At 38.2% G+C, this 114587-nt stretch overlaps 2 protein-coding genes across 2 annotated transcripts; one reads left to right on the top strand and one right to left on the bottom strand.

Annotated features, from left to right (window-relative positions):
• Positions 1-8307: 8307 nt before the first annotated feature.
• WDR64 (WD repeat domain 64) lies at positions 8308-70721 on the bottom strand (the record flags this gene model as incomplete). The annotated part of the gene is made up of 28 exons (XM_082276742.1): positions 8308-8396; positions 9174-9207; positions 9376-9450; positions 10029-10116; positions 13728-13913; positions 14673-14782; positions 15189-15250; positions 16910-17015; positions 18377-18510; positions 19795-19837; positions 21245-21335; positions 23008-23085; positions 24374-24504; positions 25473-25649; positions 27364-27533; positions 28798-28921; positions 29910-30058; positions 32047-32173; positions 45187-45326; positions 51300-51379; positions 54067-54201; positions 54725-54939; positions 56558-56665; positions 60760-60789; positions 63307-63410; positions 63933-64032; positions 69753-69883; positions 70571-70721. 28 exons carry the CDS (start codon positions 70719-70721, stop codon positions 8308-8310), a joined length of 3168 nt encoding a protein of 1055 aa, XP_082132868.1.
• Positions 70722-78218: 7497 nt separating this feature from the next.
• On the top strand, positions 78219-93511 carry OPN3 (opsin 3; the record flags this gene model as incomplete). The annotated part of the gene is made up of 4 exons (XM_082302770.1): positions 78219-78570; positions 89153-89472; positions 90409-90660; positions 93242-93511. 4 exons carry the CDS (start codon positions 78219-78221, stop codon positions 93509-93511), a joined length of 1194 nt encoding a protein of 397 aa, XP_082158896.1.
• Positions 93512-114587: the final 21076 nt, after the last annotated feature.

The raw sequence follows: 114587 nt of genomic DNA, 5'->3' as shown, positions 1-114587 counted from the left end.
TATGGGTGTGTATGCTTGCATAAATAAAAACAAAAATTGCAGTAAGAAGTAAACGCAGGCCTATATCTACCAGATAAGAGCTTCTTTTTCTTTGTGCCATTTTGAAGTCGATACAGTTCCTTGATACTTTGACTCGGTTATATGGATGACTCAGTCAACAGTGTAGAAAAGCAGACAGCAAAGCTTCAAATCAGTGCGTTCTGAAAAGAGCGCATCTGAATTACAACTTCTCAGCTAAGAAACGCATAGAAATAACTTGGCCACAGTGACAGCGTAAGATGTTTTAATGCTGAAAATATTGATTGAATTCTACTTTGCCAATTCTTTTTCCACTCCGTGATTCTGACTATATATGACACATTCAACAAGTTTTAAATGCAATCGCAGTTAGAATTGTATTTGGATTAGGTTCACTTCTCTTAAGAATATGTTCTTCTATCACTTCTGACATTTCTTTTTCTATCAAACTGCTGTGCTCATGGGAAGAACAGTAATCAGAGTAGACAATGTAATGTACCAATATAATTCAAAATCTCATGTGCAATTCAATTAAATATACTTTTGACTACTTTCTGTAAATTATGTTAAAAACAGTCCTAACGTGAACCTCAGAGTCAGAAGCATTGGAGCCAATAAACTTGCATTGAAGAAAGCCAGAGTTACACAACTCTTGCTCAGCTCAGATTTTCCTTTTCAATTCCTTCACCTGAAAGGATGGATAGTTTGGAATTGAAGAGTTAGCACAACATGCCTTAACAATCAGTTTATTATGAATATCTTCAGCCATGTATGAACCAGTATGACCCATCCTCATGACATCTCATAACTTCTATAAAATAACAGAATACAATGATACAATGAGTCAAAGGCTTTGTTGGTTTCAGTAGAGCTATATCGACTTAAAACTGGCTAAAGATACTGATCTTTTAAGTTCAACGGTGTCTCTTGGAAGAAAGTAGTCAGATGGTAACATTTTGGTGCATTATTCCTTTGAAGAATACCATAGTATTGCAGTTTTATTTCCCATAGGTACCAGATGAAACAGGGAAGCAGCACCACATTATGCTTAGTTACAAGGCTTGTAGTAATACATAGAATTCTTTCACAAGTAGTTCCTCCATCTGGAGAGCTGGTAAGACTAGAAATTACTATGCCAAATCTCTGCTGTGTGTTTTTTCTTTCCTTAGGCAGCTTTGTAATAGTGACTTGCAGAATACATTTTAAAGAGATCTCAAAGTAAAAAGTAGAGCAGAAACATTTTGTTTTCTTTTCAATTGTTTTCTATCATAAAATAAAAAAAAGAAGAGCCATTCTGAGTATAGCCCTGTTGACCCCTAGTAGAAACATGAGATAAGTGCCCAAGATAAGTACACTGAAGTACCTCTAGAACTGCTTCTTTCTCAACACAGCTCTTCTAAAGAGCGGAAATGGGATCACTGTCTGATGTAAACATCTAACCTTTACACAGACAAGTAAAGCAAAATTAATTTTGTTCCCACTGTGCACTACAATGGACAAGGACATCTTACAGATTTTTGCTCCACTTTCTTCCGTACAGTGTCTAGTACAGCTGGAAGTGTCTTCATGAGGTAGATTAAAATACTCAGAACGAAAATGGGCACTTTGCTGAAACTCACAACCAGACCATCAGCTATGGTGATATTAGTAGATTGGGTGGCTGGGTTATACTAATTTTTCCAAAATTTCAGTGAATTTCTTATAACTGCTACTATATTGTAGTATATATAGTATATTTACTATTGCTGCTACTATTCATTGCTTAAGAATTTAATCACTTTTATTTAAAAAAGTTGGCTTGGCAGTTAGTTTGACTATTTAATCAATTTCTTAGAAAAGAAATTTGATTTCTCTCTGATAGGTGGCAGTATTACATTCACTGCACCCTTTATCTGTCTTTTATTGAAATTTCTATTTATGGACTATACATTTTCACAGCTTTTTTTAGCTTAGCTAAGAAGCCAGGCTTTAATACCACAAGCAAATTCACGAACACAGTCATACACACTTGAGAGCAGTTTAGAGGATGACATCCTTAAACTATATTTAGTAGCAGAGGAAATATTTTTAAAAGCTCATTTATCACGAAAATAGTGTTAGTAAAGTTATTAAAAACCTAGATTATCTAGTTAACATTGTTTAGATCTGCTGATTATATTAGTTTATTAGCTATTCTGAGCTTAAGTGTGGCTGCGCTACTTGTGGCAAGTTTTTTTTTTATCTCTGGAAACATAATGTCAGTATAGAGAACAAAAGCCTGCTAAGCCCTGGTATCCCAGTGCAAACTTTTTTTCCCTTCTTGTTATCTGTTGTAAAATCATACATCCATGCTGCTGAAGCCTCTGTTCCTTGTAGCTGCATGGCTCAGCCGGGCCCCTGGAGGCTTCCTGGGACACAGCCTCAGCTGCAGGAGAGCGCCAAGGGGCAGTTCAGTTTCACTTTCGAAGGTGCAAAGGCAGGAAAATCTCCCACTTTCTTTGTAGGTAAGTCTTCAAACTAGTCCTGCAGTGATTACTACCACTTTAAATTATTCAGGATATATTTTTTTTTGACCTCACAATAACACAGGTGCCTCCAGAATCCCCAGGTCTGTCCAGAACCTGAGTTGTGCCAAGGTGACTTCCTTCATTTTGGGAATTTGTACAGAGTTCTCTCTCCATATGTCATTATGACATGATCTAGTAGCATGAACAGCTTGGTTCAATCATTAACAAGAAACTGCAAAAAGACAAGCAAACTGCTGCTGAGGACCACAAACAGTTTGGCATGCTGTGGGAAAGGAACAGCTGTGTCATTGTACTTAATTAGAGCCTGAGAAGAGGAAACTGGAGTCCTTCTGAGGCAGGGGAGCAGCCTCTGGGAGTTGTTACTGTTGATTTATTTAAGTTGGTGCTGGACCCCCTGCAGCTCAGGTAAGCTATTGCTAGACTTACACACTCTGCACGTGTAGTCTGTTTTTCTGAAAAGAAGGATTTTGAATAATATTTGAGAGCATTCCTTTCCTCGGTGTTTCTGGTAATGCACAGTGAACTAGCATGTCTGTGTCTCAGGGAAGTCTTGGGAAGCATGGACCATACAAAGCCTTGGATAAAATATTGTTTTAAGTCAGCAGCTCAACTAAAAGGAGCTTTTAAATCAAAGCTTAAAATGAAACCAAAAAAATCTTTTGTCATGAATAGGAAAACTGTAGATGGGATTCTTGGCAATCTGATTCCAGCTCACAGACTTTTATGGGACTTTTAGCCCAGAAAGAAGAGCGGAAGGTAAATGTTTATTTTTCAGGTACAGGCTCCTCGGAGTGCAGTGCAGTAGGCAGCAGAGGTTATCTCTAAAAATCCAGCAGCATGCCCTTATAGCAGGAAAAGAATATTTTGCTGCATTATTTTGGTGAAGTTGCCCTCTCCCTTTCTTAGAGTAGGCAGCTGATGGGGGCGACTTCCACAGTGCCCCCTGCCCTCTCAGTATTACTGGCTGCTCTCATGGTCTCAGGCCAGAAGCTGGGGATAAACTCTTGCTGATCTTCTTACTTACTCTCTCCTTTGTCTGTTATCCTCTGCATTTCTGCATGTGCTGTAATGATAGGGGCAGGACCAGACAACAGGGTGTCCTGATTCTTCTGCAAATGCATGTGTCTATATACTCCTCATCTGGCCTTTACTGAGGAGGTTCTTTTACTCCTGGAAGTGAAAAGTATCCTTTTTTATTCTGCTTTTCACTGACATTACTGGTTCGTTTTACAGCCACCCAACACAGTTACACTCAAGGTGCTGATCTTTCCAGAGATATCTTCGAATCAGAAAGACCTGTCAGCATCTTGAATTCCAGGTTTCCAAAAAATGGCATATTAGTGAGGGCTTAAAAATATCTTAGGTCACTTGAAGAGAACGGAGACTTGCAAACAAAACAGAACAGAGTTACTACTTAATGTACTCACTAGTACCTATCTATAAAGGTCTTACAGTAACTCAGTCTGGAGCATAGTTAGAGACAGAGCTTGATAGAACTCAGTTTTTATCAGTCTCATTATTTTACACAAGCCTGGTCACAGAAGTGCTGGTGTGGACTGACATAGCCTCTAGTTTATGTAATCACATTGATAATGCAAAGATATTTCACACAGGTCAATGACATACAGATGTTTTATCAACTTTTGTTAGATTTATTTTACATTTCAGGGATGAAAAAAGAGAGGCTTTGATGCAAAAAAATGATTTCAGATATTTTGCTGGGATGATTCCCTGGAATCAGATAGTGATCAAATACTGTTCGTACTTTCTGGGGAAATGGGGGAGGCCCAGTAACTTACCATTTCCCTTGCATTCATTACATCTAGCCATACTAAGTGTCCTGTTAATTTCTCTTTCTCTTTGTGCTACATGGAATACAACTAAAATAGATTAATCATTAACTAATTATGCCAACAGCAGCTGAACAGTCTCTCACGTGTTCCCAGCTGTAAGTAATCTGTAGACTGTCTTTTGCTTTTTTTGTAGGTACTGATATATTCCATATTGCTGAGTCTTCCAGCAGCAGATGAAAAATATGTATTTGTTCCTCTTTTCCATTTTACCTTTGCTTCTGAAAGTCATTAGCACCAAAGATGTTGTATTTGGTCATAATAATTTCACAGAATATCAAGTGGGCAACATGAACCTCCTTCTCTCTGTCCCACATGGTGGGTCAATGGAACCTAAAGACATCCCTGATCGAGAGGCTGCTTGTTGGGATGTGAAGACATCCTCTTGTATTTTCTCTCATGACTGTCCTCCTGGAAGTATTCAAAATCCTAAGAAATGCAAAGTGTCTACCAACCAAGACAGGTATACCATAGAGGTGGCTCAGACTCTTGCTGAAGAAATCAACAACATTACTGATGGCTTCTTCCCACATATTGTCATAAACCACCTACAGAGGTTCAAGATGGATGCTAACAGGGAAAAGGAAGAAGCCTCCTTTGGAATTCCCCAAGCAGAACAGGCCTGGGAGGACTATATGGGATTTTTGACCACTGCAAAATCACAGATGTCAAGGGGCCTAATTCTGGATATCCATGGACAAGCACATCCTGAAAGGTGGATAGAACTAGGTTACACACTTTCAAAAACTTCCCTTAACTCAGGTGCCTTTTCTGCATTGAATTCCTCAATTAGCCATCTGGCCAGTCAGCTGGTCAATGTGTCTTCTGAGAGTCTGGTCGCAGGCAACAGAAGTTTGGGTAAATATATTGAAGAACAAAGTAAGAGTTACGTTTGTGTGCCTTCGCCATCCAATCCTAGCCCAAATAATGGAAGCTATTATAGTGGTGGATACATAACAAAGACTTTTGGTTCCCGTAGTTCTGGCACCATTGATGCCATCCAGCTTGAACTGCCTCAGTGGGTGAGGGCAGCTAAAGAGCGTCGCAGATTTTGTAAAGCACTGGCAAGGGCTGTAATGAACTTCTGGCAAACTAACTACTGCAGCCAGTACAAGCATGAACTTCTGCCATGCTCAAAGAGCCTGTCTTGTTAAGATACCTTTCCTTAATAGAGTAATGATCTGGAACAACAGAACAACTCATTCACCTGGAACATTTAAGACTGCAGTATAATTGCAGATGCTGGTAGAAAGAAACCATCCTGCTAAGAAATACATCAGCATCCACAGTTAATACCAAAAAGTCCCTTAACACACAGCTTTGTACTAGATCCAGCACCGAAAAGACTGCTGTAAGATGAGTGGGTGCAAATATCACTTGCCTGTGCTTAATTTCTCATCCTCTGTTTTGAAGCGCATGATACACAACTCATCTTCTAATAAATTCTGTGCAATGCCTTAGTGGATTATCTATTCATAGAAATTAAATGTCTCTGCTTTTCTTTTGACACTTATGAAAGACAGTTGGATAATATAATTGTGTAAAACGTTTGGGGCCAGGATCAGTTTCCATTTGGTGCTCATAAAGCCCTAGGATTTGGAAGTAAACAATAACGCTGAGCAATGACAGGCAGTCTGATCTACTCCTGGTTTTTTCCTGAATTAGGAAAAAAAGATCCATTAGCACTTACAGCACTGTAATTTTGTCACACTTTAAACAGCATAACAGTAAGGTAGTGACTGGGTGGAAGGCTGATAAAGACAGCACACACATATCATGCATTTTTGACAGTTTTCCTTACAGCATGATTCCCTCCTGAGAGCTTGTCCATCGATTTCATTCACCATAGGATTAAACACTTGATTGTTACTGGGAATAGTACTACATTATGGGTAGTTTCTGCACAGTGGATGATACAGTGGCATGAATAGCCATGACTACAAGTCAACTCTTGGAAAACACAGACAACCAATAAAGAAAACTGAAGGGAGAAGGAAGCAAGAGTGAAAAGGGTACAATTTGAAAATTAAGAACCTATGAAATCCTAGCAGTGCTAAAAGTTTGGTAAAAAGAAAATATTGAGTAAATAGTTCTGAGGAAGTAAATAGTCAGTTAATAAACTGAAAAGAAGTGGGATATCTGCATCTTGCAACCACAGTGAAATAATTCAGGCCTGGCTATTAGTAGGGACAATACCAAAGAGAAAATATTACATTACATGTGATAAAACATAACACATAAAAGCATCAAAATAAATGGGTAAGGATCTCTCTGAACCTGAACTGTGCATTTTTAGTAATCTTTGAAGACTCGGCAATTTTCGGGTAACTGAAAGAGGGTTTATGTAGCTTTCAAAGGGATATAGGACTCAGAATTGCAGGAATATTACCTTTCATATGCTAACTGCTAAATCATGGGTAAGATGAAGTGAACATAAATAGTAAATGGCAGATCACACTTTATCTAGTACTACTTGGTTTGTCAGACAAGTCTGATTTTAGTTTTAATCACAAGGTTGATTAATGTGGTGGGCTGACCCTGGCAGGCACCAAGTGTCTGCCCAGTTTCTTGCTTGCTTCCTTACTTCTCCCAGTGTGATGGGGAAGAGATTAGGAAGAGCAAAAGTGAGAAAATTCTTGGGCCACAATGAAGACAGTATAATAGGTGAAGCAAAGCTGCATGTGCAAGCAGAGCAAAATAAGGAATTCAAGCACTGCTTACCACCAGCAGGCAGATATTTGTTTAGCCACTTCCTGGGAAACAGGGCCTCAGCACACATAATGAATGGGTACTTGGGAAGACAAACACTACAACCATGAATATCTTGGGTCCCTCCCCCGTTCCATGAGGCTGTTATATGGTATGGAAAATTTCTGGTGAATTCAGGTCAGCTGTTCCGGCTGTGTCCCTTCCCAGCCTACTCACTGGGTGTGGGAAAAAAGCACCTTGTTGTTGTGCTGGCATTGCTCAGCAACAGCCAAAACACTGGTGTGTTATCAACACTGTTTTATTCACAAATCCAGGACACAGCACCATACAGTCTGCTATCAAGAAAATTACATTAATGCCTGCCAGGTCTGGTACAGCTGACCATAAGAATTTTAAATATACTCCCACAAGATATTTTGCAGTTACCCCTAAATTCATCATAACCCTGTAAGAAGTTGAAGGCAGGTAAATCGTTGCAAGTCATTGTATATTCAGTTCATGAGAAGAATGTCTTTTCAAGAAGGCTAGCAGAGCAAACACCAATTCAATACCAGTGCTACAGAAAACCTGCTATTTTCCCCAAAATAGCAGGTAATATCCCATGTTATATGCATTATCCTAACTACTCACTAAGGTGAGACACTTGGCACTATGTGTACGTTTAGCCAAAGGATGAAGACGTATTCTGTGCTCTGTGTCATGTTGTGACATTGTCCTGGAATGCTGAAATGTGAGAAAAGATTTGCATAATCATGATGGATAATTAACTGAATATGAGCTCAGCAGGCACTTTTCTGGCTTAGGGGATGAACACACTCTTTGAAAGCATAAGCAAGGAACTAACATATTAGTTATTAGTTAACAGGGCATATTAACTGTTGAGTATATGATTAATCTGGCAGGAAAAAAAGCAGTGCAATATTCAATATACAAAAGTTTGAACAGGACAAATTGAAGCAGAGAGGAAACTGGTGGTTTTGACATAGAGAGTAACTGTCAGCAAATGTACATTAAGTCAAATGGGCTTTTCCATATCTAGTTATAATCATACACTGCCTTTATTAGAATTTATTCTCTGCATGATGGATTGGAATAGAAGTAAAGATTTGTTTTCTATATGTTCTGCTTAATAATGAAATGGATTTAAATATTGTTTTAAAAAAACAGAGAAAAAATAATAAAAGAAATCTGCTAATCGACTTTAATGAAGATGGAAACCACATTTACTGGTCTTGACTCAAGTCTTCAATGGAATCTGTATCCATTTCCCATCCCTTGGGACTGGACTTCTCAACTTTCATCCTTTGAAGACCTTTAAAAAATTTCAAGAACTAATTAACATTAATAAATAATAAAATTAACTAATTAACTGATGTGAGTAGACCAGACTGATAGCATTTTGTAACGGCACAGACAAAAAATCTGATTTTGTGCACATAGCTTACGAAAAATTTCATTTTGGTGCAAATCCATTGCAGTCTCATTGGCTTCAGAGTAGTTGCTCCTAATTTCCCAAGGCACAAGACCCCCTGTATTTTATTTTCTTTTTCAGGAAGAAAACAAAACACAGATTTTCAAAGTACATTAATGGTCAGAAAAATAGCATATGTGCCAACTATTTGAACACTGTGCTCCTGAGTTTTTTTCTGAGACAATGTAATGCTGCATGTACAAGCATTAGGTCATATACATTGAAATGCAGAGTTGGAATGTTGAGTGTCCTATTGAACCCGCCTAACCAGCCATCTAGGATTTTGGAGTCTTATCCAAGTTAGTTCTCTAGGTACCCTCTATAGAAAGAGGTCAGCACCTTTGCTAGGGGTGATTCTTTTCATCCTATCATATGTGGGATAGACAAGCCTGTGGAATATTCTGATCTTTCTCCATAGAATAAAAACCTAGGAATATTTTCTAGACAGCTTGCAGTAGATCAGCTCATTAATACCCATAAAATAGTACTACTTAACAGTACTCAAAGCTTTGAGCAGATGGGATTCAATAGGTTTGGGACTGGTTAAAAGAACAGAGTCTGAGCAAAAAATTAATGACATGAGGTTGAACAGGAGAAGTAAATGTCTGCAATACTCACTTTTTGGCATCCTCACTTCAACTGGATTCTCAAGCTTCCACCAAAGTTGGAGTTGGAGTTGGATAGGTAGTGCAAATCATGTTAGAAAATTAAATTGAGAAGCAGACAATTAACAGTGGAATGTCAGAGTAATAATGTACAAGTGCTAATGGCTTCTGATGTATGAACACCACCACAAAAAGTAGAAAACACTTGTGCTTACCTCATATATAGGAAGAAACGCAAATACTGAACCAGCCTCTTTGCATACAAACTCAAAAGTTTCCAAAGGTTGGATCTGACCAAGGGAAGCCAAAGTCAGTGCATTACTAGCTGAAGACCAAAGGTGATGAAGACATTCTTACTACAACTGCAAGAGAGGTTTTTTATTCCCACGACTTTTAAGGGTTAAGCCAGGTTAAGATGGAGGAGCTCTACTGATATGCAGTTAGAGTTGTAGAAAGTGTATGTAATGAAATCTAACTCTCCTGGTTTCTGATTTCATGGGAACCCTGAAAGAACTATTGGATGTAACCAGGGATTCACTGTCATTCTAGTATTTTCACACATCCTTCAAGCAAACTTAAGATATTTAGGTTTTCTGTTAAAGCAGAGGAAAATTCTAGAGGTTTCTTTACACTTTTAAACCAGTGAATCAGTTTGTGCTACCTTCTAAACTGAAATTTGAAAATGTGAAAAATGAGAATGAAAACCACAGACATTTCTTAGATCCCTCTGTTTATGCATTTTTGTTCTAGCTTATCCACTGAATGAGAAAGATACGTAGGGTTGTTTATAGATAATTTTAAAGTGAGAAATAAAACTGTATTTCCTATACTTTGCACAGAACATAAATTTGTCATATATATTAGCTACCTTTTCAGGAGCCAAAGCTTTGAAAAACTTGAAGCCCCGATGTCCAGCCTTTTCTGAAACTGAAGGTGATCTGGTCAGTGACTTCCACCTGTGCATACGAGACAGAAGAAGTCTGAAATTCCTATCAAAATGACAGTTATGAATGCAATATTCTTATCTGGCTCTAAAATGAAACTATTTTGAGCTATAAATGATTTCATATATCTTCAAAATATATTTTTCTTAGGACCTTCATAGGTCTTAATAAAAAGGTCATGGAGTGCTTCACTAACACTTTGTCAATCCAGGTACTGGCTGTCACCTGTAGAAGTCAGGAAATCTTAACATAAACACCATTTACAACAGTCATGTGCTAACTCACTGTCTGATAATGGCTTTTCAGCACTTCTTTAAGTTCTCACTAGAACACCTAAATGTGACTTTCGTAACAAAGGTGTCCTCTGCTCATATGTCTGGTGTCCAAATTTAGTCATGAGAAGAAATTATCCAGAGTGTCTGTTAGTGCAGATTAACCGTTGCCTTTGTGATCAGAAAAATAAGCCAGGTCACACAAGCTAAGGAACAGAGAGAAACTGAGACTATTCCTCTATATAGGTCTATCTGCTGGCATTTTTCAATAGATCTCCTGAGATGCTTGTTTAAACTGCAAGCACCTATGCTGCTTAGATGGGTTTGTGCCTTTTCAGGTATGTGCACATTTGGGCAGTATTTTCCCACAGCTTTCTCCTGGAAAAGCTGGCTACTCACTGTGGTGCTGTATTTATCCATTGCTGCTCTTATTAAACGCATGCCTTCCACATTGTTCCCCCCCTGCCCCTGCCCCTAGCCCTGGCCACTCCCTCCAGTTCTCCCTATTGGTTCCAGTACCCCAACTCCACCCATGTATCGCCCCTGTGCCCTGAGAAAGCCCCCTGCTGCCCGACTACAAGGTCTTTCTGCCTCTGGGAATCAGCTTTTCACCATGCAATAAAAGCTCCTCTGAGGTCCATATGGAGGGACCCTTCTTGCCTCCTTTACTGTCACTGTGTTGCAGGGCTGACAGCTGGCCTGAACAGGAGTGTCCGGAAGGATTACGGGAGAGCGGAACTGCTGCTCTGTCCTAAGCAGCCCCGCTGCTCTTTCCGGGAAGGCTGTGGCTTGCTAAACCAAACAAGGCAATGCAACAACTCATGGCTTGGCTGGGTGCTGGGTAAAAAATGACTGGATGGCCAGGCTCAGAGAGTGGTGATGAATGGAGTTAAATCCAGCTGGCAACTAGCCACAAATGGTGTTCTCAAGGGCTTAGTGTTGGGGCCAGTTCTGTTTAATATCTTTACTGATGATCTGCATGAGGAGATTGAGTGCACCCTCAGTAAATTTGCATATCACAGCAAGTTGGATGGGAACGTTGACCTGCTGGACAGTGGGAAATCTCTGCAGAGGGATCTGGACAGGCTGGACCAATGGGTTGAGACCAATGATATGAGGTCCAGCAAGATGAAGTGCCAGGTCCTGCCCTTGGGTCACAACAACTCCCTGGTAGCGCTACAGGCTGGGGACAGCACGGCTGGAAAGCTCTCTTGTGGAAAAGGACCTGGTGGTGCTGGTTGACAGTGGCTGAACATGAGCCAGCCTGTGCCCAGGTGGCCAAGAAGGCCAATAGTACATAGTCACTAACTCCGTTGGTTAGAGCATGGTGCTCACAATGCTAAAGTTGTGGGCTTGATCCCCATACAGGTCATTCACTTGAGAATTGGACTCAATGATCCTTGTGGGTCTCTTCCAACTCAGAATATTCTGTGATATTCAATCTGTGATATACAAATAGTGTGGCCAGCAGAACTAGGGGTGATTGTCCCCCTACACTTGGCACTGGTAAGGCCACACCTCAAGTGCTGTGTCCAGTTCTTTGATCTGCTGAAACGTTGGTCATGCATGGGAACAGGCTGCCCAGGGAGGTGGTGGAGTCACTGTTACTAAAGTATTCAAAAGGCGTCTGGATGTAGCACTTGGGGCATATGGCTTAGCAGTGAATATGGTGGTCCTTGGTTAATGGTTGGACTCGATGATCTCAGAAATATTTTCCAACCTTAAGGATTCTATGATTCCATGAATATATATCTGTTAATAACACTTACAATATGAGTTGTTGAGATCCTAAAATGTTATCTTAGTGCTGAATACTGTATGAGTTATCCAATAACCAAATTTTACTAGCATCACAAAGATAAGTGACTTGTCCCAAGACAATTGTCTGCATCCTGAGAACAAAGCCTAGCATCCATAAGTAACACAGCCTTTTGGACGATGGTTGGCTAGCTCTCCTTTACACTCTTTGGTACAGTTAATCCAGAGGAACCAAGTCACTCTTAAGGTGACAGCACACAGAGTATGTAGAATAGTAAGACTGAAACTTTCTATTGCATAGCATGTGGCTGCTTTTTTTCCCCAGTTCTCTACACAATTAAGCATTTCTAATTTTCTTGCTCTTTGTCTGTTTAGTTAATGTGTTTAAATGTATCATAGCCATTCTCCTTTACTGAAATATTTGAAGAATCCTCAAAAAGTAGTAACAGTTTGAAATAGGCATGTAATTTACGGAAAGTTTCTTTCATGTTAGCTGAATTAATGATATTTGGTTCCAGAGGTTTCAAACTAGCTGCTGACTATTCCAAAGAACTGCAGGGGTTAGTCCTTCAAACACAGCCAAGCACTTCTCTGTATTGATGAGTTACTCTTCTGACTGCAGTGACACTACTCATATTAGTAAGAACTCCATGGAATAATAATTACTAGCAGGATACCAAATTAAATGGGGTAACAGTAAAGCACCTTAGAGATTTTCCATTGTCCCAAAGTGCTTTGGTTGAAAGGCAGCCTAAGAAGGGACATGGTATATGAAAACTTACCACTAAAGAATGCATGACTTTTTAAGCCCTGAAGTAATTTTTTTTACAGATCTGGATTCCTTTGTTACTTAAGACACTGTGTGCATCTCCTCTGAAGATGCCTTGTTCAATATTTATGTTCACTTGTTCAATCCACTAATTAATGAACCAGAGAGTTCCAGGACTAGAAATATGACTTAAACTAAAGGGCCAAGGCTCTCTGACTTGACTTGTAACTAACCAACCCATACCCCTTGAGAACTCTACCTAGAAGAGTTCAACACTGCTATTGAACACACATTTATGCCAGCTTCAGAATGCCATGATCTGCGAATCCGTTACCCATGTATGTGAACGTATCCATAAAGTACCAGCAAATTTAAGATGACCATTTCTTAAACTGAAAGATTAAATTTGGTTTATTCTTCTAGAAGGATTTGTGTTTTGGTTGAAACGATTCACATTAAGCTTTTTCAATTAATTTTTGGAGATCCCAGAAACATAGCAACTTTTGGAATTTGAAAGATAACACGCTGCTAACCTGAACAGCATATATAATATACCACCTCTAATGAGGCTCAAATCTGAGACAAGTATCTAGTCATCACTATTACTGAGTTCAAACCTTGAACATCACCTAATCTTGACTGTTGCCAAGTCATAAAAATGAAAAGATTTATCCATTCTGGGTCAAAAAAATCTTTAAAAAAGATTTTTCTGAATAACACATAGTACTGATTTTTTTCTGATCTTCAGATGAAAGGTGTTTTTAAAGCATATTTTCAAACTTGTTCCCCCAGTCATACATGTGTGTAAATGTATGAGATCTTACTTGTCTCTGTCCAGCATGAGAGGATATTTAACCTTCTTCTTTTCCATATGTTTGCTCTCTGCTTTAATTATGGCAGGAAAGTTATTAACATCAGAAGGCAAAATCAACCGACTGGTATCTGATAATTCAAACTTCCTGGCTTGTCCAAAGTAACCAAAATAGTATCCAGTCATGGCATGCCAAAGCCTACAGACATAGTAGAAGCAGTGCCAAAAGACAAAAAAGAAAAATGGATATTTTTAGAAGTGGAACAGCAGTGAGACAATATCTGTATATTATCAAATTCTGCAGCACTGTTCTAGAGTTCAGTGTGCTAGTCAAAAAAAAATCAATGAGATTGTTTTTATAATTTAAATAATTTGAGAATAAAAGATTCAGAAGGTTGTTGTAGAAAACAGAAAACACACAGTTCATGTTTGTATTTATGAAACTGAGGAGTAAATGTACCAAAGTCCTGAATTGTTCCTGCAGTAAAGTGCTGCCACCAGAGCAGGATCTACATGAAATTTCTTCGTTGATACTTCCAGAAAACCAAAAGAAACCCCTTCAAATGTACTTGTTAGCCAAGAAGGAATTATAGTTGTCTATGAAGTATCTCCAAGCTTCCATGGTCTAATTGCATACACATTGATTAGGTGCCATGCTTAAAATCCATGTCAATTTAACAAGCATTGAAAGCTAAAATAGGATTAGAACAGGAGGTAATTTTTAAAATGATGTAGCCATGCATTCCAAAGTAAAGCAATGGCTGAAAGAAAAGGACAGTCTGCAAAGGATCTGACTTCCTGAGAAGTGTTATATTAAAACCAGTTCTTTTGGGTGCAGAACAGAAATTGCACCCAGTGTTTTATTTTATTTAAGTTCTAGCCTATATACAAGTGCAGCAAGAAAAGGAACTTTCAAGACAGCTCAACGGATTTGCCATAGCAGTTAGTCATTTTATACCTGACTGAACCATCAGTGGATGCTGTCACTACCACATTTTTCTCCTCTTCAATAAGTAAGTCAACCACTTCAGTAGCATGTGCCCTCCAGCAGAGCTCCTCCCTTATTTCCTGAGGGAAAAAAGGCAACATAACCACATTTGAGGCAGTTCTGTATCCCACCATGGTTGCTATCTTAGTGGATTTATCTGCATGTCTTTCTGAAAATTCGAAGAGGTGAAAAAATAATCCCTCCATGAAACAGCCTGCAAATGGCATATGGTAGAAACACCACTCAGGGGACATGGATATGTTAATTCTTAACATAACTTCTTTGAACACAATGAAATAATGCTGACACCATTTTACTTATGTTTTTCATTTTTTTTTTCACAGCATCAAGTTATTATTTCAAGCACAAAACATGATCTTTATATGCAGAAAACATTTTTATCCCTGTAGAGCTCTGAATTATTTTTTTTTCTGTTTTTCTGGGTTTACTGTTCAAGTTAAGAAGATCTGAGAGATATTTCCTTACATTTTTTTTATTTTGTGAATCTTCTAAGAATGAGGCAATGTTCCAGCGAATAATATGTCCCTCTGTTTAAGAAAGGAGAAAGCAAAACATCAGTAAGTTTCACTAGCGCTACACCTTCACTTGTTGCTGCCATTTATTCTCAGTAGACACTGGGCAGAATGAAGCAGAGAACACAGGTCAGTTAGTTTACAGTGAATATAACTATCTTATTGTCAAGCACAGAGTAGAAATAATGGACTGTTCATTAATACGCAAAGAAACACATATGCTAGTTGTGAGCAGTGTGTCATTAACTGGATAGCTTTGAAATGGAAGTAAGGTCAAGTTTTTCTTTAAATTATATGAATGAAAAATAAGAGTCATCTTGTCAAGACAATGTCTATTGCACAGCTGAGGTACGAGAGCTTCCTGGGGATTACACTGGTTTTCAATCCTGGTAAAATGGACAAATTTTAATTAATTGCATACATAATGAATGCTTAATGTTTTACAACCTTTTAGTATGCTCATGTGGAAATAGAATCAAAGAACCACTTTCCTTATGACCCACAACTGCTCTGTTTCCTGCCTAGGCTCCCTCTTTCCGGATGAAGTTGCCTCTTATTTCTCATTTCTACTACAAGACAGAGGAATATTTTGTGTAATTCCAACTTTCATACAAGTCACATCTGATTTCTAGGACTGTACATTTGCAAGCAAGGGAGGAGGTGGGAAGAGAAGCTGACCTTTTACTAGCAAGGAAAAATCTGTAGTGGGAAAAGGTAATTGGTCGCAGCACTGCAGATAAAAGAGAAGAGTGTGGAAAGCATGAAAAGCAAATACACAGTGACACAAACACAAAAAGGCAAAGGGAGAGTATCAAATAAATAGGCAGTAGGGTGGGTACTTTTCCACAATTAAAATCCTGTTCACTGCATTCTGCCTTTTTGAACTCGTTTACTCATTTGAATCAGAGAGGAGTGGAAACTCCTCCTCATTTTCAGTATAAAAGTCAAACTATTGCTGAATTTTTAAACAAATGGGGAAAAAAGTCCCTTGCTCCATCCAATTTCTGACAACATAAGAGTAGGAAGCTGGCAGAAAACAGTTATGATATGTATTTTAAAAGAAAAGTGACACATAATGCCAGACACAGAGATGGAAAATTGCCAGGGTGATTCTAAAGGTTTGAAGAAGAATCAGACAGCAGAAAAACTTCTGAACATTCTGCCAAAGGAAAGCCAGATTTCATGTAAAATTAGAAGTCTAGCAATGAGCTGCTAGCAAAAACAAGTACTTTTCCTATATAGCAGTGTACTGCTGGCGCTATTACTGTGCACTCCATATCAGTGTTCGAATCACAACTCTTGGTACAGCCCAAGCTACAATTTTTTATGTAGTATTATTACCATGGAACTGAAATTTTTGCTTGTTCTTAGCAGGAATCTTTGCCCTTGGGATTATTATAATAATTTAGATGGAAAGTATATGCAGGGCATGTGAATGAAGAAAATTTTAATGTCTTTATGAAAAAAATTCTACTGATAACACTGTAACACTAAGCTTTAATATACCATCCTTTTATAAAACAGAACACCTTTTATAATTATTTAATTATAGCTTTAATGGAAAAAATCCGGCAGCACTTGGATCTTTGTTTCCACATTCCTGGCACATTTACAGCATGATATTTTCTTGTCCTACTGACTGTTCTGAACAGGATGACTAACATGTTTACTTACCTTTACTGCCTGCCAAGAGAATTTTAGTGAAGATGTCTGTACACAGCGCTGTCAGAGGACCTGAGGGATGTTCCGAAAATGGCAAAAGTTCTTTCATTAAGTTTCCCTAAAACAAACAAACAAAACCCTCACATTTGTCTTATAATACCTACATTAAAAATATTAATTCATCAGAATTTGAGTGCCATTGATTTTATCTATTCAACATTACTGAGCTCATATCCATTCAGAAGGCTGCTAAGAAAGTAAATTCCTAAATCTACCAAATGATGAAGATAGCTGTGGTGCATTCTCCTGGACTGCTGTCTCTTGTACATCAAAAGAACAAGCTATTTAATTCTTCAGGCAAGTCAGACTAGTTGTACATACCCCTACTTCACCACTTACCCCTCATTTGCCATGGAATAACATCAGTATGCCCCTCATTTGCTATTGAAATGTTTTTTGCTGCAAATGGGCCCATGATGTCTCCTTCACCAATCTGTTCTATTTTTCAAGTAGACTTTCTCCATTATTGCCTCTTCAGGATTGGGAAGACGTGAGGGAGAACATCTCTCTGATAAGGAGATTCTTATTTTGTCATCCATGTAATGATGACGACAATCATTTCAGTGATGACACCACTGGCATATGAACTTAGAGATTCCTATGGGAATCTAAGCACACTAATATATCAACTATGAAGAAAACAAAACCCAACAAAACTCACACCTACTATACTTGGATACATTTACCATCATTTTCAATTTTTGCATAAAGCATCTGCAAGGTTACCTCATATTTCTGAAAAATTCTTCCCATGACTTGCTCTAGCTGGGATTCATCTTAAAGCCTTACACGGCTGACCTGTTATGATCACTGTCTGCCACAATGACCAATATTACCAATCAACCAATCATATCATGGTACTTTCCCTTCTTGCTGCATTTGCTTTGTGTATCTTATTTAGAGTAACATCTTTTCTGGAAAAGAGTCTTACAGATCTGAGGGGATATGACAAATAAGCCTTTGTCATTCAGTTGCATGACTGGCTTTTCACGTCCCTAACAGTTGTAGAATTATGTGTTAGGACACTATTCTCTCCTAGTTTGTAACCCTACTAGCGCTAGCTGGCTTGTACAATTTTCCAGACATATTTATCCTCTTCTGAGAGTAGGACACTCTGCCTTGCCTATCATCCCTCCTTAGAAGGTAAATGTTGTGGGTGAAAAATCAAATTCTAGACTTTAACATAAATTCAGAGTCAGTTTGTTATAATAATTTCAAATTGTGTTTCTTTGTTTTCCACTTGACATTAAGCCCTGCTACAGTTACTAAAGCAAAACTAATTTGTGTCCATGGAAGAAACTGATAACCAAAAGATGCAATAAATATCTGCTGCTGCAATTGCTAGTTAAAGAGCAAAATCCCAAAGATTAGTGGAATTATCTTCTCAGTGGTCCAGTCCCTTCCCAAAGAGCTGGCTACCTGAATACTCCATAGGCGGATACAGCTACTTGCATGAGCAGAAGCAAGGAGAGGTGATTGTCCTGCTTTAGCCTTCAACAACTGTACATTCATCTTCACATTTGGGGTGTTCTTACGGCTAGTTGTTTCTTCTGCTTTGGAACACAAATGATCATGTATTTTCTCAAAAGGTTTTAGTATTGCTTTTCAATGCACAGAAATTACATAACACTAGAAAAAGAATTAAATTTGAAAATAAAGCCCATCAACAAGATGGCATTACTCTAAAAACATTAGAGGTATGGATAAAGACAACTGAAAAGAAATTGGAACAATCTTCATTATGTTATCTAAACCAGCAGAAACTATTGCTCTGTGATGTAGGGGAACCTTATTTAGAAGAGACATAGATTTTACAGAAACTGCAAGCACAAGTGAGAGTGGAGGAGGAGTGCAGGATAGTGGTCATCAGGACAGCTACCAGGCAGATGTGCAGCCTCTGCATGAGGCTTCTAGAGATAAGAATGAATTCAGCAATGAAATTTAATAACTAAATGAAACTTAACAATTATGGAATCATAGATTTCTATATTTCTCCAGTTGAAAACTCTTGCTAAATGCAAGGTGGTGGTCACAGAGAATCTTTTTGAGTTTCTGCTGCGACTTTTCCAGAGCTGGGGATGCTGGCAGGTCCCATGAAAGTCCATGAATAGATATTCAGTGGATGCAAGACCTAACATGAGTGTCTATTTCATTGGGCAGCTACAAGGCTTAGGAGTATTCTGATTCTAGGGCATGCTTTCTTTCCCAAATAAGTTGATTTTAAATCCACATTGCAGATGATCAAATTTCTTATTATTGGGAAACTCCGCTTTCCAGAATTTAAGCAGAGGATTTCTAAGGGATTCAGAAGAACCTAGAGGATTTACTTCTTGCAAACTCACCAACTCATTTGCACAGCTTTAACTCTTAAGCACTAGGCTCTCTCTTGATTATGATTTTTTAAGGACATATACTATAATAAAGACTTTTCTTTCTAAAATTTCACCTAGTTCTGAAGCTTTTGTCTGTGAGGCCATTTACTGATGCTTGAGTCAAGTTGTCTCTTGCTATATTATTTCAATAATTCATTGCTTGAATATTTATATAGAAGAAAAGTGTGTAGAGTTGACATTCTCAAACTCTGAAAGTGTTATCATGTCTACTTGGAGAAAAAAGCAGTTAAGGTCTTGCACATCCTGCCCCCTGGCCTGGCTTTTAGGAAATAACTGCAAATCAGGAGGGAGCAGAAGATGATGAGATCTGTCATCCACATACCAAGGGCATCCCAATTATTCTGAATACAGTTTGCCACACAAAACGACAAACTCAGTTTCTACAATAATCTGGGCAGAACTCATGGAGCAACATCAAAAAGAATGAAAAACATCTTTTCATACCTGTTTTTATTTCAGTATTAATTTCATCACTTTCCACATTTTCCTAAAAGCAAGGAATAAAATGTAAGAGAATTAGGAAGTGGAATTTGGGTGTAACTAGAGAACAGTTTACTAGTTGAAATTATTTGAAGAACTTATTTTTTTAGTTGGAGTATTCAAATATTCCCCCAATTTCCACTCAGTATAAACAAGAAACACTTTTTTTGAAGAGAATCAAAATAACAGATGAACAAATCACAAATGAAATTAATGGGAATTCAGGAGCATGTTAAATGTAAATTTGGCTGAATAGGCTTAATTTCTTAAGACAAGCAAAGTCAATCACAATCATGTGACTGTAACCTAGATTTCTTTGAGTTTCATTCAGAACATGCATATAGTCTTTTACTGCCTTGAGCAAAAATTAATGACGTGTATAAAAACATATATAAATAAATAAATATATATTATATAATACATATATAAACATTTACTCATGTCTGCATTTTCAGTAAGAGAATTTTCACAATCCCTCATTTGTCCCTTGCCACATAGGCTTCTAAGGATCCCCAAGGCCAACAGTAACCAGTATACTGATGTCAAAAATTGCCAAGTCAAATAAGGCAGGGAAAACTCTGCAGCCACAAATGTTTGAGGTATCTCAGAAGAGGAGAAGTCACTTCAATAATATCCTGCACACTGAAATGTAAGGCTTGACGTATGGGACTTTCAGGGATCTTTTTAAAAGCTGCAAATCACTTTCTATTTGTTATTTAATGAGGACACAGCACAGTGTATTGGATACTTTAGTTTGCAGATGGCAGTTAAGCCAGTGTCTGCTTGGGAATCTATCCAAATGCCAGTTCTGCTGAAACAACATGCTGGTAAGAATCTGAGAGTTAGCAGGATTTTCCTCTTTTTGCCTACTTACTTTATGTTGTTCTGCAAGTATGGCATGTCCTTCTGGCATAGAAGAGCAAAAAAGTGTCACAAAACCCGTAATGCTATCCTTAGCAAAAATACACAGATTGATACACTGGCACACTGATGGTAAAAAACCCAAAACTTTCCTTTGAAACAATGTATCCAAGAGAGTGTGGCTGCAATGTAGACGTGGTTCTGCTTTTATTCAAGTACTTCATGATTTGTGTATTTTACCTTCCCTCTTGAATACTTCTATACCCCCATTTGAATGCCCGAATTGCTAGTGATAAACATCTGACAAACACTTCGATAATCAGCTATTCCATGTGTCACAGAGCCAGCTGACTTACAGTGTATTCTTATTTCACCACCTCAGACAGTTTAATGACGTTAAACAAAGATAATTTCTTCATAATTCTTGATATTTAGTTTTGTGGATGGTATTATGGAGGGATTTTAATAAGCTACAGTATTTTAAAACCAAAATGAAAAAGAAAACAGAAATTTGTTTTGAATGCTACCAAATCCATCAAACCACCATACCTACCTCACGTAAGTCCAAAGAACTTCTCTTGTGCTCTGGAATGGCACTGGCATCACTCCTCCCAGTAGCAGTAGAGGATAGGGAACTTCTTTTCCTGTGTGAAAGAAATTATTGAAGATCACTGACATTCAAGAATATACCATTTGATATCTGGAAATCAACATCACCCAGCATTAAAAAACACAATAAAATAGTACTTGAATTGATTAGACTGATTAGACTAAGGGTTATTGGTTTTATACATATTTTTCTAGTAACTAGGCAATATTTGCATATCACACAGCCAAGCTCTCCTGGCAGGAATTTTGAGCAAATGAAATCCATAGTAAATGAAAAGTAACATTGGTATTCATCATTAAGGCATGAAAGGGAAAAATTACCTGCATGCCAATGGCTTGTTCCCTTTCATTTTACACAGTACTTTCTCTGCAAATAGTTTTCAATTAATTATAGAAACTTATTTTCAATTTGTTATGAAAACTCTCAATAATGAGGTTTTGTGGAAGAAAATAAGGAAAGAAAATGGATGTGATCTTCAATGACTTTGTTTCTGAGTCAAGAAAAGTTCTGACTGTGCTAATAAGTGGTTCTTGCCACATAACTCACACCAAAGTCACATCTGCTCTGTTTTTGGCAAGCGTATTTGAATAACTGGAATAGTTAGAAGGTATGCAGCTGGGGTAGTCCACTTAAATTTGGCAGGTGGCCATAACTTTGAAATTTTCAGTGTTTGATTTCACAGACATGCTATCATGCTTGAACATTTGTGTGTGTGTGTGTATGATCACAGTCAAATGTACCCAGGTGTCTTCCCAGTAAATACTAAACATTCTAAGACTGTAAAATTTTCCAAGTCATTGTAGGATCCCCCTGTTCAAGCATAGTAAAAAATTATCTTGGTTTATAAAAAAAAATCTATTAATAAATTTTAATCACTCATTTTTTTAAATTTACCTATGATTTATTAAACTAATAATTAAGTTATAATGTCAAAAAGAGAATTTATGTTCAATTAAATAGCACTGATATCAAGTCGCGTAAGCTACTTGAAGATTTTAAAACAACCTAAGACCATAAACCAGCTTTATGGTTCACAAGAGCAAAAAAGCTGTCTAATTGCTAAAATCTTAAAGCTGCATAAGTATTTAAGCCATTCTGAGTCCTTTTGGCTACCACTGCCTTTGCATATCCATTGAAAGACAAGTGTTTCTGAAGTGATGTCCAGGTGCAATGCCATTCTTTCAAAATGAGCATATTTGGCTAAAAATTCTCTTTTTCATCCAACACTACCAGCTTCACTACAAGCTTCCAGCTTGTTTGGAGAGGAATCTTGTGGCTAAACACTTTGATATGCTTGCCTCTTTGCTGAGAGTATCTAAAAGCAGGAGGATTTTATCAGGTTTAAAATAAATAAAAAGCCTGCTGCCACACAATTATCTTACAGAGATAAAAGAAGCTATGGTATACTGGAAAACTGATACCTGACAAAAGTATCTGTTGAATTCTTCAAGAGAATTGAGACCTATGAGGTCATTTAGAGGAAAAAAGGAGAGCTGAGTGGGAAAAAGAACATATCATAGGTTTGACAAGCATTACGGAAGTTTAAGGATGGGAAAGTTAATTAACTGTATGGACTTGAATTGATTAAATACAAATAAAGTCTCAATTTAAATAAGCTATCTTGGAGAAACATTACATCATTTTACTACAACAAAATCCCAATTGATGGTGCCTGTCCCCAAGGAAGATAAAATGCACAGAGTTACCTGGAAGAGAAAACACTGTGTACAAGGAATAATATGGCATTGACTCCAGAGCCCCGGCTGTCTTCATTAGTTTTACGCCTGAAAACAAAGATATTTGTACAGGACATGTCAGACAGGTTGTGTATTGTTCCAGAAAATGTTTCACATTTAACCTGTAATTAAAACAAATTAAACTTTTAATTTCCCAGAATGCATGTCACCTAAAGTTTTAGACAGTTTTTTCAGAATCAGTTAATCAGTTATGATGGATAAATGTCAGTGGAGATGACATACAAAATGTGCCTGTGCCAGGAAAAACAGGTACCTGATGGAATTATGAAAATTTTATTCAGCCAGGTATTTTCTTGAGGATTAGTATTTAAGAGGAAAGTGAGGTATCTTATGATGAAGTTAACTAGCTAAGTTATTGCTAGCAAAGTACTTTTTTCCTGGCACTCAGACAGTCATGGGAACCCTGGGTAAAGTACTCTACTTACAAAGCATTGGCTTTCCTGTCTTCCATGCATCCATATGAATTGGCTGCCTCATATATGGGGAAGCAAATACAAAGGAAGAGCCACTGTCTGAACTGCAGATAAGCTTTGATTATTTTCCATGGTAGAGAAAACTCATTTCACTTTCTCACAAACTTGCCAATTTTACACATGAAGGATGAAGTGAAACTCTTGGGTAGGATACTTAAATATTGACTTTGTATGGGCTTAAAAGGTGTGTATTCCTTCACTAACACAGGAGCACTGCCATGCTGCTCCACTCAGTCTAACCAGACCTATTACCATTGTTCAGCTTACTGATGTAGCAGCTTATTGGGCATAAGAATATCTGGAACTATCCTATGCTCACTCTTTGTCACTTTCTCTGAAAGATCTTTACTCTCAAACCTCCAAAATCACATCAGTTTTCTCCTCATTGAATGTGACTTCTAGTCTTCTGAGTATGGACAGTGATAGAGATACTGATAATGTAGAACATCTGCCATTATCGTCTGAAGTAGAATTATTTCCAAATGTCAACCCAAACACAAAACTTCCAAAATAAGGATGTTTCTACAGCTCAGTAGCAGCCTCTAGTCAATGACTAGAGTGATTTATATAGGGAGAGTTTCCTTCAGTGGCAGCGCTGAGTTATGTTAAAACACTATTTTTAATTACATCATCCCTTCCCCAAATGACTCTCTTGATCACTTCTCCTACCTGCAATGTCAGGACTAGCTAGCAAAGTAATTTGAAGTGGGAGAAAGGAGGGCCCAGACAAATCACTACTTTAATTCCTGCTTGTAAATCACACTTTATATTTGGGCATATTGTAATTTCCAGTATGCCATTTGAAAAGGTTGGAGATCAAAAGGCATGAAAGCAATACTTACAGGCATTTCACAGAGGCAGATTCAAAATCCCACAAATTTATTTCACCATTTGTACTTCCTGTAGCTATCAATCTGCATCCTTCTACTTTTAAAACATCAAAACATTTAATTTCCACAGAAGATATAAAAGTCTACAAAGAAGATTAGAAGAAGAATTTGAGTAGGAGCATGAGTAGGACACTACAGACAGTGAAATGTTTTAACTGTTAATCTAACAAAATACCTAAACTGACAGTGTCTACAACAACTGCATATTGGATGCTATTTTAATACTATTGTATTTGAGCTAGATAGAAGCACCAGAGGGAAGCAGGAAGTGATAGTATTGGGAGACTCCCTGCTGCAGAGGACAGGGGCCTCCAACCTGACCTGCTGTTTACAGCACAGTTGCAATTTTAGCATGTGAAAATAGGTGTAAGGGCTGAAGATTAATCAAAAGTAGGTATCTGTGGAGATACTCTAATCAAGTTCAAGGAAGAAGTCACTGAACAGAGATTTAATGACCTTTCCATAAACATCATCCACATCTGTTACAAAGCTAGTGAAATTTTACAAGACAGGACTTAATTCTTGTGGACTATTCAAGATAAAATGAAATATAAATTGAAACATAAATTTGACATTTTATTTTACCAAAGCAGTAAGAAGAGAAAACGGAATCACTCTGATACTCAGCTTGATCCTTATGTGATGCTATTACTAAAGGTCAGCCTAGCTATAGCAAGAAAGACATCTCATTTCTGGAAGTGTCTGTATGAGAACCTCAGCTTACTATATTGTACAGGAACGTGAAGCGTATGTTCAGAGCAACTCCTTAATTATGGTGATAATCATGCAATGGAATTTTAGGAAGATTTAGCCCTTACAAACAGTCATTTCTTACACGATTTATTCTGTGTATTTATTTCAGTGTCCTGAAAGATTGGAATCACAGAATCATAGAACGTGTAAGGTTGGAAGGGACCACAGTGGAGAATAATTATTTGGTTCTTGTCCTGTTGCTAAAACATGAAATCCTTGAAGGCACAGTAAACACTTTACTTTCCAATCTTCTGTAAATGGTGTCATGAATGATATGAAACTTTGAAGTGTTTCTCACCTCTGTATCATTTTTCAAAGAACTGGTGTTACATAGAAGCCGAATCTCTGGAAAAAAATCTTGTGTTTTTAAGGAGCCGGGCTTCAGTGACAGATATACAACTGGATTCCTTCGTGGAAATGGCACTACCTCAGGAAGCACCCATGTGACATATAGATCTGTTTGAGCTGAGTCACCCTATTAAAATAACAGACTTAATGAAAGAGGAAGGAAAAGGATTTCTCTATTCATAAAGAATTACAGCAAGTGTGTACCAAAAGCTTGTTTTCTGTGACAAATTACAAAAACTGCTACAAGTATTAACTAACATATGCCTAAACTGCAAATTGAAGCTTCATCCAGACATATTCCAGCTCACCTTAAATTACCTGCTGTTATATCAGAAGCTGTGCAGCTGTGGAGTTCAGAGCTATTGATTTTACTCAGTTTAACTACCTCCTTAAAGTAAGTTGTCTCTTTAGTTATAGCTGCTTATTTCATTAACATTGTTACTCTCCATTTAATATCTACCAAAACATCCAGCAAAAGTGATGGCTGTTCCAGTTGTGCGAGAAGAAGCTACAACTCAGCTATAGCCTTGAGTCACTGATTCCTCCCCATCGTGCCTAGAGGGGACTATAACAAGTTCACTCTAGTATCTAGTTCCTGCTTTAACATTGATATTTCTGTCCATTTTGAAAAGTGTTACTGAAATCAGCTCCTTAGGTTGCTACTGTTTTTATAGATGTCTTGAGCTGCAGAATGAAAAGATTTTAGTAAATCTTATGCTACTGAGTTTTTCAAACAAGAAATACCTTTAGGGAAGGACTAAAAATTGAGAGATATGTAGTAGACTCCTGCAAAGGATGAACTGTTTAAACTCCAGTTTACCTTGCTAACTACTGTATTTAGAGCCTTTAAAAACCCAATAATAAAAACAACCTGTATTTCTCATTATCACAGAAATACTTGTGGAAAAATATTCTTCAAGTATGTGAAACAGTATTAATGTACTTAGATTCATAAAGACTTGGAGGAGATTCAACTTCTCACCAACCTGTTTGTCAAGGGATACATTTACATCATTTACAGTTAATGGATTGTTTAACAATTTCAGTAATAACACGGAGGAGCAAGTGGTGTGATGTAATGTTTCAAAAAAGTCTGAATAAGAAAAGCAAACCCTGTATAAAGAAGATTTTCACTAGCAGAAGGCTCAAAAGAAAAAATTATTTACTGAGATGAGAGCCTGTATATTTGGTTTTTTTCCTAATATATCATCTGTCTAAAGCCACATTTTCTGCCTTGCACATAGTGGCTTTAAAGTTTCAGAAGAATTTTGTTCCAAGTTAAACATTCCAATTTGAGGAACATGGTTTGCCTGAGAAATTAAGCCATAATTATTGTTATCTGTAAATGCATCCTTTTAGTTTTAGCTGAAGGGAACACAGAGTAGATACTCAAAATTAAGCCAAGCGAGTCAATCTGATTTATTACTGCCTTGTTTCTTTGTATCAGTTCCTAAGAAGCCACTGTCTTAATCTATTAATTTTAAAGAAAAAGAAATAATCTTTTCACCAAAATATTATCCTTAGAAGCTCTTTAAGTAGACTAAACTTCATCTGTAGTAACAACACCAATATTTTAAAGCTGTTACCATACTGAAACCTCAATCGCAAATGAAAAAGCAAACTCAAGGAAAAAAATTATAAGAATGCTGAAAACCAGCAATGGACTACTAAACATTTTAACACTAGGCAGAAAGCTAATTTGATTGCATCAAAAAAGTAGATTGTTCCTTGACAGTTTCTAAAAGTTTATCTACTAATTAATAAGAAGTCCTATTTTACCTTAAAAAATGAGGGGCTACCAAATGAAATTAGGGGAGAAAAAAGAAGCATATTTGAAAAACCTGAATGATTTTCATCTTCCCTCTCTGCTCCAAAACAACAATTGCATGCTGACCCTCATCAGCCTTCAGATATACTATCTTCAGCACACGACGCTTGTCTTTGCTGTGTTGTGCTAAAGGCAAGGCTTTAACTTCTTGCCCACTTTCAAACTCCCAAATTTTCACTGTTCCTACACAGGGATGACAAAAATGTAGAAAAGGAAATTAACTTTTAGCAATAACCTGTACTAAAAATTCAGAAGCTTAAATAGGCTCAAACAGGGAAAGGAGAAAGAAAGAGAAAATCCAATTTGAGGTCACTGGTCTTTCAAAATTTTTAACAGTATATGTGTTTCTTAGCAAAGCAGCTGTAGGGACAAAAAACTTACCAGAAAACATCACTACCCTCTCAATTTTCCCATCTTTTTTCCCATGTCTATTTTTTTGTGCAGTCCGGGATAAAAGACCTCTGCTTATCTTACTTCTTACAGTTTCTGAGTAACATTAGCAGAGAGCAGTCAGAGTGTGGGCCACCTGGCAGAAGACTTTGGGTTCTGAACGACAGCAATGAGCAGAGGGACCTGATTGCTGGATTTGTCCCAGAGAGCTGGTGGTGAGAAGCAGCGACAGAATTTTCTTCAGTAAAGCAATTAATTATATGTGACTTGTATTTTGTAAGACTTGACAACATTCACCTTCTGTTGTGCTCTTAAGATCCATAAGGGGTGCAGTCTCTGCTCCCAAGTAGAAGCAAGAAATATTAGCCAGTATGCTGTGTGGAAAAAGCCATCATCTCCTCTTCAAGTGAGGCAGCTTTCATGTATTTTACCTATTTTAATAATTCAGGTGTGTACTTTTGAAAATTTTAATGTGAGAAGAATTATTCTTTCATGTTGACAGATTATAAAATTATAACAGCTTCCTGCACAATTCAATGTGCACTTGTGTACTGGAGAAATCTTGTCACATTACCTAAAACTCATGCACCCTGAATAACAGACATGAAAAATACAGGTAACATATCTATATATCTATATCTATGTATCTTCTAGTGTTCAATGACTGCAGACACTATAAAGTTGAGCTTAGAGACTAGAAAATTTTAAAACTACCATTCTTCCTCTGCAGCCATTTAGTTATAGATCTAAGTTCCTAAGTCTTACGAGGAAACAACTTTTCAGACCAAGAGCTTTGAAGACAGTCTTTCAAAGAATAATAGGCTTAAAAAGAACCAGAGCCCAAGCAGCCAAAAATCACCCTTCTGTGAACCAACTATAAAATAGAACCTAGCCAAGACACACATCCCCACTTCTACAGACTGACAGCTGTGCAATCAAAATTGACTCTGTCACTGAGACAGTCAAGGCAAAGAGTTCTGTCTGCTAATGTAATATGTAATTTTTTTTAAAAAGTAGTAAAGGTAAAAAAAAGGTAGTAATTATTTAATTGCTTTACCATCACATGCCCCAGTAGCAAGATAAACCCCATTTATTTCAATAGCTGCACAGGTCACTTCGGTATTCAGCCCATGTGCATCTTCTATTTGATATATTTGAGATCCTGTTTCTAGGTCCCAGACCTGAAAAAATAATATAATAGTTATTTTTAACACATCCTCTAAAACTAGTCACACGTGTTTTACTGTAATAGGAGAAATTACTGCCAATAGCAAATTTTTTTACTAAAACACCAGTGTATTTTCCCTGAAAATGTCCCTCTCTCTAGGGAAGCCATCCAGGCAAGGGGAAGCTCTATTTCTTATGTATGCTATGATAAGACCCATGTTAAGTCAGAGAGACTGACATTAAATATAAAGAGTTTTTACAGTGCAAAAACAAAGAAATCTAACTAGAAAGAATTGTTTGAGTTATAGTTTCTGTGCAGAATATAGAAATGAGGCTTTTCATACACATTTGGTCAAAAAATGTAGAAACAACTATCTCTGATCATTATTGAATCCTTTTAGAAATTTAAGCAACACCTTATAATGAAATACCAGTACAAAATTTGGTCACTGTAGTGGGATAGCTCAGATTCAACTGGATTTATGAAGTAGCCACTGATTTAATATCCACTGTCTGGAATCTGATTTCCTGCAGCACCAAGTGCCCCAAATTATCTTGTAACTGTAATGGTGTTGTAGCCATTGTGGTCTAAGGAAGGCAGGGTTTACAGTGAGAAATAACATCTTTACAGGGAGTATAAACTGAAAAAACCATTACACAAACAAGCCTTTCTCCACAGGAATGCCACATATCACCAACTGACCCAATAAAAGATGCTACCTCTCCCTACAAATTTTGCCATCTAATGTACCAACAGTTGGTGAAAACTGCAGGTTCTCAGTACCTCTTATGATTGTTGTCTCACTGTTAAAAAGAAAAGCTGGATCTTGTGAATCAAAATAGGGTTCATGGCTACCACTTCTCTGGATCTCAAAAATAGCCACAAAACCAACACTTTGAATAATAAATACTAATAACTTATCAAATCTCCTGATAACTTATTCCAAATAAAAAAGCTGAGAATTTTATTTTTCAGTATGAAGGGTGACAACTTACACTCACCTTCAGTATTGACTGAGTGCAAATGCTGAGAATCTGGTGAAAAGCCCTGTTGTAAAGCAGAACATTGAGGCTTTTCTCATGTGTCTGAGGCAACTCTTTTGAATCTTGTATCACACTAGCTAGGGGATAAATATCAATGACTTCTGAACCTGCACAAGGTGAGAGAAGTGAGAATATATACGTTTTGTGCATAATTACTTTTCCTGGAAATGAAAAGATTTTATGTAAAGCATAGGGTTCATATGAGTTCTTCTGAAGAGGATAGGGAATACTGTCTGTTTTTTGAGAATACCTGTTCTCTGAAGCAGAAAACATTCATACATAGTCCCCAAAAAGCACCAGTCAAACAATGGCTAAGTGTTTATCTGTCTTACACAATCCCCTGCCCACCTTTGATGGGATTGACATCCTGACTGCAAATGAGTAGAACCCATAAATCCTCCAGTCCCAGAGTTGGTTGGCATGAAATGGAATGAACCCAAATACATAAAACTCTAACTGGAGGATATATCACTCAAATAAATTCTGGTTTCTGCTTCCTTAGAGATAAAGCAATTCTATCTGTAGGCAATGATCATGCCTTTCCAGTACCTTCCTTTATACAGCAGTGCAGGTCTGAATGGTGTTTTCCAAACACCTCTCACTGCTCTTGAATCAGAGGGGTTGCAAAGACAGAGGCAGACGGGGATGATAAGACAAAAGAAAGGACAAGGTCTGTACAGTGCTCTCAAGCCAGAGAGCACATGCAGTCTCCCACTGTAGCTCCACTGTGCTGCTCTGCCAGCAGAGGCGCAGCAGAGAGTACAGAGCAAAGGAGGATATTGCCTAATCCTTGGCATAAGTCCAGGTGCAGAGGCCAGCAGCTTGTAAACAGGCACGGAAGGAAAGCTATGGCAATATTCAAATGAAGCATGAAGGTGAGCTGTGATTTATGAATGTTAGTGAATTACTAAGTGAAAATCTCCTCTGTAAAGCAATGAGAATTAATTAGCTCACATATAGCCTTAGTCTCTTGCCCTCTTCAGGGGCAGGAGGCATTCACTTAGACTTTTAATGGAATCATTAACAGAGTCTAGGACCAGACACTCACAAATATTTAGGCACTTATAGAACCATTTTTTATAAGGGCAAGGTTACCTCATTTTGTCAAGGATCGACCTGTACAAATTCCCTACATTGCTAAGCCTTGAAAATCTCACCAGCATAAACTTGAAATGAAGATAGTATCTGTATCCTTAAGTGATTAAAAAATTCAGTAGAAACCACCAAGTCACTGAAAACAAAATGTTTCACATTCATCTTCTCAGATCTGACAAGCTTTGCAAGCTTTCCTAATCCAAGGACAGAAAAGGCTGTCTCCAAAGACAATTCCTCTATTTGCCTGTTACATCTCAGGCCTCTATAGCCCCAGAACAAGTTCAAAGCTGTCTTTTTTTGTGACTACATCTCTGGGGCAGACAAGCCCTGCTGATTTCAAGAGTCTCTGCCTTAGATACAAAAGGCTAACATCCTTAGTGACAACTGCGAAGCTCTGGTCCCTCAGAGGTTGCAGGCTCCCTGCTACAGAATCAGGAAACAGAGCCCAGAAACCCCAGGTTAAGTTCCCACAATATTTTATTCCTAATCAGTTGGACAGTGTGTCTATTGACACCTCAGATTGTGGGGCTGCCTGAAGCTACTGAGTTAAATAAGGAGCTTGAATATACTTGTGAGGGCTCCACAGAGATTGCATGCTGCTGGTTTCATCTCCCAACAGGAGGCGGTACTGGAGGAATAGTTAGGGGGAGTTCAATAGCTTAATAGCTTTCAAGAAATGACAAGTCTATATAACAATATCTGTAGCTTAATTTTGCTATGGGAGGCTCACCTTGCCTTCAGTGAAGCCTATCTCATTTCCTTTGGTTCCTGCTGTTAATTCCCATGCTGCATATTTTCATACCATTTTCAAGATAGAAATTAGCACCATATTGTAACCCACTTTAAAACAGTCTTAATATGCAAATACCCTTGTCTCCTGGTATTCTGGGTATTCTCATATAACTCATTCCTGTATTCAATTTCAGTCGCATGTAATCATAAAGGAAATTGGATTCTAGGAAAAGGGGCATGGTCTCACACACCAACTGCAATAACATACCCATGAGAAGCATGCCATGATCATTGTCAAATACCATGGGAAAGGCATTCATCTCTTCAGGACTCCCTTGATTTTCGTAGAAGACCTGCAGCGGTGAAAGGGTCTGTATATCCCATACTCTAAAAACCTAGAGGGAGAGAGAGGAGAAAATCTAGTATTGTATCCTGACTGGATTTCCAACTACTTTCTGTTTCTATGACATTAATATTACAGCCCCCAATGAAAATCACATTGTTAAGAATGGTACATCCCAAAATAAGCAAGATAAATATCAAAGGTATCTTTATCCCTATTTTACTAAGGATAAAATGCACAGAAAGGCTGAATTTTGTGGGCCTGAGAAGTCCACAGCAGAACCAGATCTCATGAAAACTGGTTCTACCCCTTAATGACAAGATGTCTCCATTGTATGACATACTTTTCTGCCACATACAGATAAATGCCACTTGTTTAAAAACTTGTATTTGAACTGGACTATGAAATGGTGTGCAACAGTACAAAGATAAATTTCAGGGGCTACTGGATAAAGAAATTCCTGAAACCTTTGACTGACAGCAGATGTTGGACCAAATCAGGATCAGAACACATTGCAGAAGTATTATTTTTATGCATATAAAGTTCTTGTGCTCTCCTTTAGGAAATGCTACTGATTACAGTCAGGGTACCATCTTGTAAGGAGCACTTGATGTATTTAGATGTATTGGTTCTTTCAGGTTCAATGGAAACCACAGAATCTGTTTTAAACTCTAGAATAATTACATGTTAGCAGCACTTTTCATCTTGCCTGATCAAAAACTGTGTTGAACTTACTGCTACCCCATGCAAACTATTTTTAATACTTCAAGAAATCATGATTTAATTTCTCAGATTCCATGGCCTGTAGTGTGGTGTATTTCTCTGCAAGGTAATTTTACTATGTTTTCAAAAGTTATTTTGTCATCACATCTTATTCATCTGCCATAACCGGTGAGTCGCATACAGGCATTTGTGCAACTTATTTGTATTCACTCAATTGTGCTACTACTATGGCTGCATTTTAATTGGGATTTTAACACAAAGACACATGTTGGCACAACATGAGTACTCTCATAAATACTCTGAGTGTTGTGGGACTTTACAAAAGTCACAACCTGATTTTAAAGGATGTTACAGTGGATCCATCAGAATTCTGAAAAGGAAGGGAAGAAAAGGAACAGATACATCAATCAGTGTTTAAACAAGTCACCTTTGGCACCCACCAGAGAGAAATTCATACGTGAGTGTTTCAGAATGTTAAGTAGAAGAACATTTCTCCTTAATATTTTGTTTGTTTTCAGGAAAACTCAAAAAGAAAGGACTCTAAAGAACTTTTTACTGAGAATAATTTTTCTCTGAGACAGTACTGAGTCAAAAGAACCATGTCCATCACATTCCTCTGATTGACTTCTGATTATATTTCAGAGTTCACTCAGACATGCAATTTCTAAAGCCTACAAAAAGCAAAACAGTCATTGAGAAGCCTTGAAAAAGGAAATCCATTTGAACAGGAAAAAAAATTATGAAGCTCTTCATCCAGCTGAACAGTAGACCAGCAAAAACAGAAAGAAAATCGATGGTGAGAATTGAGAAAGGGCAATATCGCAGGTGGATCTCCAAGCTCAGTGCTGGTACACTCACAATTAGAGCATGTAAAAACAGGTCTAAGAGCTGAAAATCAATTAAAAGTAGGTATCTATGGAGATACTACAGTCAGGTGAAAATAATAAGTCACTGAACAGAGATATAATAACCTTTCCATCCAGATCTGTTACAGTATTAGTGAAATTACACAAAACAAAAATGAAGAAAGACAATTCTAATAGTCTAATGGACCATTCAAGTTAAATTGGTCAACAAGTGAGGCATGGGTTTGACGTAATATCAAAACAATAAAAAGAGAAGATGTTTTTATAGCACAGGTGAATATAAGTAAGAGCTTCCTGCACTATTTCTTGCTGCTTGTTCAGTTGTTATGGCCAGTACCACATTAAGAAAATGCAGTCACCTAAAGTGACAGCAAAAATCTAGATACATCACAGCATTCATAAATCTCTCCCCTGCCTTATGGCTGCCTTCTCTTCCCAGCCCGTGGCCAGGGATGGGGAGATTACATAAACCCCTGCTCCACATGAGTAACTCCCACACATGGCATCACCAGTGTGGCCGCAAGATAAAATGTCAGTGCTGCTCATCTGCATCAGCACACAGACTGTGCATGAATCCAAACATGAAGAGAGGCAACAAAAGGCATGCTGATTTAGAAATTAGGAAGTGACTACGGGGAGTGGCCTTAGGAGTGTTTTGTTAATCCTAACTTTACTGTCCTACTTATTTATTGAAGAATTTCCCACAGCAGCCTGAGAAATACCAGGAATCCCTGAAAACCTTTGAGAACATATTCTTTATGGCAACGTGCTTTTAGACCATGTCTTCTGAAATCACAAAATACAGACTATATACAAGCAAACAAAACATATTAGGGAGGAGAAGGAATGTGGAAAGAAAGTGCTTCATGCTGGAAACATATTGGAAACAACCCACTGTTTCAACCTTATAGGGAAAGCTGAGCTGTACTTCCAGCAACATTGTATTTACTATGGTAACCTACATTAATGAGAAACTTGGTTTGGTTTGGTTGTTAGCAGAATTTGCCTTGACCCACAGACAGACTTTAAAGAGTTAGCAGCGCAGGGATTCTTGCCTGTGTTCCCACATTGTGACCAGCCTTCTTCACACTGTTGGTATCAGGGCACAGGGGCATTCCATCTCTTTCCTACCTTGGCAGCAACAGCCCCAGTAAATGACTCTGTTATCCTCTCCAGGATTGCAATCTGGATCAGTTCCCTCTGTGCTGGGGTGCTCTTCTTGTGTCATTCATTTTTCAACCCAATGGCAAAATCACATAGTTACAGATGGAATTTCTACAGACGCTGATAAAAATTGGGCACCAAATCCCCCCAGAATTCAGTGGGAGTTCTTGCCACTGAGACCCCTTCTGAGCCCTCTGACATCCCTTGAAAAATTTAAATGTCTATATTTGCATTCATAAACACTTTCCTCTTGAACACCACCTTCAAGCCCTAAAACTCAGAACACAGAAAAAAGTCTGAACAATCTCTTCCATTGGCTCTAAAGCCCATGTTTTATGGTCACGTAAAACCAGCAACACACCTCTCTTCTATTTTCCTTAGTACATTTGAAGACAAACAGAAGGCAAAACATTCATCTTAACAACTAAAATGTGAAGAGCAGAGGGAAATAGAGAAAAGATGGGAAATAGGGCCAGAAAAAATTGGTAAATAAATTTTTTACATGCTCTCAGTAAAAACAATAAAGTTTGGTCTTGGGAACATTTATCTCTTGCCAGGTTTTTATGAGGATGCTACTGTGGAAACATGCTTTGATTTTGGAAGAAGCAAATCCTGTTCTCCTTCCTATCCGTAATTAACTGAGACAGATAAAGACTAAAGAAGTTCAGGTTTTGCCCCTTCCCCCACCAAAACATAATCCCTTCAAATTACTGATAGTTAAGAATAAGTGACTTTAAAACACTGTTCTACAGGAAATATCTCAATAACTCTCAGAGGAAACAGTAACTTTCTTTTAGTTCTTCCAAACTCTCACATTCTGCTGACACTTTTTGAAAGTTAAAGAATATTTGTTTTTTGAAAAAGTCAACCTTCCTCAATTTTACAGAATGGTGATGCTGCAAGTCTTTAAAAGGACTTATGAAAAAACACTTATGCAGGAAAATCCAAAATCCAATCACTCTTGGGGCAGAAAGAAGTTGCGCTAGCCACAGTATTTCACTGTAGGCATAGACAAGGAAGAGTAAGGAACAATTAAAGTAGATTTTTTTGTTGAAGTGTTTAGTTTATATGCTCCTGTTTGCTACTCTGTTCACCTGTTTGAGAGGGTCATTTAAGGCTCCATGGTCTAAGTGAAAAAATTCACAAATTCATACAGAACATCTGAGGCCTCAAAGACAAAAATCACTAGGCATGAATGTCAAACTGCAGTTCTGCTTGCTGTGTTATTTAATAGAGTAAGTTATCTGCAGAGAGTGCCTATATGTGTCTTGTGATCCCTGAAGGTGATCCTGCAAAGCACTACAACTCCCTGTCACAGTAAGAAGACTTAGGAACAAATTGATGTCAATGGGATTGCTTGTGAAGTTAAGGGAAGGAGGATTTAGCTCTAATCATATTAATGCAATGTGGTGCAGAGACAGTACTATAACTACTGCCTTATTGAGACAGCCACTTGACAAAGTTCAAAAGTATGAGCATTCCAAATCACTTCCTCAGATAGTATGATTAATCTGGCAGTATATAAAATTACTTACTTTTCCCAAACATGAAGGGATTCTGGAAAGAAATGAAACTGTCATATGCAACAGTGAATCTAATTACATAGTAATGAGCCTGAAGGATATATACTGGGTGCTGCTATTTACAGTGTGTAAATGCTTTACATGCCTTGTCTCTATACTGTGTGCAGGATGTGCAGCCAACAGACAGACCTGGTCCTTGCTGCAAAGACAAAATAACACTCAACACTTCTGGAGAACCACTTCAGTGGACATTTAGATGGTGTGGGGGTCAGAAACAGGAAGCTAGGGGTGTAGGACAGAGGCGGCTGCCCATGGATACCTGAATCAGAAGTTAAAAACCAGGTAAGGTTCCTCCTGTCAATCTTCAACCAATCTTAGAATGATTTTCTCACCTTAGACAAAGTTTTCTAAGGAATTTTACTTTTTCATGGAAGAACAACAGCTGTGGTTGGAAGGGACCTTTGGAGATCACCTTGTCTAACACCATGGTTCAAGTGAAGCCACACAGAGCAGGGCCATGTCCAGATGGATTTGAAATATCTCCAAGGATGGAGATTCCACAACTTCTCTGGGCACCCTGCGTCAGTATTTGGTCTCCCACACAGTAAAGAAGTGTTTCCTCATGCTCAGACATGAATGTGTTTCAGTTTCATTGCCTTTGTTCTGGTCACTAGGAACCACTGAAAAGATCCTAGTACCATCTTATTTACACCCTCCTTTCCAATATTTGCATACATGGATGAGATATCCCTTGAGACTTCTGTAGACTAACTTTGTAGTGATTTTGATTTTTGCAGACTACCTAAGGCACAGAGTAATTTGAATATTAGAAAACAGGACAGGAAATAACAGAAAATTGGGTATCTTACATGAAAAGTCTGAAGAATATTCAATGTTATTGAAGGATTATGTAATATAAGAGGAGAATAAAATTCTTAATATCTGGGAGAAACAAATAAACCAAAGAGAATAAAAGCACAGCAGTAAGAGAACTTTGGGTTTCAAAGCTGTATACAAAAGCGTATCTGATATAGATGTGGCCACATAATTTTTGTGAAGGATGACTGGAACAGATTTCCCAAATGCCTCTTTTTCAAATTATCTAGATTAAATTTAATATTGTTGCTTTATGGTACATTCCAGTAACAGCCATGATTAGCATGGTTTGACATAAGTTAAGCAGTGTGTTTCCAGCTGAGTTGCTCTCAGTTTTCAGGAAGACAAATGACTGTACTACAAATATACCCTTATAATAGTGTCACGTGCTTTCAAAACAGGTTAGACAAACATCCACACTAACAGGCACTGATACAATCACCAGCTCAGTTACAGACAGAAAATGACACTTACGACTTCCCACAGGGATATTGCCCAGTCTATGTTAAACAGATCAGGAGACAGAAGACAGGAGACTGATAACATTAGGGGTTGAGTAAATTTACAAAAGTCAGAAAATGACAGAACTAATAACATATCTTACCTCCCTTTATCTTCTCTGAAATGCTAAAAATCTACCCTTCGTTTGTGTAAGAATAAAGCTAACATATGTACAACAGAATTACCTTAGGATGGGCAAATTTTAGGAAGGAAATGTTTATGTGGTTGCATCATGTTGGCTGCATTAGATTTAAAAGAAATTGTGAATGGAATGAAACTCTCCCATGCCCCAGAATGGAGATATGAGAAATCTTATTGCACTACTCTCCTGCCATGTGTAAATGTGTGCATTGCTCTTTAGCTAGCAAAAAATGAAATTACTTTTAAAATGAAAAAAACCGAAGAACACTGATTTCACTTGTTTAACACAAGGGTTTTGTGTTTACAAATGATACTGTACAGTGGTTTAAAGACTGGGAATATGCTTCTTATATTAGCCCTACTGATCATCAAACAAAACTGGTTTTATGAATTGAAGCCTGTAGGCTCAAATCTTCTTCTCCTGGCTCACTTAGGTGGTCTAATTCAACCAAACCCACCACTGGAGATGTTCTAGTAAAATCAATGAAACGACTGGTGAAGTACATTTTGGCTTTCTGACTTCCACTGACAACTCAAATAGGCAAGATATGAAGTTGTAGCCTCCACTGTTCAAGTTCTGAATCCCCACTCTGCACTAAGTGAGAGAGAGTGGCTGTCATTGCTCCACAGCCTTTCAGTACAAGAGCTGGTCTGGTCTCTGCCATTAACCTTAACCTCCTTGTTTCCACAGAGTGTAACATCATCTTTCAGGCCCGCTTCCTGCCACAAGCTCAATAGCCCCTGTGCCTATGAGTGGTTTTCTTTTCCCCTTGATGCTTCCTGAATGCATTCAATCAGTTCTGTAATATGACAAAATTAAGTAATAAGTGTTTCATGATGCAGGACAAAAAGAAGAATGCGCAAACTATAGAGAGATAGGGGCAATGAAGGACTGAGTGACATGAACGAGAGGAAAAAAAAAACACAGCAGAGATTTCCTATGCAGTATTCTTCTATCTGTGCTGAAGCATCAAGACAGTTTTCCATTGTTTCTTTACCCCACAGACTGTTCTCATATTACCATACATCCTGTAAAAGTCATTCTTCTGTTTATTGGGTCCATCAGGAAAAAAGCAAACAAACAACTACAGCAATTTCTATTAACTTAGAGTACTGATATTTGTAGAAATATGCACTAGTGGTAATTTAATAACCAGGCAGATCAAATACCTTCATACAGGACAACCTTGACTTGCTTGGCTTGAAACTCGTCATAATTCATTGTCTATCTAGTGTATCCTGAAGCATCTGAGGATGCTGCTTAGCTGTAATTCCAAGTCCAAAGCTGGCTTTTTTAAAAGGACTTAATGTATTCTACCAGCCTTTCTTGTCAATAAAAAAGATGTTGCTTCAGTGCTTGAATAAGCCATATTATTTTACTTTGTAGAGAAAAGGTGTAAAATAATTCTAACTATAGGAAATACATCACTTATTCCTCTTTTTATTTATTCTCTGTTCCCAAATGATAGGTATCAATGATATTACAATCATAAATCTAGAGATAGGCTTTGGCAGTCATCTTGCAAAAAATGTTTCCTGAAAACTGCTTTAGCGCCTTCTGCAGAATAATTCCAATCAAAGAGTTATATAGATTCGCATTTACAGTTATATACTTATGCTTTTACTTTTATGCCAATAACCTAATCTATGATATAGCGTCCTGACACTTTAGCAACCATGTATTCTATGAAAACCTGAGCCTGTATTTTGGTACAATGACACAAGGGATGAGTTAATACCTTCAGACAAATTTAGCAGTAATTCCTTTTTGGAAATATTTTCAACCAATGGAAGTCAAGACAGACACACTGTAATTGTAGTTGTGATGTATGTAGTTCCTGTTGGTCTGTGGTATATAGTTTAACATATAATTGTGTTTGTGGGAAATCTCAGCACAAGATTCAGAGCATGTTCCTATGATTAGGAACACATGGGTCACATCACCATTTCAGATCTTCTTGTAAATTCACTTAACTGAATTGCTGAAGAAAAAGACACAGCTGTGGACTACAGCTGTAACTGCACCTATGCAAACTGTTATCTCTAAGGTCTTCACAATCTGGAAGATCAGGAATAAACTTATTTCCATGAATATTATACTCTGGAGCAAGTTCAGCAACACAGAATTATAACAATTCCTGCCTTGGCCCTCCCCTCTACCTCAGTGTCACTACTATGGAAATACTAATTCATAGGACTAAAGGTCATACAGAAATTATATACAAATTAATGTCTCTGCCTAATCTGTAGATATTCTTATGTTATAAACCCAATTAAACTAAGTTTAATTTTTGTGATAGGAGAATTAGAAAAATTTTAATAGCTGCCTGACAACTGTTTACTAATAATTAGTTCTATCAAGAAATCTTTATAATATTGGAGAAAACAAAATGCTTATGTGCTGTAATAGCTAAAGAAATCTTCATTTTCTTAAATAGAACCAGTGTTTGAATTCAAATTCCACAACAGTTTCTTAATTGTAGTTGTAATTTTTTTTGTTATTACTGGCTCAGAACAACTTGTTTTCAGTTAGATTAAATATCACAGAGCTCTCTTCAATGCTTTCCAGAAATCTGTATTCGCCAAAAATGCCACCAAGTAAATAAAGATGTCTGCTCCAAAAAGAAGACAACACTGTTCAGGTGTTTCTTCTCCTGACAAAACCAGAACTGATCTAGTGAAATGTACTAGTTTTGACTGGGGTAGAGTTAATTTTCTTCCCAGTGGCTGGTATGGGGCTGTGTTTTGGATTTGTGCTGAACAGAGGTTGGTAATACAGACATTTTTTTGTTATTGCTGAGCTGGGCTTCCACAGAGCCAAGGCTTGCTGAGTAATCTGTATGTCTGGAATCTACCTCACAAAGTTAACACACTGATGCCTGCCTCCCTTCCCTTCTCCTGGGATCTACTCTGTTTTCCATGCTCTGCGACGTCCAGACTGTTAGAATTAATAATCTTCTAAGCTAGCTCTTCCACTATAATATAAATCCCCTGTGATTTCTAACTTTTTTCACTAGTGCTGTGAAACCACGGTTTCGGATTTGTTCATTTTTACATTTTTGTATAAACTACAACGTACATTTCTGTTCTGTAGTATGGAACTAAGGCTAACACCATCAAATACATCCCCCAGTACTCTGGTAATAGATGTGTAACATTTGTGGCATCTTTAAAACCATTCACTGCAGGTTTTGAGCCCTTAATTCTGCCAATTCTTCTTCAGACTGCAACGCTTTGCTGCAGCACAAGTCTGAAACCAAAAGCCAATGTGATCCCTTATTTTTGAACTCTGTAGAATAAATCAGTTACATACAGGCTGCAGAGACATTCTTGTGAGCACATTTGATATTGCATAAAAATATCTTTACAATGACAAGGAACTTTTCAATATAGTTCAAGAAAAATAGCCATAAAGTTTAAAATCAGTCTGAATCCTCAAATGTACCAATTATGTAAAAAAGATAACAATTGCAAACCTAAATTTAAAAAAATTAAAAGTCCCTACTTTTCACCTTTTTTGCAACTTTAGTTGAAAATAGCACAATAAAAAGGCTTCTATTTCAACATGGATAGCTGATATGGTTTAGGTTAAATTTAACTTTGGGACGGTTCTGAAAAAGTATTAATTAAATTTTCCTAAGCTTTTCCCTAGTTCTCCTATTCTGTCAAGTATTTATTGTAAAATCTATATAAAGAGATTTTGCTTTGCTAGGATACAATGCTTCTATGAGATCATTGATATGTCTCTAATTTATTTTCAGTATAGATATATAGGCTGCCCATATTTTGCTTCAGTGGCCTCCTATATCACAGTCACTGAAAGATTGGAACAAAACAGAGAGAACTATTTTGATTTTTTTATGCTAGGCAGATGGAAAAGCAAGTTGGTCTTTGTTTTTTTAGGTGGAAACAAATTCAATGTTTAAAGTAAAGTTAAAAGTTCCCTGAGAAGTTGCACAACTCTGTTTAATTCCTGTTTCTTGACTATCAAACACAAATGTGCTTTAAGTAGGTTGGAAGCAATCCTGTTATAGCTGACCTCCTTGTGCTATTTGGTATACTATGTATCATCTATAGATTGCATATTTGAGGTACAGAGTGATCAGCACTTTATTTGAAAGTCTGTGTTTAGACTTCTCTGTGAGGGATTCCTTCTTTTTTGATATAGTTTTCACTATGACCACAAGATTTATCTGACATTTGAAAGTCTAGGAATTTATGTCTATTTTTTTGAGGTTTTTTTTTTGTTTGTTTGTTTTTTGAGAAGTGAAATTTCAGTCTTGTAACTCATTGCACTATTTAAAACACGCATAGCTTTTAATTAAAACATACTTTCATATATTCATTTGCAGATACAAGTGGTCTTACTGACGTCATTGGCACAACTCAGCTATATTTAGTTAAGATCACATGTCCACATACGTGGAGACTTTTAAAATAGATTTTGCTTTCTTATGAATCATCATATTGAATCACAGAAAAGCCCAGAAGGGCCCTCAAGAGATCTACATTTACTGCCCCAGGGGCTTCATTCTCAGTTGCTTTTCCATAAATATCTTAATGTTCATTCATTCCCCTTAAGTCATGTCTTACATCTTACTGCATTTTTCCTACATGTATAGCTTGCAGGCTATCTGTCAAAACCCTCCTTAATCCACAGTAATGCATGCCTGTAGCAAAGTTACAGTTACTACAGAACAGACAGGTATGGGTTTATAGGAGTGAGGAAGGGGGAAGGGTTATGGCTCCAGGATTATGTGAAGATGGGAAATTTTGATAATTTATTTTCAGCTAGTATTACTTTTAGAAATGTGCGGGATTTTTTAAGAATAAGATTAAAGAAGTGAAAATGTGGTATTTACTGTCACCACAATGAGCAGTAGTAAGCAATTATAGCAGAGGAGTGGCATGGGCAGGAATATTTCCTACATAACCCAATAAAAATCTAGAAAACTTTGAGATAAATGGATATCTCGGTTGACTAATTACTTTATTGATTTATAGGAGCTATTTTTCATAGATCATACCTTCAATTTCAATGGCCATTCTGAACTCTAATACTTCTGCTCAAGGCCTGCAGCTTTAACCAGTTTGGGGTAACTGGTTGATTTAGTATCTATCCTCTCTACTCCATCATTGTAGATGCTAGAAGATATTGAGTAGTGCTAAATATTGAAAATACTGCACTGGACCACTCTTGAAAGAGTTCCATAGCCATTCACAACTACTCCCTCAGGGGCTTCTCTTTTATTTTTACACATATTTATAGAAGTTTTTATTCTCTCCTGAAAAGTGACAAATGATATAATGATATAAATCACCAACACCATGATTCCACCAATAACTTCTTGTAAACCCATCTATTTCCAGCAGAATCTTACAATATTTGGTAGAAGAAGTGTTTTTACTGATTTTATTAGTATTCCTGTTCATGGGCAATGCTTTGGATCAGCAAGCTTTGTAAAAGACACAGCTTAGAAAGAGATCAAGATACATAGAGACACCAGAAGAACTCCACCTATGGATTTAGGCAGGCAGGCAGAGAGAAGGGTAAAAGAGCTGCAGGAAATTTTTGCAGGTGATCACTACTGAATGAAGCATTTGGGTACAGGCTCTGTTTTAATTCTGACAGTTGCTAAAGTAATACAGAAATTATCAGAATGTTAATATCTACTATTGTACACATTCTTTTATCACACTCGGGAAGATAGTATGTCAAATAGTTCCATTCTTGCTTCTCAACATAAAATAATTTGGAAATGTTAAACTAAACCCCTGCCTTTTAATTAAACAAACTGATAACCAATTACTATCAGAAGTGCTTACTCAAAAATAGATTCCTACTTGAATTGATAACATTGATTTCACAGAATCACAGAATCATTTAGGTTGGAAAGACCTCCAAGATCACCGAGTCCAACCTCTGACCAAGCACCACCTTGTCAACCAGATCACGGCACTAAGTGCCACATCCCGTTGTTTCTTAACACTTCCAGCGATGGTGACTTCACCACCTCCCCGGGCAGCCCATTCCAATGTTTAACCCTTTCTGTGGAGAAATTCTTCCTGATATTAAACCTAAACCTCCCCTGGCACAGTCTAAGGCCATTTCCTCTTGTCCTATTTCTAGTTGCCTGGGAGAAGAGGATGATCCCCACCTGGCTGCAACTCCCTTTCAGGCTGCTGTAGTGAGTGATAATGGCTCCTCCCCGTCTCCTTTTTTCCAGGCTGAACACCCCCAGCTCCCAAGGCCGCTCCTTGCAGGACTTGTGCTCCAGGCCCTTCATCAGCCTCAGGTCCTTCCCTGGACATGCTCCAACACCTCAATGTCCTTCCTAAAGTGAGAGGCCCAGCAATGAACACAGGATTTGAGGAGTGGCCTCACCAGTGCTGGGTACAGGGGGACAGTCACTGCCCTGGTCCTGCTGGCCACACTATTGCTGATACAGGCCAGGATGCCATTGGCCTTCTTGGCCATATGGGCACATTCCCAGCTCAAGTTCAGCTGCTGTTGACCAGTAACCCCAGGTCCTTTCCTGCTGGGCAGCTTTCAGCCACTCTCCCCCAAGCCTGTAATGCTGCCTGGGGTTGTTGTGGCCGAAGTGCAGGACCTGACACTTGGTCTTATTGAACCTCACACTGTTGGCCTCAGCCCATCGATCCAGCCTCTCCAGATGCCTCTGCAGAGCCCTCCTACCCTCCAGCAGATCGACACTCCCCCAGCTTGGTGTCTTCTGTGAATTTACTGAGGGTGCACTTAGTCCCCTCATCTGGAGCATCAGTAGGGACACTGAGCAGGTCTGGACCCAACACTGATCCCTGGGGGTCACCTCTAGAGATTGGCTGCCAGCTGGATGTGGCACCATTCACTACAACTCTCTGGGCCTGGTCATCCAACCAGTTCTTAACTCAGTGAAGGTGCAAGTGTGCAAGCTGTGTGTGGGCTGACAGATTTTCCAGGTGTGTTCTATGGGGGATGGCCTCGAAGGCTTCGCTGAAGTCCAGGTAGACAACATCCACAGCCTTTGCCTCACCCACCAGGCAGGTCACCTGGTCATAAAAGGACACCAGGTTAGTCAGGCAGGACCTGCCTTTCCTAAATCTGTGCTGGCTGAGCCTGATCCCTTGGCTGTCCTGTATGTGCTGTGTGATTGCACTCCAGATGATCTGTTCTGTAACTTTGCGGGACGCTGAGGTCAGGCTGACAGGCCTGTACTTCTCTGGATCCTTCTTGCAGCCCTGTTTCCTTGAAGTTCAGAAAAGTGTTTTACCTTTGCACAGGAAAGGCTGATGACATGTTGATCTTTTTCATTGGTCACAATTTCCACAACACTATGTCTGTGTCCTAATAGTTTCCCCGTAGGACTAAAATTAACAGCAGGATTCCACAAACGAAGGATTCTGTCATTACCTGAAAGAAAAAAAAAAATTAAATATATATAGTTAGAAAGATTGAATAGTCACTTGTATTGCAAATAAGCTTTGTAATTGAGAGCTTAGTGTTTGTAAGTCTGTCCTTTCATTCAGGTAGACTACTCCCATATAAGGATGTGAATTTTTCATTCTAAGGGATGGATTCCAGCTTATGTTTCATTGCTAATCCCCAAACACATATTAAAAATGCATAACTGATTAGCTTTTCAAAGCCTTTTTATTTTACTAGAGGAATAGTGGGGACACTGAATGGGACTACATGGACTAGTCCCAGAGGAGCAGAGCACTTTAATAAAAATACAACTGGGCTTCATATTTTGTTTCCTTCAAAGACGTAATTTAGAAAAATGCAAAAAAATTTTTGTGTCCACTTAGCCAGGACACAAAGGGATAACCTCCTCTACAGAAGAACATGCAGAAAGGAGTGGGCATGAAAGCTGACGGCAGATAGGAAATAGTAACTGCTGATGATTGAGTTTGTAGTAAAGTAAATGAGAATTAGGTGTTTCATTCTTATCTGTATGTTCAAACTTCAAATTTGCCTACAATTTAAGGAATAATCTTCGATTGTGTTATAGCTGAATCTTCGGTACTATTTTGCTAACAGCTTCCATAAATATTTCAAAACACAAAGATGTTAAAAAATTATTTTAACTTTCAATTCCTGGCAAATATTGCAATTGTATGAATTGTATGCATCTGGTGGAACACTCTATTTTGACACACAATAAATGAAATAGCCACATTTTGTCTAGACTTCTGTTCAAGTTTTAGTTTTCTCTCAGCTTAAATTGAAGAGCAAAAAGCAAAAAACCCCACAGACTAAGAAGTACATGCCCCAAGAGAACCAGCTCAATTATGTTAAGCGCTCAGCTCAATTATGTTAATTATCTTCCTTAAGCTTGTTCAACCTACTGCCATTAGTCAGTCTCTCCATATCTCTCCAGAAATCTATTCCTTTCCTTCTTAATGCAGCAAGATGTGATTTGTTTAGGAGCACCATCTCCCTTTTCCTCCATTAAACAATATTGTTCTCTGAGTTAAATTGATTCCACTGTTTATGTGGCTTCTCTCTAAATGAGAGAGGCTCACTGGAGGAATGATCTACTTTTAAAATAACTACAACAGAAAGCCATTTTGATTTATGCCAGCTCATTTCACAAGTGTGACTGAGAATTCAACTATGCAAACAGCTGTACCAGCACAATGGAGGGAGAACTTCTGCACAGGAAAGGAGGGCCAAGAGTAAGTAGATGACTGGCTTGAAACTTCAGGGGGAAGAGATTCTTTTTCAGGCAAAACTACTCTAGATAATCTTTATATGCTGTAAGCATGGCAGGAAGTAGCTTAAACGGGTTATAACTGCACAAATGGTTTATGAAGCCCTTTTGGATGGGGAAACTCCAGAACATGGTGGGTCCTTGCTCACTTCCTCAGATTTTGTGTTAGGCTGTCCCAGACAGGTCCTGCAAGTTAGCAGAACCCTTGTAACCAGGTCAGTATATACTGAGAAACAAGTCCATGGGAGTAAAACTCAGCTTGCAGGCCTCGCATGAGAAGGACATGAAATAAAGTAGACAAAAGCCTCCAGTGCGACTGGTTATAACATCAGAGGGAACAGACATTGCTTCAACAACATACCTCTTACCAGCCCCAGATGGAAACTGTCATGTCTTAAGATGATGGAAAACTGGGTAGAAGCTGTTGACAATATCTGATCAACTTGACTGCCTGCTTGCTGCACTTTTGAGGAACAGAACCTTTCTTGGTCTTCCTAACTGCTCTGTTCTTTATATTCCTGAAGTAATGGCAAATGATCGAAGGGGAGGATAGCCCCCTTTAATTCTGGCACAGAGAATGTCTTTTAAGAGTAGAATCACTAATACTTGCCATTTACTTCAGATATTAACTGGAAGATCAAGTGACATTTGGGAAGAAAACCTTTCCCTACATTAAAAATACTGTTTGCTTTTCATGTGAAATAGTGGATTAATTTTAGTTCCTTTTACTGACGTGAAGATAATGGTAGATTTTATTTATTATAGTAGATGTTGTTTATATTAGATTTTTTTTTATTGTAGTAGATGCATTCTCTTCTCTATTTCTGGACTAATGCCAGATTGGCCCTAACATTCACTGCTACATTGGAACATTTCCTGGAACATTTGCTCTCTCCATGCTCCAAACATGCCTCCAGGATTAAGAATCCTGACACAGAAAATGTGCGTATTAAGCACATTCAAGAAAAGCCTGAAGAAGATGATCTATCCAACAGCAAATTTTTAAGATTTTGTGAAATCAGTGATTTGAACCAAAACAGATTCAGTTGTGTGGGATCCTTTCCATGATAAATAATTATAAAAACAGATGTTTAGGGTTTTTTTAGAAGTCAGATTCTACAGCCACAGCTCTGTTCTAGTTAGATGTTATGGACTCAAATACCTTCTTTGAACATGTGATGCTTTGTCAAACTGTCTCTCTTGATGACACAGTTTTGCAATTTTTGTGGTATTACAAGTCTGCTGAGCTGTCTGCACTTCAGTGGTGTTGAAACCCACTTCAGAACAATAACATTTTTGAATGGAGAAATACTAGGCTTAGCCTGGCATCCTCTATAGACTATAAATGAAAAATATACCTCCTGGTTTCCTTCTATGCTGCTACTCTCACACAGAAAACTCCTTATAATTTAAAAGAACTTGTCTTTCCTTCAAATCTGTCTTTTAAATAATCTTGCCTTATAATGTCTGCAAAATCTCTTCACAACAGTCAGACATCTGGCAAACTAGCTTATCATACTGACAAATGTCTCAATATTTTTTCTTTGTGCTTCCTTGTCTGTCTTTTATGTTTTTCTTAAATTTAGACTGCATCATTAGCTTCTGAGAGCTAATATTAGAGGAGTTCTGGTATGTGATTTCTATCACTAAGATTCCTGGGAATTCCTGAAAATGTGCTTCACTTGTTCCAGGAATTCACAAAGGAAACTGAACAAGCAGAGAGTAGTTCCTTTTATCAGTCTTAATCTGTTATTGTTAGATTTAGAAAACATGAATAGTTTTTCTTTTGCTTCATTGCTCACAGGAAAACAACAGCCAGATTTGAAGAACTAATAGGGCTAGAAGTTGAAGTATCATTTAAACCTGATCATCTCCTGCTTTTATATGCATACCTAATTTGATTTTAACTGCAGTCATGCCCTTGAAGTGATGATTAAGACATAGCTGGAACTGAAATGAATACAGAATAAGAAGAAAACCATGTAACTTCACCATCCAATGTAATATTAATGCAAAATGGTACACAAAGAAGTTATTTTAAACTACTCTGGGCTCCATATTTTAGGCTGCCATCAGGCTTTTATAATTTTACTGGTTGAAATCTAGCCTTAAGCATGAAAAGCGAACTCAGTACCAGGTTTGTTTTTATCTTATTCATTTTTATAAACATCAAATATCTAGAAGATAAAATTAGGTTGTGTCACAGTACTGAAAAACTCATGGGCATGTGTCTTTCAGTAAGAAGAGTAAGAGTGTTAAAACATGACTTCTTTAATAGTCACAATAATAATTCATCACAGTATGTAACATTCCATTTGTGCTATAAACACCTGGCTAAATAACATTAAGTTGAGGCTTAGTAAAACATTTAGCAGATATATCCTTGCTGAATACTTTAGAAGCTAGCCTGCAATCAAAGGCTGGATTTTCCTCTTATTTTAATTACTGAATGCGACAAATAAACATAGCTCTTACAAATGTTTGAACATGTCACCAAGAAATCTATATATTATGATTCCTGAATTATTTACCTGTTATGGTCTCTGATTTTTAGGGTATATTACAGATAAAATTGCAGGCTCCCTAATTAACTAGCTTCTGTTCATTTTAAATAGCTTACATCTGTCATTAACTGGACATCAACGTGTGTTTTTCAGTTAGTTAAGAGTGAGATGACTTTTAAGATACAGAGGCAAACATAGTGTGCTCCAGCCTGGCAGCATGCTGTGCCATTGTGAGCAGTGCATTCTATTAAGAGAGCACAGAATTCTAAAGCTTTTGAAGGCTTTAGCAGACAGGACTCTCAAGACCCGTAGCATTATTCCAATTCTTGGTTTGGCTTCATAGTAGGCCCTGACTGATCTAACTCCACAGTGAAACTTAAAGAGATGATCCCACCCTGTCTTTGTCTTTGGACATGCATTCCCACTGTGTTCTGAGACTCTTAGTTATACAGCTCAGGAATAATTTCCTTTCTTTTTCAAGAGGAGCAGCAGGGCTAAGCTTTGGGAATGAGGGTGAGAGGCAGGAGGATGTCTTTCAATAACTAGACCATGGCTGTTGGGTGAACAAGCAGGATGGGATTCCAACTCAAGGGTATGTAAATATTATGAATTGACAGGAAGACTGTTAGAAGTACAGTTTCTTACACTTTTTCAAAAATCATCAAAATCATCATTACAGAGTCCTTAAACACAGTATTATTAAACTTTTTTCATGTTGCCCACACTTTCAATACTTTTGTGTAGTGAAAGTCAAAACAAATTAGAATTCAATGTTGAGAAAACTCATCTGCTTCTAAAATATTCTGATTAGGTATCTGTTTAGATGGGATAGGAGCTCCTGCATTCTAAGTCTATCCTGCAACCATCACAAGTATGCAATCTAACCTTTTCAAAATTCCAAGCTCCATTTCAAACTCAGAATATTTTTCTGCAACTGCCACTGGACAGAAGACTCTTCCTGAACATCACTGCTCTAATTTTTGCTCTAATAGACATCAGTGGCATTCCTTGTTAATTGTCACTTTTCTATGTTATAGAAACTATACTTTTTTAATCTTTGCACAATGGTGCAGTTAGAGCTTAGCTCAGTTTGTTAGAGCCTGCTGCTAAAAACACCAAGGTTGTGAGTTCAATCGCTTTATGGGCCATTCACATAAGAGTTGGACTTGATGATCCTTACAGGTACCTTCCAACTCAGAATATTCTGTGATTCTGTTTTATGAACAGTCTCTCCATGATAAGACTTCCCCCACCCTTTTTCTATACTCACCTAATCTTTCTCAAATGTGGTTCATATCAGCAATATAGAACCAGCACAGGTACCTAGGGCAAGTGTTGCTGCATGGTTGTCCTATTCCTACTCTGTGCCACAAGTGTTTACTGCTGGTCACTGACAAAGTGGGGTGAGCGCTTTAGGCAGACCTTTGGTCTGGCCTACCACAGCTATTATAACTTTCTTAGAAAGTTTATCCAGATTTTTCTCTTCTTCTATTTCCAGAAGAAGATTTCCAGTGTGTAAAAGAAACTTTTACTAGTTCCTGTGTAATTGACCTTCTTTCCCATTCAGACACCTCACCCTGGTTTTATTACCACAGCAAAATCCTCCAGTTCTACCCACATTTCGTTCTATAGGACCTCCTTTATGTCATCAGTACATTTCTCCAGACTACTTTTTTATGACAAGGTAATCAGTATAAACAGTATCTGCTCCAAGGCTGAACTTCAGAATGTTCCCTAATAACTCTTCTACAGCTGTATTGCTTTTCCCTTAAATCTTGTGTCTAGAAAATCAATAGAACTGTCTGATATTTATTTTGATATCTGTCACTATTTTCCTCTTGGGAAACTGTTAAAATTCAACATGAATTATTTCCCATGTCTAGGTCTTTTTTTTTTTTTTTGAGTTATACTGCCATGTACATTATCAAGGCTGGACAGCAGTCTTGGCCATTTTTTTTAGTTCTTGTTAAATATAGACATAAGAATTCCTATGTTCGACATTGCAATTTTTAACAGACACAATATATAAACAAGATTGCTGCCATACTCCAGCAACATTTCTGCAGCACAAAATATGACCACTGAAGCAGACAGGCCCATAAAATTATTGGATAACTGGGAAGAAATGGATGAAGGAGTATGTCTTGGAAAAAACCTGATACTTACCTCCAGTGACAATGACTTTTGCCTTTCCACAGTATGTGAAGGCATTCACTCCTTTAGAGACAGAAAATTCCTTTACAGGTCTGCAATTGTTAATAAAACAATCATGTAAGAAATATTAGAAAAATACAGTCTACGGTCATTCTGCCTTATTTTTCTGTAGTATACAGAATAGCTGTTTGCATAATGTATACAATCTCATGTTAAAAGCGAATTGATTTGTAACAGAGACTTGGAGTGATACTGGCACCAATGAAACAGAAAGAGGGTGCACTTTCCATTAAAGAAATAAATATCCGATTTATACACCTGAATCTTTTAACAGGCAAACTCCAAACAGACTCCCAAACTGGTAGCTGTTGCCAAAGTAAGCTGCACACAAGTCTGTGTGCTTAAAGCAGTTAATCACTGAGGAAAAGTACCAAAGCAACTGCAATTGCCTGTTTCAGACATGGAGGTCTACTGTGATCTCAATGTTACATTACATGCAGTTACTTTTCTGTTGCTTCTGTACAATGTATTGTATAATGAATATTCTTTATATGATCTATTTTGTGTTGTATAACAACATGAGACAAGTATGTGAAACAACAGCTATTCTATTACATTCACTGCTAAAGCATGGGAATTCAAACAACTAACACAGATTCAGATTGACTCAGTGTCCCTTCTAAACCCATCCTTTGAGCAACTTCTGCTTATTTCTCCATTTTTCATCCAATTCTACTAATGAGTGAATATTTTATTGATTTTTGGATGTAGCAATAGCAAGGTATACACCTGTCATTCCCATGAAACAACGACTGCCAGTGTAAATAAGCTGTACAGAACTAAATGAGTATACATTTAATTTTTTCCTTTGAAATTCAGACAAGTATTAGTTCATCTATTCTGGACTAGAGTAGCCATTAATATTGAAAACCATAAATGGGGGTGACAGTAAATCTAACAAAAGACTCTGGAAACTTCGCAGATTAATGAAAGAGCTTGTTATTTCTAGGCAGGTGTAAATAAAAGGCTGCTTGCTTCCTATTATTTAGAGGGAGAAAAGATTTTTTTTCCAGAGCTCTAACAGAGAAGTCTTGATTCTCTTGATGGTGTAAAATAACAATTGATTTAAATGTATGATTAACAGATTTTGTAAGGTTTTTTCACCTTTTATAATTCTATATAATTGTTCATTAGCTCTTTAATGAACAGTCTTGATACTCTTCCAAGATCAGTGGAAATAAGGGATTCTGGCACTGTGAAGTCCTGTCCAAGCCATGGCCTTGTAACAGAAGCACCCTGTGACCATATGCATACCTCCCTTTTTTAAATACTTTACAAGAAAATATTATAGGTGTTCACCAGCCATTATTGACAAAGAAACTCAAGTCACATAAGGGAGAAGATGCACTGCATCCCTCTTTGCGTACAATAACAATTCCTTGACGCGAAGTTAATTGGGAAAATTTCTTTTGTTAGAACCAGTAAACAATATTTTTAAATTAGAGTTACTTATTAAATGGACATTTCAAAATGATTTGACCTATAGATATTTTTAGGACTATTAATTTCATTTTAAGAGCTGTGTAATTTTTCAGTTGTCTAAACATAAATTCATCTACCTGTTTTGTGAAACTGCTTAGAGATAAGTATTTATTGCATTTGGAGACACTATTGACAGTGTGAAATGAAAAAGAACTACCAAGGTATTTGCAGTTTATGTTCTTCATTGAAGTATCTGATGGTAGCATCTACTCTTTTGACTAGATTTTTGGCTCTGCAGACTTAGTTTTCTTCCTCTTCTAACTAATCCTATTTCTCCAAAGCTCCCAACAAAAACAAACAGGATTTCTCAGCTGATGCATGTGACCTTGGACAATCTGTAAGTGTTTCATAGTTCACTTTCCCCATCCTCAACAGACATGCAATACTCATAAAACTTAAAGTTACTGTATTGATTCAAGAATTACTACATGAATATTTATGGCCTGTGTTATACAAGAAATAAAACAGATTATAATAGTTGTAGCTACTAGCCTTAAAAGTCTATTAATTTCTCTGGATTTACCTCACAGAGAAATTGAGAAGCTGATATAATATTTACAATTTTTTGAGACATCTGAATGAAAAGTTCTATTTATATGTTATTTATAGGTCCTTCTTACATCGAATTCAATTTGTATTATTTAATTGTGCTATAAACTTTTCTAAATTCACAGAATAATTAGGCTTGGAATCAGCTTAATCAACTAATAGCACTGGTAAGCCATATGAATTAGGACTTGGCACTAATAAGGAGGCCATAACCTCTTTCCTGCTGCATAGTAGAACCACTTCACAGCCCTCAGAATAAATTGCGTTCTTGGTTTAATCTTGTATAACTCAAACTTGTGAAACTAAAACTGTAAATAAAACTTAGTTGAGTTTATTTTTCTCTGGGTATAGATTTTAAATGAATGGATATATGATATGCATGCAACAAATCAATCAATTTTCTAACTAAAATTTACATGCTAAGGAGAAAATGAAGGAGACAAAACTGTCAACATAACATATTTTAAGGGTTGTGAGTACTGAACATATATGGACAGTCCTCTCCTACATCAAAAGCTAGCACACAAAAATATTCAAGCATTTAAACAAATGTATTTTTGTTTTTATTAACAAGGCTAATAGAAAAGGCAGATTCATTATGACAAGATGACATCTTACAAGGCACTGATCTCCAGCAGAATTATAAAGCAGAAGATCTATTGCTTTCTAGAAGATGTCAGATACTTACAGGTTGTCCTCTAGTCGCTTTATGTCATCCAAAACAAATGAATGAATACTGTCTGTAGAGCAGGATGCAAAACGTTTTAGGGCAGAAATATACTTAATCTTCACAACCCAGTCGTCATGTAGCTTGCGTTTAGGCCTAGGGACATAAATGGAGAAGTTATTAGGCTACAGTAGCAACTACTGTGATGTGTCCGTAGGTGGACAGGGATTTCTTCAGTGAGGTTATATATACAACCAATGCTAACATTTAATATCCAGGGCAGATACAGAACCACTCTTCCAGCTTAAATGCAAGCAGAGAGAAAGTCGAGGTTGAACCATGCACTTTTCTAGTCACAATCATGCTTCCATCTAATTGGGCACAATAAAGCTGTTCCTTTGTCAAACCAGGTAACAGCAATTGTGAATTCTCTCCTTGAATTTTATTCTGCATCCTCTCTGTTGTACGATCTCTTGTAAAATCTTCTACCAAAAATGATGGCATTTCCTTCACACAACAACAAGTGAATCCTACTTACTGCAGTTTCAAAAATTATTTTCTTTGGTTAGATGGGGTTAATTTATAAACAGAAGCGAATCCTCCATTTAGGGAAATCAAAACCCAAATTAAAAACAAAACATAATACAAGACTGCTAATATTTTATCATATGCAACTTACATGTTAAAAGATTCAGAGTCCATGAACCTAAATTGTGATTCTTTTTCAGCTTTAGATTGTTTCATTATGAAGTCATCATTGGTCAGAGTAAGCAGATAAACATAACCCTTGTCATCTCCCATTAAGATGGTATCCTTAGCCAGGTGATCTGACATTGTCACCGTTGAAACACAGAGCAGACAGTTTTTCATTGGTTTGATGACAAAACCATTATTCTGTGGAATACGTTAGAGAGTTTATTAGATATTGCACAAGGGTCCTTAAACTGAATCTATCATGCTTATCTAGTTACATCAGTGTTCAAATCTTGACTTTGTTTTTTCTAGTTGCTCCTGTGATTGCTGCTTCCTGATATCAGAAACTCAGGGAAGACCATCACCAAGCAGAGTTAAAAGCAAACCCTAAGAGTTTCAGCAAGACTCTGTTTCATAGGTAGCTTTTTCCATTTCAGTGAAGAAGTATTAATTACAAATTCTAGGAAGGATCTCTCCATGCTATATAGGATGGTGTATTTGCTAAGACTGTATATGGTTTGGTTTCCTGTTCAAAAATAAGATGCTATCTACAAGAAAATTGGAAATAACCAAATTAAACAATAATTCAAACCAAAAAATATAGCAGTAACACACAGGGAGAAACTATATCAGAGTCCTAATTAATAATACAGCCTGGGAGTGCCAAGTGTACTTATATGGGCAGGTGTTTCAATTTTTGAGGCACAGAGATAGTGGGAACGAATACAGTCACAAGTCATTGTGGTATCTTGCCGGAAGGCCCAGGAATGGGATTTTGGGTCATCTGTATTACACTGTTTATTGGTTCTACTGCCTGACTCCACCTGTTATTTGATTAAAGTATCCTTGCCAGCCTAAACTGGTTAGAACTGTTCACATGCTATAGGAATTAACTGCACCGATGCTGCCTGTGAAGCACAGAAATATTAAAGAGACATAATAGAGATATAGAACTATTATTTCTGTGGTCCTGAAAGAGAGCTGCACCTATTCATCAACATACCTGCAACTCTCACTGATGTAATGACTGGAGGGAATTTGGAGAATAATAGGTGGAGAATAAATTTTTGAGCCCTCCTCCCAAAATGCCAATTGGATAGAAAAAAAGATTTAAATAGACCTGCCTGAGCTTAGGAAGCAGCCTTTTAGTATTGGGGGAGAAAAAAAAAGTCCTAGGACAATCTTATCCTAAAAATATTTACTTTGCTTCTCCTCATCATCTCAGCTAACTTGGAATTTCCAAGAGAAGTCCCAGAAACAGGAGGAAAAAGCTAAAATATGGGTCAGAAAAGATGCATAAGGCATTAAAGAAAACTTTAACAGTTTAGACATACATTACTAACATCAAAATGTTTTTGCTCTTAGAAAGTCCTGAACAAAATACAGGATATGAAAAAATATTTTCTTTAAAACCGGAAGTTACCTCAAAAAGAACCTATGTTATATTCCTTGGAAAATCTGTTCCTTGATTCTTAACAGATTCTGAGATATATATATGTCCATGCACACATATTAGATATACAGGGGAACACGTGTGCATTAGGTACACATGGAAAATAAATTCTTTGGGGGTTTGTTTGCACTATAGTGTAAAATTTTTCTTTTTCTTCCAAACTTTTATTATACTTTAATAATCCCATTTGGTGTGTAAAGAGTATTCCTCCTTTAGTGTAAATTCCACTGTTTCACTGAGTTCCTACAAAGAAAAAAGTTAAAAGCCTTCATCCTGTTAGACCAAAGGGATGTGAATGCATACCAGAAACAAAGACTGATCAACTTTAAGGTTTCATTTTGGCATTTGTCTGATCTAACATAATACCTGTCTCTCTTTTGATTTATAGTCCCAGAGAATGACTGTGCTTTCAGTTACAGCCACGACATATTTCAGATTAGGCAGGAAATCACATCCAGTGATCCAAGCAGTATCCTGATGAAAATAAAAAGAGTAGCTAAAGAAGGATTTTCTCTGTAAATTTATTAACTTCTCTATCATGTAAGTACATATTTTAAACCACTTCTACATAAACCATGTATACTCTGCACTAGCACCTACTAGGTTTAGCCCCACTCAAAGTTCTAACTCCAGGAATAGCTCATACATGAAGTTAAAGAGGCACCAGGCTCAACCTCTATTATTAATGACTCACTTCAGAGGCACAAATGTTTCACATGAGAGGACACAATACACATATACTGTTAGTTGAACTGTAATGACACTGGAAAAGCACCCTGAGCAAGCTCAGATATCCATAGTAAAGCAGATTAAGCTTTTACCTGGATACAATTTGGTTTGAAACAAAAGAAATTTAAAACCAGTCAAAATTTCAGCTATAAAAACAAAAATCCAATTGAAATGAATTTTTATGAAAATAAGCAACTTTGTTAAATAATTTTAATTTTCCCAACAGGTAGATCAAATATTTACAAATATATACATAAGCCCATATTAAGCCATTGTTTAAGTATACCTCCTATTATACAGGTATTAATGTAAAACAATTTCTCTTGCAAAGTATAGATCAGACTCCTGATGCTTCTACTTTTATTTCCATTTTTGTACACAATATTGATTTTGCTCTTAGTGTAAAGGGTCCAAAATCCTGACAGAGGATGTCAACACTCTGTTGCAGGAGAAAGCTTCTTTTCTTCCTAATGATCTGTGGGCAAGTGGTAATACATTTACAACGATTTTTTGTGCCCTTTACTAAAATAAATGTGGAAAATGTCAGTCCTGCAGAGGCCTTGTGGATTGTTTTGGTAATTCGTATGGGAGAGTTTGTTAACTGTGGCTTTTTGAGGTCCTTATAACAGTATCAGATAAAAATGACTAAATGGCTTGAAAAAGATGATTTTACATTTGTAGTTAAGTCACTAATTTCTTGTGTTGGCTTGTGATGATGCAGTCAAAGTAACAGGTTTCAGCTTCAGAGGAAAGGTTGTAAGAACTTCTCTTCTTAGTGCAGCTGCACCAGATCAACCTTTTCATTATTTTCTTTTTCTATCCTGTCACTCAAGGGCTCTTATCTTTCCTCTCTTGTTTTCAATACAGCTTCTGTTTCACTTTGTCTGGCTTATCCATCGGTTTTGTTTGTGCTTTTCTACACCATATTTAAAAGACATTTTATTTCCATTTTTGAAAGGAGTGGTTTATTTACTACCAGTATTCCCATCATCATTCAGCAATGATTCTATGCTATTATCATCTTTGGGACCTGTCAGCTGGACAATTGTTAATCAATACACTCTGGTGGGGTTTGTTTTCCCCAGTGGTCATACTTTAAAACAGAAGGTTGTGTGGTGCTAAGTCAAATACTGTACAGAGTTTTAAGTGTATTATATTTATGCCTCTACTCTTCACTCAGTCACATAATCTCTTCAAGAAATGAAATCAGTTTTTCTTGAAGTGATCTGTTCTCCATAACATCCCTGTAACAAATGTACCCATAGTTCATGTTCCATTTATACCATCATGATTCTAGGAGAGTTCTGATGGCTGCAGTCCACTGGATTTTATTTCTAGCGCTACTGTGTTTCACAGTCTTTCTGGCCTAATATCCTCAGGGCCAAGACCACTGTCACTCTGCTTGAGTGGGTCTCTATTCTGAAACACCTCAAAAATGAGGACACTGAATGGAAGAAAGCACAGGAGTACAAGGATTGTTGCAATCTATAAGCCACCCTCTACACACATCGCTGTTTGTCAATTGACAGAATGTTTCTAGTCTGATAACTTATCTCTGAATAAGTCCTGAATTCAGTACCTTACTTCATTTGCAAGAAGATGCACACAAATACATAGCTTCATCAATTAGCTGTTCATGCCAGTATTGATGATGTTAAAACAGTTGAAAATGGCATAATAATTATAGTGAGAAAAGAAGGTACTATTATTTCTGCATATCAGAAGTGAAATGTAAGCCCTGAAAGGCAAAGTCATCCTTCTCCATTTAGCTATTTAGATATTAATCTAATGATTTACACTCACATAAGATATTGTGCTTTGATTTTTAGTAAGTGTTTAGATAAAAGCTATTAAGATGCAAAGCTTCCATTTTTATAAGCATGCTTTACATTAGAAAAACTGTGACCAAATTTTAAAGATAAATCTCTCAAAGAATCCCCAAGTTAATAAATTTATTAGCATCATACATTTCAACTGTCTGGAAAGTGGTATTTATTATCTCAAAGAAATACAGAATTTTATTTCATTTCAATTCGGGAATTTATATTTAAAGAACAACATAGCTTAAAATATTATGCCCTACAAGCATCAAAATCTTTCAATAACCATCAAAAATTTCAGGGACCTCAAGTTCAATAACAGCCCTTTTAATTCTCTTTTCAGTGCAGTAGTTAGAGGAAAGATGAGAAAAAATTCGATTGAACAAGGGCAGGAATATTCAATGCAAACACTTAAATAAGAATATTAGATAAAAATTCCAATTCCATAAGACAAGGCAGAGCACAAAGCAGAAAAGGGTAATTTTTAACTAAGCCATCTGAAAATTTCATAACTTTGATACAAAAAATAGTGAATATAATAACTTAAGCAAAAGTAAAATGACATCACAAAATACCATAAAATCTTTGAGACATAGAGGGATTTCATAGGGTTGTGGGCATGGGTTTCTCCTTTCTTTTCACTGTCAGCTCCCCAGTCAATCAAATGTCCCTGGGATACCAAAGATTTTCCCCCGAAAGACTTTACGCTCTACGGTAGAGACTGTCACGTTCAGCAGTAATGACCTCAACTGATCGAATGATCCTCAGGAGCAATGATCCTCCATCCCAAAGATGGAGAGGAAACCAAATTGTTTTTAACCTACTTCTTCCTGTCTCTAGGAAAGGCTGAAAAAGTGGAAACATCTCAGCTGGGAAAGGATGGGAGTGTGGCCCGTAACAACAGTGACAGCAGATCAGAGTAGCCCACACAGATCTGACACAGAGCTGAAACAAGAGGATGCTCACAAATACTAAAACTATGAGTTTTAGTGTTGTATTTGTTTGGAATCACAATCCTAACAATTACAGTATTACACCATTATACTGAAAGATATCATTACGTTAAACATACATTATGTTAAACATTTCTTTCACACTTCTTATGGCAAAAATCTCCTTCAAAGGTGCCCAATACTGCCACAGCTGCAAAATACTGTCCTACTTTCTCAGCAAAAAACCCTTCACATTCATTGAGGAACCATTTTAAGACAAGTGCTCAGTGCTCAGAAAGGAAAGGGACCCTGCAGCCCACTGCAGCATTAGGCTAGCACTCCAGTTTCTTCCAGCTTCTTCCCCATGGCATCTCTGGGGGAGATCCTACCTTTGCATATTTGGATTGGGGAAAATGGATCCTACAAGCAAAGCAGGAACAACTAAAATTTACTCCCGTAGCACACCTGCAGGAGAAGCTCTAATTCTAGTCAAAGTTTCCAAAAGTCAACGGGTCTCAAGAGTATTTCTCACAGGTACCTCTCTGCACTAATTCCACAGGTCAGATTAGCCCTTGTAAAAACTAAACGCAACTCAGGCCCAGAGCTGTTTTCTGACTTCAAATAGTAGGGCCTCTGCTGCAGAGTACTTCTATTACTCCCAGGGTAAAAATGAGGTTTTAATGTATATACTGTGTAGTCAATCATCTAACTAGCAAAATATAGAACTGTTTTTGATTAACAAGCTTAAAATTTTACTTATTTTAATTTTAAAGTGACAATTGAAGTTTCGGATTTTAGAAGAAAAAATTCTAGCCAGGTAATGGATAAAGGATGATTTGGTAGCAAAAGTAGCATTCATCTGAGGTTTCATTTATCAGAGGAAAGAAATCAAGTTACTCAATTGTTTCTATAACCGAAAGGAATAAATTGAAACTATTCGACCTACAGCACCCTATGACAAATCATGCAGAAGTCTCAAAGTTAAATGTGGCATTAGAATAATGCTCAGTTTCTAATTATTTCTATTTAGTACATGCTGATTTTTACTTAAAATTATTTAACAGGACAGAGAAAAAAAAGAACTTACTTCAACATTGATGGTTGCCAGAACCTTCATCTGAAAAATCAAAAATGATACGGTCAAAATAACAAGTAAGTTCTTAAATCAGAAGTCTAAACAAAGTCATCTCTCCTCTTCACAGGCAAATCAGAACAATAATTGCCAACTGAAAGAGTAGGTGGTTAAGATCTGAAAAAGATCCTTAACCTGCCGGCTGCCTGTTCCCTTTTATATAGCGAAGAACTTAAAACTTCTATTTCTCTCACAATTGTTTCATAGTTTCTTGTTCAGTTTGGGGTTTTTACATTGAGATGTTGGAGTGAGCAAAATAAGTAAAAAATCCTCATTTTTACAATGGAGTATAGATCAGCTGGCCTTCTGATGGAATTGTGCTTTTAATGGTTATTGACAGCTAGAACAGCATCAGCTCCTGTGAGAGATAGGATGAGTCATACAGAAACCCAAGCTAATGCTGGCCCAGATTTCATATCAACTAGTGCCAGCAAAATCCCTGGCAGAGGCAGCACTTCAGGCTGCAAAAAGGAATACCCACATTGGTACAGCATCTTTCACCAAAGGTAACTGTTGGTGGGCAGTGTAACATGTGGCTCAAAACCTGAAGAGTTTAAAGTGTCACCATCATCCAAGAGACAAAGTTACCCTTCTATGTACTTTAACAAAACTACTAAGTTTTCAAAAGCAGTTTCAAACTTTTCCCTTCTGAAACACCCAAAGATGGTTTTCCACCTCCTCTTGCCCCTGCCCCTGATCAGTAATTATTCAATGGCACCTCATACCCATCCCAGCAATTCGACATTTCATAAACCAAGAAGTTAGGATCAAAGCTTTTCTTCCCATAAAAGTGAGATGCCAAGTGTCCTCATGGAGAGTCTTTGAGCAGAGTTTAAGAGTCCTGTTAATCAAAGGATGGATATCCATGCCCTGTTATCAGCCTTGGCTTTATCTGTAGTAACTAGAGTATGTCCTTAAGGCTGCCTACTCCTACAGGTCTTACGTGCTGGTCAAGGCAGTATCCATGTCTGAGAACCTGAGAAAGGCAAGTGTCATATTCTGGAGTAAGATGGAAGTAGTTGATGGTGTAGAACTGTATGCAGGTGTTGAGGCATATTAGGCCCATGTTTGTTGCAGAAAGCAGTGCTAAGCCCTCAAACAGAATCATGGAATCATAGAATAATTAAGGCTTGAAGAGATCTTTAAGATGCTCAAGTCCAACTGTAAAACTAACACTGCCAAGTCTACCCCTAGACCATGTCCCCAGTAGCCACTTCTACACATCTTTTGAATACCTCCAGGATAGGTATCTCAGCCACTTTCCTGGGCAGTTCCAATGCTTGACAACCCTTTGGGTAAAGAAATTATTCCTAAAAGCCAATCTAATCCTATCCTGGCACATCTTGAGGCTGTTGTAATGCCTTAGTCAATTTCAGAACATAGTTTTATAAGTGGGATTTGAGGTTCCTGATTCACTGTGTTAAGCAGCTGGGTGCAAAATCATTTACACTGCAGTCAGTGATGTCAGATAACACCACTCCAGCCTATGAGGAGGCGGCAATTCAACTTGAAAATAGCATGGGGAGGTAGTGGGCAGGGAAGAGAGCTATTTTTAATCTTATACTTTGGGAAATTATTTTTCATAGGTACATAAGAGGGATAATGTTCTGGAGGACAGGCTTTCAAATAAATTATTTCAGCATTTAACAAAACTGCACCACTGCTTTGTTATTTAATCATCCGCAGGAGTCCTTTCTTGGTTTAAACGCTCCTGTCATAACCATTATGCACTAATTAGCTAAAACCCCTAGAAAGCATTAGTGCTGCTTTAAAGCTTTACTACATTGTCTGAAATAACTTTAAAGGAACTGGTTGCATTAAAATTGTACAAATATAAAGCACCAGTGAGCACAGACGTATGATGTACCTCATAGCATCTACAAGTGCATACCTCTAAACAGTAATATCTGGGAGATTAATTTGCAAATTTTAGTTTAACAGCATCTTAAGCCTGAATTTGTACTTAAAATGGTACAGATCTCCTTACAGTTTACTGATGAGGGAACTAACTGTGAGCCAGTGTCATGCAGATTGTTGTAAAATTCACGACTTTCAAGCTTCTAGATGTTGTTGTATTGAATAAAACTTAATTGCAAACAACTGTCTCTGTCCATTCTAGATATTTTCTGTAGCTGTAGAAAACAGTTAATTCTCTGATTTCCACTCTATACCTAAAAGTTAATTCTAATAGCATATTTTGTATTAAGGGAAACCTTTTCTAAACAGAAATGCAGATCATTTTCTATTAAATTAATTTCTATGAACAATGTCTATTACTAGCCATCTCTACCTTCTATCAACTTTTGTGGACTGTCTAGTAGGTTTATAATTGACAAGAACAATGTATATTTCCTAATATACTTAAAAATATAGAAAAAGTTAACTTTGATAAGAAAGATATCTAGGTATTTTTACGAGAAAATTTGAATGCTAGGTCACAGTCCACTCAGTTCTCTTAGGTACTGCCTAATGCAATAATAAAATAATTTGATTTAGAATTACCTGTTTGCTAAAAACAGTTAGCACTCCTCTCTGAGAGGCTGTTACTGTGAAATGCAGAAGGGGCACCTTCACTATACCCTTAACGACATCTTTTCTCTTGACAACTGTCAATGACAAAATATTAATCTTACAGACATAGAAAACAACAAATAGAACTATAATAGCAAGAAAAACACAAACAAATAGAACTATAAGACTAAGAATATTTTCTCTTCCTGAAATGCATTTTGGTACCAAATGCAAGGCAGTGATGAAATATATCATATATTATCCTATACTTGGTTTAATTAATTATGCTGCATTTCTAAGTATCATTAATGTGTTCTGGATGTGCCAGTTCTTTCTCCATTTTTTCAAAAAATGCCGAAAGACGAGTAACTACATAAATAAATAGTCTGGTTGAGAAAAATTCATCATTTCAAAATAATTTAGGAATATGGAGAACTGGGAAATGCAGCAGGGGAGTGTTCCACGTTTAGTAAAAACCCATGTATTTTGGAACACAGAAGAAGAAGCATGAACAAGCAAAGACAGATGTGATCTTATCACTACTTTCAAGAAAGTGAGCAGCATTAGAAGACTGCATTAGAAAAAAAAAATTTTTGATATAAGATGAAGTATGTCACCTGAATGAGTAATCTGCTGTTTTTCAGATACAAGCAAAACCATGCTTTCTTTCGAGGGGGAAGACGTGCCATCATCTTCTCCTAGGAAACAGCCAAAAATCTAAACAAAACAAAATAGAACTAAGTAGGTAATTTATTGCAAAACTACTTCTGGAAGATATATGTATAAAGTCAAATATTTATCTCACACTTTAATAATTTAAGTAAGTAAGTAAGTACCTCAGTATTATTTCCTTTAACCATTAGTTGTCAGTATGACTTTAGACTGCTGAGATCTGATATTCAGGCACAACCTTTCTTCAATGTTTGCAAAGAAGTCAGCTTACACCGGGCTTCTAGGAATATAGCCCATCTATTTTTTTAAAGTTGTTAGTTCAGCTTTGCTTTGTAATGATTGTTTGTAAATAACCATATTCAATTTTCATTTTCCAGTTCTACCTACCTCAACTAGGAAAAAAAACTACCAAAAGGAAGACAAAACAGATGACTCCGTATTTATAAACTGAGACATTCAATGTAGCATAGTGGTTTAGCCTACACAGAAGAGCTTTTCCATAAAGATATGTAGATTCCCATTTGTTGGAAAAAAAAGGTAATATAATGACTATTTTTAAAAATTCTTTTTTGGCCATCTCCCTATGTATGGCAATGTTCTACCTGTACTGAACATGAGGAAGATCCTTGCACAGGACAGTCAGGTAAGTAGCTTATTTCTGCTCCAGGGTGTGAAATTTTCACCTGAAATGCTCTACAAATCTCAAGCTCTGTACCCAAAAGCAGTTTAGTAATTTCTTTAGAAAATTAGTCCCACTCAGATGTACAAATTTTTTTAACTTCTTTCTCATAATATGGACATTATATATACTTCCTTTCATGAGTTCTAAAAGCAATGCCCCTTTGGATGGGAGACAAAATGCTGTATTTTATTCGAGTTCAATATTTTCCACGTTATACAATAGAGCTCCCATTTTCATTCTTTGAGACACTCAGATGTACATCTTTCAAAAAAATATTCTCACACATTACTCTTCATCTTTCACTTCACAGCTCCCTGCTTTCCATATACACAATTATTAGCTATCATACATCCTCAGTGAATACATTATCTACCACAGTCCCTTACATTCCTATTTCTAATTTCTTGTCCTATCACCTTGTCTTTCCATCCTGTATCCAAACAGAGAGGCTAGTTGTCTTGTACTTCCGTGGATCTTTTCGCTTTCCCTTATTGAAAGGAGTGACATTTTGCCTTCTTAATTGTATGTACCCATTTCCCAGCAGAGAACAGGCCGGTCAGCTTTCTGGGGACTAAGGTTTTGGTAAGAGGACTTTTTGTTTAAGGATAGGCTTATCCAGCATCAGGTCCCTCCTGAGTCCTGACAGGACGCCAGGTGCAGTGGTTGGGCAGCAGCTGCCCTAAAACCAGCAGAGAGGAAAGTTCTCAGTGCACATGTAGGTGTGTCCTGTCGCACTTCCTGCAGACATGAGACAGTGCCACTTTCGCTCCTGCCCAGCAGGCAGGAAGGACACTGCCCAAAGAAACAGCATCCTAGAAATCCCTTACAGCTGCGGAAATGGCTTCTGCTGACTCCAACACGGACACAGGAGGTCCCAACAAGCCCCAGCCCATAATGTCTACAAGATATTGATGGTGAAATAAAATGCAAGTTACACATACTTCAGATGTTTATCTCCAAAAAAATACAGCTTTCTAAGAGCTAACTACCTTTGAGAAGGAGATTCAGAGGTAAACCTCCCAAGTCACTAATAAATGATAGCTGTTGGGCTGTCCAGGATAAGTCTTTTAAACTGTGAAGCCAGCAAATGACAAAGGGTTGGTCCTAATTTAATTAGAGATGATTTAAAATAACGTTAATTTTTTTTTTTTAAATAAAAAACTATCCTTTGTACATGGTGTACTGTTGTGGAGACTGCTGGATACCTAGGAAATCCTTGAACATGAAGGACTTGAAAAAGAGAATTATCAGTAAGTTAAAGAAATAGGAACAGTCACACAAGGCCATAATTTTCTAGGTTGTGGAAACAAACTTGGAAGATTTTGTCAAGCTAAAGAGAGGCCAGATATGGAGAGATAAATTTGAAAAAAAATTAGATCTGTTATACTAGGAAAAGAGGAACAAAGTGTCAGGGATAGAGTTCTGGGAAGGGGGCTAAGGTGAGAGAGAGAGAGAGAGAGAGAGAGAAATGATAAAACAGACATATCAAAGGAACAAAGTGAGGTGTATCCCTCTTTCTTGACTTTTGAGATCGAGGGCATTCTCAGCAGTACTAAAAGGAGCAGGCGAACTCAGAAGAATGAGGTGAATACAGGACATCTAGAAAAAAATCATTAGAAAACTGGAGCACAGACAGCAGAAAGCATGACGGCTGTTGAGGATATTACAGACAGTAAGTCTTATTAATGATACATTTGAAAAATTAAGTGATAAAAAGTCAGCTGAAAGAAAATCAAGGCTACTTCCATTGTTCACAGGAGGTCATGAAAGGTATGTCCAAGCTGCAGTTAATAAACAGGATTTGTCTAATAGAACTAGTAGAGTAATGAACATTATAAGAATGGATGTATCAAGTAAGGAAGGCCTTTTTGTCTCTTTCATTATCTCTCTCAAACAACAGCTAGTCTCAGCTGGGCTACTTAAAATACTTTCCAGTCTTAAAAGGCCAATAATAATTTCAATAGAGTTTTAAAGCATGTAAAAGAGCAGATTTGCAGTTGTTTTTTGGTTTGGTTTTGTTTTGTGGGTGTTTTGTGTGTGTGTGTATTGCTGTTGGGGTTTTCTTTGAGTGCTTGTTTTTGTTTTTTTCAGAAAAAGAAAACCTTCATTTAAAAGGAATGAAAAGACTAAGGAGTATGAGAAAAGCAAGTGGAATTTAGTCTGGACAAAGGTTAAATAGACTCAACTTAGAAATAATAAAACAAAAGAAGAGCTACACATATGAGTGGAAGAAAAAAAGTGTCTATGACCCTCATCAGTAACTACATGCGGACATCTTTGATTGTCAAGAGGTTAAAAACAGATGAGAAGAATTTAGAGCTGTATATACCTACACTTGTACATCTCTGGCAAAGTTAGCTAGTCAGAACACTGCCTTCATTCCTGATAGTAGTAACTTTCCAGAACTACCTGAAGCATTTTGGAACTGCAGTGTTTGTCAGAGAACCAAAATTTTAAAATGCCACCACCACATAATATGTAGGACACAAACCAATCACATTTTGTTTTATTGGAACCCATTCAAATAATCTTGGAAGGATGTGTTTTGATCCAATCATTATGGATAGGATGCTTCCACAATTACAGAGATCAAAACCTGACGCTGAACTTATGGCTGATGTAAATTTGGCAAATGATCAATTCTGTTTCCATGTAAACTAAGTCTGAAGAATGCCAGGAGTCAGTAGTTTTCTTAATGAAGTTTTTGTTGCTCCCTCTCTACCTAGACTACTAATTAACCAAATTTTCTTTTTTTTTTTTTAACTTGAAAGGAGCTTGGCTTTATATTCCATAATGTACAGATAGCTTACATACAGACCATCAGATTACTCAGCAAACAGAAAGAAAACAAAAAAAGCAAAAAACCCACTGCAGCTTTTCAGTGCTGTATGGTATTTCAAACTGTGCTGGATAAGGCTGTGCCAAGGTAAAGAAATAAATACAACATTGAGTCTGATTCAAATAGTCTGATCTTTGTCTATTTTACAACTGAATTATGACTTCTGTCATGGATGAATTTCCAGTTACTTTATGTTAAACATTTCTGCCCCGCAAAAAGACAATAAAGGAAAAAAAAGCCAGATTAACACTTTGATCAGGATTCTTTTGAACAGAAAAATAGTAAATACTTCTGTTTCATTCCCTACACCACTCAGGATAGGCTCAGAAGATATCCATCTGTACAGGAAATGCATGATGTGAGATGCTGAAGATTCATTGTATACCACACTCCACTTTTTTCAAGAAAGAAAGTTTATACACAAGGCATATTAAAAGGCTGTCATCAGTGAGCTCACACTTGGTAAAATTTGAGAAATGCTCATAGAACAGGTTCTGGGGATTTTTATCCCAAGCAAATCATGCACAGATTTCATAAGGAAACTAAAGGGTTTTCACCTATTTTATCACACTCCATGCCGTGCTTGCTTGTGTAATTATGCAGCCAAATTATTTATGTAATTATGTAATTTGGTAAACTAGTCTGACTCCATTGGAAACTCAGTAAGGTTTTGGAGTAAATGATATGCACTTCAGTAAACATACAGAGCTTCCCTTAGTTCTCTTATAAACAAATGAGCCTGACCATAATTTGCTACTGTTCTGCTACTCTAAATGAAGGACAATCAGTCCTTCAGACTGTCAGCTATTTTCCAGATTTGCCCCAAGCCCTTCCTGAAGGAAATCTTTAATGCCTGACATGAGCAAAATCCGTGAACAATGTGACACTATAATCAAAAACAATGGTTAAGAAAGGTAGTAACCAGAAATGTTCCCATACAGAACATTAAGTAGAAATGGCTGAACACACCGTTTTTAGGATGATATTAGGAAATTACTTGATAGCAATTGTTGATAACATGTAAGAAACAAGTGTTGGGTATCTTCAAGGTTCCAATATTAGCATGATGTTCCGGAGTAACATAAAATGTAAATATGCTGACAAATTTGTAGTTCGTGTCACTTGCTAATACCCTGCCATAAGACTTTAAGTCCGGCAAGGACTTGCCATGCATACAATGCCACCTATGCTATCATAGGAAAGTCATTGTGTGCTGCAAATTCTGTCCCTTCTGCACCATTCTGTCTTTGGGTAAGAAACAAACAAAAAAAATCATGTAGTAATATATGATGATGGGTGCCCTTTATAAGGATTGGCTCTAACAATCTAAAAATCAGTAATTTTTATAGAACAGTTGCTTGAAACACTACCCATGGGAAACATCTTCATAAAAGACACATTTCTAGAGCAAGTGCTCATTTTTCAATGTGCAACGTGCAAATAAAAAAGAGCACCATGTTTAAAAAATCCCCTAGAAAGTACTTTTTCACAAAAGGTGAAGAACTGGATGCTATGGAGATAAGCTTTTTAGGCAGATTCAGAAATAACTTACAAATGGGATAGATTAAAAATCCAGGAAGGGATATTAAACACAGAGTGCATTTGCAACTCTGGCAGAGGAAATCCTTAAGACATGTGCAGACAGATGCAAAGAGGGTAAACCGGATCTACCATTTCATAGTTACCTCATTCTTACATGCTTTTTACACAGGTTTGCTATTTACCACCATTAGAGACTGAAAAATTGATTACATGGATCTCATTCATCTACAGGACCAAATAATATATGCAGAATTCTCTGGTTACAAAACTCGACTAAAATGCTGCCCTAGCTTTAATGCTTCAAATTCAAAATAAGGTCCAGATTTATGCTGTGAACAGGGGAAGAGAAAGGCAAAGAAGCAGAGGAAGAGAAAAGAGAGGAAAGGAGGAAAAAGAGGAAGCATTTCTGAAGGTTTAGCTAAAGACAGGCTTATCCTCAGAGCACAAATGGCATACTGTAGTTTAAGAGATTTTGCATTTTGTCAAGAAGCCTGAGGACAATGCACATCACTGAAGTAGTTCTGAAGACCAGGACACACCCAGGCTTCAGGCAGCTAGAATAAATAACAACAAGAGAGTGCCTCATTATGCCATGGAGCTCATCAACAACAGACTCGTGAACAACATACAATCAACAGATAAATATTGTCACCATTTAAAATTCTAATTATTTATATTTAATAAAACTTTAGAATTCCTTACCTCAAGCCATTCTGGCTTTTCATCAGGGTTGCTGACGATCTTCCGGAAAAAGGCCTGAATATTCTGATCCTTGACTGCTGGACCAAAAAGTGTTTGTGTGGTTGTATAGAACTTATCATAGTCTATCTCATCTGTATGGGAAGAACAATGTCCACACAGTTTAAAACCAGTAAGCTATAGATCCCTTTCTTATCCACCCTACTTCTGGTTTTATTTCTCATTCAATATCAATAACGTGCAAGTTCCAGCTTCTCACATTTTATTCACTAAAGCATTTGAAAAGAAAAAAGAAGTCTCAATATTTGCTCTTTTCAAAACTACCTAATTTGCAATGCGTGACAGGAAACAGATAAAAGAATAGATAAAAATTCCTCACTTCTGTATTCTTCTCTTCCTTACCATAATTCTGATTTTTTTTTGAACCTGAATGGTGCGTGGGGTAAAGTTTATCCTTTCAAGCAGCAATAGCCACTTGCATTGAGAAAAGCAAAATTTTACCCCCATTATTTACAACTAGCAAGTGTATTTACATAATTCATCGGGTTTGTGCTTTTACAGAAACATTGCATCATGCTGCCTTCTATATGGGGCAACTCCACCAATTATATTTTGTGAGTGATCACCATGACCTTGTAACTTGGTCAGAAATCCTAATAGGAGGAGAAAAGAACTCTCCTAGTGCAATCTCTCTATTTTCTGTAAAGATCAAACAGTTACAGTTAGAACATTGATTTGAGGTCTTTCTTATCGTCTTCTCTCTACGGTATGTTCTCTCCATGTGAAAATTACACTTTTCCATCAGGTTGAATATATCTTACCATCATCTTTAGTATACAAGCCTGAACTCTCCTTGGTCTTCTGGATGATCATTTTTTCAACTAGATTCTGGAATTGCTCCAAAGCATTCTTGAAATCAATCATTTCAAGAGCAGAGCAGCTCTCCTTATCATGATGCTTCTTTCCAGACATCCTTTATTAGGAGAGAGCAAGATAAGAGGGAGAGCTCTTCTTACAGCCAAGACTTGCTTTGTTCTTTAAACTCCCACATGAGTTCACGTGAGATGCAGCTGCATGACAGGTGTATATATATATATATATGTATATATATATATATATATATATATATTTATATATATATATATATACATATATAAACATTACAGAATAAAAAAAAAAAAAGACCCTGGCTTAGCGCCTCGAGCTGGCAAACAGTGCAATGAACTGTGGATGTCACAACATCCCATCACATCACAGAATCCTACTCACTGAGTGCCCCTAGGTCATGAACCAGGATCACTAAATAAACTGGCATGTGAGATTATTTCATTTTATCGCATGTAATTTGTGACAGAAGAGACCTTTAGCTCTACTTTCACCTCTTTTCTGTTAGAGACCAATAAATACCAGCCATTTATTACTACACTGAGCCCAAACTTTGTTCTAAAGTATAATTTGTGGTAAGGTGTCAAGTGTTGATCTTCAGACACAGAAAGATGGAGAATCCAACATGTTTGTTCCAAAGGTCAATTGCACAAACTGTTAAAATTTAAGCCTCTTTGTGTGGCTTATTCTTCCTTTCAGCAGTTCTCGGAATATCTTCACTAATTTAGTTGGTACATTCTCCTACTAGGGACCTTTGTTCCTTGCCTACTTCTCCTTTCCTTTAGGTCTCAGCATAATATTTGTGATTCGTATCCACATTTTTCATCTTTTCAATATCTTTAAGGAATACTCATGCCATGTTACTGAGCTATACCATAACAGGCAAATGATGAATTTCAGACTATTTGTTAAACTCACTTTTCTGTAGACCACACCGATCAATTTCTTTGTATTGTTCTTTACTACTGATCTCCAGATCCACTTTGCTATTACTTCACACAAGGCTAATGCCAGCTTTACTGGACAAGGCTTTCTTGAATTCCTGAGTGTGGAGTTTTAGCTCTGTGGAGATTCTGTAGTTGAAAGAAAAGGAGAAATTATATTCTGTATTTCCTTATGGCAGTCTAGAGGACTGATATCAAACAGACATGTTTCAAGAATATTCAAGTCACTTCTTCAAAGAAAACAAAACAGATAAAGGCAATAGTCTTCACACCAACTCAGAGTATCAGCTGAGCAACATTTTTGAAACATATAGGGAAAGCAACTAATTGGTATTAAATAGAGTTACTAAAAATAATGCATGGAAATATCTCTGCATGAAATAGCTAGTTCTTCAGGGGAAGAGGTGTCTGATGATATCCACCTAACACAAGCAATCCAACAGCTTGAAATTCTATCATTTCAAGGGGAAGAACACAAAAATTTCTGGGTAATTCTTCTCTACTGCAATGAGCATTTCTTTTGATTAGAAGAAGGAAGAGTGTGGCAGAGAAAAGCAGCAGTGATGCCTGGAAAAGGGAAGGATAGCTTGAGCATATATTTTTGCTGTTTTCAACAGTAATTCTCCAGGAAACTATTTCCTTTGTGTGTCAAGGTACTCAGTGGCTGGTCAGAGTTGTGGTGTATTTGATATACTGTCTCCAGCTGAATTCTTGCTATGCTGTGCTTCCTGTTGATTAATTTTTCCAGTCTCTGTCATCTAAGCTTGTATGACATCAGGTTATATTCTCATTTCCCAGCAGCAGTTTAAGGTTCATAAAAGGTACTGGCATCCATGACAGAAGGGTTAACAACAGAAAGCTATGTTTTGTTCTCTTGCAAAAACCCATGTGGAAACTTCATGTTATGTACCACAATGAAAACACAAAGAAACCCCAAATGAGGATTCCCTGCTTTCAGTACCAGCTGATTCTGTTGTCTTCAATGTTTAAAATAAAAAAAAAAAGTACAGTATAATTTAAAATAAGATGTGATGACTGAGTGGACTGAAAAAAAAAAAGTAGAGAATATAGGAATTGCTTTAGAAGATAAGCAAAGTCTAAAAGGCAAATTCAATATTTAATTGATGAGTCAGGAAGTCCTTGCATTAGTAGGCCTACAGTAGCATTAACTGAATGAAAAGCATTTCCTTCACTGTCTCCATTACTGGTAGTGTGGAAAGCACTGGATATGGAATATGATACAATTGATGTTTATTCAGAGGTTGACTCTCCCAACTCTTACCACATAATCCTATTAGTCTCAATCATTGGAAGTTCTCAGATACAAAGACAATGATATGTACATCTGTACGGGTGCAAAGAAGAGCTGCAGCAAGTTCATTGCAGGATTGGCACCTCATTTGAAAAATCAGTAATTTTCAATCTTTATCTCAATAACTACAATAATTCTCCGATATTCCATGAAAATTTTAAAATTCTGACCATGTAATTTGTTGGCTCATACAAAATAACCCAAAGCTACTGAAGAAGACAAACAGCAAAAGGTGATAGATCTTCTTTCCTGCCTGTACCAGGCTGCCAGTCACTCTTCCTGGCAGTCTCATGCAGAAGCAAATTCTCCCCAAGTAAAATGATGGTTCAGAACAGCCCAGAGAAAACACAGTGGATCTTATCTGGCCTTAGTTGTCCCTAAAGAGGCTCTGGGACATAAAAGACTTTGTTTCTGACTCTGATTTTGATCTGGATGAAGTCCAGCCCTTTAACAAGGAAAAAAAAAAAAAAAAATCAGTCCCTGAAGATGCTTTCTTTTGATAAGCTTACCCATCCTTTGCTATTTCTTCCTTATAAACATCCCATTAAACCTGGCTGTTTAAGTCAAATCAGGATGGAGCTGCTCTACTTCAGACTGGCTGAACTCTCTGACCAGTATGGAGCTGGGCAAGTAATAAGTTTTAGCATTGTAAAAACTAGATTTCTTCCATGAAAAAGTGTTTAAGGGGCACTTAAACGTTGACATTTAAATTAGCTCACTCTTTTTTTCTACTGGCTCAATTTTTCACTTTGCTTTTGATATTAACACCCCACGAGCAGTATTGCACTCCTTGCCATAAAGTGCATCTGCTCCTCTCTGTACTAACAGCAGCTGAAATGACCAAGTGATAGTTTCAGAAACTGTATTTCCTATAAATTATATATTGATTTGTATGTTGGGCTCTGGAAAATGACAACAGAGCAGTGAGTTTGTAAACACTTTCACTTTATGTTTGTCAGACTAACAGGAAGCTGCAGCATAAGTATGAACTACTATGCAAGGTTATTCCTTGAAAAAAAACAGTTTATATCACAAACAAATTTCACAGTGTTATTGTTGCAAAACCTGGTGTTGCTGGACTCATAATGGCTTTACAATGCTAGTGTTTCGAATTCAGGCTGCCCTGTGAGCTGTGTCTGTACAACCAAGGACGGTATGAGGTCAGCAGGTACAAGTATATATCACCATTTCTTTTAATCTACTCTGCAAGAAACAAGTGCCACAGAGGCATCAATACGCATCTGCCGCCTGAGCATGTACCACAGTCCTACACAGGCTTGTCTAGCCAAGATGAAGTTCATCTCACCTAACTTAGGCATCTAAAAGTTAATTATTCAAGTCACCTTATGCGCCAGTCAATAGACACTTCCAGAGAGTGATTCATCTTACTGGTCATAGGTGCTTAACCTTCAAATGCATCGTTTAGGTGAGATGAATCACACCTGCAGCTAGTACAGCTCTTTGTGCACGTCAGGTATACCAGAGTTCACATCATGGAACAGGCTGCAGCCAACTTCCAACTGCACAACAGATGCTCTGACCGCTCAACATCACCTCCCTGCCTGCTTGGGTCCCCCTCCCCTGCTGAGAACCCCTGTGCTTGCTTCAGTGAACTGTGTCTGGGCCAAGCATTTCTCTCAGCCCAGAATATCTGCACACTCTTGCAACATTTGCACTTTATCTGCTTTATTATTTAGTTTTAGAGTTCACATCCCAATATGGACTAGATTATACACACAGGATTACAAGTTCTGCAAGATGAAGCCCTAGCTTTAAACCTTTGACATTAGGGTTGTGCATTTGGGGTTTTTTTTTACTTACATATTGCGTTATCAACAAGTGTACATATGTATTAAAAGCCTTGTTTTAATGTCAGGTGGTTGGGAACAGATGAAAGGTTTCTTCTGTCCACAAACTCACCCTTGCTCTGTAGATATACACTGCAGCTACATATTGATACAGTGAATAATCACTTGGCTTTCATCTGCCTTTAAGGCTAAAGAATAGCAAAAACAATGTGTAAGAAAAAAAATTGCCAGGAGAACACTAAAAAATAAAAAAGCTGAAGCCAGGTAGCCAGAATTTTTGGGAACTTTGGTTTGGTTTGGTTTTCAGTGACCTGCATTCTGGCTCTATACCATGTCCTTTGAAATAGTAAGTTTATAAAGTTCAAAACAGGCAGCAAAACCCCAGCACTATCTGATTCCTAAACCAGATGTATTTAATAGGGACAAAAGCTTGACTTTCCTGTTTACTCTCTGCTTGTCAGGAAAGATGGGAAAGAGCCTGTGACTTTAAAGGCACACTAGTACAAGACAGAGAACAAAGAAAATGAGTGGAAGCAACACATAACTCAGTGAACAAGAAAGAAATACCTATTTTGTCTCTTGAATGCCTTAAAGCATTCTTTTTCCTTGAAGGATTCTTTTTCCACCCTACAATGTTCTCACTGCAGAAGCCTTTTTAATGGTGCAGTTAGACCACTGTACTGGGAGTCATGGTTAGTGGTTCTATTTCTACCAAACCTTAGAGAGTAGCAGTGACTTTTGACAGTTTTACTCTGCTTCAGATTCTTCAGCTCTAACATGTGACACTTGATCTCTGGTGTGCTGAAACATTTCAAATTACTAAATACTAAAAATTTTTGAAGACAGTCCCAGGCATCTGCAAACTTTCCAGTTGTGAATTATTAGTTCCAAGTCTGGCTTTTAAGGTTTGCCTTATGCATATGTTGGCCACCTGAAAATTTACTGCCAATGCATTCTTCTACCCCATGTGAATTGTGCATAACAGACAACATGTTAATAGGACTGCTGCAGAAGAGATCTAGGAAGTTGTTGGGAGTTTCAGAGACTGTTTCTGTAGTACAGGACTGGGGACCTTCTATTCCTGCTCCTTGTTGTATTTTTTTAATCCCATGAGCTCAGCTATATACATGCTTAGTACTTTGACGCAATTCTAGTAAGTCACACAAATATACTTTTACTAATGGGTTCTGGTCTATCCTATTATGTAACAGTAAAAGCAAAGGTAAAATCCTTTTTTCAGCAGAAAAGGATTGACTAGAGAATTAGATTATTAAAGCCATAGCTGCATTTTTCTAGACTGAGTTAGGCAAAACAGAAGCTGGACAAGAACTGGGTCAGGGGTTCTGTTACCAGCTTTGCCTTTGACCTGATGATACAATAAAAGAGCATTTCTTTTTGTTGGGCCTCATATGAGAAGTGACATTGCATGGAAGACAAATGGAACTCTGCTCATGAAGTATCCAAGACCACCTGAATAACATTTGCAATTTGACAGTATTAATAATGTGACCATTGCAAATAAAGTATTGAAGAGATTGCACATTTATGGATCTATTTAGTTGTGCTGCAAAAAAGCCCAAACCAGGAATTCTGAGATATGATCTTTGTAAAATGCAAGTTATGGGTTCTCTTGTGTTCTATAAATTCAAAGACATTGAGAGAGTATTTCTGACAGGTGCTGTAGAGAAATACCTCTTAGAAACCCTAAGTATATAATGGAATCTGCCAATGGACAGTATGTTGTCTGGCATGTACTACTCACTAAATTACGTTTTCCCCCTGTTCTTCTTACCACCTATTCTCTCATTTTGCAGGGATAAAAATATACACAATTTAAGATCTTCCTTTAGAGGCAGAAGATAGAGATGTCTTGTTCTCAATGAGGTGTAGTATTAATTTGGTCCAGTCATTGTTAGACTTTTAGAATGCAGTGAGTGTCCTAAATGAACCCATGACTGTGCACTGACATAATATTTTTGCACATGGTCTGTCATGCACAGGTAAATCTCTTTTGTGTATGAGAAAAGACAAAGTTATGCCTTTCCTAAAACCCATGCTCAAGTACTGTGGTCTATTACTGGAAATTCTGGAAGGTCATGTGTTCTGTAAACAAAGCTTTTATGGTAAAAAACATATAATTGATTTGAGAAAGGAAGCTGCTCCTTCCTTTATAATGAGAAAAACCCTGAAGGCCAGTGCTGAAGAAACAGACTGAACTTGCTTTTTGAAGTAAGTTTCAATTACTGATTCCATGCTATTTATGGGATTTAACAACATGGATTGTAAATAAAGTTAACATTGATAAGAATAGTTACTTTAATCAGCATTTTATTTTTCTGACCTATGACTTTATTCCTACTGCCTTGTATTACACCAGTAATTTGTCATATAAGATTTATTGCCATGAGAAGCCCATAATTTGCACATAGTTGTGTTTTGAAAGACATCAAAGCTACCTCAGGTATCCATGTTTTCAGTCGCAGTTCACCCTTAGTCTAGACCATTTAATACCACTGTATATAAGAAAAAAAACCCAGTTATTTTTTGATAAGACACGTATGCATTAAAATTCTGTTGCTTTCACAGCTGATTTTTGTTTTTAAAAACTAAAGTAAGAATAGACCTAAACTGAAAGTTTTCTTTGGGCCCTTATGAAGGCTGTCGCATATCAGCACATATTAAAGTAAACAAATTAGGTCTTCCTGCTGGAAGGAAAACTGATGCTTGGTCTGGCAAGGTGTTTTGAGTGTAGAACCATGATGAGCAAAATTCCCTATGAAACACTCAGGAGTGGGTTGGGTTTGGAGACAGTACAGCCACCCTAACATAGCTGGGGCTCAGGGCAACACCGTGACTAACGCCAGCTAAAGCTGTACACAGGCTGCTAGGGCACTCCTGTACAACAAACACTGGACACAAAGGTATAAAAATAGATGACTTCACGGTGGAAACCGTGGTGTCTTACTTGCCCCATGGTTGCCAAAGTGCTCACTCGCACCACAGGTTTGCCCGGGCCATGACGCTGCTGGTCGCTTTGTGGGGTTCCAACTCTTAGGGCCAAGCTGTAAGCACTGCGGGGAACCTCCTGAGAAAGACGCTATTGCCATAACAGGAGTTTTCATTGGCAGGACACCTGGGGAAGAAGCCTAAATATGGGTTCTACCTTTTCCCGGAGCTGGCCACAGAGCAGGTCTGCCCAAACGCGGCCCCCGTGAGGGAAGCGCTGCTGACGGCAGCCGTGGCCCAGACAAAGCGCACAGAGGATTTTTAAGGAAGAAGAGACAACAACCACATGCCCGCCACAAACGTGCTGCTCACCGCAGTAAGAGGACGAGACGAGCTGCTCGTTCAGAAGGAGCCATCCCCGGGCCCGCCCCGGGGCAGGCGGGGGCGAAGCCACTCGAGGGCGCGCCCTCCGTGGGCGGGGAGGTAGCGGGGACTCCTCCTCCTGCCCAGAGCATCGGTGTGCGATGGGGCTGGGAGCGGGCCGGGAGGCTTAGCCCCGCTCTGGCCGGGAGCCATGCCCGCGGGGAACGGCACGGGCACCTCCAGCCGCCTGGAGCCCGCGGCGCCCGAGCAGGAGGTGCCGGGCGAGCGGCCCCTCTTCAGCGCCGGCACCTACGAGCTGCTGGCGCTGCTGGTCGCCACCATCGGCATGCTGGGCTTGTGCAACAACTTGCTAGTGCTGGTGCTCTACTATAAGTTCAAGCGGCTCCGCACGCCCACCAACCTCTTCCTCGTCAACATCAGTCTCAGCGACCTGCTGGTGTCGGTCTTCGGCGTGAGCCTTACCTTCATGTCCTGCCTGAGGAGCCGCTGGGTGTGGGATGCCGCCGGCTGCGTCTGGGACGGCTTCAGCAGCAGCCTCTTCGGTGGGTGCCGGGGCCGCGGGCGCCGCCTGTCCCTCCCTGTCCTGCTCGCTTCCTCCTCGGCCGCTGGTACCGCGGTGTCGCGCCCCGTTCCCGCTTCCCAACCGCCCCAACTGCCCCGTCCCGCTCCCTTGCCGGCCCCAACCGCCCTGTGCCCGCTTCCCGACCGCCGCATCCCTGCCTCTCCCGCGGGGCACTCCGGCCGGGGGCTTCACTCGCCGCCCCGGCGGGGCGGGAGCGGGCGCTTTTTGGTAAAAAAAGCGCGACAGTGCTGGAGAAAACGACCTGGAGCAAAAAAAGAGAAATTCTTCGAGAATCAGTTTCTCGATCTCCAGCCCTTGCCGGTGTAACGGGACACTTAGGGAAAACGGCAGCAGCACTGTTAGAAGGGGTCTCGAGTTGACCGAGTGATGCGCAGAATTCATGAGCATAAACGACTCTGTTCTATAGGAGGAAGCGCTGCAATCCGTGGATAAGGATGACTCGGGGTGTAGGGTCAGCAGTGTCCCGCCTCCATGGAACAGGTGGAAAGCTGCTCCCCAGCAGCCTTCCCAGTGTCCCGACTTGTCTGTTTATAAAGCTATGTAGTGTGTGGCAGTGGCTTCAATTTCCTTGTCCATATGTGAAATTCGGGTACCATCTTTCAGTCGTAACAGTGTCACACAGTTGGGCTTTGGGAAACCACTGATTCCCATGAAGTTTTAGCACTGCAGAAGGAGTACTTACGCTATTTCTGTTTTCAAAACCTAGAAGCTCTTCACTGGTTTCCTCCCTTCTTCCTTTGCAGAAGTCTGCAGAAGAATAGGTTGCAGTCCAGCTACGCACATGGAGCCTGTTAAAAGGAATATGGCTTTTTGTTTACTGGTAAATGATGCTACAAAAGAACAGAGCTGTGTTTCTAATGGTGAAGTAAATGTTTGGCTAGTCAGAAAAATCTAAAGCTCATGTCAGATACTTCTTTTTCTGGCAGAGGTGTATAAATTAGAGGTGGATCACACTGTACCCATGGGATGTGTATGCACTGAAAATTGGCTCTGAGGCGACACATTAAAGTCTTCAATAAGCTTTGTAGCTTTCCTGCACACATAATCTTTGTTTCACATGGCACTGTAGTCTGCCTTTTGTGGGCTACTGGGCAAAGATGCGTGGTTGCTCATGTTTGATTTGACTGCTGCTGTGTAGTCCAGCAAAAATCTTATGTCTTGAAAGTTATGGTGGGTGCAGGATGTAGTTAATAGTTTGTACAGGGTTTGGTACTAGATGATTTCTGCAGTCAACAGCTCTCAGACTTTTGTGTAGCTGTTGTTGTCAGGGAAAGTACTAGAGAACCTCACTAGCATAAGGTTGTCTCCATCACTCAGCCTGTTCAAATTCTTGAAAAACTCAAGTGTCTGCCTCACAGATGCTGCCACACAACTGAACGTTAATCTTACACAGGGGACATAAAGTACAGTTCTGTTCCTACCTTTATCTTTTATATGTTATACTTATTATTTTTGATGGAGGCATTTTCCATATAGGTTCAAAAAATAAGATACATAGTAAGAGTAAAAAAACCCAGACTATAATAATCTTGTACCATCTTCTGAAATAGTAGAAATAGAAAGAATGAGGTATGTAAATTGGCAAGGAAATTGCTTGATCACATGTGACTTTTAATTTCTGTTTATTTTTAGGTGTGCTATGTAATTTGTTACTATAAATATATTCAGTGTTGATGCTTTCCTGCATCCCTCTATTTAAGAAATTTTCTGAAGAAATGTAGGCAAATTCATGGGCCTTATCTAGAGAGTAGTCAAGTTAGCATCAGTGGTTTGTAAAATTACATCTTCCTGTACTTGGTCATGCTATGCTCCTTTTCCATAATGTGTTTCATTGGGAAGAATTTTTTTATTACTATTATTATTAGAAAAGTGTGTGTTTGTGTGTAGTTGATCATATGGAAGTGGAGAGTAAATGCACAACTTAATGTTCAGGAGTGGTGCCTGAGTTTACTTTTTTCAACTGGCATGTAAAATAATAGAAAACATTTAATGTAGCTATTATAATTGAATGCTAATCTGATAAAGTGATGTCTAATTTTAACTTCCACAGCACTGTTTTCATATTATCATCTAGAAATAGAGGGATTGTTCTTTCCTGTTTTTGAAGATAAGTGGTTCCCCACCTGCATAGGAAAGCAGGGGCATGTCAATGCTGAGGAAAAAAAAGTATAAATGATGCCCTGCAGGTAGCATCATACTCTGCTTGCCATCTGGATTATTGCTACCATGGCTTCTATTTTCATTTTGTAATGTGTCTATGAAAAAAAAAAAGTAATTCGAAGGTTTTTTTGTTTGTGTTTTTCTGTTTGGTAAATTTTTGTTGTTGTTTGGGGTTAGGTATTTTGGTTGGATTTTTTGTGGTTTTTTTTTCTTTTTTTCTATTTTTTTTTTTGGGGGGGGGGGATTTTTTGGTGGGTTTTTTGGTTTTGTTTTTGCTTGGTTGTTTGTTTTTGGTTTTTTTTTCCCCCCAGTAGTGGTGAAGATACTGATTGAAGATTTCATTCAGAGTAACCAGGTATTATATTAATGAATATACTTCTCTTGTATATAACAGACCAAGTCACCTATTATCTTGAGGTGATGGTGGTAGGGAAAGTAATGTAATGGAAGTCTTATGTGTGTATTACCTACAAGTGTTTCTCCAAGCATAACACTCTCCCCAGGAACTTTTGGGAGTACAAAGTACTCATTGATCAGAAGACATACGAAATTGACATCTTTGAAAAGTGAAATTCTCATTAACTAAGCAGAGTACTTACAGCTTTGCAGTGTTCAATTGCTCAATAAGCCACAGTGACATAATAAAGATATTTCCAGAATAAAGTGGTGGAAGCTCTGATACCATGGATATGGAGTCTATTAAACCACAACAGATCATGTGAAATTACCTTAGTGGTGTGGATATGTCCTGGGGTTGGACTCAGTCTAGCTCATTTCATATCAGATGTCCAAAACCTCTTTATTTACAGCTTTGTGATTCCATGTTTGGGTATAAACTTGGACATTGCTACGTGAGCTTTCTGTGCCAGCCCTTCAAGTCTGAAGGCTGTCAGTCTTACTTTCCATCCTTATGCCTCTTTTTAAATTGGAAGAACAGCCCCTAAGACCCAATACTTGGTGTAAGTTGTTCTCTGCATGTGTTGACTTATAAATGAGAGGTTCCCCTGACAGTGGACAAGTTTGGGACAAATTATTAAATCTGCCTTTTTATTTATTTTTTTTTTTTAACATAGGATTTTCACTTCAAATTCAGAGCTAATTCTCAATACATTTTAAAAATCAGATTCTTTCTAGTTACTGTAGTTAATCAGGAATCACTTTGAAAATCATGATCAACCAGCTTCATTTTAAATCTTCACGTGTTGTTACAAGGTTTTTCCTCGTACTGTTTTGAAACTGAGATCAAGGTGTTTCTGTGTTCCTCTTAAGGATTTCAATATGATTAAATAAATAGGTGACATTTATGCTTAAAATAAACCAGTAGCATCTGTATTTTCAGAAGCCTTCATTACATAATAGTGACAACTTCTTTTCCCCCTCACAGATATGAGGGCACTCTCTACACTTCTAATAATTTTGCATTGAAGAATTGTGCATTTTCTTTGTAAGAGTGCTTCTCATTTTGCCAGCCAGTTGGAGGCATGTTAAGATCCAGAACTTAGACACTGTAAGCAGATGTTCATGGTGTGAAACTTCTAAGTTGAGAAGATGGCAGCAGAACTACAGATGGTCTGTCCAGGAATAAATGGCTGGTTTTTGTGTTCCTCACAATAGTCTACTTTTGCATTATCATAACTTTATCATGAGACAAACCCATGTAGTAATATGTGCTCTTGAGTTGCATTGCACAGCTCAGAACCTGAGGTTTGTGCTACTGCCTAAGTTTTCTGTGACTTGAAAGATTTTTTTTGAGCCTTTAGAAGGTGCAGAGTCCTGCTTGCTACAGTGCAAAATTGATCCTTTTGGCTACTGAACATCTGTCCTTGTCACACAAATAACAGTCCCTATTTTCTTTAACTCTACTTAGAGTCTGAAGTCAAGATACTGTTTAGGTACATATGTCTCCATAGCAGAGGCCGCAAGAAGGGCTTTTTTTCTCTACTACAAAGCCATTCTTAGCACCTCATATATTAGTGTAGGGAAAATGACATGAATGATTACCTGACGAGTCTTAGTCTAAGCTTTCATGACGTCATTGTCTGTCTTAGACAATAATCCCCACCTAATTTTGTTTCACTGAGTTCCAGTGTTTATTTTGTAACAGGTGATGTATCCTGATGTGATATGGAAGCTGCTTCAATTAAGTGATGTGTTTATACCAGGAGGGTCACCTTTCTATGGAGGTGTGCAGTCAACTCTATGCTGGTCCTACTGCGTCTGCCACCCTGTCTCTATGTAAAAAGCTTCTCTTTCCCTGTCTGTAGTCAACCAAGCACTAAGTAGTAGAGATCTGTGTAATCTCTTTATCTGATTTAGTAATAAAACTCCTATTTGGGAGGTGTGCTCTCTATCACTGACAGCATAGCTTTTTGGTTATAATTTCTAGAGAGGACACCTGACAGCTAAACATACACAAATGTCTTGGTTAGCAGACACAGATAATTTCTTTCTTCAGGTAAGAGGGTAATTGTGAAATACAGGGTCAGGATGTCATGATCTTTATGTGTATCTGCTGGCTTCTCACAGATATGCAAGGGGTTTTTTTAAATGATGGTAACTGTCATAACTTGATGTGCACAAGAGAAATTTGTGTACTGCTCACCCCCAGGCAGTGGATGTCTGCTTTAATGCCTTCTGTACATAGAAATAGGCCCTGAGGGTTTTGAGGTAACCTAGTCTTATCACGTGGAGCATACACACATAACCCCCGAGCATAAAGCACTTCAGCTACAAGTAATGGTAGCTAAACCATTGGCCAGTACTGGTGTTCTAACACTTTCTGATAAATTTCATTGTGCAAAGGAAGAAAGGAGTGGAAAAACTGGTTTATTACAGGAATGATCTTGAGGAACAGGAACCAAAGTTGTTTATCTGAGGCAGTTTCTTGACAGAAGGTTGCATAGTAAGGGTATACTCTGGGGTAGGCTTTATATTATTAAACCTTGTTTGTGACTGAAAGGCTACTCTTACTGAAGTGCGATTAGAGACCTCTGTCTTTTACTAACTGCAAGCTGTTTTTGTAAGGATAAAAAAACACTGCCAGATTTTAATGTAAAATTTAAAGTATTATGTCCCTTCTGGACAAATTACCATTGGTATACAGCAGCAAGATCTTGATGAGCTACCAAACCAATGTTGATATCCGGGTGTATACTCCATTCAAGTAACATGAAATAGAGCATGGGAAAAATTGTAAGAGCTTTACAGACTGTACTTTCCTGTGAAAAGCTTCTGTGTGTACAGCTGAGGTTCTTTTATTTGTTTGTTTCAATGCAAGCTGATACCACCACCACACCACCAAACACTGAAGTAAGGGTTAATTGCTTGAAAGTGTCTTGTGGACCTGGCTTCAGTTACAGCCTGTTCATCTAAGGGTCTTCCCTGCACAGAGGCAGAGTGATGTGCTGTGCATTACCCTCTTGCATTACCCATGTATGTTATATGCACTGATTTAATCTCGCTAAAAGCGTTTTCTATTGTTACTCAGCAGATAGTTTTAGGATCTTGTGTTACAAATAGCTGGAGGCTCAATCAACATGCTTTCAGCTTTAGCTTTTTTTTTTTTTTTTTCTCCAGAGTGAGTTAATCACTTGGAGTATTGAATCTGGAAGAGATGATTTATTTCACCATAATTTTATAGGACAGCTGCATATAAAATATAGTTGAAGTCTATTATGTCCAAGAGAAGTGATTTTTCCCCTGCCTAGATTTGAATGCAGATATTAAAATTGCTTGAAAAATTAGAAATGATACATAGCTGGTGCTTAAAACTTATTGTAGTGCCTAACTGCTGAATTCAAATAGACTGGTTATGTATTTTTTAGTTCAAAACTGGAGAGTGCAACAGCATCTTTTCTTTCCATGGACAAGGAAGTTGCTTCTACTAAATTGCTGCTGTCTAGCTTTTCAGATGTGAAAAGAGGTGAGGAGGGGTTGCAGAAGGGTGGCTTTCTTCTGTGATTAGGTATGCAAAATAGTCATTCAACACTTGCATGTAGGGCAAGGATTAATTGATACAGAAAATAATATGTCCTTTGACAGAAGCCATGGTCTGTCTCAGAACTGGGTCTTACTTGCTACATTATGCTGCAGTTGCTCTATAGCAATTCTCAGTCTTTGGCAATATTTGATACCACCTCTGTCCAAATTATAGGCCATGTTTGGGTCAGGGGCTCAATATGAAAATAAGGTGTATCTTGCATGGAAAGGGCAGAAGCTGTTGTGATTATTCAAACTCGGTTAACACTTCAGTTCTGAAGGCACCACAATATTTTTCTTCTAATTAAGGATTAAAAAGTCAGAATATACACATTGTATGGTACAATGCAGTACGGCTTAGCTGTGTTTTGCAGGCTCTGTGTTGACATACACTATGTAGCTTGAAGTATTTAATGATGCATCCAGAACTAGTATGTCTCCTTGAAAAGCTCTGAATACAGAAGAAATAATTATCACATATGATACATGATCAAATCTACCCTAAAGGCAGTATTTTGGTAGAAAAACAAGACAAAATGGCAAAAATGAGGATTTTCCTAATAGACATTCCTAAATAACAAGAAGTAGCTTGTCACTGCTCTCTGATTCTGTGCAGCTGGCTACTGGAGAAGAAGAGGAGTTGCAACACAGAATTGCAAGCTAGTGGCTTAAACAAGAAGACACTTCAGTTTTGCTACATTTATCTGCAGGTTAAATGTGAATGACCCCATTTGTGCTAGGGTAATTGCCCAGGCTTAAATCAGAGCTAAAACTAGCATCATTTCCTAAACACAGAGAGTGTTTATGTTTATGATCAGCACTTACAGATAGGGGTATTCACTGAGATGAAAATCTATATGTCAGACATGACACTGTAAACATTGGGCAGTAAAATCTTTCTGAAAGAGTTAGAGTGGTTTTCTGGTAGAGTAAATCAACCCTCAGAACTTTGGGTCTTAGCCTCGAATCAAAATATGTAGATCTCCAGTACCTCAAGAAGCATAACAAAATTTGTTTCAGATAAAAGGTAAAAATTGGTTTGAAATGCACATTTTTGCTAAGAGGGAGCTAATATCCAAAAAATAAACATAATGTCTTTCTGTAACAGATTTGGTTTTTTAATCGGCACATATTTCATCATATTAAAATATGCAACTCAGAATTAAATCTAATAATTTCCAGAAAAGCTCCTAGAGAGGAGCGGGGGCAGGGAAGGAAGTAAAATTCATAGCTTTCCTCTGTACTAGACTACAGAAACTGAATGATACATAGAAAATGGAGCCATATGCATGCATAAATCATATATATATTATGCTGTGACCTGCAGTTCCTGCCTCATGTCTGCCTGCTACCAGACATGCCTTGAATACCAACAGAAGAGGGATTTGCATTTTGTTGCATACTGTCCAACAGGCTGTCCAAGGTCCCCTTTACAGTTCAGGGAGGAAAATTCAAGTATCTATGTGCACATACTTTTTTTTAGAGATACTGAGCATCTAATGCCTTCCTTGAGAGTGTCAAGGACTCAGTAAATTATTGCTTCTGAGCACCTGTACTTTCAGTCAAGCATGCATGCTTTTGATTACTTTGTCATGGCTAGAATTCAGCACTCATAAAAGGGATGGGGAAGTATTAAGACCACACAGGGATGTTAGTCATTGAATACCATTCAATGAGGGAAGGTGGTAAGGAGCAAAAGGTTGATTTAGATATTCTGACTCATCATCCTGAGGAGCTGCTCTTTCTCTCCATGATCAGACAAAGCTGCAATGCTCTGTATAAGCAAACTGAGCCTTCAGTTGAGTGATGTGGATTTTCCACAATAAACGTGCCTGTGGATGACTATCATAACTGTCAGGTAAAATTCTGTAATTCCTAATCTTTGGGTAAGGGAAATGGAAGGGGAACTTGTTGCCTTACCTTGTGTTCAGGAAGTAGACCACATTTGATTGAATAAAGCACTTATCTGAGCCAGTGTAAGTGTAGAATAGTACCTGTAAAATCCTGTAGTCATTTTCTAATGCCTGCAAATACTTTGCTTAGATCCACATTGTTCAATGTATTTTCAGCATGTTAGGTTACAAAAAAGGGCATGAAGGACTACTGTTCAACTTCATTAAAAAAAAAAAATCCCAATAAACCCACCAACAAACCCAACCTTAGGTCTTTGGAAACCTTCTGGCCCACATTTGCTAGTGCAATTTCAAGCTATGAAAGTGAAATTCTACAGCAATGATTTGTACAAGGAAAAAACCCCACAAAACTAAATGTGAAAGGTTACCGCATGTCCAACTATATCTACATCTTTTTGTGATGAAGGTTTAAAGATGACTAGAAAAAAGCACATTAAAAAAAAAAGTTTCATTTTAAAGAGATATATGGAAGAGTGTGGCGTGTTTTCTTTTAGAGTGGGAAATTCTCTTAATCAAGAAAGTGTTCTAAGCTCATCACGTATAAAAAGGGAAATCTTTAATAACTGCAGAATAAAGTAACTTTCTTAGAATCCTAAAGGATATCCTACTGTGAGATACTTGGTTAATAATAAACTTCTTTTACTGTTGAATACCTTGATGGAGAGGCTATGTGTTGCTCTAGATTTTGTTACTCTTTAGTTGCCTTCCTAAAATCCATGTTGCTGGTTCTTCTGTGCTGTTGTTAATTTGTCTTCGTTAAATGTTTATCCTTTTTTCAAAGTGAGATCAGGTTTTTGCTGAATAAAAAAGAATGGTTATTTTCTCTTGGTAGTGAAATCTGCACAATTAACCTTCTTACAGCTGTATAAGTGCACATTATGGCACATATGAATGTACTTGGAGAAATTAAATGCTCTGCATATGCATGAAAAAATACTTGTGCTTTGTATTAGATAAAATCTATACAGATTTAGACACAGATATCTGTATAATCTCACAGAATGCTGTGAATTGTTGTTCATGAGCTTGATGACTGAATCATAACAGATTTCAGGGGTCTGGCAGTTGCCTTGATGCCTTTTCCTAGCATTTCCTCTTAAAATCAAGAGTCAAACATGGTTAGAAGGAAAAACGGGATTTTACCTCTGCATTTATTGTAAGGATCCTTAGGTGCACCACGTCCAGGTGGAAAGTGCTGAAATGCACCCTGCAATGCCCACACACAATACATCTGGTATATCATTATAGGTCTTACTAATTAGCATATCTATCAAAAATTCCCCAGTGAGAGGCTTGAATGAGCCTCCCTCCCCAAGGAACCTTCCCCTGGACGGTTCTATCTTAGTTTACAGAATGTGTTCTGGAGAGGACCTTGGGGTCTGGGGCACACTGATCCCTAACTACGAGGCTTCTAAAATGTTTAATCTCTTAGTTTGACGAACAAGTCCAAAAAAGTAGACAAAAAACCACTAAGAATACAGAAGTTATAAAAAAGGTATAAAAGAAAAGGCAAAAAATCATCATGGCATCAGCCTGATGGGTAATTTGGTTTTTGATCATCAAGTGTTACAGACCATTGAAACAGAAATCCTTATATTCTAATCAAGACAGAATTGCCTCGACTTCACGAAATTATAGAAGTGTCTGGATAGGGTAATACTGAGAGCTGAAGATAATGTGATTTCTGTCATAACATGTTAATAATTGTGTACTCTGAGGTGGACAGAAAAGGAAGAGAGTGCATAAATAAACAAGGACTGATATTTTTATGAAAGCAGCAAGATAGAAAAGGACACTCAAAATAACTGAATGTCTTTCAGATGGGACACCTTCAGCAATGTAATGCATTGCCTTCCTGGTTCTTTTTGGAATGCAAAGACTTCCAGAATGTCTTGAAATAAATTGGAATTATTCTATTTGTTTTGTTCATATTAAAGGTGCACATCTATGCTTTCATTTGCCGAAGGCTTTCTTTAATTTCAGTCTCAGCTCTCAATTCACTAAGTTTCTAAGAGATTTTTTTATTGCTGATTATCTCAGTTTTAGATGATAGCTTTTTCTTTTATAAACCCTAAACAACAACAGCCAAAGGAAACCACAAACCCCAAAGGAATGTGTAACAACAAACCCTACAACTGCCAGCAGAAAAAACCCCAAACCTTGGACCATGATATCTCCCTTAATGAAGTAATGTTTGGGAATAAGTATTGGCTTGGTCTCTTTTTTTACCTTGTCCCACTTCTTAGCCATTGTACATCATGGATAAGACATCAGCTTCTTACTCTGAGTAGTTTGAAGTTGGTGATTCTGTTTGGCTTAATAGTTAGTGAGTAATGCACTGTCACCCAAAAATCTTATTGAGGTTAAATTCGTAATATGAGCTAGGTAATTTTGAATTAACCTGCTAACAAAGGAAACATTTTTCAAGAGGAGTTCAGTCCAATTTACAGTATTTGTGAATAATTTGATTTTCATTATCTTTTTTTACAGGGATTGTTTCAATTATGACTCTCACTGCTCTTGCCTATGAACGCTACATTCGAGTGGTCCATGCGAAGGTGATTGACTTCTCTTGGTCTTGGCGGGCTATCACATACATCTGGCTGTACTCACTAGCCTGGACTGGAGCACCTCTTTTGGGCTGGAACAGATACACACTGGAAATTCATGGATTAGGTTGTTCGGTGGACTGGAAGTCAAAAGACCCTTATGATACCTCCTTTGTGCTCCTTTTTTTCCTTGGCTGTCTAGTAGCACCTGTTGGGATCATGGCCTATTGCTATGGTCATATTCTGCATGCAGTAAGAATGGTAAGTTAGTTCAAATAAGACTTCCCTTAATGTAATACTATCAGTGAAAAGTATTGAAGCTGTAAATTTGCACTCTTACTTCCCATTCAAACTTCCGAATGTTTGATGTTCATCTATGCCAGGTACCACTAGAAAGGTTGTAGGGTTGGGAGAGAACCAGCCTAGAGCTACTGAGGTCTATTTGTTATGTGGTTTTACTGGGAGGAAGTAGGGAACTGCTTATGCTTACTAATCCACATCAGATCCCCACCTGAAAATTCAGTTCAAATCCTTAGTATGAGAAAGCGTTACTGATTCGTATTCTGTGGGTAGTTAGTCTGGACTCATTCAAGTTTATGGTCAACAGTATTGGCACAACAGATAATTTGTGGAGTATGTTCATGTGCATGTCTTATCTTTTCCTTATTTTAAGACTGAGGTAACATGGCAACCTGCTGCCTAGTATTCTGCTTTAGATATTTCATAATTTTAGAGTAAAAAACTATGTGGCAAAGCAGTACAGAGAAATCTATTTATGAAATTTTCTTTTCTCTAAATATTTCTGATGACACAAATCTACAGGATTGTCTGAGTAGTCAGATAAAGGACCACTAATGTAAACTGAAATTGCTTATGCCAGTAGCCGAGCACAAGTTATTTTTCTAAAATGCTTATAACTGCAGCGTGCTTTGTTACATCTGCAGCATGATTTGTTGTTTTCTAGTAGATTGGCTATTCTGTGTTTTCTCAGCTTGTATTTTTACACTTAATGTAGAGAATAAAAGTCTGAGAAACATGATGTAAACTTCCAGAAGATTGTGGTTTATAAGATAAGGTGTATGGTGTCTGTGCCTTAAACTAAAAGAGTGAATCAGTTACTTATAAATAAATGTAGAACTATTCAGGTTCAAGTAAAACAAAAAACTATTTTATTTTACGATCTTTTTTCCTCTACAGCTTCGCTGTGTAGAAGATTTCCAGACGGTTCAAGTCATCAAGCTTCTAAAATATGAGAAGAAGGTGGCTAAAATGTGTTTCTTGATGATCTCCACATTCCTTATTTGTTGGATGCCCTATGCAGTGGTCTCCCTCTTGATAACATATGGCTATAGCAACCTTGTAACTCCAACAGTAGCTATCATCCCATCTTTCTTTGCCAAGTCAAGCACTGCTTATAATCCAGTTATCTATATCTTCATGAGTAGAAAGGTAGGTACATGAAAGGTTTTCTTGTTTGAATTATTAGTAGCCAGTATCACAGTTGTAGAATTTAGGTCTGATATCCTTTAATCTGAAAAATTCTTTAAAAATTTGAACATTTAGGGTAAATAATGACAATGTAGAAGAAGTAGAGTCCCTGATGGTGCTTAAATACCACCAGATTAGAAATTTAATTTGCTTATATGTGAATTTAAACATTTAACTTGCATGAAAGGGACAGGAAAGAGTGTCAGAATTCAAATGTCTGGTTTTGACAGTTTACCCATGAAATGGACTGCAACTAGAAGACCTCATCTGAATCACTCCCTTACCACAGTAGAACTCCATCAGAGAAAATTTAGAATAATGAGTGTCTGGGTTTTAGCAATAAAAAATCTTGCCTCTGACTTCTGTGTTATAGCAACACAAGGACTGAAATTGGAAGTGTAACATGCACATTGTAAACTTCTGAAACCAAGGTAGTATAAAGATATCTGGTGTTTAATAGAATCCCTTGACAAAGGGTAAAAAACTGAATGATTGCTGGAGGGATTCTCTTGGGTTTTCCTTACCTTTAAGCTCATTATGTATGAGATGGAATTTTCTGTGGTTTCCTACACTGGCTTGCAGTTGCTGGGCAGCAGCCTGGGCCAGCCAGCAGCCTGTAGGAACGAGGCAGCCAAGTCAGTGGGTCCAATCAGCCACGTGGGCAGCCAAGCAAAGGCTGCAGTGCAGCTCAGCTCAGGACCAAGGGCAAGGGGGAGCTTCAATGCTTTCCTGAGTAAAAGCAGGAGGCCTCTAATGTGGCATCTTGCAGTTTCTTCCCCCACAGCTCATTTCACAGCAGAATGATCCACAGTTACACAGCTGCACAATATCAGAGTTGTCCTGGATATGGGAAGCTAGCAACAGTCATGTTCAAAAAGACTTTTTCAACAGAGTGGCTTTTTAAATACATTGGCACTGACTCTGTACCTAGTTGTCAGGCTGAGTAGTGTATCTAAAAACATTTCATGGGTTCTGATACCCAGCAGCAAATCAAACTGGTACCAGGTGTAATGCCAGTAAAGACACAGCCAGGATAAGAATCAATCATCTGAACACACTTATTGGAGACGCATTGTGAAGTATTTTTCTCTTGCCTCTAATTCCAGATTAGAACCAAAATTTTAGTATTTTTTCTTAATTTTTTAGGGTTATTTTGCCCTCAGAAGGAATCCTAAAATGGGTTCTCTATAATAGCCTTCCTTTATCTGCTCTGTTCTAACACGCTTGTACTTTCTAACTTCTGCACTACTCCAAGGTAGACCATTACCTCTGGAGTTGTCAAGGCTTCCACATGACCATTCTTTTGCACCAGATTATCTTTTTCTGAGATCTGGTAATTAGCTAAGTTCCTTTCCTAACAGGACCGACCTATTGTCTTCCCTGTGTCAGAGTAGGATTAATTTTCCACAGCAAAACCTTGTTCCAACTTGACATGTCAGATTGCTTCTTGCAAGGTATCTGGGAAAACAGAGGCACTGGCCATGCAGGATAATACAGAGTAATCCTTAACTCAGGTAAATGGAAGGCTGTCAAAAAAATGTCCTAGCCCCTTTTCTGAGAAAAATTGCATTATTTCCCACCTGCTTCCAGATGTTTGTTGTGTGTGTGGTTTTTGTTGTTTTTGTTTGGGTTGTTTTGATATTTTGGTTGGTTGATTGAAGTCTTCATCATACATTCCAGGCAAATCTTGTTACAGATTATTAAACAAAGGGGAAGTTGCCCACTTATTTCTGGTAAAAACAGAGATCTTCCCCAAAGGATCATATTTGAGCTTTAAATGTGTGTGACTGAAGGAACGCATCCTTTAACCCTCATACCTGGATCTTTGTTTTGTTGAAGGGGAGACCACAATTAGAGAATTAATACAGTACTACTACTCAAATTTTCATTCTATGTGCTGGTATGAGCTTTGACTGAATACCTCACATTATTTAGTCACACAGCAGAACAGACTTCCTGTGTCATATGTAGCTGCTAGTTAGCTGAAAGACTTCTGTTCCTTCCGTATTCAATGGGAACATTTGACTTCTTTGTTACTAACCACTGAAATCTCATTTTACATCTGTGACATTAAATGCTTATTTTAAAATTCCAGACCCTGGAGTTACTTAAAAGGAAGAAAACATCTCTTTGTATCCCCTTCCTCCCCTTGTTCCTTCCCTCTGTATTCTCCTGTGAAGTGTTTGTGAGAATATTCTTTCCCTGCTGGATCAAATGTGTAACTTTTGAATATGGAAACACAATTACAGCACGCTTTGGAACCTAGTCCTCTTGCCTTTTGCAGATTGTGGATTGCAGATCTTGTGACTGGTAAAATACTCAGTTGCATTTCAGTGCCCTTTGTTGGCTCGGTGATCCTATTCAGATGTAGAGGGAAAAAGTACCCACTACAAAGGCACCATGTTTTGTTGCTGAAACTAACTCAGAAGTTATGCAGAAGTCTCTTAGTTTGAGTCATTTACTGTACCATGCCTTTCACTGGCTTGTACGTGGTAGTGAATACTTAGGAGGCTGAACCTTACTCTCTTTATTCTCTTCGCAGTTTCGACACTGCCTTTTGCAACTCCTGTGCTTTCGCCTGATGAGATTCCAGAGGACAATGAAAGAGACACCAGCAACAGGGAGTGACAAACCAATACGACCAATAGTTATGTCTCAGAAAGCAGGGGACAGGCCAAAGAAGAAAGTGACTTTCAGCTCTTCCTCTGTCATTTTTATTATCACCAGTGATGACACTGAGCAAATAGATGACAGCAGTAAACACAATGAGACAAAAGTAAATGTCATCCAAGTAAAGCCACTGCAGGGATGAACTGAAGAGACATGAGAATGAGATGGATTTTAGCCAGTAGACTGTTGAGGCTGGAGACTGGTTTCAGTGACAATGTCTGTGGGCTGCCAAAGGAAACTATATTCTTAACCTGTGAAATACTGAAGGGATTCAGCATCTGAAGCTCTCCAAGTAGTTCACTTTCGGTCACAGTACGGAAATCTCTGCTAAAATTGTTGATGGATGTCATTACTCTAAATTTTCTTAAAGCATATTTTATGATTGCCATTCAGAACTTTTGGTATTTTAATGTTTTCTGTATACTGAGCCTTCAGTGAATAATTAAATGGATCTTATTTATATAATTTTGTTCCCGGTGAAATATTTTTTTCCCCACCAACTAGGACATGATCTGATATTGTTGCTTGTTGGATACATCTTGAAGGGAAGTACTAGGTCCTGAGAAAAAAATAGTATTTCAGTATTTCAGTTAACCTTTCTAAAGAACAAGTAGAGGGTTTTTAAACAGAAACTACCCACTGTTCAGATTTATGAAGATAAAATTTGACTAATTAACAATAACAGTGTGCAATTCTTCATTAATTGATGTACAACGTATTTACCACACTGACAACCATGTAACAGTATATGAAAACTAAAAACTAGCAGTTGTGGAAAATTTCTTATCTTAGCTACTCTGTTTGAAGGGCAGTGAAATGAGCCAAAACTTCATGAAATGATTTTCATTGAAATTGCAAGATTTCGTTTCCTTTCATGAAAGGAAAGGAAATGAGAAATCAAGGAATGAAGTGAAATGGAAAGACAAGAAAGGAAATATAAGGAACTGAAATGAAATTGAAAAAAAGAAAATTCTTAGGAGAATTTTGAAACGGAATAAAGTACCATGAAATGAACCAAAACTTCATGAAGTGATACTCATTGAAATTGCAAGGTTTCATTTCCTTTCATGAACTGAAGAAATTTCATCACAGCAGGGTACCGAGATTGCTCACTGTACACTTTTGGACTCTGGGCCAGCCATGGTGATGGGGATCGCAGCAGCAGCCACAAGTTGCCATTAGGGTTTGGATTAGGCTTCAGAGAGCTGCAGGGCCTCCAGGGACACTGGCAGTCAAAAAGGCAGTGCAAAGGCATCACAGCAGGGTGGCAGCATTGCCAACTCCACACTTCTGAATCTCTGCCCCCTCTGGTGGTAAGGACCCCTGCCACAGTGCCAAGCTGCCTTTGGGGTTAGAGTTAGGGTTGAGAGAGTAAAGGAGCCTATAGCTCCAGGAACACTGGGGCTGGAAAAGGCTTGTCAAGGCGATCCCCACAGGGCCCCAACTTAGCTGCTCCTATAATTATAGGAGGGTATATAATTAATGAAGATTTTAGATAAACTAGTTGGTAAGAACATTCATGATCCTGACATGCAAAGGGAAGTTATGGGTGTGGTGAGTACCATGATAACCTCAGAGCAAATTAATTTCTTTTAGGGATGTTTCATTGATATCATGCATTACTAGAAAAATACATGTGATGATTTAGCTAAAATACCATTTTTAATCTGCAAATGCAGAGGCCTCAGTTGGCTGGTTGCCTCCCAGCACCTGGTGTGTCAAGACTCTCTTGGGAGGCATTTCAGCATCTCCTTTGTGCTGGGGAAGGGATCCCCTCTCACCCTGTGTTTTGAGGCAGTCATGAATCCTGAAGCTGTGCCCACTGACTTACCCGTGCCGGGGCTTCTGCTGCTGTGCTGGATCCCATGGAGGCAAGACACTGCGGAATGGGAACAGATCTGCTGCACAGCCATATGACCTTCCTCCTTTTTCAGCTCCCAGCAGAAACTAGATTTGTGCTGAGTGTATCTAACTTCATTGCAGAAGAGTTGGGCCTTATACTACTATGACTGTTTTTTATCACAATGATTACATCAGTCAGGAGATCAGTATTCACAAGCATACCCTTTTTGCTCTTGTCCCCTGCATAACATCAGTCTCCTGCTGCTGTTTCCTGCTAGAATACTGCATCAGCTAAGTGAAATGGATATGCAACCACTATACTGTGCTAAACCACCCAGAAAGAACAGCTTTTAAGAATACATTTATCCTTGGCTTATATAAACAACCTTCAGCTCAAGAATGGAATTTGACTGTCTAATATCCAGAGGTAAGAGATGAGAAAAACCTGGCTATGACAATGGAAGATTTCACAAACTCATATTTGATGCACATGCAAACATCTCAATTTGAAAATATCTGCAGTCAGGTATTTCTTTTGTCAGTCTGTGTCACCATAGTTACAGAGTGTTATTTGTTGTCTCTCAAGAAGGAAAAAAGGAGGGGGGTGAGGCTGGAACTGTCCCGGAGAATGGGAATGCCTGTTCCTGCTGCTGCTTAAGGTTGGCAGTAGGTGCCCCTTTGCCCCTTTGGGGTTGGACTGGTCCTGGCACATGCCCCTGTCCCTCCCTCGGTGGCAGCAAAAGCGGGATGAGAAGCAAGAGGGAGCAGCGCACAGCTGATCTCCTTTTTTTTTCTGCCGCAGGCAAGCGCTGCAGCCTTTGAGTTCCACTTGCCTGATGCCCAAGGCTGCCTTGCCTGCTGCTCTGACCTGGCTCTACATTCCCTTTATCCAGCTCAAATAAAAAGAGTGCTTTTTTCTTGCTCTCTCCTGACCAGATTAGTATTGAAAAAAAACTTGCAACATGTTAAATCTGAAGAGGAAATTAACTGATTTTTAGTACAAAAGAGAAGGCACGTTATTAACAGACTTGGCATGAAGCGTTGCCTGGCCCTGGCCCTTTTCCCTCGCGTTTCCTTGCATTTTCCAGCAGTGTTTGCGCTCCCTCTTGTGGCTTGCTCAGCCCGGTACCTGCTGACTGAATAATGAGCCTAGCTTCCTAAAAACCTGTTTTTCTTGCATGTTTCCTCTGCATATGGGCAGATTCACTGTTTCATGTCTATTATATTTTGTTTATATTGCATATACTTCTGTCTTTGAAAAAGTATAGGAAATAGATATCTGTAACTAATAGGAAAGGCCTGTCGTGATAATTTGAGGACCTTATGCCTTTGCACATTCTGGAGAATGCAGCCAGATAGGCTGGTTGTATAGATTGTGTAGGCATGGTGCTGGAGCAGCATATTAAAGTGCTTCTAAATCAATTTTTAGCCTTGCTGAGACTTTCTCCAGGTGAAGGTAAAACCATCTGTTATTTCTCAAAGCAGCCTGATGTCCACTCTGCGGGGGAATAAAGTGTATGTGTATTGATTAGCCATGCTGGTTTTCACCAGTCTATCTTCATAGATAAATGATTGAGACTGAGGCCAGGATAATAGAATTATTAAACCTTACTTAATAGGCTTTCTGGTACCCTCTTTTTTTATCTGTGTTAACTGAATTTCTGTTATAATAGTGGGCTTCCAGGTGTAACAAAACAGGATTTTGTTTCTGTGATGGATGGACCTGAGAGAGTAACGAGAAGATACTTGTCATCTTCACATATCCCATTGTCTTCATGGTTTATCTAATTGACTTGCAGCAATATGCCCTCAATACCCTGTGCCTTTCATTTGGTTTGCTGTGCTGGTGTGAGTTGAGTGTTGAGTACATGGGATGGGCCACGACTGATATCTAGAACAGTGTCAGTGCAAATTCCATCTGCAATTACTCTTTTCTAAGTCATGCTGAAGCCTTCAGTAAGAGGCCCTTACAAAACTGGGCAGGGTTTTCTTTCCTTATGCCAAATATGCACTTATTTTAGCACCCTTTCAGTAATATGTCTGCTGGTTGGGTCTAAAGAGAGTTCAAAGGGCTCTTGAACGTGAATTCTAATTGTCCTCCTAGAGGTAAAATAAAGAAAAGGATTTTTGTCTGCCTCTAAACCCTTTCAGCACTGAGGTTAAAAGATCTCTGGGGTAGATTGTGTTAGTAGAGCATCTATGTATATCACACAATACCAGTGTACACCTCGATGTCACATTATGGCTCCTATTAATCATGACTTGTGGCTTTATAGAGGTAGTTGTAAAATAAGGGTTTATTTGAAGTCATCAGAAACCAGTGAAACTTTGCAATCCATAGAACTGTGTGTAGTTTTTAGTTTCTCAGTTGCCTGAAAGCTTCTAAGTGAGGGGCTAGTAGGACAGGATAGGGGGGAAAAAAGTGCGGGAAGATACTCTTTTCTTTTCAAAACCACTAGAAAAATGCCTGCTATTTCTTCTAGTGTGAGGAGATGATGGTAGCCATATGAATACTACATACATATATATACAGAGTATATAACAGCATCTAGAGATGTTCAGTAAATAAATAGTTCAAGTAAGATGTCTATTTATGGCTACACAAAATAGTCCAGCTCATGAATTTTAGATGTATTTAAAATTTTAAGTAAAAGCTTAGGATATAGCAGTCTGTCTCCTGCCCTGGAGCTATTTCTATTAAAGTTAATAGCATGTCTGGTTTCCAGAGAATTACTATGAAATGTACTGACAGTGGGGACCATTTGCTTTGACAACTGTTTTGAAATGGCTTATTTGTACCCACTGCTGCAATAAGGTGTGATAGAATAATAATCATATTTATTTTGAGTTTTCTCTAATTACGTTTTATACGCCCCGATCAGGGTATTGTAAGAGACACTCAGCTTTTAAAAGAAATTTGGGAGACCATACGCTGCCAATTTACAAGGTGAATGAGAAATTAGTGATTAGAAAAGGACATGTTGCTACCTAAAGTGGACAAAATGTTTCCCAGGAACAGTACGTCCCAAGCCTCAGCTTTTGACTATCAACTTCTAATAACTGGTCCTTGAAGAACTACAAAGAAGCACATAAATGATTGTGTCTTTCTCTGAAAAATTATGAATAGAATCAGAAATTATGTTGAAAATGTCAAATATTAGAAAGTTTGATAACCAAGCCTTTGTTTCTTTATCTAGACATTTATTGTTATTAGAAATAGAATTTTCAGACTAATAATGCTGTGTTTTTTTCTGAGTGAAGTCCCTTCCATATTCTTATTTTTTTCTGGGTATTTTTTTAACTAGTTTTAACACTGTTTCATAAAAATTGTGTTCTTTTCTAACAGAAAAGATACATGGTCTTTGCTAAGTAAAGAGGGAAGCACAATAAATTTGAGATCTCTGCCTTATTGCAAAGAGGTTTGTGAAGGTGTCATCGATTTAGCAGTGGGAAAAGGGACTGAATTGGTACCTACAAAAATTTTTGACAGAGTGATGTTCAAGTGAGACAGCATGTACTTTAAATATAATATATCATACATTTATTTTGCACATAATACACAATCGTATCTGAACGCAGGGAATTCACTGGTCCTAAGAATATGTCAACTTCCATTGGAAACAGCTTGAGATATACATCAGTTACATAGCAAGACCATTTTATATCCAGGTGAGGTGTGTCACCCTGCAGAGGGAGCCATTGGGTTATCAAGCCAAAAAAGACTTTGTATTTTTATTGCAGGAATTGGACTTTTTTTGGTTTGTGTTCTTGTTATGTCATTAGTTTTGTTTGTTTGTTTTATAGTGAGCTTGGATGAATGATTACAGATTTAATTTTCTTCAGGCTTTGCTACATTTTGCAGAAAATAGGAAATAGGAAAAGAAGTTCATCCTGTTCTGGAGTACCAAGGACAATGCTTAATTTGTATAAAATGCAGCAGACCTCACAAGGGTACAAACAGTCCAAGTGTCATATCTGGATTTAGAGTGCTCTGTGCAGAGGGGAGCAGAATTCTGCTGAGGAAGAGAGAACAGTGTGATTTTGATGGGAAAGAAGACTTACTATCAGGGACAATATGATGTAACATGTACAGAGAAGGGATGACCTTTACTGATCAGAATTTAATTTGTTGCTGTTTCTAATTTTAATTATACTGTATCCCACCATTGCTGGACTTCCCCCAAATCAGAAAGCTGCACTCCTGGTTGTTCTTTGCCAGTCTGCTAAGGTGACTGTGTCTAGCATTGCCTCAGATGTTGGCAGTAGACACATGCTGAATTACAATTATGTCAGACAGCTCCTCTGGGGAAGCTAAAGCTGTTCCTTTTGCATTATATGTGGACTGAACTGGAAGACGCAGAGCTAAGAGATTTTTAAATCCAAGTAGAGGTTCAAGAGATGTTTTATGCTGCAGCACCTTACTACTTGTAAGTTTATGTTCTATGTCATACTGTCAGATTTCAATGTTCAGTTAAAGCAGGTATTTTGCTTTCTTCCTAAATAAATGTGCCACCAACTTAGGAACTCCACCTATTTCAGAACAATACAAGTCTGAAAACATAGCAAGTAATTTGCACCATGTCAGTCCATTTCCTAGTGTTTGTGATGCTTTCCCCTTTATTTTGGAGCCATTTAGCACCTATGAGCAAAATGTATCTGTGATCTGCAAGATCCGTGTTATGACAAAAGTGTCTTTCTTGGAGTTAGTGTATGTCCAGGAGAACTTCTGTATTTTTCACAAACATTATTTGCTCTAGTAAACAGTAAGGTTGTGTTGCCTAGAAATAGTTTTCCTGTATTTTCTGGCTTATCCTTGTTCTTTCCCAGTCCCCCTAAAGCTTTTTTTTTACATTTTTGAAGTGGCCTCCACCGGCTCTTGTACACCCCTGCTTAGATAATATTGGAGAGTTATCTCCTCCTTGCATTTTTCCCTTCTAAAGAAGAGAGAAGCATGTTTTAATCTTAAAACTGGATCATTTTTCCCTAGCATGCTATATTTTCAGACTAGAGTTTTCAAATGTGACTAGGTTTTGGTCAGGTCATAATGAGACTTACTGACTTATAATATCTTTCTCAGTAATACCTTCCAAATATAACTTGCTTACAATTAAGGACAACAATTTCTAATATTTACACTGAAGAATATATATTAAAGGTTAGAGAAATATGATGGGGGAGGAGGAAATACCAGTAGGATGGGGAGGCCAGGAATCAATATCACTGCTGCAAACTGTTCTTCCTATTCCCTTCCTACCCAGTGAAGCACATGGTTCTCCTGGTTCCCCTTCTCCACTGAGTCACTTTCTGGCCCAGTTATAATTAATAATTCATAAAGGCAGAGTAAAGGGTTTTATCCACATGCTTCTTGGACTGTACTTCAATTACTGTATAAACATAGAAACATTTTCACAGCAATTTCACATTCCTCTAAAATTCTATGCTAGTACTTTAGTTAGGTTTTGGCTTTATTTTCTCCCTAGCCCACAAATGTCTTTGTAGGTCAGTCATATCAATGCTTCTTTAAATGGCCTTGGAAAAAAACGGCCTTGGAAAAAAGTAAAACCTCTTGTCTTTGGTGCTTCAAGATGAGTTCATAATGATGCTTCTTCCCACTGCCTGTCTGGAAGTCCTGAAAATATCAGCAATATTTTTCTGACAGATCTGATAGACAAAAACTGCCCGCCCTGATTTGAGTGAAGTTACAGTGTTGTTCTGTCAAACCTGTGTGGTACAGACAATGATTTTACTCAATCCTTTGTTGCCCAAGCAGGCTGGTTGGAAGAACCTGCAAAGCTCTGCTCTCACCTAGTTCCCACAGGGAAACTCAGGTATTGACCACCTACACCTACTCTTGTAAAGTAGCAGTATTACTAAACAGAAGTATTGACTCACTTTGTCACTTCAATTTCATTCTTAAAAAAACAACCAACCAACCAAGCAAGCAACCAACCAGCCAACAAGCCAACAACAACTCTAGAGAGTTGTTCAGCTTATGTTGAAGCAACTACATAGGTTTGATTAAATGACAAATTCTGAGAATTCCATTGCCTGTATTGACTGAAAACTGTTGATGGCAATGCTCATCGAAACTCATGGCCTCAAGCTGTTGCTCCACAAGGGTTCAGGTCTTCTGTGGGTCCTATATCAAATTTATCGTACCCATGGGTGTCTTGAATATCCTAGAACATCTCAGGTGTCAGTAGGCACCTCCATGGGTGCAGAAGTATGGAGAATTAGATCTCTGCTGACTTCAGTGAAAATCTATACATTTATTTTATACCTGAGCATTTAAATTTTATGTGTCCAAATATGGGTGTCTGAATATGGGCTTGAATTTTCCCCCACCTGGCTTTTTAACAAAATGAGTCAGTCATATCACTTAGTAAGTAAGTTTTATTGAGGACTTCTCCTTTCTTCTTCTTTCTTTCTTTCTTTCTTGAGCAGAATACTATGAACTTCACCTGGACACTTTGATTCCCAGGGAGCTAATCACCTACCATCCAGGCTGTCACACATAATAATGCTTTATCCAGATGTATGATCTGGCCCAGTTTCTTACAGCTATACCAGGTGGCTACACAGTTTGAGGCAAGCTGTTGTCTGGAATCTGCTCTGTGTGTGTATCATGACGGTTCCTGGTTTCTCCTATGAGTTTGGCACTAATGAACGCAATTCCACTAAATGGTGTAATTTCCTTGGAATAGTGTTCTCTGACTGAAAAGCATTGCATTGAAATATTTTTGGCTAGCACTACTTGAGAAGAATGAGACAAACAGAGGTCCTTCAGTCTTTTCTATAAATAAAAAGTCTTTAAACATGTTTATGCCATCCCAAGTCAGCCGGGATTTTTGTCATTTCAAAGTGAGCAGCTGCTGAAGTATTATGGGCTTCAACAGGAGACAGTTAATGCTACTATAAAAGTAGCACAAGAGATGGAGGGAAACTGTTGAGAATATTACTCCTGAAATCCATGTTCTAACTGAAATAGCTTTTCTTAGGAACATATAATTAACCTGAAAAAGACAATTCTGACTTCTCCACAAAGAGTAAAGCACTATCAATTGAAAAAATTTTGTTCCTGAGGATCTTTCAAGTCCAGTGCAGTTTGTTCCTTCATAATTGTGGTAGTGTTCTGAATGTTAAACAGTTTTCAACTTGGTTTTATCAGTTTGTTGGCAACTGGTGAAAAGGAGATGCAAAGCGCTGCCAAATCAAGATTGCAGTAATTTGCATGCATTTAGCATACCGGGGAAACTAACTGCATGAGATACAAGGCAAAAGAGACCCCAAAGTAAAGCTTCTCCAGTAGAATCTGCTTTGCATCCTGAAACATTGGGTATCTCCATATGGCTTCTCCATCTCTGTACTGCCTGATGACCCCAAATTATCCTCACATTTCTGTACAGTGGGACAGTGCAATCTCATGCAAGTAACCAAGCTGAAGACAGGCCCCACAGGAAAGTCAGTAGCAGTAGAAGGGATATGTTTCTGTAGTTTCATGCTCTGTGAACCCTCCTACTCTTGAAAAGACATCCCCTACAGCAGAGATTTGAACAACTTCTCTTACCAGGCAAGAAGATATGCTTACTGCTGCTAACAAAGAAGAAGAAAGAAGTTTTTGATCAGAGCACCACAGGGGGGTGATTTTTCTGATGGAGCAAGTAATTGTCTTTCATTAAATAACTTGTAATCCCAAACTTCAACATTACTTTCCTTAGCAGCTATTTCAGGTTTCAAGAGCATTTGAAAGTTACATTTAATTCTGGTGTCTAATTATTTCTTTAATCTTCATTTTAAAAAGCTGTTGAGATAAAGGTCACAAAATGCTAACTATAAATTTCCCAGGTCACTGCCTTTCTAGAATTTCTTTGCTGTTACTAGAATGAGCAAAAATGTTACAACTGCAAAAAAGATTAAATATGCTAAAATATGTTTTTACTCCTCTATCCTAGCAAACATGAAGATCACAAGACATAATAATTTAGCAGACATTTTTCCATGTCTTGATCAACTACTGAGTTAACAAATGAATCCCTTTCAAATACAATGTAATAAGAATGTTGAACATTTCTTCGTATCAGCTAATGACTTAGTTTCAGGGGACACTGATAGACATAGCGGCTATCTTTTTTCCACAGTTCAGCACAAAACAAGCCATTATCAGAAATTCAAACCTTTAAAATGCTGAACATATAAAAGCCATCTTTGTCTGTCTTGGAGACAGACACTTCCTTCATTCTGTGAAAACAGAGCACAGGGGTTGAGTGCCTTCCCAGCTTGTTGTCTTAGTCAGACTTCATCATCTGTCAGATTTCCCCACAAGCACTCTCACACTTGGCTCTCAGTATTACACTACACCCCTAACAGCAGCAAGATTTGGAAAATCATTAGTAAGAGAACAAATGTAAGTGCTTTGGGGATGAACTTCTTGGATTGTTTTTTGTATTGTTCCCATCATGGTTAATATTGACCTAAAGTATTTGACAGCTGACGTTACAAACCACGATGTCTCCTATGGAAAGGAACAGTATTGGCATGCTCATTCATTGTGCAAGAAATCTAGCTGAAGGAAATTTTGGCACCTGGAGTCATAGCTCCAAATGGAAAAGACAGATCGCCAAAGAGACTGTTCAGACTGACCTTGGGTAATAAAACACCATTTCACGTTCATGGACATAAATCCACCATGGAATGTCTTGTTGGCAATGCTAGTAGCACTGCTTCAGCTCATGCAGGGTTGATAAGCAGAAATGTTAAGCAGGAAAATAAATGTAGTGTAAAACAATGTGTTGCAAGAACTTGGATGAAGCAAAAGTAAAACAATATGTTTCAAGAACTTGGATGAAGCCAGAGAAAATCAAATAAGAGAGCAAAATCTGTCTGTAGCTGTAAAAAAGGTTTTGGCCTGGGCAAGGCCACTGGTGAGCAGTGAATTATGAAGCATCAGAGGCATAGCTATGGCAGGGCAGATGGCACATGGAAATAGAGGTGCTACCTAGGAATTAGGGAGGCAGGTCTGTGGCAGAGAGCTGGGCAGGAGGTGAAAGCAGGGCAAGCTTAGAGAATCTGTCAGGAATCTAACCCCCACAGAAATAGCTGTCTTTTCCTGCCTCACGCTATCTTTCTGAAAATGGGCTAGCTGCTGATAATGTACATCCTTTGTTGATGATATACAGAAGCTATGTTTTAGCTGCTAATTTGCCAGAGATGTCACGTGGAAAACCCTGAAATCTGTACCAAAATTAAATAAGAGACTCTATTTAACATGAGTTGAATGGTGATTAGTTGCTACAGTTCAGTTTGCTGAGTAAGAGGAGAATACATCTCACAGGTCAGTTGGTTGATACCAGCACTTCTTGCTCTCCACAAAGGAGGCTGAAGTCAGTGGGACATGGGTGTAGGCAGTGCCTACACAATTATTTAACAGATTAAATTGCTTTGACTAGCTGTGGATTTGTTTTTTAAATGAAGTTATACTTTTCCTTCTCCCTCTCTTCTGCATTGGTTTTGTCAGCTGCTGTTGTTTACAGGAAGCATTAGGAGACAAGCAAAGCTACAGACCCAGCAGAGTTCCTCAAGGTCAGCTATTATGAGGCTGTTGTCTATAAACAGCACTGTGCACATGCTGTCGAGGTCCACAGGCTTTTCATCACCAGCAACAGCAATTTTATGTTAGTAGTAATTGGGAGGTAAATCAGGGCCTTATGACATCAAGCAACTGAATCTGTGTTTTGCTTCTATTCTCTTTGGTTTGCATGATCTCTGAGAAGCAGTTAGTATGATTTTCATCTTAGCTCATCTTAATGCTTCGGGGGGCTCGGATATCACAAAGGATCACCGGAATTCAAGGACAGAAAAACTACACCACAGACAAAGAAATGCATGTTTTTTGAGGCTTTAAACACAGTAACAATAAAACCAAATAAGAGACAGCTATATGAAATACTGTGGCCTGTTGGTGACCCTTTCAGTAGAACAAATTAAATGAAGATTAAACTCCTCAAAGTCACTTGTAACAGCAAGCTCAGATCCATGCTGGTATCATTTTGCAATAACATTATGGAGAAGTAGGGCTGCCCTTTCCTGTACTGTCTAGAGCTGAGCAGAGCTGGCAACAGGGCAACCCCAGGCTTAACTTTGATGCAATGATCTCACTTGGAAAGGCTAAACTGGTGCCTGACTATGATGACACAGGAGACAGAATAAAAACTGCAAGTGTCAACATATGTCCATCTATCTGGGTCTCTAAGCATGCTTAGTGTGTAATTTACCCACAAAGAAAGCTGTGAGTGCTCTGTGTTAGCTTCTGGCTCTGCAGATGGGCCTTTGCTTTTCTTTCACCAGCACACTCCTTCAGCAGTATGTGACCTGTGAGTAGCAATGACAACACTTTCCTGGCATATACTGTTTGTAACACATGAGATAAAAATGCATGGTTGTTTTTTGGCTTTTGGGTGCAATGCTCCCAGCTCATTCCAGTACCTCCTTTCCTATCTGCATTTATATCCATGTCAGTGCTTCCTCTTTGACACTAGCAGAAGTGCATACTGTCCTGGATTTCTTTCCCAAACTGCAAAATGTCAGAACAGACTTTACTCTCAAAACATAGTTACCCTGAGCAGAGACAAAGGAAACATGGAAGGTTTAAGCTGTAAAGGAATATAATAAGGGAGGAGTGTCTTCAGTTAGGAAACTTAAATACCTTTTTCCAGTCTTGATTGCCTCTTGCTACCCACAAAAGCCATGATGAAACAGTTGTCTTTAAAGCCAGATTTGTCTTCTGGACTCATGCTGGGAGTTCAGCTTGTTAAATATGAGAAGATATTCTTCCAAGTGGATTACAGATTTTTCAGAGGTAAAAATTGGGACAGGTTCATACCTGATGTCATTCTTTAAAGACACAACAGTGCTAAACTCTGTGTTTAAAAAGTGCCCGCTAGAAGATCAATCAAAAAATCTGATTTTAAATTCTTTTTCATGTCAGTGTCAACCTATGGTTAGTCTGCATTGTGCCCTATAGGTTTGTCTTCAGCTACAAAAGACTAATGAAGCCTTTAGTTCAGGAAATGCATCTTTCAGTTTTAGTGACAAAACAGCTAAAAATTTAACCTGCTTCTTCAGTCCTCAGTGTGAAAGTATTTCGTGGGAAGAGAGCCCCTGGCTTGGGGTTACACTGTTAAGAAAGTGTTTTTTCCACTTTTTAATGTTTTAAATGTGTCTTGGAGTGGTATCCCTCAACTCTTTTCTGTCAAGCAGATGTGGCATCTAAACCAAGATAAATGGGCTGTCAGCTGTCAGTGGAGAGGTGTTATCTATAAAGCCTTCACAGGTAGCACTTTGCTGTCAGCTGCACCAGAGGTGTCATGAATTGAAGTGGCCTCCAGGGTGAATTTTCCTCCCTGAGCTAACTGTGCTGCTCAGCAGCATGGCTAAAATAAAATTTTGAAATCCTAAGCGTGAAGTATTGTGAGCAGAGACCTACCTGGTTGCTCAAGTTCTGAGAAGAAAAAGTTGGCAGAAAGGAAAGAAATGGGACCCAGAGCCGGGGAAAGGGTCTGGAGAGTCAACAGCGACTGGCGGGTCTTAGGTTCCCTTTCTCTTCCATGTGATACATGCTTAAAATTAGATGGGTTTTCCAAAACCTTGAAGTCTTTCTTAGGGTAGAACCTCCTCTGCAGCATTTGTGCATCAATGGGTGACTGCCTTAATGATGCAAAGGTTTAGTGAGAAATGTCACCTTGGGAATAAAGCCACTAAACTTATTGCAATCAGGTGCTACCTTATTTTGTGGGGCTGAGGTAACTTAAACCCATCTGAGAGCTGTAGTGAAAGTATCCCACCTTATTCATTAAATCATAGGTGAAAGAAAAATAGTATAGTCTTGAGGACATTGGCAGTTTCTAATGTCATGCTCAGTTTAATAGCATTTGCAAACACAATTTGCAGCATGGGTGGCTGCTCAGTCACCTCCACACTTTGCTCTCTTCTTTCCTCTGAAACAAAAAAAACTCTATAAAAACTGAGTTTATGGTCACTTTAGTAGGCAATCTTGGTGTGTTAGGAAAGCATGTTTCGGTGAAAAAGGTAGAGGTTTTGGGTTTGTACATTTGTCCTCTGTAATTAAGTGTGGTGGGAGGCAGAGAGCTGCTCAAGGACATGAGAAGTCAATTTCAGTTTTTAAATATGTCTCAGCATAAAAACTTCCACTATCATTACCAAAACAGCTCTGTCTCTTGGAAATATTAAACTCCATAATAGCTGCAAACTTACAAGTGCAAGAGTTAGGAGAACAGGAAATATTGCTTAAGGGTTTTGTTAATGTACAGAGCTGTTTAATTAATCAGTGCTGGTATCTATTAATCAACCTGACAACTGCTTCCCTCATCTCCATTCCACTGTTTGTTGACACCCCATTTGCTTCTTCATTTTTGGAGAATGGGACATTAAGGCAGTAAAAACTGGTGTAAAAAGTGACTGGTATGGGGATAGTGTAAATTAAATCTTTCATTGATTTTTCTTGAAAGGGAAGGTGACCCTACTCTGTGTGAAGCTGTAACCATGGCAGCAGATCTAGTCACTGGGAGAAAAAATGATGCTGCTTTTACAGTGGGAGGTGGAAATGGCCATTCTGAGCTGCATGTTTTCTAGCTCTTGACTGGGAGCTGGAGACGTTTTCATTTAATAGGCTTTGACTTTGAAAATAGATTATGCTGCTCTGTTTCTTGCAGAAAAGTTGTCAGTGGGAAGAGACCACATTTGGTAATTGGGCTACACCAGCAAACAGCACTGAGGGACACTTGCATTAGAAGAAAGCCAAATCCCTAATGATAGTTTCCAGTAACAGGTGTCAGGGACACAACAGTGTCCCAGATACGTAGGGATCAACTGTGATAGATAAAGGATCTTTACATCATTGGCTGCATAAATCCACCTTTAAGCATTGAAAAAGAGCCTGTATGTAACCAGGAATTCAGGCCACAGCAGCTATGGGGCCCTGTAATTCTCTGAAGTCCTTTACAAAGAGATAATTGTCATTATTGCCTGGGAAAGGGGGCAGCATGAATACTGAGCCAGCAAGGCCAGCTTGCTTGCCTAAAGCTGAAGAGAAGAATCTGTGCCAAAGCTAGTGCTGGAAAGCATGGTCTTCAAGTCTGTGCTCAGAGCATTCCTTATCCTGCACCACTTGCCCCCACAGCTGCCATAATGCTGGCCCAAGCTGTGCCCTATGTGGTTAATTAGAGACCTCTGTCCCTCTTTCTAGTTACATCAAGAAAAGTTGGCTTGGACTCCAGAAACAGAAACTTGCTCCACAGCAGCACTTTGATTCAAAACTAGTTTTGTAATCCTGCTGTGCTACATAACCATGGTAAAATTAGAAACACTTGTTCTTCTAATGCCAGTTAAGAGAGAGACATAGAGAGAGACTTATATCCAAACTGCTGGTTCTGCTTTTTTTTTTGATGGCTGTTGCTCCATAGAAAAATTCTCTGCAGTAATACACATCCAATTGGAACTCAGAGGAAATAAGAGAAAACAATAAGCAGCTTCAAATGTAGCATTGAAAAACTGCTGGTATCAGGAATTCTGCTCACTGACAGAGCTGGACATGCTGCATGCTTTTTACCCAGTATGCTTTTTGTATACAATATCAAAAGTTTCCCTTTTGAAATCCAAATATCTGATCCCAAACTTGCTTACCAGTTGTACAAAATGCTATGGCCTCGTTTGTGCCTCCTGGAGACACATCAGGCATAAGACTTGCTGCAGAGAGGCCAGTCACATTTCCAGTGGAGCCATTAAGAAATTTGTTTCTCAGGTGGTGAGAAATATTTTTGCTCCAATAGAGACATCCCCTGGGGTTTATATCTACAGCAGTGTCCCCTTGGCCAAGCTAAGTGGGAAACTGACTGCAAGAAGGCAGTAAGGGGAAAGGGAATTTGCTTCAGTAGGCACAGGGGAATGTAACAGCCTTCAAAGAAGATTGGTTTGAGGACAATGATCAAAGGAGAGAAGCAGAGGTCAGAAAAAGGCAAGCGTGATGGCTAGGGAATCAGAGGATGGGAGAAAAAGAAATTAAAAAATAAGGCAAACACTTTAATGATCTTGCTTGTGGATTTCAAAGGAGGAGAGGGATCAGACTTCCTTCAGTGCTGGGTCATAGCTGAAAGACTTCACTCAGATCCTCAGAAGATGCATTTTCCATCTTGACGCTAACAAATGATTGTTCAGGCTGACTGGCAAACCTCTTTTTCAATAGACTAATCTGCTATTGGAATTTTTCTGGCACCATTTTTTTATTTTTGAGTAGAAATTGGAAGAGAAACAGAAAGAGACAAAAAAAGCAGATCTGATTCCCCACTTCCCTTTCATATGAATCCCTTCTTTTTCCACCTCATAAATAATTCTGATGTTGTGTAGGGAGTTTATATATATATATCCATAATAGTAAATGGGAGGTAAAGGGAGAACTGGCCACAGAAAGACAGGAAAAGAGAAAATAACAGAACATTCAGTGGCAGGCAAACATCCACACAATAGAGCACATCAGAGGACATGAGAAGAAAATGTGATTTTTAGGCGAAAATGCTGATAAAGATTGACAGATTTAGGGTAGAAAATAGCAGATACAGATAGGAGCAGTTAGTGGATGAATAAGGTGAAGCAAGATTTTGTCCCAAACTTCTAACTGGGCAGTAGATAAGACTTAAAATATTGTTTCAGTTTTAGCAAATAGTTAAAAAAAACCTGTAACAAAAAATCTTTCCAACAAAAGCTTTAATGAACCTCTTTGGTTATTTTTCATAACCTAAGCAAAACTAGCAAGGCATATTTCTAAATGACTAAAAAAGATTGTTAAAAGCCTCTTGCAAGATTAACTTTGTGTGACTCAGATTAGCATATTGAAAAGGCATAATCATACTCCCAGCAGGAGATGAAAATGTCCAGTTTCGCAGAGATATTTGATTTTTCCTGTATTGTGATCAGTTGCATATTGGAGCTACATTATGTTAGATGTTTTTTAATTGTGAAGCCACAAAATATGAAGTACCTTTTAGTGGCATATGGTACGTGCATATTTTTTATAAAATCCTCATTTTGCTTGGCAAAGGTGATATTAGTAGCACACTGGAGGAGTTGCTTCAATGCTGAGAGCTCAGAATAGTCCACAAAATGCTCTAATGTGCACTGATCTGGATAACCACACTACTAAAATATTCTTTAGGCTTTGATATGGCTCAGTTTCAACGTGAAAGGTAGATATCAGTGCATATGTGCATCTGAATGTGTGTTTATGCGCAGAACAAAAGGAAAAACACAGGTACACAGAGGGCAAAGGAAAACTGCTGGTGTAGAACAAAGGGCTTCATTAAGGACTTGTAGCTGTTGAGTTATTGTATTACTTATATAAAAACTCATGGTTTGGATCCTGAAAATGCTAATCTCTGCTTCTGATAACATACACGTGTTCTTTGGATCAAAAATGCATTAAACGCCTAAAAGCTCTTGGGAGATGCCTGCATCTCCCTCCCTGACAGCTGTGTGGTCACAAAACTGAGCCAACAGGGTATGAAAAACTAAAGAGGAACACTTTTGATGGAGGTGACAGAGCTGAATATCCACACAGGCAGAAGCCTGAGGCAGGTCCCTGAGCTTAAAGAAAGCACCTGCTTCAAAGACAAAGCCTACCAACAGTGAGCTAAATCATAAATTGCTTCAAAACTGGCCTTTGTTACAAACCTTTTCTCCTTGCCTCCTTCCTCCTTCTCCTCTCCACCACCCTATGTGTTGTATTTGTTTGGATAGGGGATTCATGTCAGTGCTTGAGCAGTGGTTAGTTTCACCATATTAAATAAGAAATTAGATCACAGGGTGCAGTGACTTTTTCTAATGTTAATTAACAGGTTATCTGCTTCCAGGCCTGTGATTTACGTTGAAGATCTCAGACGCTAACTTACAGTACAGAAAAACAAATCCTGCCCTGTATAAACTAGAGGGGGAAGAATGTAATCAGTATGGGTAGGAGCTTGAACAGATCCATGGGTTCAGCTTTTTGGGGGTGTGAGCCGCCTATTCATTGGTTAGGCTAACTGAATTAAATTAGAGGAATATTAAACTAAAAGTGTTGGGATAATGAGTAACATTGCATTGTCAAAATCATACAGATCACAGTCTTGTTCTTTTATTAGATGTATGCTTGTTCTTCTACATAACCAGGGTGGTCTTTGCCAAGGCTATATTGAATCAAACACTCTGTTGTATTCATCATTTTGGCCCATGAACAGTAATTCCTCAGGGAAACCCTTTTTGGTCACCACCTTGTTTGCATAGATATGTAGCTTGAATGTTGACCGTCCTTTCTTGTCATTACCTTTCTTCTTGTTCAGAGTAGAAATGCATGCAAATTTCAGAGACATAAAAGCATTTGCAAATAAGAAGCTAAGCAGTGAGCGTTGTTCAAGGTCTGCTGGTTCCCTTCAGCAATGTCCTTCACCTCACAGTGAAGCCTTTCACAGATAGAGGGCTGCTCCTAGAGATATCATGCATAGGAAGAGCAAGGCTTCACTTAGTGATGGGGTGGGGATAAAAATACCCAGCTGACATACTGCAACACATACTTCTAAAATGCTGAGGAGGTCTAGTTCATGTTTTTCTTATGCTCGACAATTCCTGTTTGCTGACACTTCATTATTTGTACTGTGTTAGATACCACTCTATCACTAGTAAACATATCAAACTATGCACTGGGGTGAGGTCCAACACCCTTAGTTTTGTATAATCTTTAAAAGTGAATTGTGCAGTTTTCCAGTATTTCTTTTCTGAGAGCATGGCTTCTGTGTTCATGCTTACAGGCTATATAATCCATTATGTTGTATTGTTTCATGGGCTGAAGAAGAGGATGTAATGGAGTAAATACTCTCAGACAAACATTTGTGTCCATCAGTACATATTTAAAATGACACAGTAAGACTGTACTTGTGCAGGGGTGCTCACCAGTGTTGACACCCTGCCTGCTCTTCTGGCCAGCTTTGACCATGGGCCAGAGGAGCACCTTGGAATAAGGAAGATAGAAAAGCTCAAGAAGAGGGCAGAAGCACACACTGACATTGATTTTTCATTCTTGCGTCACCTTCAGAAGCCTGATCAATTTATAATTACATGAGTTTACTTTAAATTTTATACCTGGAGGAAGGACCTTCATGAAAAAGCCTTCATGAAGAAAGAGCTTCCTTGTGTCCAAGAGTTAACATGATGATAGGCTCCCAGTGTTACCCTCCAGGATGTCCCTTGTGCTAGGACTGGGCCCTTGTAGACAGTGACTTCTCCAGTGCAACATGTGGAATGCTGACATCACCAGCCACCTTATCCCTCATGTAGCATCTAATTTAGGGTACCTTGCAGCTCCAACATAGAAACACTGCTGTCCCCGCTTCTGTACTGACAGAAGGGCAAAATCATGAAAGGGCAAGAAAGCCAATGTTATTTGGAAACACCCTCAGATTTCTCCCTAAATTCAGCTATTCTGCAATCCCTGAACCAGTGTGCATGAAAGCCACCCAGCACCTAAGTCAGGAGGCTTACTTGCCGCTTTCCTCAAAAACATTGACGCAGCTGAAAATCTGTCCCCTCCTCCCTTAATCCTGCCTTTCCCTTTCTTTTCTGGTTCAGTGGTAGGGAATCAAAATGCCAGGCAGAATATTTAACAGCTAATAAGTGGAAGGATGAGCAAAATAAAATAACTAGGATCAGTGGAAGCAAGCTAACCTTATTCTGTGAGGAAAGATGTGAGTAGATGTATTAGTAGACAAAATAATATTTGGTTTTGGATTAGGTGTACTGCCCTGAACTCACAGCAGTCATTTAGGTAAAAAACAATATAAAAGTTAAAAAACAGGCCAGTGGCAGAAGGGACATTTTGTTTTTTCCCAGGGCAAACTAGAAAATTCACACATACCTTCCTATAACTTATTCTATAAGTTCTATAGCTTTGTTTCTGTGACTGGGAGAATATCCAAATGAAAATGTTTTCATGGCAAGTATAATAAAAATGTGGCTATTACCTAAGTTTCATCAGATGCCTGTGGGTACCAGTGGAAATCAATCAGTAAAAATTACTTGTTCAAAGAAAAGTCATAAATTAGATCATTCTACTGGATGTCTGTCATCCTCGATTAAAAGAGTACACCCCTCAAGATGTCATGGCTGAAAAGCAGGAACCACACAAAAATTTCACTATGCAACAAAATACCTTGGGATCCAGTCAATAAAAATGCCCTCATTAATCTCCTTTTGAAGTAAGTACTCATTTCAGCAATTAAACTGATAGACATCTCTAGTTCTATTGGCTCAGAAAGGATATTTACTCTCCTACCTGCAACTGGCCTCGTACATCAGACAAGACAGAAAACTACAGTGTATAAGCTTTTTTCCCCCACAGTCTCTGAAACAGATTGGGATCTCTAGACAGTGATGCATATTGGGAACCAGCGGAGCTGCCCAACAGATGGCTTGGGAGACTTCAAGCCAGCTCTCAAAAGCAGTTTAGGAATTAAGGAGCTGATGGGACTTGTGTTTACTTGAGAAATGGAATTCTAAAATCTCCTGGATTACCACACTGCTTCCAAATGTTGGCCTCAAACCTAGTTCTATCGAGGATACAGGGTGAGCTAAGAATATTCAGTGGAACTGTGTGGGTGTAAACCCATTTCCAGTTATTACAGCTATTTAGATTACTGGGAAATGTGCTGTATGCCTGACTGTTTGCTTTGTCCATAGAGCTCATGGATCTCAAGTCAAGTACATTTTGAGGTCAGAGTTGCTGAACCAGATAAGCAGAAGGTGACAGACAAAGCCTGTAAACACATTGCAAAGCAAGCTGATTTGGTAAAAATGCAGAGAGGTTTTAGAAGAAAATCTTCAGAAGTTTTCAGATTACTCTGAAAAAGTACTGGCTGGAACCCAGATTACTTTTATTTGGAATTTTATTTCCATGCACAGGGAGACCAGAATACTACATGAGAAGATTAAAAAGCAAACTCTGAGGGAAACACAGGTAGGATCCATCTGAGCCAAAGTGAAACAGCTAAACCAAAATGCTGACAACAGTTAGTTGTCTTTGAGCTGAGAACAGAGTAAATGTGACCCACAGCCACTTTACATGAATAAAAAGAATCTCCTAGATGGAGACACTTTTAAAAAAATTGTCTTTCTGTCCTGGAAAGTATGTAAGATTTATTACTGAACAGGAATGGAGTCAGACTAACAACAGACAATTTTCAGGAAATACCTCAGTGAGGACAGTCCCTTCTGGTGGGGAGCAGCACCACACCAGAGGCACCCACAGAAACATTACTGAGGTCAACACACAGACAAAATGC

This window comes from Coloeus monedula, assembly GCF_965178545.1.
Source record: "Coloeus monedula genome assembly, chromosome: 2".
NCBI lineage: Eukaryota > Metazoa > Chordata > Aves > Passeriformes > Corvidae > Coloeus > Coloeus monedula.
Note: the sequence above shows the minus strand (reverse complement) of the source record. Positions and strands in the feature narration are given on the sequence as shown.